The sequence below is a fragment of the Apium graveolens genome, chromosome 3 (assembly GCF_009905375.1).
Source record: "Apium graveolens cultivar Ventura chromosome 3, ASM990537v1, whole genome shotgun sequence".
Taxonomy (NCBI): Eukaryota; Viridiplantae; Streptophyta; class Magnoliopsida; order Apiales; family Apiaceae; genus Apium; species Apium graveolens.
In genome coordinates this window covers 295,964,733-296,094,958 of record NC_133649.1, presented here as the reverse complement: position 1 = coordinate 296,094,958, position 130,226 = coordinate 295,964,733, and the positions used below count along the sequence as shown (strand labels likewise).

The 130,226-nt window shown below is 35.7% G+C and overlaps 16 protein-coding genes across 32 annotated transcripts; 11 read left to right on the top strand and 5 right to left on the bottom strand.

Moving 5' to 3' along the window:
- Positions 1 to 27,490: 27,490 nt before the first annotated feature.
- LOC141715242 (protein FAR1-RELATED SEQUENCE 5-like) lies at positions 27,491 to 29,913 on the bottom strand. The gene is made up of 7 exons (XM_074518717.1): positions 29,839 to 29,913; positions 29,078 to 29,740; positions 28,808 to 29,020; positions 28,018 to 28,095; positions 27,856 to 27,924; positions 27,637 to 27,780; positions 27,491 to 27,556 (listed from the first exon to the last, which is right to left on the bottom strand). The coding sequence occupies exons 1-7, from the start codon at positions 29,911 to 29,913 to the stop codon at positions 27,491 to 27,493; spliced, it is 1,308 nt and encodes a 435-aa protein (XP_074374818.1).
- A 27-nt stretch (positions 29,914 to 29,940) lies between these two features.
- On the bottom strand, positions 29,941 to 30,288 carry LOC141715241 (protein FAR1-RELATED SEQUENCE 5-like). Its single transcript, XM_074518716.1, has one exon. It carries the CDS (start codon positions 30,286 to 30,288, stop codon positions 29,941 to 29,943), a length of 348 nt encoding a protein of 115 aa, XP_074374817.1.
- Positions 30,289 to 31,099: 811 nt separating this feature from the next.
- Positions 31,100 to 32,794, top strand: LOC141713696 (large ribosomal subunit protein eL21z/eL21y). Its single transcript, XM_074517228.1, has 2 exons — positions 31,100 to 31,401; positions 32,346 to 32,794. Exons 1-2 carry the CDS (start codon positions 31,165 to 31,167, stop codon positions 32,601 to 32,603), a joined length of 495 nt encoding a protein of 164 aa, XP_074373329.1. The 5' UTR covers positions 31,100 to 31,164; the 3' UTR covers positions 32,604 to 32,794.
- Positions 32,795 to 34,595: 1,801 nt separating this feature from the next.
- On the top strand, positions 34,596 to 43,519 carry LOC141713694 (carbon catabolite repressor protein 4 homolog 1-like). Its single transcript, XM_074517222.1, has 12 exons — positions 34,596 to 35,155; positions 36,306 to 37,047; positions 37,333 to 37,419; positions 37,501 to 37,584; positions 38,417 to 38,503; positions 38,583 to 38,669; positions 41,267 to 41,320; positions 41,404 to 41,495; positions 41,619 to 41,733; positions 41,896 to 42,043; positions 42,268 to 42,422; positions 43,253 to 43,519. Exons 1-11 carry the CDS (start codon positions 34,998 to 35,000, stop codon positions 42,414 to 42,416), a joined length of 1,803 nt encoding a protein of 600 aa, XP_074373323.1. The 5' UTR covers positions 34,596 to 34,997; the 3' UTR covers positions 42,417 to 42,422; positions 43,253 to 43,519.
- A 73-nt stretch (positions 43,520 to 43,592) lies between these two features.
- On the bottom strand, positions 43,593 to 47,315 carry LOC141713695 (putative E3 ubiquitin-protein ligase SINAT1). Of its 5 annotated transcripts, none has more exons than XM_074517224.1 (6): positions 47,270 to 47,315; positions 47,105 to 47,177; positions 46,392 to 46,436; positions 44,807 to 45,130; positions 44,067 to 44,453; positions 43,593 to 43,954 (listed from the first exon to the last, which is right to left on the bottom strand). In XM_074517224.1, exons 4-6 carry the CDS (start codon positions 45,020 to 45,022, stop codon positions 43,634 to 43,636), a joined length of 924 nt encoding a protein of 307 aa, XP_074373325.1. In that variant the 5' UTR covers positions 45,023 to 45,130; positions 46,392 to 46,436; positions 47,105 to 47,177; positions 47,270 to 47,315; the 3' UTR covers positions 43,593 to 43,633. The 5 variants fall into 5 exon arrangements, with proteins under 5 accessions (XP_074373325.1, XP_074373326.1, XP_074373324.1 ...); XM_074517225.1 differs by having other exon boundaries at positions 47,105 to 47,174; positions 47,270 to 47,287; XM_074517223.1 differs by lacking the exon at positions 47,270 to 47,315 and having other exon boundaries at positions 47,105 to 47,255.
- Positions 47,316 to 50,710: 3,395 nt separating this feature from the next.
- On the top strand, positions 50,711 to 54,172 carry LOC141713693 (gamma-tubulin complex component 3). Of its 4 annotated transcripts, none has more exons than XM_074517221.1 (3): positions 50,711 to 53,186; positions 53,286 to 53,570; positions 53,799 to 54,172. In XM_074517221.1, the coding sequence occupies exons 1-2, from the start codon at positions 50,878 to 50,880 to the stop codon at positions 53,563 to 53,565; spliced, it is 2,589 nt and encodes an 862-aa protein (XP_074373322.1). In that variant the 5' UTR covers positions 50,711 to 50,877; the 3' UTR covers positions 53,566 to 53,570; positions 53,799 to 54,172. The 4 variants fall into 4 exon arrangements, with proteins under 4 accessions (XP_074373322.1, XP_074373320.1, XP_074373321.1 ...); XM_074517219.1 differs by having other exon boundaries at positions 53,787 to 54,172; XM_074517220.1 differs by having other exon boundaries at positions 53,784 to 54,172.
- A 2,111-nt stretch (positions 54,173 to 56,283) lies between these two features.
- LOC141713692 (choline-phosphate cytidylyltransferase 2-like) lies at positions 56,284 to 57,697 on the top strand. The gene has a single exon (XM_074517217.1). The coding sequence runs from the start codon at positions 56,369 to 56,371 to the stop codon at positions 57,305 to 57,307; it is 939 nt and encodes a 312-aa protein (XP_074373318.1). The 5' UTR covers positions 56,284 to 56,368; the 3' UTR covers positions 57,308 to 57,697.
- A 145-nt stretch (positions 57,698 to 57,842) lies between these two features.
- Positions 57,843 to 60,683, top strand: LOC141713691 (protein trichome birefringence-like). The gene is made up of 5 exons (XM_074517216.1): positions 57,843 to 59,191; positions 59,332 to 59,524; positions 59,635 to 59,828; positions 59,951 to 60,109; positions 60,267 to 60,683. The coding sequence occupies exons 1-5, from the start codon at positions 58,422 to 58,424 to the stop codon at positions 60,607 to 60,609; spliced, it is 1,659 nt and encodes a 552-aa protein (XP_074373317.1). The 5' UTR covers positions 57,843 to 58,421; the 3' UTR covers positions 60,610 to 60,683.
- Positions 60,684 to 62,350: 1,667 nt separating this feature from the next.
- On the top strand, positions 62,351 to 65,308 carry LOC141711176 (NAC domain-containing protein 40-like). 2 transcript variants are annotated; one of them, XM_074513602.1, is made up of 6 exons: positions 62,351 to 62,625; positions 63,355 to 63,608; positions 63,819 to 64,172; positions 64,350 to 64,819; positions 64,931 to 65,051; positions 65,143 to 65,308. In XM_074513602.1, the coding sequence occupies exons 1-5, from the start codon at positions 62,460 to 62,462 to the stop codon at positions 64,950 to 64,952; spliced, it is 1,266 nt and encodes a 421-aa protein (XP_074369703.1). In that variant the 5' UTR covers positions 62,351 to 62,459; the 3' UTR covers positions 64,953 to 65,051; positions 65,143 to 65,308. The 2 variants fall into 2 exon arrangements, with proteins under 2 accessions (XP_074369703.1, XP_074369704.1); XM_074513603.1 differs by lacking the exon at positions 64,931 to 65,051 and having other exon boundaries at positions 64,350 to 64,865.
- Positions 65,309 to 65,909: 601 nt separating this feature from the next.
- Positions 65,910 to 69,949, top strand: LOC141713690 (uncharacterized). 3 transcript variants are annotated; one of them, XM_074517213.1, is made up of 4 exons: positions 65,910 to 66,199; positions 67,665 to 68,277; positions 68,850 to 69,138; positions 69,664 to 69,949. In XM_074517213.1, the coding sequence occupies exons 1-4, from the start codon at positions 66,079 to 66,081 to the stop codon at positions 69,709 to 69,711; spliced, it is 1,071 nt and encodes a 356-aa protein (XP_074373314.1). In that variant the 5' UTR covers positions 65,910 to 66,078; the 3' UTR covers positions 69,712 to 69,949. The 3 variants fall into 3 exon arrangements, with proteins under 3 accessions (XP_074373314.1, XP_074373316.1, XP_074373315.1); XM_074517215.1 differs by lacking the exon at positions 65,910 to 66,199 and adding an exon at positions 66,261 to 66,520; XM_074517214.1 differs by lacking the exon at positions 65,910 to 66,199 and adding an exon at positions 66,565 to 66,769.
- A 1,189-nt stretch (positions 69,950 to 71,138) lies between these two features.
- On the bottom strand, positions 71,139 to 74,481 carry LOC141713689 (transcription factor MYBC1-like). 2 transcript variants are annotated; one of them, XM_074517212.1, is made up of 2 exons: positions 73,179 to 74,481; positions 71,139 to 71,386 (listed from the first exon to the last, which is right to left on the bottom strand). In XM_074517212.1, exon 1 carries the CDS (start codon positions 74,047 to 74,049, stop codon positions 73,192 to 73,194), a length of 858 nt encoding a protein of 285 aa, XP_074373313.1. In that variant the 5' UTR covers positions 74,050 to 74,481; the 3' UTR covers positions 71,139 to 71,386; positions 73,179 to 73,191. The 2 variants fall into 2 exon arrangements, with proteins under 2 accessions (XP_074373313.1, XP_074373312.1); XM_074517211.1 differs by lacking the exon at positions 71,139 to 71,386 and adding an exon at positions 72,042 to 72,416.
- A 12,634-nt stretch (positions 74,482 to 87,115) lies between these two features.
- Positions 87,116 to 90,761, top strand: LOC141713688 (violaxanthin de-epoxidase, chloroplastic-like). The gene is made up of 6 exons (XM_074517210.1): positions 87,116 to 87,244; positions 87,547 to 87,849; positions 87,950 to 88,116; positions 88,922 to 89,018; positions 89,111 to 89,502; positions 90,018 to 90,761. Exons 2-6 carry the CDS (start codon positions 87,562 to 87,564, stop codon positions 90,517 to 90,519), a joined length of 1,446 nt encoding a protein of 481 aa, XP_074373311.1. The 5' UTR covers positions 87,116 to 87,244; positions 87,547 to 87,561; the 3' UTR covers positions 90,520 to 90,761.
- Positions 90,762 to 97,205: 6,444 nt separating this feature from the next.
- On the top strand, positions 97,206 to 104,504 carry LOC141713687 (stomatal closure-related actin-binding protein 3-like). Of its 2 annotated transcripts, none has more exons than XM_074517209.1 (13): positions 97,206 to 97,578; positions 98,547 to 98,837; positions 99,062 to 99,190; positions 99,617 to 99,709; positions 100,481 to 100,621; positions 100,789 to 100,857; positions 101,217 to 101,300; positions 101,700 to 101,880; positions 102,746 to 102,862; positions 103,054 to 103,112; positions 103,620 to 103,754; positions 103,940 to 104,089; positions 104,214 to 104,504. In XM_074517209.1, the coding sequence occupies exons 2-13, from the start codon at positions 98,565 to 98,567 to the stop codon at positions 104,256 to 104,258; spliced, it is 1,476 nt and encodes a 491-aa protein (XP_074373310.1). In that variant the 5' UTR covers positions 97,206 to 97,578; positions 98,547 to 98,564; the 3' UTR covers positions 104,259 to 104,504. The 2 variants fall into 2 exon arrangements, with proteins under 2 accessions (XP_074373310.1, XP_074373309.1); XM_074517208.1 differs by lacking the exon at positions 97,206 to 97,578 and adding an exon at positions 98,034 to 98,411.
- A 659-nt stretch (positions 104,505 to 105,163) lies between these two features.
- LOC141713686 (G2/mitotic-specific cyclin S13-7-like) lies at positions 105,164 to 107,916 on the top strand. 2 transcript variants are annotated; one of them, XM_074517207.1, is made up of 8 exons: positions 105,164 to 105,338; positions 105,569 to 105,689; positions 106,194 to 106,248; positions 106,343 to 106,597; positions 106,670 to 106,795; positions 106,882 to 107,292; positions 107,387 to 107,565; positions 107,653 to 107,916. In XM_074517207.1, the coding sequence occupies exons 1-8, from the start codon at positions 105,302 to 105,304 to the stop codon at positions 107,798 to 107,800; spliced, it is 1,332 nt and encodes a 443-aa protein (XP_074373308.1). In that variant the 5' UTR covers positions 105,164 to 105,301; the 3' UTR covers positions 107,801 to 107,916. The 2 variants fall into 2 exon arrangements, with proteins under 2 accessions (XP_074373308.1, XP_074373307.1); XM_074517206.1 differs by having other exon boundaries at positions 105,165 to 105,338; positions 106,191 to 106,248.
- A 965-nt stretch (positions 107,917 to 108,881) lies between these two features.
- On the top strand, positions 108,882 to 111,766 carry LOC141713685 (tubulin beta-2 chain). Its single transcript, XM_074517205.1, has 4 exons — positions 108,882 to 109,145; positions 109,606 to 110,006; positions 110,296 to 110,565; positions 110,802 to 111,766. Exons 2-4 carry the CDS (start codon positions 109,613 to 109,615, stop codon positions 111,479 to 111,481), a joined length of 1,344 nt encoding a protein of 447 aa, XP_074373306.1. The 5' UTR covers positions 108,882 to 109,145; positions 109,606 to 109,612; the 3' UTR covers positions 111,482 to 111,766.
- A 4,441-nt stretch (positions 111,767 to 116,207) lies between these two features.
- On the bottom strand, positions 116,208 to 120,837 carry LOC141713684 (putative mediator of RNA polymerase II transcription subunit 26b). Of its 4 annotated transcripts, none has more exons than XR_012572020.1 (10): positions 119,933 to 120,837; positions 119,622 to 119,690; positions 119,418 to 119,500; positions 118,886 to 118,950; positions 118,653 to 118,786; positions 118,512 to 118,539; positions 118,078 to 118,397; positions 117,904 to 117,994; positions 117,406 to 117,593; positions 116,208 to 116,638 (listed from the first exon to the last, which is right to left on the bottom strand). XR_012572020.1 is itself a non-coding variant. In XM_074517204.1 (9 exons), the coding sequence occupies exons 1-9, from the start codon at positions 120,407 to 120,409 to the stop codon at positions 117,466 to 117,468; spliced, it is 1,395 nt and encodes a 464-aa protein (XP_074373305.1). In that variant the 5' UTR covers positions 120,410 to 120,837; the 3' UTR covers positions 116,208 to 117,465. The 4 variants fall into 4 exon arrangements, 1 of the variants encoding a protein (XP_074373305.1); XR_012572021.1 differs by having other exon boundaries at positions 116,208 to 116,619; XR_012572022.1 differs by having other exon boundaries at positions 116,208 to 116,614.
- Positions 120,838 to 130,226: the final 9,389 nt, after the last annotated feature.

Here is a 130,226-nt window from a genome sequence, read left to right as displayed (position 1 = left end):
TTCATTTTTCTAACCTCTATATAATATCTATTGTGTGGCTGATTTTGTATGAAAGACTTTGATTAAAACCCTAGCCACCAAGAGAGAAGATGGAAAGAGCAAGAAGAAACGATTTTGTGCTAGTAAACATTCAATCCTTGCGTTCAAGTATTCGTGCAGGTACCGATAGAGCGTAGATCGCGAGAGCGGGATGCGTGGTGATTGAACAAGTTTTGGATCTCCATTAATCAACCAATTTATAAAATTTCTTAAGGTAAACAATCCAAATTACGAATTAAATATATGTTTTTCGCATGGATCATGCGGTGGGTTTTAAAAATTCTGGTTTTTCACATTTTTAATTATAATTTCCGTTGCATTTAATATCTTAAAACCCTTCAAAACATACTCAACATTTTCATTCTGTGAGGGGACAAACTCCCGAGTGGGCACCCAATCACTATCAATCAAAGCAATAGGTTTAGTTGTGATGGCATACACATATATGACCTTTGATGGCGGAAGCAACTTACACATATATAAAATATCTCTATCTCTGTATAAGTTATGCAATCCTCTTATTATATCGGTCATTGGCCACTTATACAATGTGTATATACCTAATTTCCCACACTTTTTTAACATGCTAATCAACTCAAATATACTCATTGTATATGCCTCACATAAATCAAAATAGTCAAATGACCCCAACACAAATTGTTTGCCCACATATGTCTCACTAAACAGACCCACATAATGTAGTTTAATATTAACGTGTCTGGATAAGTTGCAGTAAAAAAATATAACATTTTTAAATAACTTTATATCACACTACAAAGCAGTATAATACTTTATACATGCTGCACTAAACAACACATTCCAAAAAAATATAAAAAAACAACCACTTTTTGTATCTATATGAAATGAATATAACACAAGGGACCCTACATACCAAATATAATTTACAATCCTACATACCAAAAAACCCTAATGACCAACAAACCTTAAGTATAAATCAAAAACCTCTTAATCCTAAGTATATATACGTACCCCACTAGTAAAAGCTCTTACCATCATAATCAGGAGCTTCGTCTGACTTGTAGATATATTTATTACTAGGGTGTCTCCGAATTCACACCATTCTTGATCATTTGAGCAGCAGTCAGGCACTGAGCAAGAAGGGAAAGTGACAGGAGTATTTTGCGGGTTAAAGTGAGGGACATAGAAGATGAAGAGATGTAATGAAAAGTAAAGTAATTTGGGGGTTATAGCCGTGTATGGCAATTGATAAAACTAACACATTTAGCTTTATTTGAAGGACGTACACTAACTACAAAAATGTTTAGAGTTCATGTTAGTTTTTAAAAATAGTACATAAAGTGGCCTGACAAACATGGTGCACATACACAAAGTACCCTTTACTCATTTTCTAATCATATCATTTCAATTATTAATAAATATTCACTTAAATGGTTGGTAAGGTACCCGAAGTAGACCAGTTTGGTTTGGGGTCGAAACTGACTAAAATTTGTGTATTTTTTACATGATGTTACTTATTTTTTGCGTTGCATATCGGTTGTCAGCTCGCTGACAAGCTCTATCGACAATTTCATAATTATGCTGTAATTCATTAAAATTTGTACTGATGTAGTTAGCCATCACTACTAGAAATTTGTCAATAGACATCGCTTATTAGCCGATGTCTATTTAAAATCCAAGCGATGTCTTTGCATGCAATGAGAAAGGTAGGTGCATTACACATCGCTTATTAGCCGATGTCTATACACAGTTTAGACATCCTTTTTCTTGACAATGTGATGTATTTTTCTTCAATGTATACCTTCACTATGGTTTCAGTTATTCATTTATATGTCATGTATATCATTTTAAACTCATCACATATAAAGCAATATGATACATTAACATCGAAAAACTTGTTAAACTGATGTGTAACTTAACATATTACATCAGTCTTTTATCAGAAGCGATGTCGTACCTTTCTTTTTTAATGAAACCGATGTCTTTGTGTGTGTTTAACATCAGTTCTTTCAAAATGTAATCTCTATTATATTATTTTACATCAGTCATTTCTTGTGAGCTGATATATGTGCCTGCTTATGACATCAGTTTATTGTATGAAATGTCTTATTTAACTATATTTTACATCAATTATTTTGTTCATGAAGTGATGTTTGTTTATTTTTTTTATTCATGAATCCCCTGTTTCAATCAAATGCCCAAAACCCAAACAAGAGTCATCCAAAAACATACCAACTGCCATTTTACCATTCCAAAACTAACCAAACCAAAACAAACGCAAAAACAAACATACATTCATTGATTTACCATAGATTATACCAAGTACGTACATATATCCACCACCAACCAAACTTCATAATCCAAATAAACTACATAAATGCAAAAGCAAGTACTAGACATCCACCATCGATCATTTACATATGTTAGGAATATGTGTATTAGTTTGATGATAAGTTAAGCAAAACACTTAAGTAGAAATCTAGTGTTTGTAGCCTCAACGGATAAGACCATCTTGGCTATCCGTTGAAGGAGTAGCCTTACTTAGCAATAAGTTTGGTATTGTAGCACATCTCACTCTCTGGTTTCAAGCTGTAATTCTTAGATGTTGTTAGGAGATAATCAGTCATGTTGACTACTAATGGATGTACAAATAGGAGGGCTAATTGTAAATATTTTATGCCTTGTAATTTTGTATAAGTGAAGAAGTGTCAACGGATATTGAAGACCTTCAACGGATAAGAAACTAAGCTTCAACGGATGTCTCTAACGCTTCAACGGATAATATCCATCAACGGATAAGTGCTTCAACGGATAAAGCTTCAACTGCTAGAGCATCAACGGATAAAGCCATCAACGGATGAAAGCTTCAACGGATGCACTGCTAGAGCATCAACGGATAAAGCCATCAACGGATGAAAGCTTCAACGGATGCTCAGTCTCATAGCAGTTGATAGTGACAGTTAACAAAGCTGACACAGGCACATGGATTGACAGAGATGTGGTAGCCTATTTCAGGAACAGCAGAAAAAGCAGCCGTTTTTAGTCTGGTTCAAAATGGAAAGTCAACAGATAATTCCATATTACACTGGATAAAAATGGAACATAAACAAGTGGAGAACTATTGTCTTAGTGTACTTTATCTTTGTCTTCACTTGTAAACTTGGTGTTATATAAACCAAGTAGTAGCTAGTAATTAGATGTGAATTTTCCCTGAGCTGTTTAGAAATATCAAGAGAGAAAATCATCTAGTTTGTACTAGGAAGCAGCTGTGATTTAATTTTGAATCACAGATTTTCTGAAATAACACATCTCTGGTGGAACAACAAATCCACCAGAAAAGTTTTTAAGTTCTTTGTGTTCATTACATTTGTGTTTGAATATATATCTGTCTGCATCAGCTCCAAGCAATTCATACACATTTGATCACTCAAACACTTAGTCTTACAAACTGCTTAAAACTTGAAAAAGTTTTAAGATTTACATTCAACCCCCCTTCTGTAAATCTCATTGTTAGTCCACTGGGAATAACAATTGGTATCAGAGCAAGCTCTTAACATACAAAGAGTTTAAAGATCTATTCTGCTAACATCATGGGTAAGAAGAATATTGGTGTAAAGATTCCAATCCTGGAAAGAGATAACTATCATCACTGGAAGGTGAAGATGCATTTACATCTTCTCTCTCAAGATGAAAGCTACATCAACTGCATTGAGAATGGTCCTCACATCCCACACAAGGTGGCCACAGCTGCTACTGCTACAGTTGCTGTTGGACAGTCTATTCCCAAGCCAAAGGCAGAATGGATTGTTGAAGATATTGAAGAAGTCCACAAGGACAAGAAAGCCATGAACATTTTGTTTAATGGCCTGGATCAAGATATGTTTGATAATGTCATCAATAGCCAAACTGCTAAGGAAATTTGGGATACTGTGCAGCTTATCTGTGAAGGCACTGAGCAAGTTAGAGAAAACAAAATGCAGCTTCTCATTCAACAATATGAATATTTTCATTTTGAAGAAGGAGAATCATTGAATGATACATTCAACAGATTTCAGAAACTATTGAATGGATTAAAGCTGTATGGGAGAGTGTACCAAGTCAAGGACTCCAATTTAAAATTTCTAAGGTCTCTACCAAAGGAATGGAAGCCTATGATTGTTTCTCTAAGAAATTCTCAAGATTATAAGGACTTCACACTTGAAAGATTATATGGAATTTTGAAGACTTATGAACTTGAGATAGAGCAAGATGAGTTGTTGGAAAAGGGAAAGAGAAAAGGAGGATCAGTTGCACTTGTAGCTGACAGTGAAAAAGTTGAAGCCAGAAATGAGGAAAAGACAATGCCAAGTCTCAAAATTGGCACAAGCAAATCAGAATCAAGCAAGGGTAAAGAGCAAGTTGTTGAGGATGAAGACAATTCCAGTCAGGATGAATCTGATGATATTGATGAACATCTGGCCTTTCTGTCCAGGAGATTTGTAAAGATGAAGTTCAGGAAAAACATAAAGTTCACTAAGCCAAACAAAAACATGGTGGACAAATCAAAGTTCAAATGTTACAACTGTGGCATTAGTGGACACTTTGCAAGTGAGTGTAGGAAGCCAAATTCTGAGAAAAAGAAATTTGAGCAAGTTGATTACAAAATGAAGTATTTTGATTTGCTCAAACAAAAGGAAAGAGCTTTTCTCACTCAAGATGATTGGGCAGCAGATGGGGTAAATGAAGATGATGATGTGGAATATGTCAACCTAGCCTTGATGGCTAATTCTGATGAAAATGAAACTAGTTCATCAAGCAACCAGGTAATTACTACCGATCTCTCTCAGCTTTCTAAACATGAATGCAATGAAGCCATAAATGATATGTCTAATGAATTATATCATTTACGTGTTTCTCTTAAATCACTAGCTAAAGAAAACACTAGGATCAAAGAAAATAATGTGTTTTTAAGTGATAGGAATGCTGTGTTAGAGAGTCAGGTAATTGAGCTTGAAAAGATTAAACTTAAATGCTTGACCGTTGAGAGTGAACTAGAAGAAGCTGTTAAGAAAGTAGAAATTCTTTCTAAACAGTTAGAAAGTGAGCAAGAGGTAATCAAGGCCTGGAAAACATCTAGGGATGTTGGTGTTCAAATTGCCAAGGTTCATGGAATTGAATCATTCTGTGAGGATGCCTGGAAGAAAAACAAAAAGAAGTTAGAATTAATTGATGGATTGTCAACGGATGTGGAATCAACGGATGATGAAAGTTATCCGTTGAAGGAAGAAAAGGAGCATCCGTTGAAGGCTCATCAATTAAAACAGGCAAGTTCTTTTAAAAATAAAAAGAATGATTCAACTCTCAAGAACTTTGTCAAAGAAGGAGCTAGCACATCCAGAGATGTCAGTAAGGTGAATATATGACACATGACTTTAGATCAGTTGAAAGATAGGCTTAAGTTGGTTGAGGATAAGAAGGAAACTAAAAGAAAATCTAAAAGAAATGGGAAGGTAGGGATTAATAAACATAACAATTACACACCTGATAGGTATGCTCCTAGAAAAAGCTGTGTACATTGTAAAAGTGTTAATCACCTATCTGATAATTGCAAATCTGTTAAAAATGCTCCCATGCCTTCAAATCCCTCCATGCCTAACATGTCTATGTCACCTCTGCATGCTATGCCTGTTATGTCTCACCAGAATCCCCATGCACATTTTGCAAACATGTCATACATTAACAATCCTTACTTTACTGCATTTAGTATGCCTCAAATGCCATACAATATGCCAATGTGGAATAACATGTTTGCACAACCTATGCCTTATCAAATTCAATCAAATGTGTTAAATGATTCTGTGACTAACCCTACACTTCAACCAACCACATCTGAGACCAAGGTTGACCCAAAGTTACCTAAGTCAAAAGATGCAGGAGGAATGAAGTCTAGGAAAAAGACTAACAAGGCTGGACCCAAGGAAACTTGGGTACCAAAATCAACTTGATTGATTTTGTTGTGTGCAGGAACAAAGAAGGAATCTATGGTACTTGGACAGTGGTTGTTCAAGACACATGGCAGGAGATTTCACCCTGCTCACAGAGTTTAAGGAGAGAGCTGGCCCTAGCATAACCTTTGGAGATGACAGCAAAGGATTCACTATGGGATATGGCTTGATTTCAAAAGAAAATGTCATCATTGATGAAGTTGCATTGGTTGATGGTCTCAAACATAATTTATTGAGCATCAGTCAACTATGTGACAGAGGGAACACTGTTTCCTTCAATTCTGAAGCCTGTATTGTCACAAGTAAAAAGGACAATAAAGTGGTTCTAACTGGAGTTAGAAAAGGGAATGTGTACTTAGCTGATTTTAACTCTACAGATGCAGAATCCATTACTTGTCTTCTCAGCAAAGCAAGTCCAGTTGAAAGTTGGCTATGGCACAAGAAGCTGTCCCATTTGAATTTCAAGACAATGAATGATCTAGTCAAAAAGGACTTAGTTAGAGGAATGCCTCTAGTAGAATTCACAAGGGATGGACTGTGTGATGCTTGTCAGAAAGGAAAGCAAAAGAAAGTATCATTCAGTAAGAAGCTTGAATCTGCAATTGATGAACCACTGCAACTTCTACACATGGATCTTTTTGGACCAGTCAATGTATTGTCAATTTCAAGGAAAAGATACTGCCTAGTGATTGTAGATGATTTCTCAAAGTTTTCATGGGTTTATTTTTTGGATCAAAGGATGAAGCTAGTGAAATCATCATCAATTATATCAAGCAAGTCAATAATCATCCTGATTTCAAAGTAAGGAATATTAGGAGTGACAATGGAACTGAGTTCAAGAATTCAACCATGAAGATGTTCTGTGAAGAAAATGGGATCATGCATGAGTTCTTAGCTCCAAGAACTCCACAACAAAATGGTGTGGTGGAAAGGAAGAACAGATCACTAATTGAAGCTGCAAGGACAATGCTTGAGGAGTCAAAACTCCCAACTTATTTTTGGGTTGAGGCTGTTAACTGTGCATGTTACACTCAGAATATTTCTCTAATCAATCAAGCAAAATGCATGACTCCCTATCAATTATTCAAGAGAAGAAAACCAACTTTAAACTTTCTACATGTCTTTGGTTGCAAATGTTACATCTTAAGGAATCAATCTGATCACAAAGGAAAGTTTTATGCAAAGGCTGATGAAGGAATATTTGTTGGTTATTCTGCTGGAAAATCATATAGGGTCTACAATCTAAGAACCAACATTGTCATGGAATCTGTACATGTTGTGTTTGATGATAAAAAGATTGATGGACTAACAGATGAGGGACATCATGAAGGACTCAAATTTGACAATATTGAGATATATTGTGATGATAGTGAAGATAAGAATGATGAAGAAGGCATCTCAAGAAGAAACCAGAGTTTGCCTTTGGATAATGCACAGAATACTGCATCCGTTAAAAGTCATAATTCAGCTTCCGTTGAAAGAAGCAATGCAGCATCCGTTGAAAGACAAAGTGCATCATCCGTTGAAGTTCATAACGAAGCATCCGTTGATCACAGTCTGTCAACGGATAATCAATTCACCTCATCAGTTGATAGAACTCCCAATTCCTTTCAAAGGATCAGCAACTCAGGGGGAGTTTCAACAAATCAACATTCTATCTCACATCATGACAATACTGAGGCAACCTCATCAAGGGCTAATCTACCACCTCAAAGGAAATGGACCAAGAATCACCCTTTTGAACTGATCATTGGTGATGCTACATCTAAAGTACAAACTAGAAGGGCTACTCAAGATGAATGTCTATATAGTAGCTTTCTATCACAGGAGGAACCTAAGCGAGTGGAAGAAGCTCTTTTGGATCCAGATTGGATTTTAGCAATGCAAGAGGAGCTAAACCAATTTGAGAGGAACAAAGTGTGGAAGCTGGTACCCAAGCCAAAGAACAAGAGTTCTATTGACACAAAATGGGTATTCAGAAACAAGATAGATGAAAATGGCATTGTCATAAGGAATAAAGCCAGATTGGTTGCCAAAGGCTATTCTCAACAAGAGGGAATAGATTTTGATGAAACATTTGCTCCAGTTGCAAGACTAGAAGCCATCAGAATCTTTCTAGCCTATGCAGCTAATGCCAATTTAAAAGTCTATCAGATGGATGTCAAGAGTGCATTTCTAAATGGGGAATTGGAGGAAGAAGTTTATGTAAGCCAACCTCCAGGTTTTGAAGATCCAAATTTTCCAGACCATGTGTATTATTTGTTGAAAGCACTCTATGGACTAAAGCAAGCACCTAGAGCCTGGTATGAGACTTTATCAAAGTTCCTTCTAGATAATCACTTCACAAGAGGTACTGTTGACAAAACTCTCTTCTTTAGAAATGTTAATGGCTCTAAGATACTTGTACAAATTTATGTAGATGATATTATATTTGGATCTACAGATGATAAACTTTGTAAAAAGTTTGCTAAATTAATGCAAAGTAAATATGAAATGAGCATGATGGGAGAGCTAACTTACTTTCTTGGTTTATAAGTTAAACAAGTTAGTGGTGGAATTTTCATTAGTCAAACTAAATATATTTATGATCTTTTAAAGAAGTTTGACTTAATGGATTGTTCACCTGCAAAAACTCCCATGGCCACTGCCACCAAGCTTGAATTAAACAAGGCTAAAAAGTCTGTGGATATTACAAGTTATAGAGGCATGGTTGGCTCACTTTTATATTTAACTGCCAGTAGACCTGATATTATGTTTTCTACATGTCTCTGTGCTAGATTTCAAGCTGACCCTAAAGAATCTCACTTAGTGGCTATTAAAAGAATTTTCAGATATCTCAAGGGGACTCCAAATCTAGGAATTTGGTACCCTAGAGAGTCTGGTTTTGATCTAATTGGCTACTCAGATGCAGATTATGCAGGTTGCAAAATAGACAGGAAAAGCACAACAGGCACCTGTCAATTTCTAGGAAACAAGCTTGTATCATGGTTCAGCAAGAAGCAGAATTCTGTTTCCACATCAACATCTGAAGCTGAATACATTGCAGCTGGTAGTTGCTGTGCACAAATACTGTGGATGAGGAACCAGTTATTTGACTATGGTATAAATGTTGACAAAATTCCAATATTTTGTGACAACACAAGTGCCATTGCCATTACTGAAAATCCAGTGCAGCACTCAAGAACCAAGCACATTGATATCAAGTACCACTTCATTAGGGAACATGTGATGAAAGGTACAGTGGAACTTCATTTTGTTCCAAGTGAAAAGCAGATTGCAGACATATTTACCAAGCCACTTGATGAATCAACATTCACAAGATTAGTAAGTGAGTTAGGTATGCTTAACTATTCATAATCTATGTCATCTATGTAATCTGTCTTGTAGCCTGAAATGAATTTGCTGCAAGAACAAAGTTGGCTTTAATCAAGACTTATCCTATCAATGGATATTCCCTATTCGTTGAAAGCCAAAATTATTCTATCAACGGATATTCATTATCCGTTGAAAGACAAATACATTTATGGTAATTTTATCCTTCAACGGATAAAATAGTGTTGTTCATCAACGGCTAACTATTTACCTTATCCGTTGATGTGTCACGTCAGTGAGTCACAGCCGTTGATTCTTTCACTCAACCGTTGATACAGATATACAGTGTTGTATGTATTTGTATTTACGGTAGTTTTCAGAATTTCTACAGTTTCATTTATTCCTGAACGGCTATCACTTACTTAAAAGTATCATTTAATTATTTTATTTGTGTTTTAATTCAAGAAAGTATAAAAGCCCAATTGAATTCTTATTTTCACTTTACGCTTTTTTGCAATTATCATTCTCTTTCTCTCTCAATTCTCAAGTTTTTCTCTGCAACCTCTACTCACAACAATGGCACCAGTAGTCAAAATTATGTCTCAAACAGGATTTGTTTATGAAAAGAATAATTTCATAGTCTTGGTTGAAAAGAATGAAGCCCATTCTGATTATCACAAGATGATGGACTTCATCAAGAACTGCAAACTGAGCTATGCAATGCTGGAAGCCCCAACCATTTACTGTGAAGTGATTGAGGAGATTTGGACAACTGCAGAGTTCAACTCCACAGATATGACTATTGCCTTCTCTCTCAAAGGTAAGGACTATTGCATTAATTGCGATGATATACAATCTTGCTTTAAGTTGCCTGAGAATAATGCCATGACACCACATACTGATAAAGATGTCTCTGCAATGCTAGATTTCATAGGCTATGCTTTTGATTCTGCTAGTTTAGGTAGTATTAGAAGGAAAGGCCTTAGGAAAGAATGGAGTTTTCTTGGAGATGCCTTTATTAAGGTTTTCTCTGGGAAGATTAGCAATTTTGATGCTATCACTTCATCTCTTGTTAATATGCTCTATATGCTAGTTTCTGATAGGTACTTTAATTTTAGCAACTGTGTTATGCTAGAATTAGGTTCCAGATTAGGCAACAAAGCTAATAGACCACATAACATCTACTTTGCTAGATTCTTTATGTTATTGGCTAACCATGTTGCTGAAGGTTTGGTTATATCCAATGAGAATAATAAACTCAAATGCTGGGCACAAGAGAAAAGGGTCCTTGCAGACCTTTTGAGAATGAACCTCAACAGCCAGGTGCCATTGGTATACTTGCCAATCATGAATGCACCACAGGTAAGTGAGGTAAATGTTTCTATAACTCCTACTATTTCCAACCCCAATATTTCTTTGCCTTCTAGTGTGGCTATGGAACCTGTGTCATTGTCCAAACAGGCTCCTACCAAAGCCACCAAATCTAAAGTTTCCAAAGTCAAGTCAAAGAAACCTACCTCTGTTGTTTCTCAAAAGACAACAGTTGTAACAACTACCATAAACCCTGAAGGGAGTGAACAGGGTGTGAGTGGTGAGGGGAGGGGTGAACATCAAAAAGCCCCCCAGGATAAGGTGGGAGAGGTGAGTGGTACCCAAACCAGCCAAGCCACAGTCTCTCAAAAGACTGTAGTGGTTCAAAAGGAGTCCAGCACATCCCTAGTTGCATCCTCCCAAAAGGATGTAACTATTGAAAATAGTCCCCAACCAGGGACACAGAACAAAAGAGGGAGGGACACTGAAGCTACACACTCACCAATTCAAGCCTTTTCAAGGAAGAAGAAGGCCAAAACCCTAGTTTCCACATAAGGGACACACACAGCACAAATACATCCACCAATATCTGTGCCTTCTCAAATTCAGCTTGATGTGATTCCAGCAAATGTGGAATCACAGCCCCATTCTCTCAATATAGAAACACACCATTCCTCAAACTCTCCAACACCCTCTCTGGATGTGGATATGATATTCACATCAATTCCTGATTCTCCCTCATTAAAACTCAGGGAGGAGCCCCGCTCAAAACCTGGTGATCATCATCTTTTAGATAATTTGTTGGATCATCGGCCAATTCTTTCAGATGTAGTTGCAGAATCTGTGTCACCACACTTAAAATCAATCCACACAGATTCAACAATTATATCACTTTCTATCTCTACATCATTTCCTTCTTCAACTGATATCTCTCATCCGTTGACAAGTGGTTGTTCTTCAACGGATAAGCTTAATAGCAGTTATCCGTTGATACCATCAGTTTCTACTTCAACGGATACTCCCTATCCATTGATGACCTCTACACACTTAACAGAAACAACCCCAACTGTAGAGGACATGGAAACTGTACAATCACTTTTAGGCTTGAGGGAAGGGAGTGATTTTTTGAGTGAGAGGCTGGGTTGCTCCCAGGCAAAAGGAGAGGTTGAGAGTCACCAAATGCATGCTATTTCTTCCAGCATGGCAAAAGTAAGTGAGAGGAGTGCCACCTTAGCAGGTGAAGGTGAGGGTGTGAGGGTGTGTGTGAGCCAGGGGGAGCCCCTGATGCAAGAACAGAGAGAAATTGAGATAAAGGCAGGTACAGAAGCTATAAGGGTGGATCCAGCCATTGCTAGTGAGTTAATGAAAGTGGATGATGCAGATAAGGAAAGACAATTTCAGCAACATTACAAAGCTGTCATTGATAACATTTCCTTGGATGCTGACACTTTTACTCACCCTGTTTCAGCCTATCAATTATTGGCTGCACAGGGCAATGTGGAGGCAAAACAGACACTACACATTGTACACACTTCAGAATCTCTTCTCAGAGACAAAGCTGTTGTCAACAGGCTGCCTTCTCAAGCTGGTGAGCCATCTGAAGAATTTGGAGTAAATTCTAATGATGATGACTCTAATTCTTTGAATGAGAGCATGAACTTAGGGGGAGTAGCAGGCCCAAGTTCTGTTCCTAGTCTTCCTGTATGGGCATGGTCAAAACCATCAACACCAGGAGAGTTTGGTGTCACTTTGGTCAAACAAGTCATGACAATTCAGCAGGCCATTCAGGAGACTCAGGATGCTGGTACCAAGGCAATTCTTCAAGCTCATCTGGAATCTCTGCATCTCTTGCAGTTGCAGCATTACCAGCAAAATCTAAGTGTGGATGAGCTCAGGCTGGACATTGCTGATCTGAAATCCTACAATGCTGAGAAATTGGATTCAGTTATACCCTATGGTACTATGCAAGATTTGTTGGGGAGACTGAGGAAGGCATCTGATGCTAACAAGAGGCTGGCCAGATTGGAAGCTAGGGTTCAACTCATTGAAGACTCTATGGTCACCATTCTTCAGAATCAACAAACTCAAACAAATCTACTCATGCAGCTGGCACAAGCACAAGGCTTGACCCCTACCCTTGATGATAACAAAAAGGGGGAGAATAAAGGGGAAGGGGAAGGAGAGCCATCTACAACAGTTCAGATTTCCCAAGTGCTAGTTCCTGTCATCACAACTTCTCCACCAATTCAAGTCAAAGGAAAGCTAGATGGAATTGATCTAATCCAGATAGCAGCAGCTGAATTGCAAGTCAAAGAGCAAAGGAAGAAGATTGATGAAAAGATGCAACTAATATTTGGTTCTACAACTTCTCAATCACAATCTGTGAAGCATAGCACAAAAGTGGAATCAATTATTATGGAACTCAAGCCAGTAGGGAGGCATAAGGATGGAGAAACTTCTTCCAAAGATCTGCAACCTATGGTTCTCAAGCCCAACAGCAGATCCAATAAGGACTCTACAAAGAATCCTCTAAAAGAGGTGGATTTTCCTCTTCCAAAAGCTGATGAGGACAAGCTTTTAGGTAGAAGTATTGCATATCTCAAAGAGACCATGGATGAGGCTGTAAGGAGAAACATGGCTATTATCTTCAGAGAGGGAAAGAGCATATGTGTGATGCAAGGACATCCCAAATTCTCAATAGCCAAGAGGGAAGAAACCAAAAGGTTGAAGGAAGAAGCCAAACAGCTAAAGGCTGACAAAAGAGCACAAGCAAAGCTTGAAAAACAGCTAAAGTCAAGTCAGGCTGAAGAACAGAAAGAAATTGAAGACAAAGGTGAAGATGAAGCTATGGGGGACATGGTTGGTACTGAGATGGAGGAAAGAAGTAAGGAAGAATGGCAGAAAGGGAAAAGAAAGAAGGTCAATGCAAAGAGAAAGAAGGTAGATAAGACTGAAGAAACCCAATCAATATCCAAACCACTACCCTTTATTCCTGAACCCATTGTACCTGACCCCTTCATGAACATTCATGGTGAAACAATCATTCCCAAGGAGGAACCAATTGATTGGGACACCATCAAATTGCCCACCTTCCTAACCTCTTCTCCACCATCAAAGAAGTAGAAAAGAAGAATCAGATCAACACCCTCTAAAGCCTCAATCAAATTCACACAGAAGCCTAAGCCTAAACCTCAAACCTCTAAAGATGATTATGTTCATATCTGTGACATAAAAGAATTTTCAGACATTGAACTCTATCTGGATGAGCTGGAGGATATAAGGGGAATAGCTGCCTACAGACAGCTACCAGAAAGACTAGTATTCAAATACAAAGGAGCTGGGGAAAGAACATGGCCTCTTCACAGAATTCTGAATGAAGGCTACTCTACCTTGATTAGAGTCTACTCAGCCATACATAAGGATTCTGGCTTTACCAGAACTGCCAGGACTGAGATTCTCAACAAGATTGCCAACATAAGGAAAACTTGGAGGGAGCCCAATGCCTTGCCTAGAACTTTACTCATTCAAGAGAGAGGTATTACAATTCACAAATCACCTCATTGGTTAATGGAGTTCAGAGACAACAAAGGAGTCAGAAGATTTTTCAGAATTGAAGATCAGCTAAAGATTGCCAGTAATGAAACTCTCAAGGATATGCAATCTAAGTTAGATATCAATGAAGAAGATGAAGTTGAATTCTACAGACAACTTCAACTTCAAATAGAGGAGAATGACAGGAGGCTAGGAAAGAAAACCAGGGATCAAAGGAAAAGAAAGTAATTTGCTCAGGCTAAAGGAGCACCCTTGGAAACAATGTATTTCTTCAATTTCATCTCAGCATATACACTTTTGTAGCACTTTTGAATTTCTGCTTTGTTACAGTTTATATATTTGTTAAGTGTTTTGTTATCATCAAGCTAAACCCAAATTTATGCCTACAAGTTCTAGTAGACATAAATAGGGGAGATTGTTAGGAATATGTGTATTAGTTTGATGATAAGTTAAGTAAAACACTTAAGTAGAAATCTAGTGTTTGTAGCCTCAACGGATAAGACCATCTTGGCTATCCGTTGAAGGAGTAGCCTTACTTAGCAATAAGTTTGGTATTGTAGCACATCTCACTCTCTGGTTTCAAGCTGTAATTCTTAGATGTTGTTAGGAGATAATCAGTCATGTTGACTACTAATGGATGTACAAATAGGAGGGCTAATTGTAAATATTTTATGCCTTGTAATTTTGTATAAGTGAAGAAGTGTCAACGAATATTGAAGACCTTCAACGGATAAGAAACTAAGCTTCAACGGATGTCTCTAACGCTTCAACGGATAATATCCATCAACGGATAAGTGCTTCAACGGATAAAGCTTCAACTGCTAGAGCATCAACGGATAAACCCATCAACGGATGAAAGCTTCAACGGATGCACTGCTAGAGTATCAACGGATAAAGCCATCAACGGATGAAAGCTTCAACGGATGCTCAGTCTCATAGCAGTTGATAGTGACAGTTAACAAAGCTGACAGAGGCACATGGATTGACAGAGATGTGGTAGCCTATTTCAGGAACAGCAGAAAAAGCAGCCGTTTTTAGTCTGGTTCAAAATGGAAAGTCAACAGATAATTTCATATTATACTGGATAAAAATGGAACAGAAACAAGTGGAGAACTATTGTCTTATTGTACTTTATCTTTGTCTTCACTTGTAAACTTGGTGTTATATAAACCAAGTAGTAGCTAGTAATTAGATGTGATTTTTTTTTTTTTTTTTATCGTAGGTAACCCGCAGCCGCTACCCTTCGGGTGCGCACTGGGTAAACCCTACGGGTTCACGTAATAGCCTGCAAACCACGTGAACCAAGGTAAACCGCATTTAAGCGACAGGCTCTGGCTCAGGAGGCATAATCATAAATTCTCCTCCCGTGAGATTCGAACATGTGACCAAGAGGTTAGTTTTCCTCTCTTTAACCAACTGAGCCAACCCTTACGGGCTAGATGTGAATTTTCCCTGAGCTGTTTAGAAATATCAAGAGAGAAAATCATCTAGTTTGTACTAGGAAGCAGCTGTGATTTAATTTTGAATCACAGATTTTCTGAAATAACACATCTCTGGTGGAACAACAAATCCACCAGAAAAGTTTTTAAGTTCTTTGTGTTCATTACATTTGTGTTTGAATATATATCTGTCTACATCAGCTCCAAGCAATTCACACACATTTGATCACTCAAACACTTAGTCTTACAAACTGCTTAAAACTTGAAAAAGTTTTGAGATTTACATTCAACCCCCCTTCTGTAAATCTCATTGTTAGTCCACTGGGAATAACAACATAGTTCATCCCAAACATAAATTTACCAACTAAAGTTCCCCCATTATATTTATCAACAAAAACCACTAGTAGCTCTTACAAATTCTTATAAATTCAGTCTACATAAAGGAGCTACAAATTAGGCCTTTTTATAAGAAGGACTCGATATGGCTAAGAGTCTCACATCGAACCTCGTCCAGCTCAGCCTTGGCAACAGTCACCTTTCGATTTTTTGTCGACCACTGAAAAGTGTAACACACAGGAATTAGTAACAATGAATTCTACCATAAATTATATGTACACCAATTATATCAAGAATGAATTAAGCAAAAAAATATACCTTTTTGACAAATGTCATTTCATTATCCATGGCAATTTCTTTCATATACCACATAACAACATAGCCGCATTCAGTTCCACCGGGCTGTTTGGGGCATCCCTATTTAATCAAAAAAACTTAGACCAATTAATAAGTAAATTAATGCCCCTATAAATAGTTATAAACAGTCATAACTAAACTAGTGAAGTATGCATACATAAACAGTTATAAACAGTCAGACAAGATGACTATATGCATTCATAAACAGTCATAAACATACGAAAATTCAAATAATATCATTAGGCATAAACAATGCTAAACAGTTACAAAAAAAGGAGATACGTGACTGCAAATAATATTGTCACTTCTTAACCCAAGTGCCCTTAATATTTTCTCTAATATTTTTTTCAACATCTTCACCGACATCACATTTGGCAGCAGAATGGGGGATTTTCCATGGTTGTGTCTCCTAAATCATCGTCGTTATACACATCTTGGTAGTCTCGAGTTGTAGAGGTTAATACAACGGACCACTTGGCATCCACCGGATCTTCAATATAATAAACTTGCTTTACTTGATCCATAGACACATATTTATCTCTTTTGTGGCCTTGTCGACTTAGATCGACAAGTGTGAACCCAAGATCATCCACCTTAATTCCCTTGTCATTATCTTCCCAATTACATAAAAATAACGGGGCTTTGAATGCATGATAATCTAGCCCCCATATTTCTAAGATAACACCGTAACATGTCAAGTCACTTTCTATGGGGTTCAAATCTTTAGCGCTAGACACTTGGACAGTTTTAGCAACTAAAGACACTCCGCTGTTTTGAACAACCCTCACACCGTCTCGCTCTTTTGTAAAGTATCGGACCCCGTCTACTAGATAAGCTTCGTAAGTCAAAACTGAAAATGATGGTAATCCGGCTATCCATCTTATTGTCTCTGAAACTCCCCCAGGATTCTCCTCCATTTCACTACTAACCTACACATTTTCAGAAACAAAAATACTTTTAAATTCCATATTACTACAGAGCAAATAAATTAGGCACAAATGAAACTATAAAAATACTAACTTTTTCTAGAAACCAATCGGCAAAAAGGCGATTGTACTCTCTCAAGAGCCAATGAACACTTTTCTTTTTTCCTTGATGGATTCCCTCTAGATACTCCTTATGCATTCTAACAGAAATTATATAATCATTAACTAGCCAGTAAATATATAATTTATATATTAATTAAACAGCCATAAAATTAATAAATTCTTACAAAATATATGGTTGTACTTCAAAATTGTTTAGAAGAATATGTAAATGAGCTTCATCCCGCTCTTTTTCTTCGATTGATTTCATTGTCACAACATATAATGGACCACTTAACTTGCCTTCATCTTTACGAAGACCATCAGTGGTGCAAGCTTGCTTGACAAACTCTTGGCAGAATTTTACTGATTCTTCTTCCAGATAGCATTCAGCTATACAGCCTTCGGGGTAATAACGGTTGCGTACGTAACTCTTCAACACCTTATTAAACATCTCAAATGCATACATCCATCTATAAAATACCGGCCCACATAACCGTAATTCCCGAACCAAGTGCACTATGAGATGTATCATTATATCAAAAAATGATGCAGGAAAGATTTTTTCCAGCTCACACAAAGTTACTATTACATCTGATTGCAATTTATCTAGTTTCGATACGTCTACAACTTTGCTGCACAAAGTATTAAAAAAGAAACATAACCTAATTATGGTGACCCTGACTTTTTTGGAAGTACCGCACGAATTGCAATAGGAAGCAGTTGTCGGAGTAAGATGTGACAGTCATGGGACTTCATCCCAAACATCTTTAATTCTTCCATGGAAACACAGTTTTTAATGTTCGACGCGTGTCCATAAGGAAGTTTCATGTGCATTAACGATGACAACATTTTCTTCTTTTCTGCCTTGGACAAATTAAAAATCGAAGGGGGTAAGTAGGTTTTTTTTCTCCTTTTTGTGGAGCTAGATCAGCCCTAACCCCCATGTCAATCATGTCAAGACGAGAAGCTTCACTATCTTTAGACTTAGGTTTCATATTTAGTAGTATGCCGATCAAGCTATCACACACGTTCTTCTCGACGTGCATGACATCTAAACAATGACGGACATGGTGAAACTTCCAATATTCTAATTCAAAAAAAACTGACTTTTTCTTCCATGGACAATCAACCTTCTTTGACTTCCTTACTTCCTTCCCAAACTGAAATTCAATTTTATATTGCTGCAATAAAACCTCTTCTCCAGACAGAGGTTGACGTGCCTGCCCTAATTCTTGTTGTCCAATAAAAGCGGCCTTTTGCTTCCTATATGGACGATTCCTAGCCAAGTAACGCCGATGGCCTTGGTAACACATCTTCCTGCTATGGCTTAAATACTTGGCAATTGTATCATCAGCGCATACTGGACAACACATATAACCTTTATTAACGCATCCGGACAGATTTCCATATGCAGAAAAATCATTTATTGTCCACAATAAAATTGCTTTTAAAGTGAAATATGACTTGGTGTATGCATCATAAACATTTGGTTCACCTTCTTCCCACAACTTCTTTAAATCATCGATTAAAGGCTGTAAATATACGTCAACGTCATTACCAGGCTCATGTGGACCGGAAACTAAAATTGTTAGCATCATAAATTTCCTCTTCATACATAACCACGGAGGAAGATTATAAGTCACTAATACTATTGGCCAACAAGAGTATTTATTGGTTAGACCGTTAGTATGTGGGTTTATACCATCTGCAGACAACGCCAAACGAATATTTCGTGCATCACTACCGAAGGCAGGCCACCTATAGTCGATATTTCTCCAAGAAGGAGAGTCGGCTGGATGCCGCATCTTTCCGTCTTCTATTCGCTGCTTTGAGTGCCAGGTCATTAGTTCAGATGTAGAAGGAGATTTAAACATCCGTTTGAATCTCGGTATAATTGGAAAATACCACATTACTTTAGCAGGAACATTAATCCTTATTTTACCATCCTTTCCTAACTTCCAGTGAGATAAACGACACTTAGGACACTCGGAAGCATCAACATTTACCCCCCGATACAGTATGCAATTATTTGGACATGAGTGATATTTTATGTATTCTAGGCCCAAGTCGGATAAGGTTTTCTTGGCTTCATATGCATTAGGTGGCATCACATTGTCCTTAGGAAGGAGAGAGCCAACGGTAGACAGCAAATCGTTAAAGGCACTATCACTAATTCCGAACCTAGCTTTCCAATTGTGCAATTTTAGCATCGACTCCAACTTGGTACATTCACTACCCGCATACAAAGGTTGTTCAGCATCAGCCACAAATCTCCTAAACTAATACGAGTCATTATTGTACTCACTCAAATTATATGCAGCATCACAAACATTGACTATTTCTGATAAAAGTCCAGGGGAAGGTATCAGTGCGCGGGCAGACGTAGGTGCAGGGGCAGGCGTAGATGTAGGGGTCAGAGCATTTCTATTAACTGATGACCTACTTGCAGACCCTTGTGTATGCCAAATCCAATCAAGGTACCCCAGACTAAAACCATTTTCATATAAATGTCCCCTAATAATCTTAACTGCAAATTTTTTGAAGTTAGCACATCTTTTACAGGGGCAGGGGATTCTTTTAGGATCACTAGCATTTTCCTCGGAAAATATCAAAAACTCTTCAACCCCGATTTCATAGTCAAGTGTGTCCCTATCTTTGAAAATCCAAGATTTGTCCATGTTATTCTCAGACTACCTGATTGTCAAATAACGTATTAATTTACTATATACTATAATACATTTAATACCTAGTATAATCAATATAAAATTCCTATATTCACTCATAAACCATGCTACTTATAACGACAAGCCCCAAACACAAATATATTTACAAACAACACAAACACAAATATATACAAGCACTTGTTATTATATGTAAATCCGTATTTTACCTACACATACAACTACACATGCAACAACTACACATTTCAATTTCACATGCATACATACAACTACACAAATATATACATGCAGCCCAAACAAATATAAATAGATATGTAAAGAAGAATATACCTAACAAAGCAAGCTCCAAAATCCCAAAAAACACAGCAACAAACTCCAAGCCCAAAATCCAACTTAATTAGCTCCGAGCTTTAAGCTTTAATAAACCCTTAGCTCGAAGATTTAGCTCCAAGAAACTCTACTCCTCACCTTAAACTTCAATGAACACACTTCACTCCTTAATCTTCGAATATGTCACAAAAATTGAAACAAATGAGGAAAAAACATTTGAAAGAAAGACATTAAGAAATTAAGAGATGAGTTGAAGAAATTGAGAGGTTTAATTGGAGATTCAAGGTCTAATCGGAAAGGGGGAAAGACAGTAAGCATACATTTGAGAGTTCTAGGTTTAGCAGTCGAGAGAGAAAGGGGGAATAAGTGAATGAGTTTTTGTTTTTGTTTTTGTGGAGATTGTAATTTTTTGTTTTTGTTTTGATTTTGATTTATTTTTAATTTTATGTTATAATGTTATTAAAGTGAATGAGTTAATAGGCGGGAGGGGGAAATATACTAAGGGGGGAAAGGAAAAAATCAAAAGGGAGAAGCAGCGGGCTCTAATTTTTTAAAATTGAGCTTAGACATCGATTATTATGTCAACTAATGTTAAAAGGAAATTGGACATCGGTTTATATGTTAACTGATGTAACGTAGTTTTTTAAAAGAACAACTTAGACATCACTTTACTCAAAAGCTGATGTAAACATACCAAAAAGACATCACTTTTTTTTATGTGATGTAAAAAAGGCTTTTAACATCAGTGACTTTTCTGACTGATGTCTAATGTGCGATGTCTAATTCTGATTTTCTAGTAGTGCATAAAATCTATGCACTCCCTACAGTCGTGTACTTTCATTTGACATTAGCTTGTAACTCTAGTTATTTATTAATTTTGTAATTAATAAAGGATTAAACATTCTTCCCAAGTAACAATTTGAATAGAAAATTACTTCCAAGAGACATAGAAACATAAAGAATCTTGTTTCCCACAAGGAAGCATCTAAATTCCTCTAAGGAGGTAATTATTTGCTCTACAAGTCTACTAAACATATTCCAAAAAAAGATCATCATCATCTATATAAAGGACTCTAGCACTCACAACTAGAAATATGTAACACCCCCAAATCCGGGGTCGGGGATCCGGGTTGTCACGAGTTCCATTTCCCTTAATAACACCCAATCTTAATAATTACTCAACTACTCTGTACTGTGACCCCACAATAAACACACACACCACAAGTTATAGTCTCAGAGATGAATATCCAAAAATAATCACAAGTCGTTTTATTCCACAATTATCTGCCAATACACCTTAAAAGGTTTTCTGAATAAATTTACATTTCTTTGCCATTATTACAATTCATACTTATACATAAATCTGGTACATTAGAAGTTGAAAGCCTAGCCTATTGGTAGTGCCTACCTCAGCTACGGCGGCATCAATGCTTCTAGAAAACTGCGGAACGTCTCCTAATCACTTGCGAATCGGGAGCTTGGTCCTGTTCATCCTTTCTATCTGTTGTTGTGTGATGAAAGAAGAAAGCAAGGGTGAGCAGCAAGCCCACCAAAATAATATGTATAATGATTAATAGTATATGAGCCTTCTCTTAGTACTCATGAAAGTCTTGGTCAAAAGAAATGAACCAAGTTGATATCTTAATGCGATGAAGTCGCAAAATATTCAGTATATATATATATATACATATATACTTTTCAAAATATTGGAAGTCCTCTTCCATGCATAATATACACAAAGTCCCAGTGTATAACTGTATAAAAAAATATCGTTGCAAGGTGATCTCATATATCTAACCTTGTCTCAACGTTTTTCTGAAAATCTTTGTCATACATAAGACAATTATTAATTAGATATAAGTTTAAAAGATGAAGTTACCAAATACTCCAATATACTTATATCTTTTCCAAATACTACTTGAACTACCACCGTTCAAGTTATAATTAATTTCAAAAGTTCATCACATAGATGAGACTATAAGACAAGATTTGAATAGATTAAATCTTTAAAATATTATCAAAATAAAATGAAGTAACGAGATACTTCATTTGATGTAAACATCATTTTGAAAACTTGACCCTGCCAACACCCAACAATCGCCCAACCGTAGCCTTTCTATCGAAGTGCTCTGGGTAGTGTTGCAGAAATTATCCAATTGGATGATGAACTCATTACGGGAGTTTGCCGCGCCAGGAAGACCACTTACGATGATCAGTCGTAGTAGTACAACCCCACCATTTTCTACATGTAGAGGAGAACCTGTCGGATTTACTTGTCAACCGAACACTGAACTCCTAAGGAATGGACCGCCTTAGCGGAACTTCCAGGCCATTTGGGCCAATATAATAAGGCTGGGCCGGCGCTACTCGGCCACTTACGCCACTCCTAGTTCAGATGAAATCCATGACTCTGAAACGTAAAGCTCGTTCCCCCTTTCCCCAAGTAGAACTTGTTGATACGGCTCCACCAAGAAGTCGTATCTAGTTGGAAAGGAAAACTCACCGATATTTCCCAGGCGATGCCTGTTAATGGATTAACTTGTTCCAAGAATTTTACTTCCCGAATATTGGGTAAGTAATCAAAAACTCTTTTATCAAGACAGCAACCTTGTTGCGAATATAAAATACACCACAGAGCCGGATCCCTCAGGTTTTGAGCGAGTATTTAAATCCCCTTAAAAAGGAAGAACTTAAATATAAAAAAAGAGTTTTGGGATCCGCTCTAACTTTTAAAAATCATTTTGAAGACTCGAAAACACTTTATAGAGTGTTTGGAGTAAAGTTGATTTAATGAAGTAAATCAGTCCCCAGAATATTTAGAAAATGACTGAATATTATTATTTAAATAATATTCCCATAAAGAATAATCTTTATAAAAATAATTGAAGTAGAAGTTTTAAAACTTATACTTGAAACGAATATTAAATAACCAAAGATATACTTATATTAAAGTACTATCTTTATTTGAATAATCGAAAATAAGTTTGATTATTTACACCTTATTCTTTAATAAAATAAAGAATATATCTCAGCAAATAATCGGAGTCATAGATCCTCAAATGAATATTCAAAAATATTCATTAAATAATATAAACTGAGTCATAAGCCCTCGAATGAATATTCAAATAATATTCAGATAATAAAATAAAAGGAGTCATACATCCTCAATTGGATATTCAAATAATATTCATTTAATATAAAGGAGTCATACGCCTTCGAATAATATTCGAAATAATATTCAATAATAAAATAAAGTTAAAGTTATCGAATAAACCTTATTCGATTAATAGTTTTGAAAACTATGACCATATATATATATAAGTATATATATATATATATATATTTATATCCATATATACAAAATCTACTCGGGATCCTCGACTCCCGGTTTTAGAAAATATTTCCACCTTTGGGTCCCTATACTAAGGGTATATGCAAATTACCGCTATCCTCTAGCATAGGTATTATCAACTGAATCAATAATTATATATGGAAAGAATACGAAACAGGCATGCATATATATATACCATAGCAGCATGCTTCAATATATTGCAACATTTGCTAATTAACCAACATGCATCTATCACAAGATAATGCAAATACCTATATACATCACAACAACAGTTATAACTGGTAGAAAACTTGCCTGAGTGACTGGGGGTTACGAATGGCTCGGGACGAGTCTGGTAACCTATAAACAACAAGTAAGTTGGAATTAAACCAAAGTCACTTGTAAATCTATACTTTAACTAACTTAGACTCTAACGCTTGTTTTGCGCTCACTGATTCGCTTAAGTCACTCGGGTACCCTCGGCTCCACCATTTTTAATAATTTAACCTTTACGAGTTTTAAGGCGATTCTTTCGCGAGTGTCTTACCAACTGCCTAACACACTTACCATAAATGTTTTTTACCCCAATTAGTCATTTAAGGTCCTTAACCAAGGTTTCAAAGTAAGGCGAGGGGAAATGTTTCGTTCGCAAAATGCCGTTACTTAAAACGGTCGTTTCTCCTAAACCGTGCATCGGAATCGAACGAACTACATATCAAAACGAAGCTCGTAACATGAGCTATCTAAACATGGCAGTGGTCATAATCTAGCAGGGGGTTCTCGGATCCTAATGTTATGCACAAAAATAGTCTAAAGAAAATCGGACGTTACGACGGCTATGTTTACGCGATTTCCAAATTTTAAAACCATTCAAAACCAACCCAATTCAACCTCAAATCCAACATACAACCAACATCCATCCTTATCACATCATAACAACCCCAACCAATTCAATTTTAACATTCATACTTATGCCTAAGCTTAACTTTAACCATTCTTAAGTTCTTTTAATCAAAACAACAACATTTACCATTCCAAATCAATACCATTTCAAATCCCAAACTCTAAATCACAACATCAAGATACAATATCACCCTACTAATCAAAATCATCTTATAATACATAGGAATCTAGGGTTTGGAGATGATATACCTTCCTTGAAGTGGTGGGAGGAGCTAGGAAGCCTTAAGAAGCTTTGAGAAGTCTTAGGAATGTTTGGATCTTCAAGGAAAACAAGAAAAATTTCAAGTTAAAAACTTGAAAACACTATTCATAGTCTTCTTCTTTGATTAAATGAATAAGATGGAGAAGGAATTGATGGCTTAAACTCATGATATAGCCCTAACTAAGCATGAAGATGATTAGGGAATTAACTCACCAATTTAGGAAGCTTGGATCTTTGATTTTTGAATTTCCTTGCCTTTTGAATAGTAAAAAACCGAGAGCAAAGATGAACCATGCCTTGGTTGCTTTTTGATTTTGATGAAAAATGATTTTGCTTGGCTTGGTTGGCTTATTTTTGTGTTTGATTTAGTTAATTACCTTGTTGCCCTTGAATTTGTGTGGTTCTCATTCAACCACACCTCCTTCCTTCCCATATCATGCCTATGTCATGTTGTGATGTCATCTTTCCCCCTTTGTCCTCCTCTCATTGGTTGGGTGACATCACTCCCTCTAATCCCTTTGCTTAACTTCCTAATCGTTTGCCTAGTGACCGCTGATCTGTTATACGGTTCGCTTAACTTTCGTTTTCGTTTATCGTTTGAGGGATCATACCCGGGATCTTATTACTTAGGTTCCCTTAACCTTTCTCAATAGATTATATTCCTTTTATGATCCTCTCTTATAATCCTTTAATTTAAATTCCTTTTTATCCTGTTACCTTATACTCAATTCTTTCCGTATCTAGTGGATTTCCGGGAAAAATCAAAGTGTTCGGAATTGGATTCTGGTGATCTTTACATACACTTATATACCATGTAGAGTACTAATAAAATCTCAGAATATCCATAACAGAACCCCTACATAGTGTGGCATGAAAAGTTTTCTCATTCAGCTAAAACACTATTCACAAGGGTTACAAAAAGTTCAAAATTTTGGGGGTTATTACAAAATACATTTTTTTTTTGCTTAATTTTCTACCCGCTGGAGATAAGTAGACATCTTGACATATCCAACATATATAATATTAATATTGATGGTAAATGACGAAATTTAGCAAAAGAATTAGTAAATGAAGAAGCATTTCTATTCAAATTAATACTTATGGTATTAAAATTGTCAAAACATTATTTTTAAATAACTAAAATTCCATGCTACTATCAACCAAATATAAATCCTGCTCATCTTTATTTTTTTTATCATTTGTTTGAGAAGAAAATTGCAAGGGAGCATAATGAAGTACAAGAAAAGGAAAGAGTCGAAAATGGTGTGGCAAGTGCCTAAAGTTTAAATCGAATATGGAGGTGGTTGGTTGTGGCACAAGCCGAGAAACACATGAATTAAGCACCCTTCGCGATACTTCATTGTTTGATGGAACACCCTCCACAATGAAACGTTACTAGAGTTCTCCAACAATACTTTATTGATAGAGTGTTTTCCGGGTGGACACCCTAGCCACCCATGACTATATAATGCCAAAATATTGTTGGAGTTTTTTTTGCATAGACACCTTAATCTATGAAAGCCCCTTTATATATATGTATACAAATCTATATTAAAGTATTATTGAGGAAATAGTCAGATTATAACACAATTAAGAGAGTCTGGATCCTCTATCCCCTCTTTGTGTCCCCTAATATGTCCCCTCATTTCTATTGGTCAATTATTAACCCTTTCACGTGACCTCTACTTTTTTGTTAAATTCTATTTATTAGAGTTGTTCATATAAATTAAAAAATAAAAAATATATAATCATATATAACCTATTTTCCCCACATTTAAGTTATATATAAAAATTATTAAAATATTTATTTATATAATATTTAATGAACAAAATATATATTTTATTTATTATTAAAAATGAAATATAAAATATACTTTATGTATAACTAAAATTATATTAAAATTTTAAAATATATTTATACAATGCTTAATCTCATAAATAAAATTTTATGTAATGATTTTTTTAAAGCAAATATATTGATATAGTAGGAAAGTTCACACGTGAATAAATGAATTAGAATACAACTCCTACTAAACTCTAACTTGTAAGTGAAACTTTCACAACTCAGATAAATCATACTGCTACTACTAATATACAACTAATAATAAACTAGATGCACACTAATCTTCTCGGACACCACTGGTTCTGTTTTTGTCCCCTAAAGCCACATTCTTCTATAAGTTGGATCTATTGTAACAACATATCAGCCATCTGAAACCTTTTTCTTTTGCAAACTTATAAACCAGAGGCCTTATTTTTCAAGAATGCTAATATAATCAATTGTATTTCTACTGGTAAACATTACCCTAACATTTAAATAAACACTTTTATGTTCTTTAAAAATTCAAACGGAAGAAAGCAACTCCATTTTTTTTAAATTTAAATTACATTCATGAACAATTGTAAAAACCAAAACACATGAATTGAGTACTCAAAAGGTACAAAGCACCATAATGCTATCAAAATTGCAACACTAGAAAATTACATAGTGTTTCATTACTTAACTTAATAATATCACCTAACCAGTTCTACTTAAAACAATCACTCATCTCAAAGAATACTATCTTGAACACCTTATCGCATCCCTAACATCAGAATCATCAGTCAAGCCATAATCATTTAAGCTATATCATTTCAAGCATGTCTTCATATGTTACTTTGCAAGTTGGAAAGATCAGCATAAGCTGCATTATCACTTGTCCATGTAAAAATCTGTAAAAAAATTGAAATAAAATTTACAATTCTGAATTTATTAAATAATACATTTATAAAACACCAATTTAATCACTAACATTATGAGAATGATCTCTGATCGTAGATTGATCTTGCATTGTATTCAGAAATGGTGGTTGAAAAGTATATTGACTAGGAAAAGTATTGTAGGATGACAACACAGATGAACCAAAAGATTGAATACTTGAGTTTAGCATCAGGACCTGCATTTTAATGAAAAAAATAAGTTTAAATTTCATGAAGATAATGTAGACGTAGCTGTATATAAATGAACAAACCTCAGTAGCTGAACCATTATACATGGAGTTTGAATTTAGTTCCAGTAAATTGCTCCCGTCCACATTAACCTTAAACACAACAGTTTGTTATCGTAAATCTATACAATCATGTTTATATCATTAATGATAATCTAGCCTTATACATAATTTTTATTATCATACCTGGTGTGCGCAATGACTCTCTGACATGCCTCCAAAATCAGATTGTAAGATTGAGCTATTTAGATTATTGTGGTTCACCTGCAAAACAATTAATTAGTACTGAAGTAGAGTAACAAGTAGTACAACTAGGAATTAAAAAATAAAAATTATTACTTTACTAAGCTTCTCTGTAGTTCTTGAAGTAGAGATATTTTTTTACTACTTTTTTTCTTGTAGCTTTTTCAAGAGCACTCATAAATCTCCTGGAAGAACCAATTTTATTTTTTTTAGGCTTCACTTTAATTCCTTTGATTCGAGGTTCATCACTTAACCCATCAACAATCATGTTTTCATCAACTTGGGAAATCTCAAGCTCATCTGTTACATCGGTTGGTGTAACAGTAAATTTTCCATTGTTCACTCCCATTTTTTTATTTTTGCTTCCACATCTTGTAATATTTTATTAGTTCCCACAATAGCAATTTTATATGTTTCTTCCATTTCAGCAGCTCTTGCAGCTAATCTGTTAAACAAATATGATAACTCCTTATAACGCCTTCCTGTTGCAATCTCTGGATCATCATCTATGGAACAATATTGAGGAAGACTTGTAGAAGCAACTTTAGCAGCTTTCGTCCATCTTTTCTTAATATAACAATCCGGGACTCTTTTTGATATTCTTCAAGAAAAATATTTTTAGATAATGTGCACATAGGATTCCAACGAATTCAAATTTTTTACAACTGTATGTTACTGAACAATCACTTGAATCAAATTTCACAATATGTGAAAAATGTTTTTCGGAAGTAACCTTGTACTCTGTAAGCGTCTGACATTCCTCAAGAATTTCTATATTGCAATTCCATGTCTTCCAAACTTTTTCATGAAATATTTTGAATACTTCAAGTGTATAAATACTAGCAGCATGTTTCAAAATTTCAGCAGGATATGGTAAAGCAGACATGCTAATACTGGATTTAGTATCTGCTTTAGACTCATCACAGCGTCGATCATCAAGTAAACTCTGAAAATGTTGAAAAAATTGTAACAAATCATGTTTATAACTGACATATTGTTTTACCTTATTATTCATACTTTCACTACGCTGTGTAGTACTCATATCAGCTGAAAATGTTTCTCGCCCATAAACTAATGCCCATTTCTTCTTATTTTCATATAAATTCTTCAACCATTCATTATCTTTCAGATTATACTTTTCAAGCATATCATCCCAAGCACGAGTAAATTCAAAAACCTCATCGTGATCATAAACACAGCTGCTAAACTCTTTTACAAAACTCTTAAATTTGTCAAAAATGCTACTAAGATGTTTGGCTTCATTTTGATACATATGCCAAACACAATGTCGATGTTTAGTTTCAGGCCATTGTGTAGACAATGCCTTATCCATAGCCGCGTCTTGATCTGTAAGAATAGTACTTGGCTTTTTTCCAGACATTGTTCGGGAAAATGTATCAAACAACCATTCAAAAGTTTCTATAGTTTCATCATATAACATAGCACCACCAAATATGATAGTTTGTTTATGATGGTTAACTCCAATAAAAATTGCAAATAGACGGCTTTCTTTATTTTTATGATATGTTGTATCAAAACACACTACATCACCAAAGCGATCATAATATACCTTCATCCTTGCATCAGCCAAAATTATATTTGTAATTAAATCCTCAACATCCACTTGTATTGCATATGTAAAATTTGGATCTTCTGCTTGCTTTTTCTGTAGATACTCTAACACGCCCCCGCGTCACCAAAATTCATTTGGATGGTACGTTTTGTGCGTAGGTAATTTTTATAGTCATCCCGAATGAAACCAACATTCTCGCGTCCACCAGCTTGTCGTGATAATAAATCCATACTCGCTTTAGGTGCAATACCAGAGCTATGTGCCATATCAATTTGAGACTTATGGATATTATTTTAACTTCCGTGCGACCTCAAAAAGTGACTTTTAGATGGGCTTATAAGATCATGAGAATGCTCATATATGAATTTAAAAATTTTGTATTTCCCATTTGATCGAGAAGAGACACCCATTTTTGCCTTGCAACTAAATCTAGTTTCTAGACGATGTTGTTTTACATCATCATCTCGTTTGTTTCTCGTACGCTTTCCCTCACAAGCACATACAAATACTCTGTCTAAAATTTCTCCAACATCGCTCTTATGCATTTTACTCCTCCTTATACCAAATCCAACTTTTTCAGCATTGTAAAACCTATAAGCATCTTCTTCTGATTCAAACTCAAGCCCTACTTTCGGTACCATAATTTCATCTATAGTATCAGTCTTTCTTGGAGTAATAGGTACTTCAATATCTTCGAAAAAAATATCATCAAAATTCAAGTATCATGATACTTGAGGAACAGTAGTCATGTATACCCTAATTTTATTAAAACAAAGCAAAATTTCATTAAAACTTATAGAATCTAATATAATAATATGATTTCGCACGTAAGTATATAAAATATGACAATACAATTCATACTTGTAGAATATCACAATTCTTGATAATTCTGATTTAGGTAATTGAGAATTGGATCAAGAGTTTGTACGTAAAGTTGAAACTTTGATATATCACAGTTTTAGTGATACACACGTTCTTTAGATAATTTATTTGTAATTTTTAATAATATTTTTAATTTATATGAACAACTCTAATAAATAAAATTTAAGAAAAATATAGAGATCACGTGAAAGGGTTAACAACTGACCAATAAAAAAGAGGGGACATATTAGGAGACACAAGAGGGGATAGAGGATCCGGACTCCAATTAAGAAGGGGTGATCACTTTTTTTTGCTATAACAGACGCACACACCCAGGGGTCTTGACATATTTCCCGTGTCATCAAAGGATTTTTTGGTATTCAACATTTAATCCATAAATTAATAAACAAAATACTAAATATGTGAAAATTCTTACCTAATAATAATAAGAAAATATAGGTGAGAGGACAAAACCGTTGGGCACTTCATGGGCCATTAAAAATCCAGCATTATTGGACTGAAACAAGGCCCAAATGAAAAACCCTAAAAGAAACTAGGGTTCAATATAAAGTAAATGATAGATAGAAATAGGTGGGTGTACACAATTATCTCCTTCCGCCCAAAACACAGAGAGAGAGAGAGGAGAGAGATAAGAAATGCCGGCAGGACATGGACTTAGGTCAAGGACCAGAGACTCATTCTCAAGGGCGTTCAGGAAGAAAGGTACGATTCATCTATCGACGTATCTGAGGACTTACCACATCGGCGATTATGTTGATATCAAGGTTAATGGTGCTATTCATAAGGGTATGCCCCACAAGTTCTATCATGGTCGCACTGGTCAGGTCTGGAATGTCACCAAACGTGCTATTGGTGTTGAAATCAACAAACAGGTCCTCCCTCTCTCCCTCTCTTTCAATCTCTCTCTCTCCCTCTCCCTCTCCATCTCCCCCTCTCTCTCTCTCTCCCTCTCTCTCTCCCCCTCTCTCCCTCTCTCAATCTCTCTCCCTCTCCCTTTTTCTCTCTCCTCACTCTCTCTCTGCCCCCTCCCTCTCTCTCTCCACTCTATCTCCCTCGCTCTCCACAATCTATTATCTTAATGTTTGTAGTGTTATGTTCATTTTATCGTGTTGTTTGTGGTTTTTGATTTATTGTTGATATATTTGTGAAATTTGGTGCAGACGAGTGTTACATTTTAGCTAAATGTTGCTAAATTGTGTTGAAAAAAAATGCCGAGCTATTTTATCAGATTGGAAATAATTGTGGTTTACTTTCTTACATGTTGTAACTGCTCTAATAATCATAAATTGAAAGAGTTCCAATTACAGTCACGTGAGTACTACTATTGCGTAACTTTTGAATCTTTTTACTAGTAATGTAAGTAGGTATTGAAGGGTTCTTTTTGTGAGGCGGTGTTTGTTTATCACATTATCTGTCTAAATTGGGGGCCGGACCTTCCTTTTCTTGTATTAAGGATAACTTGGGGAGGCATTTGAATTTGGTTGTTATCTGAAATCATGTCACAGGCCGGAATGTAATATGTATGTGTGGAATAGGTTTGATTGATTGTCTGCTTAGTTAACGAGAAATGTGGCAGTTCATTATATTCTTTAGTCATTTTGGCACATTTTTAATAGGTTTTGCACAATTGTGCTATATTAACATTCCCTTTAACTCTGGTCTGTCATATTTTCATTAGCTCTTTCCCCCAATTTCCTTGTATGAGTTCAATACCTTGTAATGAGGCCAGAAATTATTATTATTGTTATTTGCATTACTGGTGTTATTAGTTGCTTCTATAATTTTATCCTAGCTAAACTATTTGTTGTCTACATAGGTAGGAAACAGGATCATCAGAAAGAGGATCCATGTCCGTATTGAGCATGTTATGCCTTCACGATGCACTGAGGAAGTCAAGCTGAGGAAGAAGAAGAATGACCAGTTGAAGGCCGAGGCCAAAGCCAGAGGTGAAGTTATTAGTACCAAGAGGCAGCCCGAGGGTCCCAAACCTGGTTTCATGGTAGAAGGTGCAACACTGGAGACCGTCACCCCCATTCCTTACGATGTGGTTAATGACCTCAAGGGTGGATATTAAGTGATTCTGCTTTGTTTCTGGATCCATATCTAGTTGGTTCGTTTTGTGATGTATGAACTTATGCAGTCTTTTCATAGCTGTTTGTTTAGACAAAATGTTATGTTTTGCGATCTTATAATTGGTGACATGTTATTGCAATTTTGCGCAGTCTTAAAGTTATATTTTATTAATGCATTGAGCATTGCAGATGATATATTTTCTTCAAGTCCCTTTTTGGTTACTGAGCACCTACCTCTTTGCACTAAATGCAGTCTGGTTGTTATTAGCTGTCATTTCATTTCTTGTAACTTTTCTGTGTTGTGTTTATTAATTATATTGATGTATTAATCTGTGAAATCATGTGTGAATAATCTTGTACAACTACTTTTTTGAGCACACAAGTGCCATCAGCCTAGGGACAAATCACTAGTATGATAAGGGGAAACAAGTTGCCTTGTACCGGTTACTTGTTTAATATTGGCCTTGTCTTGCTGTTTTTCTGGTAACTTGGTTTTGCTATTTGTTCTAGTTAAACCATCTTGGCAGACTTATATTTTTCATACAAGTTCTCTTCATCTGAATTTATTGCGTCTTCTCTCGTTACTTTAGAACTTGATTCCGAGTCCTATTGATCCTTCTATTGCCAATTGTTTCTTCTTTAAGCATTTTTTCCCCTTTCTCCCATCAAATGCATGTTTATTGATATGCCTACATTACAAAGATCTGTGTGAAAATCTTCTATTTCGGTTATCTATCGTATCTGCATTTCTGTGTTGGAGTTTATTCACACTGATGCATAGAGTAGAAATCCATTTAACATCGAGTAGAAATCTTCACAATGGTTTGTTATCGACATTTAAGTTTAGTGTATTGCATCCTTCAACAAACCAAGGACAAGATTAGGGGGATAGCTTCTTGTAGTTCTTTTGAGAATTGGAGCCTTGATGATACATGAGTTGACAGTTGAATTAGCTGATGATGAACTGCAACTTGAAAAATGCAGTTGAAGATGCAAGATTTAACTGTAACTTTCGGTCTAAGGCTAATAAAGTGAAGATCATAATCCCTCACCAACAATGTTATTTTGTAAGATGGCTGTGCTATTTTTTGTGGGCTTTGCACAATTTTTGCTCCGAGGATCCCAAAAATATAAATAAATATATATATTGATTTAAATTCGGCCAAATTCAATTTAACGCAAAGGAAAGGAAAAGTATTTATGGAGTATTTCCCCCCTAAAAAATGACACTTTTTTTGCTAATAAATAATTGAGTATTTTATTTTCTTACAACATAAAATTTGGGATAGAACGTAAAAAAAAAATAACAGAGGAGTAAATTTATGAAAAAATGACAAAAATAGCCGATTTTTGAAAAAATTTAATAAAAATAGCCGTTCTGAAAAAAGTGGTCAATTTTGACCGATTGAATACTCCACTATCAGTTGGGTATCCCAATTTGTATAGGATACTCTGGTAGTTGAGTATTTCATATATGGGATATTCCACTGCCAGTTGGGTATCTTGTATAAAGTGGATACTCCACTGAGAGTTGGGTATCCTATCGGCTAAAGTTGACCAACTTTTCAGAAACTGGTTACTTTTGTTAATTTTATGTAAAAATAAGCTAAATTTGTCCTTCACCCGGTATTTATCTTCACCATAAAATAGACAATCAGCACCTTATAATATTTTAATAGAAGGTACTGATATATAAAAATATGTATTTAATACGGGTCTAATTAATTTTACTTATTTTAATGTCATTTATAATAATTAAAATTACTTTTCATTGAAATTAAATTGCTACAAATTTATTAATTTTATAATTAATTTTCATAGAAAACAAAAATAAACACAAATTAATACAAGTATAATCATATCATAAATCATAATCATGATGATGATGTGCAATTAATAGTAATAATAATGCATAAACTATCCTAAATCCTGATTAAAGAAATGAACTAATTTTAATGTAGTCGCCTGAGATATAAAATATTTAATATGCTGATACAGCGCTGTAAATTAGAGAGTCTCGCATCACTCGCAGCAGCAGTTGTGTGTAAAACCCTAAAGCCCAATCAACTGATCCCCTCTTTCTCCATTTTTCTACTCTAAATCTCTCTCTCTCTCTCTCTCTCTCTCTCTCGATTCATCGCTATCTCTATATCCCTATCAATTCTCTCTCTCTCTCTCTCTCGATTAATCACTCTCTCTCTCTCTCTAACTTCCAATCAATCTCGCCTGTATTTGTATACTGACGTCACAGCTGAATCCACACACACATTAGTGAAATCCACAGTACATCAAAGTGATAAAAACAAGGCTGGCGAGTGTTAATTACAGGTGATGGCGGATCTGCCAGGTCTGGGAGGATTAACAATTGGATTTCTAGGGTTTGAATTAATTCAAGTATGCTGACTGTGTTAAGAGTTCATCTCCCGTCCGATATTCCCATTGTTGGCTGTGAACTTACTCCTTATGTGTTGCTTCGACGGCCCGATAAGTCTGTTAGTACTGATGATGTTAATGAATTCTTGCCTGTTGATGGACATTTCTTGAGATACAAGTGGCAAGTTGTTCTCCTTTCCCCCCAATTATATTATGCTTTCGGTTTTTGTAGTTTTCGAGTTTTCAATAATTTGATTTGGATATTATGTGTTAAATTAGTTCTGGTGTCGATTGTGATTTTTAATATTGTAATACTTGCTTTTAAGTGATTTAATTTGTTGATGTGAGATTCGTTTATGTGTTAAGTTAGTTGATTCACGAATTTAGGATTATGATCCCTGTGTTAAGTTAGTTGATTCACGAATTTAGGATTATGATCCCGGTGTTAAGTTAGTTGATTCATGAATCTAGGATTATGATCCCGCAGGCAAACATTGCTTTAGCGTCTTGTACTTGTATAGTTAGATTTCAATGTCTTTTTTATGGACACAAATGCTCACTGCTCAGTGCTCACCATGTGTTACATTTTCCATTCTTCCAATGAATATATTTTGAGATTTGAATATGTTTCCAATACATGCTGTTATAGTGTTACTCTCGCAGTTCTGATGATCATGTTAAATACATGTATTTATCTTATGTTTGGATTTCTTCGTTGTTCATGTATGAGCTTATTAGAAAAGAAAGGCAACTATCGGTAACCTACCTATATTTGTAGCACCTGCACACTTTTTAGGATATATAAAGTATAAGTTATGATTTAGTTTCTCTGTGACTAAGTATTTCTTTGAGACACAGTGGACCATTTTTGGAATTTGATGCTGTGTTTACTTTTTTGCTACATGTTTTATAATTTGCTAGATACATAATCATTTGGTTTGAAAATTTTTATGTCATACATTCGACTCTGGCCGCTCGATCTCCCGTAGAAGTCCCCCCCCCAAAAAAAATATGACTAGAGTTTCCAGTTATATAGTGATGTGGTACCCAGATAATCTATTATGCTAGGAAAATAGACATACTTTTAAACTTTTAATGCTATTTGTACTAGAACGGTTTGATTTTGAAGGTAGGCAGTCAACTAGCGATTTGGCTTGTTTAGAACTTCTACCTTGTTTAACCTTTTGATCTTATAATCATCTTGTTGCAAAAGCCAGCTAATGAATAAAGGGTTTTGTCATATATATGTACATATGTGGTAAAGCTACTTGAAACTTGGTTTATCAACTCAATTCAGTTTATATTTAATCCTCTGAACGTCACTGCTGCAGGTACCGGATACAAAGTGATAAGAAAGTTGCTATTTGCAGTGTACATCCATCTGAACAAGCGACTTTGCAGTGCACGGGATGTGTCAAGGCCAAGATTCCCGTTGGTAAAAGTTACCATTGTTCATCTAAATGTTTTTCCGATGCATGGCAACATCATCGTGTTCTACATGAGCGTGCTGCTAGTGCTGTAAATGAAAATGGAAATGAAGAAGAAGAACTATTTGGACGCTTTAATAGCACCGGATCTAGTGGGCTAGCTGGTTCACAGTCTAATTCTAGCCTGTCAAATGGGACGACTCCTCTATATCCTGCTGCAGTTGCACAAAGGAATGGTGGGGAAACATGGTTTGAAGTTGGATATGCTAAAACTTATACACCAACAGCAGATGATATCGGTCATGTACTTAAGTTTGAGTGTGTTGTGGTAGATGCAGAAACGAAATTACCAGCAGGGCATGTCAACACTATATTAACATCTCGTGTTATTCCAGCTCCATCTCCTACTCCACGTCGCTTGATTTCAGTCAGTGGAGTTGACGTGACAGGTCATCTTGATTTAGATGGTCGTTTATCATCTTCAGGAACTTTTACTGTGCTTTCTTACAACATCTTAGCAGATGTATATGCTTCAACTGAGTTGTACAGTTATTGCCCTTCTTGGGCTCTTTCATGGCCATACCGTAGGCAGAATTTGTTAAGAGAAATAGTTGGTTATCGTGCAGACATTGTTTGCCTTCAAGAGGTAAATAATAAATTTAGGCTATTGTTTAAATTCATTGTGAAAGTGAAATCCCCTTCTAGAAGTTCTAACAAAATTATTTTAAGTTATTGTGTTGGTTGGAATGTTGGATGGGAAGTACTTCAGAGGTCATTGTTTACTTTTGTATTATCATATTATTAGTTTGATCTTGCATGTAGGTGTAATACAATGTTTAACCTAATGCTGCTTATAACGACATGTAATGTTAAATGTTCCTAGTGACTTCTGGGTCTGACTAGTATATTTTCTAATCTACCTGCTTTTCAGGTTCAAAGCGACCATTTTGAGGAATTTTTTGCCCCTGAGCTGGACAAACATGGGTACCAAGCGCTGTTCAAAAGAAAAACAGCTGAGGTTGCTTGTTAATAAATCTTAGTTATTTGCTGTTATATCACTGGTAAAGTCACTCACTGACATTGTATGTACCAAATGCAGGTTTTTAGTGGCAATGGGAATACCATTGATGGCTGTGCCACTTTTTTCCGCAGAGATAGATTTTCACATGTCAAAAAATATGAGGTAAGGAAAAACTGTGCTTGTCTTTAGCTAAGAAGCAAGGGTGCGGGTGTGGAAGTGCAGGTGCGCAGTGCGCGGATACGGAAATTCGGCAAATTTAAAAATATGGGGATTCGGGTGCGGGGGGATACGGCAAATATTAAAATATATATTTTATATATAATTTAAATATTATATACAATGTATATACATATGATCCAAGAGTTGCATTCAAATTCAAATAAATAAGTTCAATATTCTAAAAGCCAAATGCATTCTTAATAATTAAAAGATTGAAAAATAGTAGTCAGTGAGTTATGCTAGCTGGCTACTGTCCACGCACACATGTGCAGCACCTAACAAATTGTAGGGTACAAATAATAATTAATAAGTAAATTAATTACCAATTACAATTAAAGAAATTAAAAAAATAAATTAAATAGCCTATTAACTAAACCAACAGACCCCAAGACATTTCTTTCTTTCCAACAGTCAATTAACCCAATCCCATATCATATGTATACATACGATACACACAGACTTCACCCACGTTTAAGTCGCCTCAATCATCTCTTCTCTTCTCCTGCTCTCACTGCTCTCAGAGAATTAGGGTTTCCAATTGATATCGATTGTTAGTAAAAGCCGTAGTCTCTGTGCTGATTTAAAGTCAACGAAACTGCCCTTCCCGCACCCCAACGAATCAGATATGCAAAATACGGAGACACGCCATCTGGCGCATCCCGTGCGTATCCAGCCGCACCCCCGACGTATTTAGTGCGCAGTTCTTCAGTCGGGTGCCGCACCCCTGCTTTTTACATATCAGTGGAATACATAACTTAAATTATTTATGTGCTAGGTTGAGTTCAACAAAGCTGCACAGTCTTTGATTGATGCTTTGGTTCCTAATGCTCAGAGGAGATCTGCTCTTAGCCGTTTGGTCAAGGTATGCTGGTTAAAGTAATCTGTTTGCTTTGCCCATTTGTTTGCTTTGTCCAATTTAATTAAATCCGAATGTGTTTTAGGACAATGTCGCACTGATTGTGGTTCTTGAAGCGAAGTTCAGTAATCAGGGGGTTGATAATCCTGGGAAGCGTCAGCTTGTCTGTGTGGTAAGTACACAGTGCCTACCTTGTGTCTGTATTGAGTCTGATACATATGTGGGCTCTTCTTTTAGGATTCATATCCTTACTATTCGCCTACTTTATACTTGTTAAGATGTAAAGACGAGGCTAGACGACTCTCTACCGCCTAGATGGTTAGGCGCTCGCCTAGACAATCATTAGGCGGATTATACGGTTAGTCGGTTACTATATAAATTGGATATATTTTATATGTTATAATAAAATGGAGGAGCAATAATTATATTTTAAAAGTGAAGTCTTATAGAGTAAGCGATGCATACGAATCAAGCAACTACTTTAGCTAAACTAGATAAGATCATCGAGATCAGGGAGGTTTTTATTTCCAGGCTATCTTAGTCTTGAACTTGGTGTTTCACCATAATCATCTTCAATATCTTCATCATCGTTGTAAAATAGTAAAAGAAAAGAGAAGGAAAAAAAGAGAAAAGAAGAATATATATATATAAGAGATTAGAATGAAGAAGAAGAATACCTAATGGATCGCTGCTCTTTGTCTCGATGGTTGATTAGGGTTAAGTAGTGACTCGCTGTAGCAAGCGAGTCATCTTATAAGTTAAATATGAAACTGGGTTGGACTGGCCTAAAATAGAATGGGCTGGACTAGGACAAAATCGGCCCATGTCAAAAAGACCGCCTAGGCGGCTTTGGACGGATTAGGCGGTCGCCTAGCCGCCAAGACGACCCTATGCGTTACCTACCCACTAAAAAGGAAGACGGGTCAGACGTCTACCCGTTTTTTACCGCCTAGGCGAAGCCTTAACAACTATGGCCTACTTCCATCCAGTACACTTCATTGATGTTAATTATGAGTAATGAATAAAAACTTGTCCATGTGTTGTTCATTTAGGTGTACTGAATGTAATCAAGTGAAACATTTACTAACATTGCTTCCAGTCGCATCTCAAATCCCATTTGAGTTCTTGTATTTATATTTTACCTGTCATTAGATTTCTCTTGTATCCAGCTTTAGGAAGCCCATTTTTGTTTGAGCTGGATCAATCTTTGGATTCAACTTGTGAAGCCTTGACAGTTGTCATGCAATACCTATATATGTCATTGTGATTTGTTCGTAGCTTATTTTATTTTGCTAAACATGAAGTTTTAAATAATTTAATGTTTTTTGGATTCCTTTTTCTAAAACGTAAAATAATTTCTCTATTATGATGGTTGGGCCATGATGGCATCAACTTTAGACACTAGATTTCCCTACGACCAACTTTCCCTGGGATGGCTACAACCTAATTATAAATGTTAAAATAAAGCAGCAAACCAGCATAGAAATACATTGCCGTTTTTTGATGAACTATATGTCTTAGGAACCCCTTCGGCCTATGTTAGTATCTGCAGCTTCACCTCCCCGTAGCACCTCATGCTTTTTCCAGGTGTCATCCTCTCAAGCATCTGTTTCAATGACTCATTAACTTGTCTGAGTAAGAGATAAATACAAGGGGAATGAAAGGAAAAGAAAAAAGGACAGAGACCACAACTCACAAAACCTTCCGATGATGGTTCTATAATCTCTACGGATTGTGTGGAGAAATCTTATGGCCATCAGGCCAATAAGAGCGATTTCATTCTATGTTGCTCTGACTCGGGTACAGAGTGTTAGACACAACACATATCTGAGTTATGAACTTGAATAAATTTGTGAACTGGGGTGGGGACATTGTCCCATATTTGGACACGGTACGGGGACACGACATAATATATTAAGTTACAAAAGTTGGACATCTTAACAGAAAGTAACGATGAAACATAGAATATATATGATTCTGTAAAGGACTTTGCAAATTATGCGTCTCTTTACTTCAGTCTCATTCTTGCTTCTTTCTTTTTTCTTACATATTTAATTTGAATCATAAGTTTGATTCATATTTGATCTTTAAATTGGTCCAAGTTTCCACATTTTAGCAAAGTATCTGACACGGAAATAAGTGTCGTGTCCGACACGGGTACGGCACCCAAAACAGAAGAGTCGGAGTAACATAGATCCTATGAATGTCATTGATTCCAGATGCTGGCTTGTACATTTCTGCATTCTCTTAAGCTGAGAATAACCTACTTGTCAATTCAGTTACAAGTTTTAGCTAACAAAACAGTTTCTATCTTGCCCTAACTTGTTGCTTTTTACTAGGTTTCTGTGCTGATGATAGATGTACTAGTGTCTTTTTTAGAGATTGTACGTTTCTAGTCAGGGTTTCGCCCGTATAACATACTGTTTATTCCTTTTAGATAGAGAACTCTTATGTTTGTTATTGTAAATGATATAATTATTAAACGTGTCAAGGTTCTAATCGAACTTTTGGTTGTTAAAAAAGAAATAGAAATATTAGCAAGCCCTGAAGCCTCCTTGGCCTAGTGACCCCCAGTGTGGTGAAAATCTTTCAGAAGATCTCACAACCTCAAATGCAGTCGATCCTTTCTCAAAGTTGAAAATGTTAAAGCTCTTATTGTGTATAAATATGTTCTTGTATAGTGCTTTGGATAATATAATATATATAGTGTTACTTTTTACTATCTTCTGTCTGTTGTGCGCTAATGCTTATAAATTTTATAATTTGTAGGCCAATACGCATGTGAATATCCATCAGGATCTGAAGGATGTCAAGATTTGGCAGGTTTTTGTTGATGCGTGTACCTCTCTTTATTGGTTTGTTGAGTTCATCGTAACTGTTTCTTTCTTGATTTTGTGTGTTATCAGGTCCACACTCTCTTGAAAGGGTTAGAAAAGATAGCTGCCAGTGCCGACATCCCCATGTTGGTATGTGGGGATTTCAATTCAGTGCCTGGAAGGTATGTTATGTGCTTGAAAATACTAAATTCATTACTTGAATCTCAGCATTTTGTATTAGTTTAAAGGCTCGGTGATTTTATTCATCACAATTTAATTGTTTTGATTTTTTTACTTCATTACAGTGCTCCTCATGCACTTCTGGCATTGGGAAAAGTAGATCCTTTGCACCCAGAGCTGGCTGTGGACCCTCTAGGAATATTGCGCCCTGCCAACAAGCTCTTGCATCAGTTGCCATTGGTATTCGTTGTTTCCCTGCTTATTGCTTGGACACTTTGCTGTCTGGGTTATTATATGTTGATATAAATCACTTTATGGCAGAATGTTTGTTGAAGATGTGTTACAACTTGCATTCTATATATGTCATGTTTTATAATGATCACACTTTGCTTTTTACTACAGGTCAGTGCATACTCGTCTTTTGCTAGAATTGGAGCTGGTCTTGGATTTGAGCAGCAAAAAAGGAGGATGGATCCGGGCACAAATGAGCCTTTGTTCACAAACTGCACTAGAGACTTTATTGGTACTCTCGATTACATATTTTACTCAGGTATACTGGCTCTCTCTTTTCCTTGGTTTTGACTTACCAATGGCATCTGCTCCCTCTATCCCAACTTTAAGTTGCCGCAACTCTCTATTTGCTTCTCATACAAATCATAAGAAATCCTAAATGTGCAATTAATATGTGGAGTGATATTTTTTCTTTAGCATTTGATTAAGTATAGTATTTATCATTGAGATGTGAACTGAATCAATTGATTTATTGGCCTGCAGCGGACTCTTTAACAGTAGAATCTTTGTTAGAGCTTTTGGATGAGGATAGCTTAAGAAAAGATACAGCACTTCCTTCTCCAGAGTGGTCCTCTGATCACATAGCGCTGTTAGCTGAATTCCGCTGCAAGCCCCGAACAAGACGTGGATGATGCAGTGTGAGTTTCTAAGCTTTTTCAGACACTGATTATGGTGCTTTCATATTCTTTGGCTTGCAACTTTGCACTCCTTTTTTTGGTTTGTATACCCTTTTCTTGAGCACCGAGGAGATACTAAATAATGACAGCAAATCATTCCTTACATTATGAATCTTAAATAAGTTGAAGAGTCTACATAATATATCTTCACTCGAAATTGTATTATTTCTTGATTCATTTAAGAAGCAGTTTTTTACTAAGTGCAAATTGAAAGATTCATCATCTAAAGAAAGGGATTACGTACATGTATGTGTGAGTTGTTCACAGCTAGGATGACACAAGTACACACCGAGTGGACAAGATTTGCATAATTCTGACCGGTAAAGAATTTTTTTAGAGTAAATTGCACGTTGAATGCCCAATAAATATCAGAGATATTGGCATTAGTACATGTAGTTTGCAATCATGCAGTTCTGTTCAGTAACTTTTAAAGTATATTCATTTTGCATCCCGGCAGTTTTCCGTAAAAATTCACAGGTATTGGATTAGAGGTATTTTTGGAACTAAATAAAGTTTGATTCCAATAGAACTCAATTGAAACTCCATTTTAAATTCTCTAGACTTCAACAAAAGATCAAATAAACCTCTAAAGCTTGAATAAAATTCTAATGAAGAAATGAATGTTATAATTTAGGCTTATAGTTTATGGCTTACTTCTTCAAATCTAACTATTACTTGTACAAATGTCTCGTCTATATCTTAAGTTTTTTAGATATTGTTTTGATTAGTCTAAATGGATAGTTGATACCTTTTTGGTATTGTAAGTAATAACTTGCATTGCGTGTATGCAGGTCCAATATGGGAAATATAGAAGAATGAAGAGAACCGGTAAAGATAGTTTATAGAGAAATTGTTAGGTTGTGCTACATCCTGGGTACTGCTCCTTGAGATAGTTTACTTTGTACTATGCTACCTTGTCCTGATAGAAAATCAGATGGTTTACTTTGTATTATGCCACCTTTTTTCTGATAGAAACCTGTGACTTGCGTATGCTTCAAAAAGTTTCCAAAGTTACCATAAGAAATATTTCTGCTGCAATATAGATGTTGAATATAATACATAGCCCTCGTGATATTCGCTTTTCTACAGCAGTTTAACAAAGTTTTTTCCATGCCATTATATATATTCATAATGTCCACGATTCACGGACCATCCCAACACCTGAGGATATTCTACTGTTCTTTCCATATGCGACCAGTGACTCTCAATTTAAGCTCTTCCCTGTCCCCGCCTGAAAAGAAGAGAGCCAAATTTCGAGGAATGATGAGCCCGTCTAGGCTGTCCCGAACCTTCCTGTGACTATCACGGATACTTCTCGGTACACCTTGCCATGATAACTTGCGTCCATATCCACCAACTTCCAAAGAGTATCCGAAATCTTTCTCCTCACTGTCCTCGCCCATAAATCGTAAGAATGATGTGTAGACCGGTGCTGAGCCCAGCTGAAAAGCTTCAAAATGCAAGCAAAACTGTCGTCCATAACAGTTGAAGACCTAAATGGCAATACATGTAGGTCAGGTTTGGATAATTTTACGTAATTTTTCTCATTTACACTAGAAAGCAAGATTGAATCATACTTGATGCTGATCAAAAATTGAAACTTACGGTAAGCATCCATGTGGCATTTTCAACTTCGTGCGGGTTTGCTTTGACATAACGATGGTTAAATGTACATCCATCATGCATGTCAACATTGTGATCATCTTTCAGATGCGCAACAAGGGCTGGGATGTCACCTGTTACGGAACATTCAGACCCAGCATAGGGACAATTATAGGGACGGAACCGGCAGTGTTGCTCGTGCTTCACCTTGCTATAGTACAGAAACATATCATGGCAGCCAAGACTTTGGTATCTGCAGGGAAGTTCCAGTGATTCAGCTACTTTCTCCAATGCCAGACACCTGATATTTCCAAGCTCGAGACGGCAACTTGGGCAGCAATTATGCACTCTAATTTTGCAGTCTGAGCATAAAGTATGGCCATCTGGGCACTGAAGGAATTACATCAAAAAGGGAGGTAAGTAGAACTTCAACTGGCTGCGCGTTATGTGTCACACAGCCAGAGTATCCGACACAGGTACTCAAAGTGAAACAAAAAGTTGGAGTAACGCACATTATTTATCGTGTTGTTAATGTTAATACAATTTGAACTTCAATACAAATATTGAGAACACTTATTTGCAGGCGGATACTGAATTAGCCAATTAGGCATCTCGTTAAAGCAAGTTAGACACTCACTCTGGTTAGATGTAGTAGTCTCGCTATTCTAACACTTTTAGCACCAGATCAGGAAGTGAGCTTTCTTTTCTATGTGTCTCAGTGAAAATCTGAAATAAGAACATACCTGGTAAATTGGAGGGTACATTAAACTCGTGCAGACGGGACATTCAAGAAGCTCATGCACTCCATTGATTGAAGGAACTCTGTGCTTTTCACCAAGCACAATGGCACTCTTTATAAGAGTGTTATTCCTCTCCATCTTTCCCATTCCAACATCATATTTCACATGTTTTGGGTGAGACTCTACGACTTGTTTGCAAACACCACCATCCGGAGCCATTTGTAGCTACGGGGATTCCAGAAATACCTGGCGACTAAGATCAGAACTGTACACTATCGATAACTTAACCCCTACCAATTCTCGGAGCTGCTCTCTATGGAGTGTGGTCTGCCAAGCAACACACACACAATCAGATCATAAACTTGTAGAACTTATGTCTGACCTATGTTCTTTATATAAGAACAGACATCATAAACTTGATGCCAGTAAGTTGATAAAGACATGGCATTTTATCTTAATGTTTGCCTACTGAGAACATCAAGACCATCTTACCAGACTTCAAATTTAAAAAATTATCTTTCTTAGGTGAGATCAGTTGATGTAGTCCACCATAACCCAAAAGATTCCCTGTCCACCATGTTAAGTAACCAGTCGCACTAAAACCTTAAGGTCCCTAAACCGAGCTCTGATACCATGTTAATTAACCAGTCACACTAAAATCTTAAAGTGGTAGAGGAAGATCCGAACAAGATCTTATACTCAAAACTCAACCATCTATAAACATAGACAATAAGCATAAATTTCTTCTACATAATGTTTTGGTACTCATAAAACACTAATAGAAAAAACACCAGAGCTGAAACCTATGAATGACTACAATAGTACTTACTGATGATAGGCATTCTAAGTCAATCATCTAGTTACTAACTCATCAATTATTAATATTAAGACAGCTTACTTACCACAAAAGGGAATATAACACAGAATAATAGTAATAAACATTGAGCCTTAAATAAGAATATGTAATATCCAGAAAGTGAGAATCAAGGACAATGATTGTCATCTGGTAGCCTTCCTAATTTCATTTTGAAACATTTGCAGAACAACTTGTGGGACTACATGAAACCAACTCTCTTCAACAGATACCAACACACAATGTTGATTACTCACAACAGTCAAATTGTTGAACAAGGCGATATATTAACATGACTCATCATTATCTGTAATCATAAGAAATTGTCGAAAAAGTGTCATGTGAAGCTAAAAACACAAACTTATTACTAAAAATGGAGAAGAAACAACAAATTCATCATCATCATCAATATACTACCATAGAGGAAAGTTCTATGGAGACCACTATTTCATCGGAGACCACCTATGTTCTGCAATCAAAACACTATAAAATATACCATATTCTGTTACTAACCTGAACCTATATCCAGCATCAAATTAAAACCAATTTAGACTTGCTAGCATCATCTGATCCTTAAAATCAAGAATGACACCAAGTATATAACTACTACTAGGTAGCATGAAACCAGAAGAACTCATTTGATAATATGAATCATGTAGCCATATAATCATATAAATGATCAAGAACATATTAATATCTCCATAGAACATGCTAAATTAGAGAAGAAACACTTACATTCACACCCTTTTCATCATTCTCCAATCTCCTCTCTCTCTCTCTCTGCAAATTGTAATCAACTTTATGTCTCTCTATCACCGAATTTTTTTTAAAAAAAAGTAAAATTGTAATAAACAAATATACTGCAAACTTGTTTTTTTCTTGGTGCAATATGATGGTTTTAAACGAGTGATGTAAAAGTAGTACAAGAATTTAAAAGCATGACGTTTTTCCGCCCAACCAGCACGCAACTTTTAAATTCTTACCGCATATTTTGATATACAATATTTTACAGAGAGAATTACATTTTACACCTTATATTTGGTCAAAAATCAATTTTGTATACTTATTTTCATAATTACAGTTTGCATTCTACTTTGAAATCCGCTTCAAGTTGCACAATTTTTGCCAAATTTTGTCAATTTTTTCCCCAAATTATTGTCTTCAACAACATATATAATCTATTATTGAAGAAAAAAGATGAGATATATTGTCAGATACGGTAATTTGGGCTAAAAAATTAGGCAAAAAGGATGCATGTTGAAGCAGATTTCAAATTAGGGAATGCAAACTGCAATTTATGAAAATAGGTATACAAAAATTGAGTTTTGATCAAATATAAGGGTTGTAAAATGCAATTCTCTCTATTTTATAAGAACGGTACGTTAATAATCTGTCGTAATCTTGACAAATAATTATCATGCAAATAGATTTAGAGCATTGCTACGTACCCAACTCCGTTCCCAGAACTTGTGCCGAATGTTTTAGATGCCCGTAAAGAGCTCTAACTTTTTAGCTCATCTTCTTCCGACATTTAAAGGAGAGCACATATATCAACAAACAGAAAAATACATAAATAAACTGACATTGTGAGTGATGCACAACTGTAAATTTACCTATTCAGTACAACATGTTTTGGTTGTGCTTGGTGTCTTGTTTTGTAGACTTTTTACGGTCACAAGAGAATTTGAAAACTTTAGCTTCAGCGTGTGGTGCACTTCAAATGTTCAATAGCTAAAATTCAAACAAAGAATAAAAGACAAGCACTCTTGACTTTAATTGGCACTTGCCACATTTTTTAAACGGAGAAAATGAGCCTCCGAGTGTTTTCAGACAAATTACCTCAGATTAAGATATTTTATAATGTAAAATTTTAAGTGTAAAATTGCAAATACAAACACAATCGAAAAAATGACAAAAATAGCCGATTTTTTAAAAAATTAAACAAGAATAGTCATTCTGAAAAAAGTGGCCAATTTTGGCCGATTAAATACTCCACTGTCAGTTGGGTATCCCAATTTGTATAAGATAGGGTATTTCATATATGGGATACTCCACTGCCAGTTGGGTATCTTATATAAAGTGGATACTCCACTGACAGTTGGGTATCCCATCGGTCAAAATTGGCCAACTTTTCAGAAATTGATTATTTTTGTCAATTTTGTGTAAAAATAGGCTAAATTTGTCCTTCACCCAACACAATCCCCTGTATTTATGAAAATATCCCTATACTATATTCATGTAGCTAATAATTCAAAAATTATCGATAAATTAGAAACTCATTTTTCAATCGATTAATTCTGATTTTTAAAATTTGTAATAAATTTTATGAAATGTATTTTTATGATTTATTTATAGGATGGAAACATGTTAAAATTAGCACAAAAGAATAAAGCAAAAAAAGAGAAGAAATGACGGGGACCAAAATTTGAAAGTTGTAGGTATGTAATAATTGGACAGTGACGAGTCTATGAACTCTTATTTAGTGCAGATGCAGAGGTGCAAAGGCGAGCACGACGCATTTATTTATTTACATAAAGACTCTCCTTTTATTTACATAAAGACTTTTATTTATTTATTTGCAAATATTTTTAAAAAGTGATAGTATTTTTGTAAAAAAATTGTAAAACTTGAATATTTATGAAAGCCCCCTATATAACATACATGTTTTTGTAATATTATATGTATATATTCCCATAATTCAAATATATTTATTAAAATATATCCAAAAAATATGTCATTTAATGTACATATTTTTTTAATATATATGCAAAATTACATCCAAAAATATAATATTTTAATATATTTATTCATATATTTATTTACTTTTATTTCAACACGAAACATACACGAAATGGTGTTATTGATATGTGTTTATCTTTCGATACACGGATGCTAAACGTGACGAATATATATTTGACTTTCAATACACGAAACACGAAAGTATAACGAATAATACGAATTGCGAACTCTATTGGTACCCCTCGATTGTTGATTGGCAAATTTTTGTTGGGTGAAAAAATTTATCGATAGAAAAAAGTCAAAAACTAAGAAGTTAAACACGGTCGGAATGGCCTGATCATGATTTTCACATTAATTTTTATTTTAAACTTATTTGGAATTTTTTTGCTATAAGTACATCCGCTTCAAACTTGGACGCGTTTTGGACAATTCGCTTTACTTCATGTCTTCATTCATGCACCATTTGATACGTTTAGCGTGCCACAAAATTCTTAGCTCTATTGTCTACATGACGTAGCATTTACATGTCGTTTTTTAAAAATTTGAGCAGTCCAATCATGTTAATTTTTAATAAAAAATATAGATAATTATATTTCGTTAACTATATTTGTTGAATCATCAAAATCTTTATATATAATTTTACGTATCATATTATGCATAATAGCATTGGGGTAGATAGCATTCACCTTCACTAAAAATTTAAATATTCGTTATTATATCATATTTTAGTTAACATGTTTTGTTATCACCGTTGGAGATGTTACAGCAACAAGATGTCAAAAGGCCATAGAAATATATTTAATTTGGACAATTAAATTAAATTTCGTAAGACTTAAATTTTAAAATCAAAAATTTAAAATTTGCCATCCCGAGTCCTAAAAGAATTATCCTTCGTAAAATTTGTATTAGGTTCGACTTTAGAATTTTTATTCAAGTATATGTTTTTCAGAACATCTTGATTATGCCCTCCATCCCAATAAATTTTTTACATATTTTTTTCTCATACTTAAAATGTATTTTAAGATTATCATAAAGTATATTTAAAATATTTTTTTTCCTGTATAAAAGTGTAAACATTATATTTTTATTAAAAAAAATATTTAAAATTATTTAGGAAATAATACTTTACGGTCGATTCCTAAAAGACCAAATGGGACGGAGGAAGTACCATTTGCCGGTCCACTTTTGGTTTGTAAATGGTATCCATATCGGCCCACATAAAAAGGCTTCATGATTACTGGATTGGCCCATCAATGAGTGGATTGCTAAATCCATTTTCTCTAAATATCCATTCCAACCCTAAATGGCCTTTTTCTTCAAGGCCCCTAAATGGCTAAATATATTTTAATGTCATGATTTTTCTATCATATTGGATTCGAATCACATTTTTTAAATCTAACAATTACAAAACTCTTATAGTAATAAAGTGGGGTCTACAAGGCGGTAAATCAGCACCAAATGCACCAACAAAATATAATGTTTCGAGAATTATGTTGGGCTTTTTTACTATTTCAAGTTAATTGCGTTGAGACCGTGTTATTCGATTTATTTTCAGACTCGAAATTGGCAATTGATTTGATTTTTAAAATAATTATAATTTAACTCGAATGGTCAAATATAGTACTAAAATCAACTCTCGAAATCTTAATCCGTTAAGTTGTCGAAGATGGTTATAATATCAAAATAGACAGAACTTCGCAGATAGGTACACAAAATCAATCATTATTATCTCGTATGAGTTAGGCAAGAACGGTTTAGGATTATGGGCTATTTGTTTTGACACGACGAGTACGTCACCTTATAACACCCGAGTTCTGTATCGAGACTTAATTTAATTTATAAGATAAAATACAATTATCAAGTACACCAAAATATTATTATATTTTATATTTTTTTTGTCAAATCAACCATAATTACGCGGGTACAATTCTTATCTTGAAACCGAAACTTCACTCGATCTTCGAAAAAGAAATTTTAAATTTGACCGCGATTCTTTTACATATTATCCGAGCCATTCTCCAAATTAGCGGTACCAAACTAATTTCAAACTTTTATATTTGTTATCTAATAAATATTTATTTTCTTAATAAAATATGGAAAATTTTATTTTCAGAGCAAAATTTTAAATTTCAAAATAAGAATCATTAAAAAGATAAAAATACTCCTCATGTTAGCATACTAATAAACAAGTTAAAAATCAAGACGAGGTTAATATCATATTTTTAATCAAAATTTGTTATGTAAGTTAAAAATTGCTCTGGAAATAACATTAGGTGAAATGTGCTAAAAGATTTGAGTGTGAAAAACAAATTCATTTCCGCGCCATATAAAAAACTCAAAAAACAAAAAAGGGCAACAAAAACAAAACATCAAACAGTTGGTGCTCACAAAACCTCCCCCATCTTCTTCACACTCCACTGTATCTATTCTAATCATTACACACAAACAAATACATCTAATTCATCAATTCAACCAACCCCAGATGGATCACCAAGATTCGAAGGTTCTAGATCTCGTCAAAGAACTCGTCACTCGTTTACTCAACTCACCTTCAAACTCAAACCCTAATAATAACAACAATTATAATAATAATAATAATAGTAATGATGATAAGCAATCACTTAAATATGCTCTGCGTATATTGTCTAGTAGGATGACGCCATCAATTGCTGTAGATGAAGGTGCAATGGCGGATTCAATTAAGCGTCAGCTCGCGACTCAAGGTAAAACTTCTGATGCCCTAATTTTTGCTGATTTGTATTCTAAATTCGCGTCGAAAAGTGGTTCAGGGAGTGTAAATAATAAGTGGGCTGTGCTTTATTTGCTTAAAACTGTTGCGGATGATCGAAAAAAGGCGAAAATTGGATCGGATAGTAGGGTTGGTAATGGGTTTTTGTTGCCTGCTTTGTTTGAGGGGAATGTGGGGACTAAAGGGGGTTTTGAGAATGGGGGAAAGTTGCGATCTTCGGGTGTTTCGAGAAATGGGGAGAAGGGGGGTTGGGATGGTGGGGTTTTGTTGGTTTCGAAGGATCCGAGTAATTTGCGAGAAATGGCGTTTAGGGAGTTTGGAAATTTGGTTAAGGAGGAGTGTGAGGTTTCGGAGGAGGTTTTAGTGAGGGATGTGTTGTATGTTTCGCAGGGGATTGATGGGAAGTTTGTGAAGTTTGATAAGAGTGTTGATGGGTATGTTTTGGGGGAATCGGTTAGGGTTCCAAGAGCGACGAGGATTATGGTTAGGAAAGTTTGTGAGCTTGGGTGGTTGTTTAGGAAGGTTAAGGGGTATGTTTCGGAGACGGTGAAAAGTTTAGCGGCGGAAGATGTTGGAACGGTTGGGCAGGCGTTTTGTGCGGCTTTGCAGGATGAGCTTACGGAGTATTATAAGTTGTTGGCTGTGCTTGAAGCTCAGTCGATGAATCCTATACCTTCTGTTACTGAGAGTGTTAGTTCAGGGAACTATCTTTCGCTTAGGAGACTTTCTGTGTGGTTTGCTGAACCAATGGTTAAGATGAGATTAATGGCTCTTCTGGTTGACAACTGTAAGGTTTTAAAGGGTGGTGCGATGGCTGGGGCGATTCACATGCATGCTCAACATGGCGACCCTATTGTTCATGATTTTATGAAACGGTTGCTTCGCCGGGTGTGTTCTCCTCTTTTCGAGATGGTTAGGAGCTGGGTTTTAGAAGGGGAACTGGAAGATATTTTTATGGAGTTCTTTGTCTTGGGTCAGCCTGTGAAAGCAGAATCACTATGGAGGGAAGGTTACCAACTCCGTTCTGCAATGCTTCCTTCTTTTATCTCGCAGTCTCTTGCTCATAGAATTCTAAGAACCGGGAAGTCAATCAATTTCCTTCGTGTTTGTTGCGAGGATCGTAGTTGGGCTGATGCTGCAACAGAAGCTGCTGCTGTCACAGGGACAACCACCAGGAGAGGTGGCCTTGGTTATGGTGAAACTGATGCACTAGAGTCTTTGGTTACTGAAGCAGCCAGGAGAATAGACAAACATTTGATGGATGTTGTGTACAGGCAGTATAAGTTCAAGGAACATTGTCTTGCAATTAAGCGTTATTTATTGCTCGGGCAAGGTGATTTTGTTCAGTATTTGATGGATATTGTCGGGCCTGAGCTTTCAGAGCCTGCTAATACTATCAGTTCGTTTAAGCTTGCAGGGTTGTTGGAGAGTGCAATAAGGTCCTCCAGTGCACAGTATGATGATCCTGACATACTGGATAGATTGAGGGTCAAAATGATGCCACACAACATAGGAGATAGAGGGTGGGATGTCTTCTCCCTAGAATACGATGCAAGAGTGCCTTTAAATACTCTTTTCACAGAGTCAGTCATGACGAAGTACTTCAGAATCTTCAATTTCCTATGGAAGCTTAGACGGGTAGAGCATGCGCTCATTGGTGTTTGGAAGACGATGAAACCAAATTCTATAGCTTTTACTAAATTGCCCGAAGCTGTCAAGTTGCAGCTAATTTTGGCATCAAGGCGTTGCCAAGTGCTTTGGGATGAGATGAATCATTTTATAACAAATTTGCAATACTACATTATGTTTGAGGTTTTGGAGGTTTCATGGTCAAATTTTTCTAGTGAAATGGAAGCAGCTAAAGATCTTGATGATCTGCTTGCTGCACATGAGAAGTATCTTCATTCAATTGTTGAGAAGTCCCTTCTAGGAGAAAGGTCACAATCTCTTTACAAGACCCTCTTTGTGTTGCTTGATCTTGTGTTGCGATTCCGTAGTCATGCGGATCGCCTATATGAAGGTGTTAATGAATTGCAAGCAAGGTAATAGATTATCACAACAGTTTTGTCTTTGTAATTATATTGTGACTCTCGTTAGACCATTAGTCCCTTACTGTTATTTCTTGTCTTCTAAACTTGCAGGACTGTGGAGTCATCTTTGCCTTCTCGGGACAAGACGAACAGGCAGTCGAGTAATAAAACTTCAGTTCCTGGGTCATGGCTTGGTGAAGGCAGGAAGGCCATCACACAACGTGCCGGGGAGTTTCTTACACATAGCGGACAAGAAATAGATACAATCTCTAAGGAATATTCAACACTCTTTCGAGGATTCATTTCACAGTTGCCTGTCCAGCAACACATTGATCTGAAGTTCCTTATGTTCCGGCTAGACTTCACAGAATTCTACAGCCGTGCATCATAACATAGGTATAAATCTAGAATTTTGGTCAGCTATGTTGGAATATGTCACTAATAGTGTTTGCGATCATATGAAATAGGTGACTCTGATGTTGATTGAGATTTGATTTTTTTGTGTGCAAGAATTTTGTTTCATTTCCACTGCAGTGTAATGTGTATTTTAGCTATTGATAGTGAATATACAAGTTATCTTCCAGTTTTTATGTGAAAAATGATCTTCAGCAGTGTTTCGTATAGAAGAAACTCCATCATGAAATGAGTGCAAATGTGGCTGCACAAAGTTCCATGACCGGACCAGATCAAAGATTGGAATCATAGGCACTGTTGGACCAGAGACCTGCTGTTTATTTTTGGTCATGGGACCAACCCGGATTGGTTTGCATGTGATAGAGGTCAGGTTAGTGTTTGAGAATTTTTCATATGTTTGGCTGTTAAGCCTGTTATTTGATGATGGTTGTTATGAAAATGAATGAGTACATGTAAGGAGATTTATAAGTTTTTTAGCTCAATTCATAGGTTAGGTCAGTTTGTTTGCTTCCATATGTGTTGTGTTGTATATTGTTCTAATTTCTACTTTGCTGCTGGAAATAGAGAACTGTGTTGACGGAAAACTGCTGGTGTTACTGTTAGTTTACATTGCATGCACAAATTGTGTGCATCTCTATTTGGTTGCTACCTTTTATTTTTTTGTTTACTAATTTGTTAATGATCGTAATTTACCATCTTTCTTTTGGTACTTTGTATAACTTTTTAAGATTTCCTGATATGGTCACCATAAGTGGCAACAAACAAAACAAATTTTGAATGTTGATGGATGCTGTGCTGATTTCTGATGTCAAAATGGTTTTCCATCAATCTTGTTAGCACGAAGTTTTTGCTCTGTAATGGGTCAATATCAAGAATATTTTTGAATTTTAAAAAAAACAAGTATATCGCTGGTCCTTCAGCAAGCATGGAAGTAGATGTTTTACCCCTGAAATTTATCAGCTGCTACCGTGACCGTTCACTCTGCAGCTCAGGTTTTACATCTGTTTCAATTGTTCGAATAAAAAGACAAAGCTGGGTTCATTTGCAGACTTGCAGGGACCTCTTTGAGCTATAACAAAATATTTCTCTGCCACTGCTTGTACATATGATGCTATCAAATTCCTCTGCTAACTAGCAAATAGCAAGAATGCCATACATATGCTCAACTTCGTAAAATTAGCAAATTAGCATTGTACTTTATAAAGTGTTGTAGAACATGGTATGCTTTACTTCTACATCTACTACAAATCACAGGAGGCCTACTCGGATTTACTTTTTCAGTTTAGGTTCTATTCACCTATTCAAACCGGGATTTTTTGCAGACTTGTGTGCAAATCAGAAGTCGGTTGCCTAATTTTAGGGCACATTTATATTAGAATTGAACCTGTCTTAGATTACTTGATATACTTTTATTGAAAACAATTAGACGTTTTATAAATTTTGTTTTTCTTTTTATGTTTTTCTCTTTTGCTGGTTAAACGCACTCACCCATCCTGTCTTTGACAATATTCGAACTCTCGACATCATGTAAAGGAAGCGAGGGAGTTATTGCCACAGCATGAGCTGTTATAAATTTGCTAGTATTTGTCGCAGTCACGAATTTGGAAACGCGGAGTAGGTTAACGAATACGGTGTAAATAAACAAATCAAAGACAATAACACAAAAATGTTGAATGTCTGACAACCAGGAGAATATCCCAAAGTAATTTGTATTGTTTTTGTCAAAAGAAAATTCCAATTACAGCCACCAAAGCAGACTCCTCTAGATCGGATCGGATTCTCACACCGAATCCAAAACCCGTGTCTGCTGTCTACCAATCAAAAACGTTTTCAAATCCCTCACAACAAATATACATGTTGCAAGAGTGCTGCAAGAGCGCGATGAGATAACTTAAGTGCTTAAAAGTGCTTAAAGACTTATTTGTAGTCCCAGAATCTAGGTTCGATTTCCCGATATTTGTTAGGACAAATACTCAATTGTAAGACATATAAGACAAATTAGTAAAAAGAATATATATGTCAAAAAATGCTTTGTATTTAACCGTGTTCTAAAAAACGGTCTAGGCGGCCGCCTATGTGCTAGGCGGTGGTAAAACGATCTGACTCGGATCTAAGCGGTGATTTAGGCGTTTTTTCAAAAAATCGGGTCAAAATTGGGATTAGGCGGGTTAGCCGGTCAAAAATCGGTCATAGGCGGTTTAGGCGGAAAATAATTAAAAAAATATTTTTTTAACGTTTTTATAAATTTAATTCATTAATTTCATAATTTCACACAATATCATTTCAATTTCTAATATAAAGTATTGGTAAGAAGTAACAAGTAATCTAATATATTTATTTTTTAACATAAAATATAAAAATAACATATTATAATTAATTTAAAAGTGTGAATTAAAATATAGTTAATATTGTAAACTTAATGATTAGTACATAACGCATGCATGACAAATGTGTAGGTATTGTTTAATACCATTCTAATTTATTTTTCCAAACAAATATATGACATATTGATCATTATATAATTATAAAAATTAAAAATAATATTTTTATTCTTCCGATTAATCGATCCAATTAATCTCTGACTTGCCTGTTAATCCCTCGAAGGTACCTTTACCGTCCTGACACGCTGGCGATCTCTGTAACACTGCTATTTAATATTTATCAAATATTACATATATATAAGTGGCCTACAATGTAACGTAGGGATAATATACATGTAAAAACAGGGTCTCTGTTTTTTGAAGGAGAGGAGTGAAAACTGGAACAACAGAGATTCTACAATGGGAGAACAAGTTGAGGCAATGCAGCCATCTAAACCACTAGGTAATGCCTACCCTCCTCCCAATCCACCACCATCTGACCGTCCCGTCCGCGTTTACGCCGACGGGATCTATGATCTCTTCCATTTTGGCCATGCCAGGTCTCTGGAGCAAGCCAAGAATTCATTTCCAAACACTCACTTGATTGTTGGTTGTTGCAATGATGAGATCACTCATAAATTCAAAGGCAAGACGGTTATGACTGAGTCCGAGCGTTACGAGTCTCTGCGTCATTGCAGATGGGTTGATGAAGTCATTCCTGATGCTCCTTGGGTCCTTTCTGAGGAGTTTCTTGACAAGCATAGGATTGATTATGTTGCGCATGATTCTCTCCCGTATGCTGATGCTAGCGGTGCTGCTAATGATGTGTATGATTTTGTGAAATCGATAGGGAAATTTAAGGAGACTCAGAGGACGGATGGGATTTCCACGTCTGACATAATTATGAGAATTGTTAAGGATTATAATCAGTATGTGATACGCAATTTGGATCGTGGGTATTCGAGGAAAGATCTTGGCGTTAGTTACGTCAAGGAGAAGAGATTGAGGGTGAATATGAGTTTACAGAAGATACAAGAGAAAGTGAAGGAGCAACAGGAGAGAGTAGGGGAGAAGGTGAAGACGGTGGCCAAGACAGCCGAGATGCATAGGAATGAGTGGGTGGAGAATGCTGATAGATGGGTGGCTGGTTTCCTGGAGATTTTTGAAGAGGGGTGTCATAAGATGGGGACTGCAATTCGGGATCGGATTCAGGAGAGTTTGAGGAGGCAACAAGGTGATGAATTGATTGGGAATGGCGATGATGAGGAGGAAACGGAAGAGTATTATGATGATGATGCTATAGATGGCGACGAGGAGGAGGTGTATTATGATGAAGATGAACAAGATGTTAAGACATAGTTAGTGTGGTAATTTTCATTGTTGTGATCTGCATTCCTCTGTTTGCTTGAGTGCTTGAGGGATGACATTTGTTTTGCTTTTTCGATTGGCAACTACAAATATAGCTTCTTTTTTTCCTTCGTCGTATCATTTCATCAATGAAATTAGGGAGTAGATAGGAAGGAAAGGAAAAGGCAGAGATGATACCGAGACGAACTATTTTAATATCACCTTGATTGATCTTATGATCTGTAGTTTCTTGCTTTGGTTTCTAGCTCATATGTAATCAAGACCAGTTTTTACATGATTGAGTTTAGTTGTGGCATAAAACTTGCATTTTGTTGTAAATAACAGCCAATAGGCAATAGCTTGCTTGCAGTTTTTGATGTATATACATACTCATTTTCATCAGTTAGGTGCTCTCTTGTCTAGCTTTTGGCAATTGCAGTATGCAGATTCTGAGAGTTTAAGAGGCAGAATCAGGTAGTAGTTTTATCATCCATACTAGATGCTGCAGCCGCTAGACTTAATCAGCTTCCTTCTGGTGTAGTTTTCCTGGACTGCTAGTGGTGTCATCTTCAACAACGAATCGGTATGTTTCATAATGTATGTGCTGCATTGCATTCTGGTGGTGGTGATGGATCTTTTTCTTTTTAAGTAAGCTTATATGGTAGTATCCATTCTAATAAATCGAACTCAGGATCTGAGATGATGAATGCGGTTGCCTCTATGCTCTTTCATCATGCTATGGTGGTGGATCTTAGTTCTTAGCCAATCTGTATATACATTTGATGGATCTTTATTGTATATCAAGACAATACTCACAAGGCTAGCCGACCATTTCAAGTTGTTTAATCAACATAACATGTAACATTGGTGTCATTCCCCAAAGTCATGGCAATCTCGTATTGTTAGTTAGCACACACACACATCTGATCATATGCATGTACGCGGTAATCCTATTAACCGGCCTACACGTTGTCAGGATATTTGTGTGTTTTGTATATTGCCCAAAGCCTGACATGCATTCATCTCTACTCCTATTTAACAATTTATGTCATTATTTCCTTGTCTATATGATATGTCCTCTAAATAACTGAATCTGCAGATACCATAACTGAATCTCTCTGCTCTGATGGCAAATGCAACCAAACATCCACCTATAATCACAGACATAAAATCCCTCTTATCTTACCAAAGAAAGAAACATATTCTTACCTTTATCTATGGCTTCATGTTTGGTTTCATTGTCTTCACTGTTTTCCTAGCCTATAATCCTTCTCCTCAATCTTCTGCACCTTTGTTCTCAAACATCTTTAACAGCATCACTACTCTCTCAACAACTAACTCTTCTTCTCTGGACTTCTCCTCTAAGTTGTCCCCTGTTCTTTCTTACTTTTTCCCAAACTCGACACAAACAAATACTAATACATCCTACAACACAAACCAGACTCAAAAGAAAGACTTGGGTGGTGATAAAGTTGGCAACTTTAGTCCAAATAAGACCATAAGTGAAGCTCCTGAGTCTCAGCTGGTAAATGATCAGACTCAAAATCAAGACTTGGGTGATAAAGTTGGAGTCTTGAATACCAATCAGAGTGTTGTTTTGGCTCCAAAATCTCCGGTAATGGTGAATCAGAATCAGACTGTACATTCTGTGCCAAATTCTTCAGCCGGAAAACAAAATGTTAATGGAGATGTAAACGAGGAAAGTGACAAGTTGGTGAAAAATTTAATTAACTGTGATCTGTTTCATGGAGAATGGGTGAGAGATGATTCGTACCCTTTGTACAAACCTGGTTCTTGTTCACTTATTGATGAACAATTTAACTGTTACCTTAATGGTAGACCTGACAAAGGCTTTCAGCAGATGAAATGGAAGCCACGCGGTTGCACCTTACCAAGGTTTGTGTTGTTTTACCTTGATATATGAATAATCTCGATAAGTTAATTAAAGTATCCGGCCCAAAGGGTATTCATTTATCGAGGTTCAGCTGCCCACATATATAACTGGGAAATTAATGTTTTATGAACTTTGTTCACAGACTGGATGGAGGTCATATGTTAGAATTGCTGAGAGGAAAGAGATTGGTTTTTGTTGGAGATTCTCTGAATAGGAACATGTGGGAGTCATTGATTTGTATTCTAAGAAACTCTGTCCAGGATCAAAGCAAGGTTTACGAAGCATCTGGCCAGCACCATTTTCGATCAGGAGCATTTTATTCTTTTGTCTTTAAGGTCTGTTTTCTTGAATTCCACTCTTCTTCATAAAATTAAGCTATCTATCACATTTCACATGGTGTGTGCTCCAAGTTATTTCTGGTATTAAGTTTTACTCTTCTTGTCAGGATTATAATTGCACTGTGGAGTTCTTTGTATCTCCATTCCTAGTTCAAGAATGGGAAGCTTCAGAGCAAAATGGATCGAACAAGGAAACATTAAGACTCGACAAAATTGAGACTTCTGCTGATAAATATAAATCTGCAGATGTTCTAATTTTTAACACTGGACATTGGTGGACTCATCCAAAGACTTCCGAGGGGTAAATTAATTAACTTATACTTAGGGATGTTAACTTAGGTTAATGCATTTAAGTATTCTGCTATAATACATGCTTATTTGTTTGAAGATTATGAAAACTAAACAAACTCTTAAACGTCGTAGGAGAGACTATTATCAAGAAGGGACACATATTTATCCTGAACTAGATGCTATTGAGGCATTCCGGAAAGCTGTAACAACATGGTCAAGATGGGTGGATGCCAATGTAAATCCTTTGAAGACTCTGGTACTCTTTAGGGGATATTCAGCCTCTCATTTCAGGTAAGAATTCATTCAAGTGATCGCTTTCAGACGTACGAATGCCTTGCACATTCAGATTTTATCAGTTAAAATGATACTGTCATTTGACTGTCTAGCATTGTACATTTTAGTCATGATTCATGCTTTCAGTTTTTGATCAAGTGCATCATATTGACAGCGGAGGGCAGTGGAATTCAGGTGGACAATGTGACCACGAAACAGAACCGATTAGGAACGAGACATATCTCGATGCATACCCTCCGATGATGAGAGTTTTGGAGAAAGTGCTGAGAAATATGAACACAAAAGTGTCATTTTTGAATATTACAAGACTGACTGATTATCGGAAAGATGCTCATCCATCAATATACAGAAAGCAGAAACTGTCAGAAGCCGAGAAGCAATCGCCACTAAGATTCCAGGACTGCAGCCACTGGTGCCTCCCTGGCGTGCCGGATGCTTGGAATGAGCTTCTCTATGCAGAACTGTTAATTAAACAGCAACAACAGACAAGACTTTAGAAGTAAAACAAGCAAACTAAGGACTTTTTTTAGTCAAACATTATGCTGCAGATTGGGAAATCTTAAAATAAGTAATTTATGCTTAAAATGAATAAGTGTTAAATAAGTGATAAGTTGATAAATACTTATAAATTCTATAAGTGTTTGGATAAATTTACTTATAAGTCAGATTTTTTTTTACTTAAATGGATTAAAATAAATAATTATTAAATACAATTATTTTAATTCATGAATTTTAAATTAAAAAATATTTTAAAATTTTATTTTAAACTCAAAATTTTAAAAAAAAGTGAAAAAATACAAATAAGTTGGAAAAAAGTACGTTGCTAACATTCAACTTATCAGTTTATAAGTTGTAAATTTAACTTATAAATTGGGTCGACAAACACTCGTCGATAAGTTGTTGCGGACTTATAAGCCAATAAGTTGGCTTATTAGAATCCCCAAACACGCCCTATGTTTTAACTTTTTATAGTTAGGTGGAATGTACATGTTCTTCCTTTAAATCTTGAAAATTTTAACTCCATGTTACTGTAAATCAAAGGTTTCAATACTGTAAATTTAAAGTAAATTAGTTTTTGAGCGCGATGAGAAGTGGTTAAGGACTTATTTATTGTCGCACCGTATTCGATTCTCGCTCATCTCCGAAATTTGTTAGAACATATACTTAAATTAATAAAAAAATGTAAATTACTTTCCGAGTAACACTGAGATGTATAGACGTGCGTTTATGTCACACAAGGCCAATTGTTAAGGATCTTTACACCTACCTTGATTATTTGGCCTGTGCATCTGGTACCAATTGACCTAATTTGTTTAATATATTAAACTGAAAAATGTTCCTGAGGTCTTAAAAGAAACATGCAGTTTTCAGCATAAAATATCTGCAATTACAATAATATTTTGATATATTTATTTATATGATTTTTTTTTTAATCTGAGATAATTTTCCTGAGAATTCTCTAAACATAAATTTTAATAGAATAAGTTTGTAAATATGAAAGAGAGAAAGATTTTCTGAGTATATATTGTATTTCAATGATACATTTAATAATTTTTTAATCTAGATAATTTTTATCTCTCCTAAATCATCAAGCTCAATATGAAATGAAACTTAAATATATTGATATTTCTTTTCTTAAAAAAGAACTTTTATATTTTAATAATAACAAAACATTACAAATTACATATTCAATTCTGGGTGCTTATAATACAATTAGTTGAGTTTTTAAACATTTAAATGTTATGTTGTTTTTAGCTAAGTTTTTATATACTTCACTAATTAAAACGTTTTAGACTTCATGGACACGTATCAATCTCGGTACCATATAATAAATCAAAGTTTGTATTCAATAATTATGAGTATTCATATATGAAGCTTGTGTAGCTATACATTTTTAGCTATAGTGTTTTTAGCTTTGTTGTCAGCATGAAGATATCTAACAACTGTATCATATTTTACTTTGTACAATGCAATTATGCAAGTTTATTAACCTCACACAAACAAAAATATTTTTTGAAATAACCCTAAAAAAAATTATTATCTCTATTTTTTTAAAAAAAGAAAACTATATAAAAATGAATATAAAATTGAGTAATTTATAGTAAAATTAAGAAATTCAGTCTGGACCCATATGTACGGCTTTTGACACGTATCTTCTACGTGTCATGTTTTAGTCAGTATCGTCTGCATCTCTATATCTACAGTGCAGCTCCATAATCATCAACATTATGCAGTTGATCTCCTCTCTGGTTCATCTTCTTCTCTTTCACAACTAACAAGAAATTTATATTCCAAAGTATACGAGTTGAAAGTAATTTTTGTTGTTCTAGCAAGTGGTGAAAGTGATATGGAGACTGGAGTACCTATTGAATCATTTTCGGGATTCAAATTTTCACCCACCGAGAAAGAACTGATTTTATATTTCTTGAGAAGAAAAATTGAAGGATTCCAGAAAGGCGTAGAAGCTATCAGAGAGATTGATATTACTAAACACGAGCCGTGGGATCTACCAGGTTCATTTTTATCATCTTTCATAATTTAGTTTGTGTTTTAAAGAGACCGTAGCCGTTGAGTAATCAGCTAATCTAAAATTTTAAGGACTTAGAGAAAAACTCCAACAGAATCATATAGTTAACACTCCCCCTCATTCGAAGCCCATTTATATTTATGGGGTAGAAGAGCCCATTTATATTAATGGGGTAGAAGAGTGGAACACATGCGCCCATTTTTGGGGCATTAATTGTCTTTAGTGTCCACAATAAATTGTCAGAATTTTGGGTGACCATATTGAGTAATCAGTTTGATCTACCTTCGATCTAAAATCTTAAGGTGTTAGTGGAAAGTCCCAACAGAATTATATAGTTAACAATAGCCATACGTTAACCAAAACTATTGCTAACATGTTACAAACACACACTTCCGAAATTGAAATTGGTGAACTGCGAAATGAAAAAGATGATAAGAAAATGAGAAATCCATATACCACAATATCTTCTACTTTGCGAGCATGCATCAAATTAGAAGTATCTATGAAGGTAGTGCAAAATCAAAATACATGGCAAGAAATGTAAGAAAACCGAGTATATATAGCATATAACATAACAATATATAACCAAGTGCACTACTTATTATCAAAGAAAAATAATATTATCATTCTTTCCTTTTGGATTGAGTATAGAACTGCCTTATTATTAATTCTTTCAATCACTAAGTGCACTAATTAATTGTATGTAAATATGCAGCGCAATCAATAATCCCTTCAAACAATGAGTGGTACTTCTTTCTTCCTCGTGGAAGAAAGTATCCAAACGGCCGGCAGAGCAAAAGAGCAACTCAGTATGGCTACTGGAAAGCAACCGGAAAACAACGTAATGTAAAATCAGGTAACAGGGTTGTTGGAACAAAAAGGACGCTAGTTTTCCACAAAGGTCAGGCTCCAAATTGGGAAAGGACTGAATGGATAATGCACGAGTATTGCAGGAGCGGAACTCCTCTGGTAATTGTTAAGATCACTTAATATTTGATGTTATTAGGGTGCTATCTATTGTTATTTGATGTTCCGAACTCTGTTTATTTTCCTTTCAGTATCAAGAATGTAGTATCTAGACCGGCTTGACTTAAGACGTTAGGACTTGGGCCACATTTTCCTCAATATCTGTAAATATGAGCAAGCAATTTAACCAGGTTGTCCTATTTTCAATTGTAGGAATCTTTTGTTGTTTGCCGTGTTCGTAATTGTAAAAACAGTGGATACAAATGTTATGATATTCCCCCAAAAGAGATGAATCAGTCTCTGACTGAGGAGAGTAGTACTTCTACTGTAGCCAACTATCTTCACCACACTGGCTATGATGTTGAACACATGGAAATGTTCCAAGGGTCGACATCACTTGATGGACGTAATAATCCTAACTTGGTTGGATGCTTTGATTCTGAATATGATATGAAACCGGGAAATATAATCTTTCAACACTTAGCTAAAAGCTTTGATTCTGAATTTGAATACGACAAGAAGCCTGGAGATCTGTTCTTTCCCGATGAATCTTGCAGCTCGCCAAAGGTCAGTTGTGCAGTTACAAAATTTCAATATATTCTGATAAACGGAATTAGAATACAAAGAATGCCATGTTTCCTCTACTTTATCGAGTAGTTTAGCAGAATTAGTTTAAGCTACCCGTTTTGTTATCTGTTATGTCACCGAGGCTTGCCCTTATGGTCATTTGATATTCGGTTTCAGGGACATAAAAGTGTTACAGATGATTGTTTTGCTGATATGTTTAAAGACGATTTCATGATGCTAGATGAATCTTCATTTGCCAATTTTCTCGGAGATGATTATATGGATTTCAAGTCTGAGCAACCGGCAGAGAGTCTCCCACCAGCAACACTAGCTACTCCAACCTCCCAGGAAACAGAACCAGCAATAATTAAAATAAGGTCACGTCAAAAAGATAAACCCGTAAAGCCCCCTCTACCTTTCCAGGGAACAGCACCCCGAAGAATTAGAATGAAGTTGCAGCATTTAGATAAACCTTCAGCGGAAACATCAAGCATTAGAGGCAAATTGTATCATAATGTGGCATTGTCAGCAGAGTTTCCGCAAGGCTTCATAACTAGAATACTAGACGTGACAGTGAATCATCGACGCCTTACAGTTCTTGTATTTCTCGTTCTTTTGGTTTGCTGTTTCTTTCTAGCTCACAAGAGGTGAAGAATTGCTTTAGGCCCTGTTGGAGCATTTTCAGCTGAAAGAGTAAGTGCAATTTTATTTACCAAGCCAAAAGCCCTGATCACCATTATTTGCATTTTTTTTGTCAGGAAAAAAATTCCATCGATATAAATATCAAGATTACAAACCGGAGAGATAGAGTAGTCAATCCGGAGAAACAGAGTTTCTTTCATTCATTAAAAGTATATCATCTATCTAACCGAAGAATAAGTAAGTACTTCAGAAAATTTAGATAACATCATCTTTAAATGTCCGAAACTTTGCATACTTGATCATAACTTAATTGTGTTTTATCATGCAGATACCAAGTGTTGAAGATCCATCCAACCTTCTACTGATCGAAATTCAATTGTAAATTGTAAATGGTGATGGTTTGCTTGTTTTTGTGATGTAAATAAAAAGCTCTCTTCTCTTGTAGATATTAGTGCAGTCTAAGAATATCATTAGAATAAACCAGATTATTAGATTACTGGTCAACTAGTTCCTTCTATTTCCATTTTTTCAAAAAATTAAAATTAGCAAATATAATTACTGATAGTATAGTTTTTATATTTTTTTATAATTATACAATATTAAACATTTTAAATGTAAAAAATAAAATAATAATAGTATATTTAGGATGAGGGAGTGTATGGTAATAATGGTATATTTATTTACTCCCATTTCAAGTGCCTCCGTGACTTTTTAATGATCAAATTTAACCAATTTTCAAGAAAATTAAATTAACTTTTTTTCATTTTAAATAACAAATATATTTTGAAATAAGTGAATATACTTTTCAATAATATATACATATTGTAATTCTCTTTAGTTATATAATGTTATACTCCTTATGTTTTGTTATGTGATGTTTAGATTTTCGACACACATTTTTAGGTATAGTTACTTGTATATAATAAAAACTATTATTTTGATTATATTTTTCATAAATATAAATGTTAAATGTATATTTTTATTTAAAAAAATTAAAAACAATATTTAATGTAATAAGTAGAGGAGCACCAAAAATTCAAGCGGAGTGTAATTTGGAGTCAAATTATAAAAAGTGAAATCGGGAATCGGGATATAAATAGGAGATTCGGAAGGTGTATGGTTTTGCGTGGGAAGAGATAAGGAGAGAGAGGGTTTATATCCCCCCCTTCCCCTTCTCTAGAACCATCCCGCAGAGAGAGAGAGTGAGATTGCGAGAGAGATTGCGAGAGAGAGAGAGAGAGGTTTATTTTAGTAGCAGCAGGCAATGGAGTCGTCTACAGCTTGTTCAAAGTCTACTATTACAAACTCAGTCAGCGACACCGCTGACTCACTTGTGGACCCCTTCTTGGTTGAAGCTCTTCAAAACCCTCGTCATCGTCTCACCAGTTTAGTCTCTCCTCTCTCTCTCTCTCTCTCTCTCTCTCTGTTTCTATATTACTTTCCTTTTTTACCCTAATCTCTCTCTCCCCCCTCTCTCTCTCTGTTTCTATATTACTTTCCTTTTTTACCCTAATCTCTCTCCCCCCCCCTCTATCTCTCTCTCTCTGTTTCTATATTACTTTCCTTTTTTACCCTAATCTCTCTCTCTCTCTCTCTATCTCTCTCTCTTCCCCCCTCTCTGTTTCTATATTACTATCCTTTCTTTACCCTAATCTCTCTCTCTCTCTGTCATTCACCTTTCATATAATTTTTATAATTGCTGTATGGTATGGAAAAATGCTGGCCTTTTGGGACATTCTTTCTTTTGTTGCCTGTGAAAAGTCTATTTTTTACTGTTTGTTTTACTGTTTTTTTAGGTTTTCAATTATTTGAACCTAGCTTAATAATCCCCTTTTACTTCCTTTTTTTAAGAAATTTGTCATGTAGTAGGTGTTATTACTTGCTTATTGTTCAAACAAAGCCGTAAATTTGGTATATTATGATATCACATTCATCGGAGCTGCCTAAGCTCGAAGGTTAGCTGCTGCTCAGCTACTCCGGTTCATCAAAGATTTTCTTTAGTGCCCACTGAGCATTAATCAGTAGTATGCATTGCACACTTTGATATTTGATATATTTCATTGGCTTTTCTCGAGACTTATTTCTTTTTTTTTATAATTGGTGGAAACGTCTTAATGTACTATTGTGTTGTGTTTGAAATGTACAAGACAGTGAAAGTGGAGCTACATTTTCATCTTTTAGTGCAGTATCGCAAAACAGTATACATAACAATGAACTTGTAACGTCTGACCATCTAAGACCTTGTATCATTGTATGTTTAACTGCCCATAATTACATATAGATTTCTGGTCACTAGCGTCTGTTCGTGTTACAGGATGTATTGTAATGCCAGCACTAGACATGGACCACGACGTAAAAAAATATGTTCCTTGTATTACTAGTTGATATAGGTAGATGGATACTGTAATTATCTTTTGAAAGGACACTATACACGGAAGAAACATACTTTATTCTGCTTTGTTCAGAATTAAGAGTTTGCCTATGAAACTGCACAATTGGAGTACCTGGTTAGGGAGAGCTTATTAGCCCTATCTATTTAAGTTTATTTGCACGATAGCACAAATTCATATGAAAGGACACACACTTAGTTGCTTATACAATTAAATTAGAATCATTCTCTTGACCAATATAGATTTGCTACAGTTTTAATGTATCTCTGCATGTTGATCATCACTTGATTGTTTCCAGAGTAAATGCCTTGTAATGTTGATGATCTATATGCATGTTGCTTTTGTTAATTAATACTTGCTGGTTGTTTTGATTGATATGTTGTTGAGAGAAACAAATGGATTTGTCATTCAAGTCCATTATATTTCTGTAGATATATTGACTTTCTTATTGATTTTATAGTTCTACGAATGGAACTCGATATCCAGAAGTTTTTGCGAAATTCTGATCAACTAGAGTTCGAATTCCAACATTTCCCGACTTCTTATCTTCGTCTTGCTGCACATCGTGTTGCTCAGCACTATGGTCTGCTCTCCATGGTCCAGGAAAATTTCTTGGATGGCCAGGGAACCAGAATAGTGGTAAAGAAAATTCCTGAAAGAATAAATCCTCATGTTTGTTTGTCAGAGGTACCAATCAAACAGTCCGAAAATGACAGCAGTGAGCATAAAAAAATCATCATACAATCAAGGCCCACTAATGCCTCCTCAAATGACAATAATGGGTTGAGGAAACAGAATTCTATTAAATCTGTGGAGGAGAGAAAGGAGGAGTATGACAGAGCACGAGCTCGTATATTTGGTGCTTCTAATTCTCCTGAATCAGAAGTTACAGTTCCTACTAAGTATCAGAAAAATGTGTGTTCCGCTGGGATAGAAAGTGAAAGTTCAAGGAAAGCTGTCATGGATATGGAGAGATTAACTAACAGGGACGGTGGTAACTCATCACAAGTAGCCATTTTCAGGGATAGGGAGAAGGATATCATAGATCCAGATTATGATCGCAGTTATAAGAGGTACACATTATAATTCTCTCTCAAATGACAAGGTTTGATTTAATTTTTGATTTTTATTCTTTATGTTCATGCAATATCTATTAGTTGCATCTTTTGGTACCCTGAAGGAATTGCATTTGATTTTGCTAATTATCATTCCCAGTTGTCTTCTATTTCTGCAAACTCATATTATCATGTCCCTGTGTAGCATCACCAAATTTCCTACAATCCATTAATGATTAATCTGTCCGCCCCTCAAGTCTTCTACTTGAAACAAAAATGTTTGAGTTGGTTGTAATGACTGTGTATATGAGTATTCCTGTCTCTGAGGGATTTCATGACAGACATACGTTGTCTTCAAGGTTTAAGATTTAATAGAGTGCATTAATTTAAATATGTATGTTTTGTGTATATGAACTGTTTAAATAACATCTTTTGTATCATAAAAAACATGAATAAAAAGTTTGAGCACATTTAGTTTGATGGAAGAAGTTTTATGGAGTAAAAGTTGAGTTTATGGTTTTTGGTACTTAATCCTTTGTTAATATATGTTTACAAATTGATTAATAGCTTCAAATCTGTTTGTTCTGCAGGTATATCAGGAACCTTCCTAATAGTCAAAACTTTGGCTCGACACAATTTCAGATGTATAATGTTCAGCCTCCATATCTGCCGTATGATACAGTTCTTCCACAGTTGGGGCAAATGCCAAACACTCGAGCTTCACCCACACCCACCTACCGCTACAGTAACCTTTTCCTGAGCCCTTATGGTGCTAGCGGGCCTTATCAGTCGGTAACAGATGCTGTTTATGTGCAAGTGCCTTCTCTTGCTATGATGTATGCTCAGTCGTATGATCAGCTTAGTCATGCTGTTTTTCAGGTAGTTGCTTGCCCCTTTATACATTAGCATACACCCACGTACGCTGGTTTACAGCTAAACTCGCTGAGTTTCACTGGAAATTTTATAAAACCTGGAAACATTTATAAAATTGTGAATATTAATGTGGTGCCTTGATCTTTTATTTGCATCGACAACAACTATAAAAGGATTTATGTAAAAGGATCCACATAGGAGAGTGCGAATATTAGCTACACTGTGTTTATATATAATTGAAGTTTGTTACCAAGCATCTTGATTACCTTCAACTTTAAGCTCGAGCTTTATTTGTTTGAGGAATTCTCTGGTTCCGTATTCATTCATAATAAAACGTAATATATGCACATGCATGTATTACCATCCAAAGCATTAATGCATTATCTTTTCACTAATTTTAGCAAGTATTCCTTAATGTGCAAAACATTTCTCAGGTTTATTGGGTTTCCTTGTTCATGCAGCGTCGGACATGGGACTCGTGTGTTTGTTACAGTACTTGTTTGTTAATCAATTTATATACTTTTGGTGCAGGCACCTATCTATCAGCAGTCCCTGAGTTTTGATTACTCTAACTATTGAATACAATTGAAGGGTGCCCTTTCACTTGGACCAATGCTATCAGTATTATATTTTTCCAGTTCGGGTTTTCTTTTATTGGACTCCGGAGAAGAGTAATATGTAGTTATAAGTCAATAATCTTCTTGATCAGTCATTTAGGCTTTTTGGTTAAACTCTTTCGTTTATGTGCATCTTATAATCAAATTTTCCCTTGAGTTTGCTAGTTCATGTGAAATTTTAAGCTTTCAGTTTTACTTCATCAATTGAGTAATTTGATTTTGGAATTTGTTTTAGTTTTGTATGGTATCTGAACCCTTCATTAGCTCATTGTGTTTTCATAGTTTTCAGTTTTCACATTATGGTTCTAAAATTACGGAACAAGCCATAAAGTTTAATCAGATATTATACTTCGCAAGAACCAACTTGTGGCAACGTTAAATTTTAACAGAATATCTGCTTCTTTTTAACATTCAAAAGGTAACTAAGCTTACAAATGAGTAAATATTATGAACTGTATCAAGCTTTTCAGTATTTGATAGTTCCATTGGAACAAAGATCACCAACAGAATTAGCCACATTGATTGATCTTGTGGTCCAAATCCTAAAATTACGAGAAATCTGCTTGAGGGGTCAGTGTAGAAGCTAATTGTATCATACAAATCTCACCTACAAGCACCTAAAAGAACTGATATATCTTTGAGCCTTCTTTGAGGTTTGCGATAACCTTCATGTATGCCTGAGGAAAACCAAAACACCAAACAAAAACCGCAAAGCCAACAAAAACTAAGCACACTAGAAAAAACAGCCCGAATTCCTACACAGATTTGATAAAGAATAAACTCTCACAAACCTTGGCTGTATTTAGGCAACCCGGCTTCCTACAGAGATTAGACACATAATTTAATTCTCGCAAACAGCTATATTTAGCAGTACCAGACTTTGCTCTATCTTAAACTCAGTTGACTGGCATTACTGGAATTTCGACAATCTCTTCCCAACCAACTTACACAAAGAATTGCCATCAGTGAAGAGGTTTGCAAACTAGAAAGATGTTTCCTACCTTAACCGACACACCAATATACGAGCAGAACATCCAAGAAATGCTAGGCTCAAATAACGATAATAATAACAATTTTAAAGCAAACTAATATAAATGAGAAACAATTTCATCATCGGTGTTCCAACACAGACAAACCCAGCGAGAAATGCTGAAAATGTTTTTCTTTTTCACTTGAACATTCAACATCAATAGCCATATTTCTTTGGCCAACGCTGACATCATGCCTCACATGAAGCTCGGGAAGGCTGTTTTACAAAAAAGACAGCTACTGTATAGAATGGAATGCACCATGGCATTCTCAAGAATCTGGTTCACGAATGTCAAACTTGGGACTGCTTTATCAAATATAAGTATTTTTAAGCAAAAATAGTTGACCACCTCTGCACTAGCCCTTACATCAGTGGTTCATAGGTACAACAGAAGCAAATAATATCGTTATCTACAGGAAAAAGGTGTCTACAGAAGTAAGATACATATCGTGACATACATCGATACTAGAACCACGGAAATACAGAAATAAGATACATACACACTTACAGATTATTTTTTTCAAGTACTGACTGGAAGACAGTATTGATCGAAGTTGGGCTATCAATGATCCACATACCAGCAAATCAAGCTCAGTCATGCAATGGCCTAGGTTAAAAATATAATCAGAAAAATATTGGGTAGCTCTACAGTAATTAAGCAGGCCCCTGGGGGTTCCTTTGCTTTGACTGGGAAACATGATAGATTATGAATGGGATCAAATTAAATTACTGAAACCAACTGAATTTGAAACAAATTTAAAGAAGGTCATGCTTAATATATTAACTATGAAACCGCAGACAAGAAGATTGCACCTTAAAAGGCATCATGTGCTCAATCTCACGGTGCAGAATGATAGTACAAGAATGTGAGCTGCTTATTTGATATACAAAGAGCCATAGATGAAATAAAAAAGTGGGAGTTTTAGGAAATTGGATGCAAAGAAAGAGTTAATCTCCTACAGAAAATAATAGATCTGTTTCCGAAGGAATATATTGCGGGCTCAGAAGCAGTGATTCTTCACCTACATGATGCACTGCGCACCCGATTCTTGGGGATTCTGGAGTGCGTGGAGGTTCTTTTTTTGCCTAGTGATGCAGGACAAGGGGGTTAAAAACGAGTAAAAGGATAAATATATGTGGATTAACCACAGAAACCTAAGGTGATTCAACCGAATAAGAATCACTACCCCTAGGATTTCTCAACCGCAGGAGAGAGAGGGGCTTGTTAGGATCGCAACTCATTACAAAAGAGAGAAACAATCTCAATTTCAATAATAATCAATTAATTCTTCTTATAATTACAGATTAAATCAATTTATATAGCCACAAAAGGATAAATCCCTAAACTTAGTGACCAAGTAACAATCTTCTAATAAAGGAAACAAATCCTTTTTTATTTCTATCACAATTTAGAATATTCCTACACATATATAATATAATATTAAACCAAATAACATTAAATCTAATCCTAACTAAAAACATAATATGTATACAAACTAATATTTTAATTCTTCGTTTGGAATCACCGAGTAAACTCACGCACACCCAGGGTTCGAAACCTTGAACTCCTAGAAAGGAGGCAAGAGCTCAAACACTGCAACAACCATTTGCTTGCTGCGTGGTGGTTCTTCTTTCACCTACAAGTGAGAGAAGGTAGATACTTAAATACTTAATCAATTAACTACGTTATTATGCATTAGTTGTGTCAAGTAATAATGACATATTTTATAAAGGCTTATTTAGTTTAATACAAGTGAATTACACATAAAATATATATTTTAATATATAGATATTTGCCGAATCCCCGTACTACGCATTCCCGCACCCGCAATCATGCTTCCTAGATTGTATGCAACTCTACTATAATGCAGAATCCTAGTGTACATCACGAAAGTAAACAAGATTTTCAGATTCCTACCAAAGAAAACAATAGATCTTTTCTATTCTGTTTTTTTAGAGAGGGGGTCAAGGGTCTAGGAAATTGCCACTATTGCCTAGTCAGACCGATAAATGTATCAAAAGTATTCGAAATTAATAGAACATCTACATTGCTTCTCATACTACCATAATAAAGAACATAAAAGAAATCTAGATTCTCATCAATCCACCAATACTAGTACCGTAATAATTTACATGCAAACTTTCATGTTATTGAAGTACATAGTATACACCAACGGCTCACTCCCTTGCCTCACAAACATTATTATCACTCCCTTGCCTCACAAACATAACTAGAAATCAAGAAGTACATTCCCGAGTACTAGAAACCACCACAGTTGACAAAACAGTTCTAAACTCATATTCGGAGTATTACTGCAAACACATAACTAAGTTCCACAGGATGAACTGATTGTAAGTTGAACAAGTACATAAGGTAAAAATATAATATAAATATATACCCCAATCGCATAGTCAATCATCCCCGGTTGGAAACAAAGTGAGAGCTTTCTTCCCATTGGCTGTTGTAGCTGTCGCAGATTCCAAGTCCTCAATATAAGAAGATGGCACTAGCTTATGCACCGGTGTCCCCATCATATGAACCTGCTGTTGTTGTTGCTGCTGATGAGCCTGTCTAGCCACATTATACGGATGCTCATAATGCCCCATATGTCTATACTGCCCCGAAACCACAGCCATCTGGTGCTGCTGCTGCAATGCAACAACAGGGACAAAAGGCAAGAATTGTTCCGAATTAGGCCTAACCGGGTGCAAAAAATGAGCCGGAACAGGGGAGCTAGCAAACAAATGATCAGTAGCAGAATCTAAACCACTAGAACCACCAGAATGCCCTCCTCCACCCTGCATTCTCTTCAAATAAAGCCTGTACTTTTGCAAATGACTAGCGACATTTTCGCGAGTAAGACCATCAACACTCATGAGTTGCATAATTGTCTTGGGGACAGCATTCTTGATCCCCAAATGAGCTACAGCATCTACAAATCTTTTGTGGAGCTGGGGTGTCCACACGAGACGAGGACGCTTAAGGGTACGAGCTGGCTCGTCCCCTGAGTTACCACAGCCACCCAATTCAGATGATTCCAAGTCAGTGATTGAGTCAGGTGTTTCAATTGATGGGTTTTTGAGGGTTTGAGGATTAGTGAATAAAAGGGTGTTTGGATTTGGGTTTGGAATTGGATTTGGGGTGAGGTTAAAGGCAGCAAGAAGATTAGGGGTGATTAAGGATTGGTTTAAGGGCATAAGCTCATCTGGTGATGGTAGTTGTTCTTCCCACTTTGAGAACCAATTTGAACTCTCGTCAACTTCCCTCATCTCTCTCCTCTCTCTCTCTCTCAACTGTTTCTTATTCTCTCTATGTCTCCCTTAAGTGTTTCTTAATCTCTCTCCCTCTCTCCTTAATTGTTTCTAAATCTCTCTCCCTCTCTCCTTAATTGTTTCTAAATCTCTCTCTCTCTCCCTCTCTCTCTTAATTGTGTCTGAATCTCTCTATGTCTCCCTCGTGTTTCTTAATCTCTCTCTCACACCCTCTCGCTCTCCCTTAATTGTTTCTTAACCTCTTCATCTGTATCTCTCTTGTTTCTTGATCTCTCTCAGTCTCTCCCAGTCTCCCTCTCTCCTTAATTGTTTCCTAATCTCTCTCTCTCTCTTGAAAGAAAGACGGGAGATTCGGGGGACGGGGTGTTCGAGGTGGATATATGAGGACTGATTGGTCTCTCTGGCTTCTTGATTCTTCTTTTTCTTTATCTATTTATTTTTTTTATTTCTTTTCGTGCGAGATTCTGACCTTTTTGTTGTACATGAAGATTTAACAAAAAATCTAAAAAAGTTTTAAAAATTAGATAGGATAATCTAAAAAAACAAAAGTGAAATGATATTTTTACGCCAAGATTTTTGTTTTCTGCAAAAGAAAAAAAAGTTAAAATACCAAATTATCCCCTGCACTTACAATAAATATTTCTTCAAAAAAATTAAGATAATAATAATTTAATAATTTTACGGTCATTTGCAATAAATTTAATATTTAGGTTAATAAATGTTAGGTACAAGTTAAAATTTAAGTAAATAAATTTATTGCTCACTAAAATTTCAATACTTTTTGCAATTTCAACATCATTACGATATACTAAAATTATAAATATTACTATCATAATTTTTTATTAAAATATAGCTCGAAACTTGAGACTGTATACTATTAACATTTTCAACAAATGTCATTGACGGGGAGCAGAAAACCGCACAAACAGCAAAAATCGCCCGCACCGCACCAATCGACACCGCAAAACGTGGTTTTTAATTTTCGTGGTACGGTTGCGGTTTGAATTTTTAATAAACCGCGTGGTGCGGTGCGAGTTGTGGTTTTAAGTTTCTGAAATGCGGTTCAAACCGCACCGCACCGCAATATTTAATATATATATGATGTTCCAATAATATTATTATTATTAGACTATAGTTTTTAGGAGGTGATCTTCTTTGCTTAATGAGCCAACCCCTTCAAATGAGATTGTTGTCTTTTATTTATACTAAGTCCCAAATGGGTTTTTTCCTTACAAATTGGGCCTTCTTGGGCTTTACATAATGTATTACAACTATTCTAACTATAATTCCTTTGGGCCGCTTTGTCTTGGTCCAACATTTGTCCCCCTCCTTGTTTTGCGCAATATCTTTAGATTTGCGTTTTCCTGCTTTTTCGCCTTTGAGTTTTGGATCTCGAGATTTTTGTTTTGATACCTGAATAAAGTTAGTGTCTGGACAGGATGATAAAATGCAAGGGAACAATAGGGAAAAGACGAACAAACAAAACAAAAAAGGAATAAGAAATAACTGTAAATTCGGGATAGGAGTCAACCGTGTGTGCCTGAAGGAAGGAAAGAATTAAATGCAAAGCTTTCTTGTCTTGTTGTTATTCTCTTTCTCTCTCTTCTCTCTCATTTTTTTTGAAGACATATATATCCGTTCATGAGCGTTTTTGAATTTGTTTTTTCAGGTTTCTTTGCAGATTGGCGGGCTAACCTCTTCGACTTCCTCTCCAGATATCTAAAAGGAGTTTGCTGCGCGTCCTTAGCTCGCATTGTAAGTTATCCACTCTCTCTCTCTTCTTTTTCCTTTTTTATCTGCGGGTCGGTCGTGTCTATCTGTAGTTTACCAATTTATAATGGCCGACTTTCCTTCGTCGTCGTCGTCGCATAGTGCCTCCAATCGGGACCCCGGGAAGCGACCATTAGAGGAGGGTGACGAGGAGTCTGTTTTGAACTTGGATAACCTAGAGATCCCGGATCTAGGTCAGTGTGGATCTTTTGATTTCTTAGGGAGCGATGAGTTTTTGAAAGGGATGCCTACAGGTCCTTTGCCTTCTCCACCCCTAAGCCCTCGTACCCTGGAACTCAGAAACAGAACGGTCGAGGAAAGTCTTCGGTTAGGTAGGATCGAATTTGAGGGCAAACCTAGTCTAAATTATCTTAGTTACTATATCACCGTCGACCCACCCGTGAGTAAGTTGGGGAGTTACATGGACCTATCTAACGGTTATCGGTATCGAGTGCCGACAGCGGATGAGAGGGTTTGGATGATGCCCGAGTTCGGGATGCATGGGGTTGCGATGATTATGTTTCAGTTTGGCCTTCGTTTGCCGATGCATCCTTTCTTCCTGACGATGTATGAGGCTATCGGTTGTGGCCTAGGGCAGCTGACACCGAATTCTATTGCTCAGTTAAGTGGTTTTGTGGCGTTGTGCTGTGATAAGGGTCGATCGCCGACTCTGAAATTGTTTTTCTCTATTTATGGTGTGCGGTACTATGGCGGTCAAGTATATTTCGACTCCCGACATCGAAGGATGAAGATTGTTAGCATTAGATCATCGAACTCCGGTTACCACTCCCAAAGGTTGTTCGTTGGGGGTCCTAATTTGGAATTTGTAAAGCCTTGCGGGAAAGTTAGTCAGGGCACGATTGATTATTTAAATAACATGGAGAAGCACGATACTGCCTACCTCGATGAGTTTCATGGGTCGAGGACGTGGTATACACATTTAGATTTGAAGGACTCTGGTTTTTTAGAGATGCACGATTGTAAGGGGGATGTTTTATTTGTTATTGCCCTTATTTTATTTATGTACTTAGTTTTTGTACTTGTCATCGTTGACTCTTGTTTATTTTATTTTCGTATGTGCCTATATATAGGGTGGCTGACTTGTTGTTGTGTGTTGTTTTTTTTTTGCGTTGTAGTGGGAGGCGCTTCCCTTAAGAAGATTTTAGACGGCGGGATTCGAGGAGGAATGGATAAGGCAATGATGTTGTTGTTGCAACGTGCCACGAGGAAGCCTTCTGATGCAGCCAGGCCTGGACCGTCGGGGGTTCCTCATTCGGTTTCAATTGAGTTGCTCGATGATCAGGGAAACAAGGTGATTGAAGACAATGAGAGGGTTGTTTCAGACCTCGTCCGCGTGGAAGTTAATCCTCGAAAGCGGCTTCGGAGGGAAGATGATGAGGTAGTTGTTGGTGGACGGGAGGCTGAAGTCGAGGGAGTGAACAGAACTGTGACCATTGCTGGGACAAGGGTTTATATGGGAAAAACCGTCGACCCTCGTTCGAAGAAAGAGGTGGTTAGGGTCGAGATTCAGCCCACGGAGCGATGGACGGGTGGATCCACCGTGCCCTTGACAGCACTTAATCTTTTCAACCTACCTCAGGATTCGGTTGCTTATGATGGGCGGAAGCGCGAGGATCTTGTTGACCGATATAAGAGCCGGGTTGGGCGGGTATGTGCATTCCCTTCTCTCTCTTTTCTATGTGCATATATTTTTGTCTTCATGTTTAGTCATAGTCATTCATTCACCCCCACTTCTCTCTCTCTCTCTCTCTCTCTCTCTCTCTCTCTCTTTGTAGTTTCTTTCCGATTTTATGCATATATTGGAGGATTACAAGGCTGATATTGATGGTGAGGCTTGTTCTAAGCTTGAAGCTGAGGTTGCTGCCCTGAAGGGGGAAAAGAAGAAAATCGCGGTGGGTTTTGCGGAACTCGAGCATAAGGTGGCTGATTTATCTAAGGCAAAATCTGCATTGTCAAAGAAGATTGCTGAGATGGAGGTTGCTGAGCAGGTATCGAGTGGGAGGGTGCGAGAACTCGAGGGTCGACTTCTCGAGGTGAAAAGGGAGCTTGATGAGGAGAAAAGCAAGCGCCAAGGCTTGGATCGACAGGTCGAAGGAATGGATAGCTCTTACAAGTTGATAGTGAAGGAAAATGAAGACTTGAAGAAAGAAGTAGAGAAAGCTGTTGAAGATATCGCTGATGCTTTGGGCGATGGTTACGAACGATGTCTCCGAAGGATGGAAGAGGCTGGTTTTGCTGTCGAGGGCCATGCCTTCGATGATTATCTTCGTGACCTAGCATCGAAGGGTGATAATGCATGAAGGCGGGGTATGCCCTGTGGTTTTTTTGTAACTGGATTTGAATGTTTTTATGTGTTTAAGAATTTTATTGATAACACCGGATGATGGATTTGTAGCAAGTTTCAGATACGCGATCCATGGTTTAAGTTTATTTCCATGTTGTAAGCAGTTGCATATTGGCTGGTTTTATCATCTATTTGTCTCGAGTTTGAAATATTAAGATGTTTATCAAGTTTGTGGTTGAGTGTTTACATTATGAGAGAGATTTTATTGCCCAGCTCGTCGACGTGATGAGGCTGTATAAATATTTGCCTAGAGATGAATGATTTTCGAGTCTCCGATTATTTTTTTTTGGAATGTCTACGTCGATGAAAGTTTTCGAAGGTTATCCTTTTATTTTTGCTGATTACGTAAGGAACGAAGAAAGCGAAAGTCTATGTTCTTTACTTGGACCAAATTAAAGAAATTTTTTCATCATAACTTAATCACCCCTCGGTGGGGGCCTCATAACGACCCTCATTACATCGAGGGTTTGTCTTTGATATGGCATTTACTGCCTCAAGATAACAGGTTACAACTGAGATCAAATTACTGATAAAACTTTTTTAGATGAATCCCATTCCAGGCATTCTTGATGGGTTTCCCGTCGAGGTGAGCAAGCTCATTGGTCCCCGCACTTACAAGTCTCGAGATCCGATAAGGGCATTCCCATGCTGGTTTGAATTTTCCTGAGACAGTGGGTTGTGATGCCGCAGAATCCCTTAAGACGAGGTCGTTGACCTTGAAGTCTTTGGGTTTGACTTTTTTGTTGAAGTACCTTGCAGTTCTTTCTTGCTGGGTGATCATCCGCATTCGGGCTTCTTCCCTTGTTTCTTCTAACAAATCATTGTGAAGGCGAAGACCCTCGAGAGATAGAGCAGGATCGAATACATCGACCCGTGGTGAGGTGAGACTTACCTCAACAAGTATGACAACATCGACTCCGTATGCAAGTCGGAAAGGAGTTTCACCCATCGCACTTCGGGGAGTCATCCTATACGACCACAACACATTCGGGAGTTCATCGACCCAACATCGGGGTATTTCTTCAATTCTTTTCTTCAAGCCTTGTAGGATGGTTCTATTTGTTACTTCTGCTAGTCCATTTGCTTGGGGGTATGCTACAGATGCTTTGATATGCTGGACTTTTAACTCAAGCAGGGTTTCCTCAAACTGTTTCCCAATAAACCGAGTGTCATTATTTATCAAAGACTAAGATTCTGGGGATCCCAAAGCGAAAGACAATGTATTCCATAAAGAATTCTATCATCTCTTTTTCTCGGATTTTAGCAAGGGGCTTTGCTTCGACCCATTTGGTTGCGTAATCCACGGCGACTACGATGTATTGGCACTGATTTTTGGATTTTGGAAAGGGACCCACAATATCTATTCCCCATTGGAAAAAGGGGCACGGGCTGAGAATAGAGTTTAGCTCAGTCGTGGGTCGACGGTTTACATTTCCATGAAGCTGACATGCTTGACATTTCTTGACGTAATCTTCACAATCTTTTCGAATTGTAGGCCAGAACAGGCCTTGTCGAATAATTTTGAGGGCTAATGTTTTCCCTCCTAGGTGCTCACCACAGATTCCCGTGTGTATTTCTACGATCGCTTGGAGGGCATCTTCTGGAGACAAATAACAGATTAGAGGCTCAGAGAGGGCATGTCGATATAACTCCGAACCCACAACACAGTAGTTCCTGGCTTTGAACATAAGAGTACGGGCTTCAGACTTATGCTCAGGCAACTTGTTGTCGATAATGTACTCAAGGAAGGGTTGGCGCCAATCGAGCTTAGCCTGGATTTGATTAATTGATACTTCGTCGATTGAGGGGGTCTCCAAAATGTCGACGTATGTTGGGATGAGATTAGTAGGGAGGTTGGAAGAGGCCAGTTTGGCTAGAGAGTCGGCCCACTGATTCTCCTCCCTGTCGACGTTTGACATTTTCCATGAAGGGAATTTGCTAAGAAGCTCTTGTGTTCTTGTTAAATATCGGTCCATCCTTTCATTATGCGTCTTAAATTTGCCACTTATCTGTTTGGAAACCAACTGAGAATCCCCAAATATGTCAATGACCTCTGCTTCGAGATCGGATGCGAGCTTTAGCCTGGCGATGAGTGCCTCGTACTCGGCCACGTTGTTTGTGGCGGAGAACCCGAACTTGAGAGCCTGTTGGATTTTGAATCCTCCTGGACTGATTAGTATGTCCCCTGCTCCTCCAGAGTTGGATGTCGAGGAACCATCAACGAACAGAAGCCACGGGCGAGACTGATCATCTTCAGGTTTGTGTGTCTTGGATTTGAACTGGCATTCAGCGACGAAATCTAAGAGAACTTGGGCCTTGATCGTCGTTCGAGGTTTATACTCGATGTAGAACTGGCTTAACTCGATGGTCCAAGCAGCGAGCCTGCCTGTTATGTTGGGCTTGTGCATGATTCTTTTCAGAGGAAGATTGGTCAGAACATGGATTTCTCTTGCTTGAAAATAGTGACGTAGCTTACGACTCGCGACAACGAGAGCGTATACGAGTTTCTCGACTTGAGGGTATCTTGTTTCCGCGTCTCGGAGTGAGTGACTGATGTAATATACAGGGACATCTTTTCCCTCATCGACACGGACCAATACTGCCGCGACAGTTTCGTCGGAAGCTGAGAGATATACTCGTAGCGGTTCGCCTGTTAAAGGTCGTGTTAAAACTGGAGGATTTGTCAAAAACATCTTTAACTCCGTGAAATTTCTCTCACAGTCTTCGTTTCATTCAAACTGTGATGATCTGGAAGCTTTTTTCATTGCAGAGAAAAATGGGAGGCACCTCTTCGAAGATTGAGGAATGAACCTTCGAAGAGCGGCTATACACCCTGTGAGCTTTTGTAAGTCTTTAATGGATCTTGGTTTGCTCATTTCTAGAATAGCTTTTGTCTGAGCTGGATCGGCCTCGATGCCTTTATGGGTAATCAGGAACCCCAAAAATTTACCTGCAGTAAGGCCGAATGAACACTTTGTAGGGTTCAGTCGCATGTTATTTGCCCTTGCGTTGGTGAACGTTTCTCGAAGGTCTGTCACATGGTCGAAGGCAACTTTTGACTTTGTGATCATGTCATCGACGTATATTAGCATGTTTCTTCCTATCTGCGAGGAGAATATTCTATCCATCGTCTGCTGAAAAGTAGCGCCCGCGTTGATTAACCCGAAGGACATTACTTTGTAACCAAAGACCCCCCTATGAGTGATGAAAGCGGTTTATTGCCAGTCATGGGAATCCATTTTAATTTGATTATATCCCGAAAAGGCGTCCATAAAGGACAGGAGTTCATTTCCCGTTGTGGCGTCAATGAGTTGGTCGATGTTGGGCAAAGGGTAAAAATCTTTGGGGCATGCCCTATTCACATCTGAATAATCAATGCACATTCTCCACTTCCCATTGCTCTTCTTAACCAGAACCACGTTTGATATCCATGTGGGGAATTGAACGGGCTCGATGAAGCCGGCGTCGAGGAGTCTGTCGACCTCTTGGTCGATGGCTGCTATTTTCTCGGCCGAGAATATGCGTTGTTTCTGTCGCACAGGCCTGGTGTCCCTACTGATGTGCAGCGAATGTCGAGCAATGGTCTCTGGGATGTCAGGCATGTCCGTTGGGGCCCAAGCAAAAATATCGGAGAATTCTCGGATGAGGTTCGTGATTTCTTTTTTGAGATCCGATGAGAGATTATTGCCAATTCTTGTTGTTTTATCGGGGTTTCCTTCAAATACTTCTATATCTTCTGTTTCCTCGAGAGGGGAGCATGAATTGCTTGTGGGTGTGTCGATCAATTCTCTTGGGTCGATGTCAAGTACCTGATTGACTTCTAACTCTTCCTCTGTCTTTTTTCTTGGAAAAACTGTGGTTAGGTAGCATTGTCTTGCTGTTACCTGATCACCAATCATTTCTCCCACGCCGAAATCTGTGGGAAATTTCATTTTTAAGTGGGAGATAGATGTTATAGCTCGGAGTGTGGTGATCGTTGTTCGTCCTAAAATGGCGTTGAAGCTTGAGGAAGCACTAATCACATGGAATTTGACCATTTTCCAAATCTGACAGGGTGGGGAACCGAAAAGTACTAGCATGTCGATGGTTCCTACCACGTGAACCTCATTGCCTGTAAACCCGTATAACGGGGTTCGGGAGTTCTCGAGTCTTCGATCTCCTATGTCCATTCGAGAAAAAGCGTGATGATATAACACGTCGACAGAGCTACCATTATCGACCGACATTTTCTTAACCGTGTTGTTTCCCACACGTGTTGTGATGACGAGAGCATCTTGATGGCCTTCGATGAGACCGGGACGATAATCATCATCAGAGAAAGAGATGACTGGGGAGGGATTCGCTCGAGGGCGTTTAGCTGCGTAGGGATTGACATTAAAGACTTCTCGAGCATAAATCTTGTGAGAGTTGTGGGAGAGACCTCCGGCGGCTACACCACCAAAAATAACGTCGATTACACGATCGTCTTCGCCTCGATGGTGACGTCTGGGTTCATCATCGTGCTGCACATATTGGACTAGTTGTCCTCAACGAATTTTTCCTTCGATGAGGTTGCTAAGCTGAAAACATTGCTCCGTTGTATGGCTAGTGTCTTCATGATATTCATAATATCTGGAGCTTGGGGGTCTTCCTGGTTTCATGGGTCTTGGAGGGCGATAATCCGGTTCTGTTTTTAACACCGCCAAAATTGTCGTTTTTTCGGTGTTGAGTTTAGTGAACTCTTTTTCAGATCGATTATGGGATTGCCAATCTCTTTCCCTTCTATCCCTCAGGGGAAGGTCCGAAGTGCATGGCGGGGGAGACCTACGGCGCTCTCGGCGCCTTTCCCTCGTGGGGGATCGTGGACTGTAGCTTCGGCGTTGTTCATATTTTGATGACCTCCGTGGAGATTGTATACAGCTTACCGTTTTTGAAGCATCATGCGGTGTTCTATAATCTGGAACGCGGCTTGTAAGGTTTTCGGCCTTTTTTCAAAGATATCTTCTAAAAGAAGGCCATGCCTAGACTTATCGATGCCGACTGTCAGGAAATTGACAGCCATCTATTCTATTAAGTCTGGAATTTCTGCTATCTCTTCTCTGAACCGGGTTAGGAAACTTCTGAGACTTTCGCCAGAGCGTTGGTGCATTGTCATCAAGGATGTTGTAACTTTGATTCCTTTGTAGTTGCTGGAAAATCGGGCCTGAAACTTGCTTTTCAGAGTTGTACATGAGTCGATTGACCGAGGTGGCAAGTTGTTGTACCATCGGAGAGCCGTGCCTTGGAGGCAAGTGGAGAAGAACTGACACCTAGCGATCTCCGAGTGGCCGAAGAAAGCCATGCGACCATCAAATGTGTTTAGAAATGTTAACGGGTCCGAGGATCCGTCGAAATGATCGAGAGCAGGCGTCTTCAACGTCCTGTCGATGCGCGCCTTCTCAAGCACTAATGATAGGGGGCTCTCGGAAACGGTTTCAAACCCTGCTTGATTTCTCATCAAGGTACGCATCTGGGCGATTTCCTCCTGCATTTTAGCGAACTCCTCGTGAGATATAGATTCTGTGGATTCTTTCTGACGCGAGACATCGGCATATGACACTGTCCTCTGTCGACGTTCGCGTGGTTGCGAATATGTCGACTCTGCCGACGGTTCATATTCGTACTCAGCATCGTCCTCGTCATAAAATTCATCGTCTTGTCCTTCTTTTTGAACTGTGGTTTGCTGGAGCTCTCGACGGAGACGGTGAATCTCGCATTTTCGCTCAAGTTTAGCCTGCAATCTCTGAGTTTCGTGTTCTAGAAACTCGAGTTCTTCATCTGAATCAAGTGAGTCTTCTGGATTTTCTTAGTTTTGGGCTTTTAGCCTTTCTTTCTTTTCCAAATGCAATCGTATGTCGCTCGAGAGGACTTTCTTTCCTTTAGATGTTTGAACTCTAAAACGCTGATCCGACACAGTTTTTCTTTTTCTGTCCCTTTGGATTGAGTCCTTCAAGCCCAGAAATTGATCTTCTGGAGGAGCCTCAGGTGGAGGGAACAAACACTTCGGCTTCAATGCCGGTTGTTTAGGAAGCTCGCGATCGCCGCGGGTCGAGGGGTCGGCGGCAACTTCTGCCGTCAACTCCTTTACCTGAGTCGGTCCGGCGGTTCCCGGATCAAGCTCTTCTACAATCATCTTCTGGTTGGATCTTGTTAAAGCAAAGCTCCTTCTAGCGCCAAATGATGTTCCAATAATATTATTATTATTAGACTATAGTTTTTAGGAGGTGATCTTCTTTGCTTAATGAGCCAACCCCTTCAAATGGGATTGTTGTCTTTTATTTATACTAAGTCCCAAATGAGCTTTTTCCTTACAAATTGGGCCTTCTTGGGCTCTACATAATGTATTACAACTATTCTAACTATAATTCCTGTGGGCCGCCTTGTCTTGGTCCAACAATATAATACTTATATTTCATTATTCCATTTATTAAGTCTGAGTCCATTTATTAAGTCTGATTCCATTTAACATACTATGAGCGCTTGCTTAGTAATCATCTTGTTTCTGCAAGACTAATTCGTGATGATCATCCTATTTGTATTTTTTCAAAAATAATAAGACACATGGTACAAAGCCACCTATTTAATAATGAACTCATTTAATTGTCGAGCCAAGCTTCTACGTTAAACTTTACATTGTGAAGTTTCTAATTTGTATTATTGGAGAATTTTGGCGACTTTGTTATATTATTCGAAAATTTAATTAAATTTAAATTTTGTATTTATTTAAATTTTTCAAACCTGTAATGTATAAACCGCAGTGAACCGCACCACACCGCACCGCATTTTTGTGACGTGGTTTATGCGGTTTTTGAGGGTACGCGGTGCGGTTTGGAGATTTGATCAAATCGCATATGCGGTTTGGTTTGTGACTTGAGGAAAAAACCGCACCGTCCGCACCGCGCTGTTATTTAACTTCTACATGACTTGCTCTTATATTTTAATATTTGACAAACGTTTTACTAACAAAATATTATAAGAAGTCAGAAATACGAAATAACACCATTTAAAAAAGTCAAAAAATGAGAGAATCATGAAGAATTTCTCATTAAATAACATGAATACCGGTATTTACTTAGCTTCTAAAAAAATCTAAAAAAATGTAACAAAAATATATGAAAACAATCAAAGTTTAGCGTCATTATTTTTTCTAAACACGTGTCTCCTATTAATATGTTTTTCTAAACATGTCTTATTTTACCTATCACTTGTTTAATAACGGGTTAAATGGCGTTTGAGTCACTCAACTGACCGGAAACTTGCAGTTGGGTCATCCAACTCAAAAAACTTTCAATCACGTCATTTTACTCTTAAAACTTTTCATCCAGGTCACTCGCCGTTACGTTCCGTTAAAAACTTAACGGAATGCTGACTAAGTTTGAAAACTTGGCTTAAATAAATCTATCGTGGCATGTACAGTCAGATGAAGCGGCGTTTTGGTCACTCAATTGGCTCAAAACTTGCAATTTGGTCATCAAACTGAAGAAATTTTTATTCAAGTCACTGATCATTTCATCCATTAAAAATAAAAAAAAAACGAACGAAGAGCTCTCCTACAACCACTATTTTCTCTCTTAAATTTTTTTGGAACATATAAAAGTAATAAATAAATGTATCAATATTTTGTTCATCTCCCATATTAAAATCGTTACAAATCTCAAAATATTTCAAAAAAATCCAAAATTTTCAAAATTTTGAAAATTGTTCTCAAAATTTTTATTGAGATTTTATTTCAAAATCCCAACATTGTTCTATAATAACTTGTAACGTGATTTTATTTTTGGACTCGTATGTTTGCACGATATTCTCTTATCATGAATACATTTATTTAACAATTATTTATTTTAAATGACTTTTAATAACCATTCAACTTAATTCAAATCGATCCAAAGTGACGAACAAATGATAGGGATAGGTTGCATTTTTATTTTTTATGGATCTAGTTATAAAATTTCAAACTTTGGGTCGGGTTGTATTTGACGCGGCCAACCCGACCCATTTGCACCTCTAGTTTCTGTGAGTAAAATCATTGATAATAATCTGTGTATTTGTTGTAAATAGATATGATAGGAGGGCCCTTAATGTTGTTGTAGGAGACCTGTTTGTTCGGGGTTTTTTTTCAATTTTTAATGAACATAATGGTCAGTGGTATAAATAATATTTTTTTTCAGTTTAATGACCAAATTACAAGTTTCAGGTTAGTTGAGTGATAAAAATGCCGCATCAGCTGACTGTACATGCCACAATAAATTTATTTAAACCAAGTCACCAAGCTTAGTCAGCATTCCCTCAAGTTTTTAACGGAATGTAACGGCGAGTGACCTGGATGAAAATTTTTAAGAGTAAAATGATGTAATTGAAACTTTTTTGAGTTGGGTGACCCAACTGCAAGTTTCGGTCAGTTGGGTGACCCAACTGCAAGTTTCGATCAGTTGGGTGACCAAAATGCCATTTAACCCGTTTAATAACTATGTCTAATGTTAGTTATCTTTTTAATCATGTAAAATGTAAATAATCGGTCCAACAATAAAAGATTTGGACTCTCATTGGTGGGGAGTTTGTTTTTTCATAAAAAAACATATTTTTAAATCGGTTTTTCTAATGTGTGATAGATAATAAGCGTCTAAATTTATACTTTATACTAATTTAATTGATGAAGTTGATATGAAGCGCCTAAATTTATAGTTTAGGCTAATTTGATTGATGAAGTTGATATAAATACAAGTCCGTCCACCACTATTATAAAAAATGAATCAATCAAATTTGTTTAAAACTATAAATCTCAGCATTTATTACGCGTTAATGAGCACATGTTAAAAAAATCCGTTTTCAAATTATTATGTCATTTTTCTATCATAATTTCTCTTTAAATTTAAAACAACAAAATAAGTTTATCTTTTAAAACTAAGCTCATTTTTGTTGATATTTTACATCTTTGGTGGGTTCATGCAGGACAGTATTTTGTAATCACACAATGTCTTATCTCATTTCCCTCCCTTATTCAGTTTCATGACATGCTCCTCTCCTCTCCTCATCCTTAAGGTTTGCATTCTCTTTTTCTTTATCTTTTGCTCCTTATTTTCTCTTTTTATGTTCCTCCATTGCCTTATATGTTCTGTTAAGTTGATCATCATATTATGTACTTATATTTAGTTTCTGCTTTTAGATTAGCCCTGCTAAATGTGCACAATTCTTGGCATAATCTTGTGTATTCTAAGCTTAAATATTTTAACCATGTATAGCAGTTTGAGATGTTGTTACTTGGGTGATTGGTAATTTTGTGTAAGGTTCAAAATATGAGGCAATTTGCAATTTTTAAGTTTCCTTGAATTTGTGTGCTGCAGAATTCACCTTGAAGTATGGCCTTTTGTCTGCACTCAGCTTTTTTATCTAGTGAATACAATAACATGTGTTCGATTACCCAGTTTACGAGTAATGGAAGGTTTCCTGGTCGACGGATGGATCCTTATAATGGCGGTCTAGTTATGGTGAAGTTATGGTCTAATTGCAAAAGAGCAACAACAAATGCCCAAATTTTAAGAAATTCGAGGTTATATTGTGGGTTGGATTCTAGGTTTCTTGATATATTGTCAAATGGAAGGTCGAAGATTTATTCGTTGTGTAACATTGAAGCGGTTATGAAGAAGGTAGTTCTTTGGATAGATTCTGTGTTATCTATGCTAGTACAAGTGGCCTGCTTGTGTATTTTCTGATGAGATTATTGATTAGTCTTCTTTTTATTGGTAGAGTAAAGACAGATTCAACCTGGAAACAACGATTAAATTGATTGCTCAGAGACAATGGAGCCAATTTGCAGCAGTAGCTCTTGTCCTGGCATGTACATTTGTGATTATACCAAATGCAGATGCTGTTGATGCTCTCAAAACTTGTACTTGCTTACTTAAGGAATGCAGGTACTGCACCCAAGATTTTTTGTTATTCTCGAGCTTTTAGCCTTACTTCAGCTGACAATTGAGTTTCTTTAAAATTATGCATTGCTAATGGTTGTTTATAGAGTTCATCTCTAGGTAGTTGAAACTCATGAAAGTGTCACACTGGAATTTAGTCTCACCTTTTCACTACATGTCTTTACGCCATCTTACATACCTTCCATTCTCGAGGTGGCTTAATTGAGTCCTCTGTATGCATAGTGATACATTGCATACTATTTGTAGTTTTTCCAAGCTTACAAAGACAGACCTTGTTCTGTAAAAATTACTTAAGTGCTTCTTAGTGAGAGAACTGATGTTGCTTTACCTGATTAGAACTTTAATTGGGGTATGTGGAGCTGAAGTGTTACTGTATTTACAATTAACTAAAATTAATGAGCTTCTTTGGGCCATTGTTTTCTCTTCTAAATTAAACAGTTCTCTTTGTTAAAGGTAACTGGTATCTTCTGTTGTATTTCATGTACAGTATTGAACTATAGTTCATTTTTTCTGGTTAGCAAGTCCATTCAGCATTGCTCATTCCTCTCTACTACTCATATTCAGCGCAAATATTTAAAGAGAACTACCCTCTAGCATATTCTTCACTCTCATCACTAATGTTTTTTCAGTCTGCGGTGTGCATTATCATAATCAACATAACTTTTATCTGGGATATCTTGCACACAAATGTCCTAAGATGCAGTTGGTTTTAAATTGTACTGAATCAGAAGCATAGAAACTAACATTTCAATGTGCTTAATATGCGTCGTTAACTTTTCATTCTTCTCAGGGTGGAGCTTGCAAAATGTATTGCAAACCCATCATGTGCAGCCAATGTTGCTTGTCTCCAAACATGCAACAACAGACCTGATGAGACCGAATGCCAGGTTAGTCACCAAATTTTCATTTGTCTCACAGACCACAAATAATACGTTCTACTCTTCTTATATGTAATATGCATGCTCTTCTGTCTGAACAGATAAAGTGTGGGGATCTGTTTGAAAACAGTGTTGTAGATCAGTTCAATGAGTGTGCTGTATCAAGAAAAAAGTGTGTACCGCGTAAATCTGATGTAGGTGAATTTCCTGTCCCAGCGGCTGATGTGCTTGTTAAAAGCTTCAACATCAATGATTTCACTGGGAAGTGGTTCATTACTAGTGGTCTAAATCCAACATTTGATGCTTTTGATTGTCAATTGCATGAGTTCTATACAGAAGGTAACAAACTTGTAGGGAACTTGTCATGGCGCATAGGAACTCCAGATGGTGGATTCTTTAACCGATCAGCTGTACAGAAATTTGTGCAAGATCCATCCCAACCTGGAATCCTCTACAATCATGACAACGAGTATCTACACTACGAAGATGACTGGTACTTTTGCTGCCTTTTCTTTAGCACATACAACTATATGCTTGATCATGGCAACCAAAATTTTTATCACTTATGAATGCTCAAAAGAATTGCATACTCCTATACTGAAGAATTTTGCTGAAAGAATGAGTTGCAAGTCCATCATATCAGATGTGCATTATATAAAACCTTTAGGAAACTGATTTGGACAATGAACTAATGAAGCATCTAACGATAGATCTCTTGGTTTTATATACCAAGTAAAACTTGTTAAAGAGTATAAGATACTGTTCGGGTCTTTCTCTACTACCTTAAGGTTTTAGTGTGACTGGTTAGTTAACATGGTATTGGTATCCAGAGGATAAGATACTGTTCGGGTCTTCCTCTACCACCTTAAGGTTTTAGCGTGACTGGTTACTTAACAAAACTTGGTGTGATGAATTTGTTTCAGTCTACTCTCAGGTCAATGCTAACTCTAGCCCTGAACTATGTTACTCCAATTCGAATACTAATGACAAGAAATTATCACTTATCAGGTATGTCTTGTCTTCAAAGCTAGAGGGCACACCAGAAGACTATCTATTTGTATATTATAGAGGGAAAAATGATGCATGGGATGGTTATGGTGGTGCATTTGTGTACACAAGAAGTGCAGTTCTGCCTGAAAGTATTGTTCCAGAACTAGAAAAGGCTTCTAAAAATGTAGGCCGCGACTTCAACACCTTTATCAGAACTAACAATACATGCGGGCCTGAACCTCCCCTTATCGATAGATTGGAGAAGACTGCAGAAGCAGGAGAAAGAACGATAATAAGAGAGGTTGAGGAGATAGAAGAGGAGGTGGAGAAAGTGAAGGACACTGAGGTGAATCTGTTTCGCAGGTTGGCTGAAGGGTTCAAAGTGTTCCTGGAAGATGAAGAAAATGTCCTCAGTGGACTAAGTAAAGAAGAGGAGGAGATTCTGAGTGGCCTGCAAATGGAAGCAGCTGAGGTAGAAAAACTCTTTGAAAATGCACTACCTATCAGGAAGTTGAGATGAGTTTTACGCTGCAAGAACATGTGCATCAGTTCAAAAATTCGTCTAGGACATCCAAATCTCTAGGCCGGCCCTGACAAGAACTCTATCAACCGATCGGACGACATATCTGCATTAGCTCAAAATGTATAGTTTGAAAAATATCATATAGTATGCATAATACGTCGAAATTAATTTTTTGATCAACTACTATTATATCGAAAAGGTCTTAATATATTGTATACTGCTTTACCGAAATTCCAACTCCTAAAATCTTGCACCTGCAACAAAGAGTTGGTCCAGTAGTCGAGGTATTAGCTTCTAAGGTTAAGAGTTCAACTCGTGACGTGCGCGTGAATATCTTCTGATTTACCATCAGAATGTCACGATCTCATACAATGCAGGAAGGGGTTTAACAGATGTAATAGTTGATGATGGGCCTGATGGCACCTCATTTGTGGACTTTGGTTGTGGATACAGAGCAAACAGGCAACACCAAAATGTGAAGTCTCATGAATAGGCAACCACATTTTTTAAAGATTCATTATATTGTTTAAAGTCGCTACATAAATCTATGTCGGGTCGGGACCATTATTACTTTACAGTTAAACCTTTGCTTTTTCGTCTGAGCAATCTCCCAGTATACAATATATTATAACCTTTTCGCTAGGAAAGTATCTTCAAAAAATTTCAAAAATTTTAATAATAAAAAATATAAAATTAAAAGAGATAGGTGTACGGACGCACCAAAGGTGGAGATGATCCTAACAACTAAGCGGTGTTCTAAAAATCGGCAACTCATCTCCAAGTACTCATTTTCGACCTCAGTTTGATTCGGTTTCCGAGTACTCATATCCAGTAATGATTTTGTAAAAAATCGGTCAAAACTCGGTTTGAGTCTGAGTACTCCGAGTCAAAATCGGGGTTTGGCTTTCACTCTGTGATCAAAATTCCATTTTTATCATATGTTTCTAATTTTAATGAGAAAATTTACAAACAAAAGTTATATATATATATACAACAACAAATGATATATATTATTGTTAAGTTTCAAGTATTAATACATTTATAATTAAATTTGAATGAAATCAATTCAATATATATATATATATATAATTTAATAAATCATATACAATTTGATTTGGGTTAAAAAACCTAAATAACCATTTTTAAATAACAATCGCCCAAAATATCTATCAGAATTTTAATTTGTCCAAAATACTCATCAGATACTTCATTTTCAGTGGAGTACATAGGAGTATCAGTCAGTGGAGTATCAACCCATATACTCCACTGGAAAAGGAGTATCAGGACTGATACTCTGTTGAAAAAGGAGTATCATCCTAATACTCCATTGAAAGTGAAGTATCTGGTGGGTATTTTGGGCACATTTTTTCACAATGAGTATTTTGAGCAAAAAGATATCTAAAAGAGATATTTTGGTCATTTTTTCATTTAATTTTTGAGTACTCTCCAAATTTTGAATGCTAATTTTTCAAAACTAACCAAATAAACCGAGTTCCGATTTTTACGACCTTACAACAAATTAAGAAGCAGCAGCACAATGTTGGTCCCTACGCCCATGTGTGAAGTGCCCCAGACTTGCTCCGGGGATAGAATGGATGCTCCTTCATATGTCCTACTCTTGTGAAATCTGATGCAATTTTGACTAAGCTTTCTTTCTGGTGTTTGTTTATCCTAATTTATCAACCAGGCCAAACCAACTTGGGGAATCTAGTTATCATCCAATCCTACGAGCCTAGTTGTTGTAGTAGTAGTACATTTTAAACACTTTTGACGTGATCTTCGATGTTTTCTTCATGTGCTCTGTCCTAATAACACTACTTCCGCTTGACCACCACCACCAGGGCTCTGTATTCCTTTTTCTTTTTCTAGACTAGTTGATTATACACGCACATGTCGGGAGTCGAACTTCTGACCTACCGTAAATGTAAATGGTACTTTTAACAAACTTTTTAGTGACATTTAAGAGATAATTGTTTTTAATAGTTTACCGTCTAAAAATAATATTGATAATATTCACGCATTACCTTTTTTCATGGTTAAACAAATATTCTCCGTATATTCCGCTTATCACATGATTTGGTAAAGTTAAAATATACACAGTCTTATTTTCTTTTGAAAATAAAGATATTTTTTTTATAAAAAAAACGATTTGTGTGTGAATATGTGTAATTTATAGAATGTCTAATTATCATGTTATTCCTCTATTCTAAAAATCACTGATTTTATCGTTTAATTATTTCAATATGCTCCGCCGATTCATTCTTATAATCTGATTAATCACTGAATCTTATTCTTAAATTAATATATTTAATTTAATAAAATAATTATTTTCATATTTTATTCAATACATCCGATTCATGTTCTGATTAGTCAATCCGATTAACCACCGATTATCCGCTTAATTACTAAAAGGATGCTCTACCGAATAATACCGATTTCCGGTTTTTAGAATAATAAGTCGTTCACCAGAACCGGAAGTTATCCTCAATAAAAAATAAACATTAATTTGATCATAATTTTTAAGTAATGGAAACAGTACTTAAGCCCGTGATATTTCTTAGACCTAAATATCTGAGTAGCAAGAGAAATTATGATTATACCGTATTTATATTGAGAGTATCTTATTATTCATAATAAATAAAGTATTAAAATGAAGAAAATAAATGGACCCTAGACTCAAACAGGTCCAAAGGAAGTGAAGGCCCATTTCTAGATACCCGAAGTCTTCACAGCTGTAGAATGATGGCCTTTAATTATGCGCCTAACTAATCTTAATTAATTATTAAATTCTTTGGGGCCACCTGTACCAATTGTTCCGTGAAAAATTGGTTATTAACATCTCACTCCCGAGTTTTAATTAGGAAAGAAAGCAAGTGGTGATGGAGTAAAATAGTTTCATTTACATTCATATTTGTGTTCCCGAGTTTTTAAAAGGAGCGAAAGCAAGTGATAATGAATGTAAATTTAACAAACTTTTATTCCAAAACTTTCACTTCAAAAGTGGGATGAAAATACTTTACCTCCTTAACACTTATTTCCTTCTCTTTAGAAAACTCGGGAGCGAGGCCTAAGAGTATTTTGAACGATGTTAGCTAAAATGGTAGGTTAAAATAATATAATAAAATAGTAATATTTATGTAAAATTTGCTGAGATGATATGTTCGAACGAGGTTGTTTATAATACTAAAATTGTGTCTACAATTTTGTTACAGTTCTTTAAAGATCAGACAAATTTAGTCAATGTCAACAGATTAAAGTTCTATGAGTCCACCTTTTAATTGGAGTTCTCAGAGTCCATCTATATTTTACAAATAAAATATCTTCTAAAACGTGTTATTTTGCAAAATATGTTTCACAAATATCACTACTTCAATAAAATCGTGCAAATATCATATATTTGCAAGTATAATTTGTATGTTCTGCAACATGAACATTTATGTTCTGCAAACTAAGCATATTTTATAAAATAATATGTTTTGCAACATTCGACTTGTAAAATCTATTCAATCCGCAAGATTTTCAATAAAATTGTGATATTTGTAGAATATCATTCAAAAAATAATACGTTTTGCAACAATTTAAACTATATTTTACTTGCAGAACATATATGGACTCCAAGGACTCTAATGAAATAGAGGACTCCATAGAACCTAACCCATAATTTATATAAGGATTTTGCATGATTGAAGTTCTCAAAATTATAAAAATTATGTATAATATATGTCACGTAGAATATTTTTGCTAAAAATTTCTTCCATCGAAGAGATTTTAACATCTCGTAATTATCGTGCTGAAACAATTGAATAACTCTTAATTCTCGAATTAAAAGTTGCTGTTACAAATATAATTATGATGATGCGTCTGATTTAGCGTAGCTGAAAATATAGGAAAATGCTAAAAATCCCAAATATTTTTCCCAAATTTTCCCCAAATGTTGATGTGTCAAACTTGTAACTTGTAAGTTTCCTAATAAAAATATGGACCACGCGTGCATATATATGCGCCCCAAATCAAAACCTGCAATGTGTATGCCAAATTATTTGATATAAAATTTGGGGTATAAATTTGGGGCACCTAGCACTACTCGAAAATATATAGTATTTGAGTTGAATTAGCAAATATATAAGGTAACAATGGCCGGTAAAGTCCTCTTCGGTCCTTTAACAATATGTTTGATTGTATTTTCAAGAAAACTGAATTAGTCATTGAGATAATTTTTTGTTATATCGACTCATTTAATTTTGTAAGTGTCATATGATTTTTATTATTAAATTAATTGTCGTTAAATAATATAATATGGTTTCAATGGGGTTCTTAACATTTTGTTTAATAAAATCTCTGTTCTAAAAATTATTGATTTTACCGATTAATTACCCGATTAATCATTTCAATATGCTACGCCGATTCGATTTTATAATCCGATTAATCATTGTAATTTTTTCTTAAATTTATATATTTAGTTTAATAAATTAATTATTTTTATATTTTATTAAATATATCTGATTAATACTTCGATTAATCAATCCGATTAATCACCGAAAGATTACTATACCGAATAATTTTGATTCCCGCTTTTTAGAACATTGAATAAAATTAATGTTAAGTAGTGAATTGACTCCCGATTGAGTTCTTTTAGGGGGCGTTTGGTTCATATCGCGGAAACGGAATGGAATCGAGAAAGGGAAAGGAGGAGAAAGGAAAGTAAAGACCTAGAATTGTTTTAAGTGTTTGGTTCAGATCCGGAAACGGAATGAAAATTTACATGATTACATTTATTTTTTATTTTTTAATATTAAACAATCTCAATATAGTCAAATATATTTATATTATAACAGTATAATATATTAACATTATAATAAATAGACAAATTTAATTATTTAATAGCACCATTAACTTTTTTAATAAATTAACATATAAATTTATATCAAAATTATTTTTAATTTATAAAAACTAAATTATAAATATTTTTAATTTTTAAAATTAATTTTGCATACTGATGTATATTTTTGGTCCAAGATTTAAATTATAATTGAAATAAGAAAATAAAAGTGGGAAAGGGTGTTCAAATACCTAGTGAGAGGTGGGGAATGAAGTTTGAGGAATAAAGGGTAAACCTACAACTAAAAAAGGGGAAAGGGAATGATTGTTTTCACTAAACAAACATCAACAAAAGGAATGACCCAAATTCTTTCACTTTCCCTTTGTTGAATACCTTGTACCAAACGCCCACGCCCCCTTACTAATTTAAAATTTTAATGATACATGGATGTAAAATAAACGGTTTGTCTGATGTCTATTCATAGACACATGGTAAGAAAATGTGATTGATAAGTTATACAAAATTATTGATTGAGATTTTTGTGGGTTCCATCATTATTAATTAACCTTCCATAAATATTTTATGAACATTTTATCAAATACTAATTTTAATCATATGTCATGAACATACAATAAAAAAACCTATTACCAATCGTTGTGGCAACCATCGGTTGAACCATATAATTAATTCGTTTTTATTTTAATTAGGTGACTTTACATATTCGATGTAAAGATGCCGACGTGGAATGACCCGATTGGGTGGATTAGATGCTCATATATGCTTAGACTTTAAACATTCTTGGCTTGACAATGATGTAAAGTTAGGAAGCCTCCAAAGTTGTTAACTCCGCAACTAATCCCCCAATTACTTATCCATTACTCTACTACTATAAAAACTAAATGAGAAAAGAGGCCGTAATGGTTATCACAGTTGGTTAGGTTAAGAGGGAATAACTATCATTTTTGTCACGGGTTTGAACTTGAGGGGAGGAGAATTTATAACTATGCCTCCCGAGTCAGAGTCTGTCGCTTAAATGCGGTTTACCTTGGTTCACGTGATTTGAAAGCTATTACGTGAGCCCGTAAGATTTACCCGATACGTACCAGAAGGGTAGCGGCTGTGGGTTAAATATTATAAAAAAAGGAAATGAGATAAACCTGATAGAGTTCAACAATAATAGTAAATAAAGAAAATTCTGAATAAAAATAGAATATGTAAATTTTTATTTCCAAAAATGATTTTTTTATAAAAATTAAAAAACTATATTTTTTTATCTTAAAATACGTGCAATACTCTCCTAAAAACAATAATAACAGGAAGGGACGGAGGGAGTAGCACACAACCTCAAACTCGCAGAGTACAACTGTACAAGTACTCGTATGTGATACTGTTAACATATATTCCTTGATGAGTTGGGGCGAGTGGGGTCAGCGCGTGGAACATGTTGCAGCCTTTTGTTTCTAGGTTCTACTGATGGTAAATTAATAAAGGGTGAATGACAAATTTAGCCTATTTTTACATAAAATTGTATCCCACAACTGTCAGTGGAGTATCCACTTTATATAAGATACCCAACTGTCAGTGGAGTATCCCATATATGAAATACCCAACTAGTATCTTATATAAATTGGGATACCCAACTTACAGTGAAGTATTCAATCGGCCAAAATTGGCCACTTTTTTCAGAATGACTATTTTTGTTAAATTTTTTCAAAAATCAATTATTTTTGTCATTTTTTCATTAATAAATTGTTACCGCCCCTTTAAACGGAAATTCATAATCACAACGCCTGTCTTAACAACATGTTTGTTTGCCCATGGAACCCTATATAGACTAGACTATCCCAACATATTGTTATACTACTACATTATACACACAACATATATTATCCTTTCACAACATAAAGAGAGAGAGAAACAAAGAAAGATTACTCCAGCGAAGCTTTCTTCTCCTCCCTCTTTTACTAAAGTAGTCGTCCTCTCTCTCTCTCTCTCTCTCTAAGATTCTTCATTTTCTTCCCACCCCTCTCTCTCTCTCTCTCCCGCTCCCTCTCTCTCTCTCTCTCCCGCTCCCTCCCTCCCTCTCTCTCTCTCTCTCCCTCTCTCTCTCTCTCTCTCTCTCTCTCTCCCTCTCTCCCAACAGGTTGCAGAAGTGAAAGAAACATGCATATGCTACCTTCTTACTACTCTCCCTAGTAGCATTCTTCTTAGCTCCTGCCTTTACTTGATTCTTTACTGTAAGTTTCACTTTACCCTTTCTCATTTTCTTGCTTTACATTCATCTGGGCTAATTACACTATTTTTTCCTATTTATTTACTCTCATGCGGTCTTTAACTTTTTTAATCTTCTTGGGGTACATCAAGTTCTTACCTTGGATGTGCTTGATTTAAGTACTGTCACTCTTCATTTTTCCATGTATGTCAATGCATATAAATATTGGATCTTTTATGCAAATATCTAATTTTTAATGTGATAAATCTAACTCGTGTTGAATGTATATATAGTATATTAGAATGTGATGTGGGCTAAGTTTGTTGGAATGGACTAGATGAAAATGACTGTTCTCTATAGCCACTAACAATCATGTATTTACGTTTGTCTGTTACATCTGGACTCAACCTCATCACAAAACTTCTCTCATTTCTCATTTTTAACTCTGTCAATATCACAACTAAGATAAGATTATGCATCATTGTTATTTCATTTCTGATGTGAAGTTGTAGGAATTTTTTCATAATTTTAACAATAATTTAGCTATGGTTTGTAAAAGTATTTGAAGTTAGTCAAAATTTGACATCAGTAGTAATGATAATGACTGGTTAAACACATTTGGACACAAGATCTTTCTCATGTTACTTGTTATTAGGCACTCTTCTATAATGGAAGCAATACATGCCTTTGATCTCTTTTGACCATCTTAGTTCACCTTTGTACACCAAGTTTACTCTATGACTAACTCTAGTTTTCTGATATTGACTCCTATAATCTCCGCCATAGTTTCTCTTACGTAGTTCAGTTGTCTGCATAGCTTATGATCTTGATATGATGTATGAAGTTACTTTATGGAAGGTAGAAACTCATGTGAATGCATTCCCATGTCTTCTTCATAATAGTCTTATTCTTTTCAGGATTTATGATAATTAACACTTTCCACTGAATTTATTTACTGTGTTATTAATTTGTCAATATTTTATTGATTCACAGAACGTTAAATCTGGACCAATGACAAAGGTGAGTCCAGATTTTGGATACGAGGTGCAAATGCCTGTCTCTGCCGATGTGAGCTTTGCTTCAAATCAGTTTCCTGCATACAAGCTAGGTCCAGATAATCAAGTCTTGGAGGAAGTGAAAGTTGATACAGAAGGCCCATCTTTAAAAGAGGTGGTCTTGCAGGAAACTTCTCTGTTGTCAGAACAGCATAAACGTCTTTCTGTTCGAGACCTTGCCAGCAAATTTGATAAGAATTTGACTGCTGCTTCCAAATTGTCCAACGAGGTTCAATTTTTCTTGCTAATTCAAAGTGTAGTTTCTTTTTAACTTAAAATCTAACTAATGAACATCACGTACTAGTTCATAAAATGTAATATATATCTGTATTTGTATATTCTATTATCCATATCATAACAAATGTAATCAAAGATCTTTCATGTTTTATATGCAAAATTGACCACTCTACTAAAATGGGATAGGCAAATAAGCAAGTCTTTCCAAAAATGCAGACAAAAATCAGAGATGTTGTGTCTTTGGATGGACATGTTCTTCTAAAGAAACTTAGGGATGCACTAGAATACCTGAAAGGGCAGATGGCAGGTCAAGACAAGGAAGATATGGAAAAAGCCATTTCCATGGTTAGTTTCTTCTTCCCTTTTTCTTTTTGGCAGTCTTTGGATGTGGAGTATATGATCATGATTCTATTGTAAATTGTTAGAACTTCACAAACTTTATCCTATTGAAACCTGTTTGTCAACATTTTTCGTGACACTTGGGACCCAAGTATCATATAAGAGTGTCTTTAGAGTAAAATGGTCGCGTATTTGTTTCTGTTACCCTTGTGATGTAACAAGTCCATGGTTTGAATTCTGCCTACATCTTTCATAATACCTTGAGGAGTTATATGGTACAGGTCAAGTGATCCCATTTTAAAATTAAATTATTCACCTGTCAGAGGAATTGGATCATGCCGTGAAAGATACGTCTTTTTGGAAGTTTTATCTGTGGGTTATTCTCTTTGATATACAAGTCTAAGTGAAATACTCAATGGCCATACTCTGCAGGTGGAAGCATTAGCAGTAAAGCTGACTCAAAAAGAGGGAGAGCTGATTCAAGAGAAGTATGAAGTCAAAAAGTTAGCTAGCTATCTCAAACAGGTAATCTAATGCACTGATCCAAGCTCTAGTCTACCCAGTAGCTTTATTTTAGGATTTTAATTTTTAAATGATTAGTTGGCACTACTCTAGAAAACTTATGGTTATGAATGCCAATATATCTATAAATTCATCACATTGTTCTCCTTGGTGAAAAACGGTCCTAATAGCTTTAGATAATGCATCTTGGTACTTATGATATACATAAATGTAGGCTCACAAGGTTTCTGCTTTTTAAGGAACACGATTATTAGTTTCTCCCACCATCTAAGAGTCGGTCATAAATGTTTTTTTGATTTCTGTGGCGTTTGCTGCTACATGACTATGATGAACAAGTCTTCGCTTTTGTTCTTGGTCACACTTTTGTAGATATTACACATGTTGGTATCTGTAATGTATAGAGGCTCATTGGTAGAATACTAGATCACAAGATTTTTGCATAAGATGCTTCTGAAATTAAGTCTCAAGATTTTTCACACCCCGATTTAATGATTTATTGTAAAAGGTGTTCTAACTTCTGATTTAACTTGTTAGTTTTTGTGGTGAAATTACTGCATCATTCTTTGTTTCTCTTTCCAGACACCGAGATAGACATATAATTTTATGTAGCATGTTTTCTCTCGTAGATGATTCTTTACTTTCAAATCTTGATTAGGGGCATAATGATTTGTACATAATTTTTAAAGGGAAAGGAAAAGAGCAATTACATTTGATGTCATTAATATATTTTCTGCTTGCAGTATATATGTATTCATAATCCACACTTTCTTGCAGGCTTCAGAGGACGCCAAAAAGTTAGTCAACCAAGAAAGATCTTTTGCTTGTGCTGAAATTGAAAGTGCTAGAGCAGTAGTTCAGAGAATTGGAGAGGCCCTAGATGAACAGGAAAGAATCTCACAAACGTCAGGGAAACAGGTACATATAATATAATAAATTGTATGTAGATAGTGAAAATAGAAAGTGAAAAAATAAACTATAATATATGGTTGAATAAACAATATGTTTTCAAGTATTGTATGATTAATCATCTTATGGAAGTGAAAGTCGGTTTCTGTTGTGGACTAAACTTGAAATGCTTATAGGAACTGAAGGAACTAATGGAGGAGGTTCAGCAGGCTAGAAGAATTAGATTACTTCATCAACCTAGTAAGGTATGTTGATATCCTATACTTTACTTTTGTCGGTGGAAGTCTATTTACATTTTGGAGTCGGCGTCCATTTTTCTGATATATGCTGGTCTATTAATGCTGATACTGATTAAATTTCTTTCTTAAAGACTTTAATTATTATCTGTAGCATATGTAAACAGGATTTAATAGTTTCCAGAGCCTCAAGGGGTTAAAATGCTAATGCGCTTTTAACGTACTATGTATGGCTAAATCCTCTTCTTATAGGTTCTTAAATGCTATTCTATTCTGACATGTATTTGATCGTTATCTGATACCCTTTTCTGTTATTGTTGTTTGATGAGCAAATTATCTTATGAAGAGAACTGTGGCATGTTTTGTAGGTGATGGACATGGAACATGAGCTTCGAGCACTTAGACTTCAAATTCAAGAGAAGTATACATTTTCTCTTAAGCTTCAGAAACAGGTAGATTTTTTTCTGTTTATATTTTTTGACACCCTTTAAGTCACAGTGGTCTGCAGTTATGGACTTGCATATTAGAAGGAAGTGTACCTGCTTTACCGAAATTTGAAAGTCATGTACCTATGCACAGCCACATAGTAATTAGTGAACTTGAAATGCACCATAGAAGAACAGTGAACTTGATAAAAGATTAATTATTCAGGAGAAAATCTGATTTTAGTAAACTTGATATGCACTAAAAACATTTAGCAAAAAAAAAAGATATGCACTAAAAACAAACATAGTAAAATTGATGAAAAAATTTAATTATTGAGGAGAAATTCTGAATAATTACCTCTTGTATGTATTTTTAGTTATTGCTGTTTTTGCTTTACTATGGTCTCCTGCCCTCATTCTTTTCAGCTGGCAATGAGCAAGTGGGCTGAGTCGAACAAGCTGAGTATGTATGAGTTAACTGGCTCTGAAACATTAGGATCCATTATACGAGTCCAACCTCGCTCGGGGGTAGCTTTGGAGCTCTCAAAATGCTCAATTCAGTGGTATCGTTTGTCATCGGAAAGTAACAGAAGGGAACTTATTTCAGGTGGTCCTCTATCTTTTGCATTTTAATGCAGGTTGTTATGATTGAAGACTCTGCAACACGAACTTATCTTTCTGTGTTTTACTCAAAATTACTGTGATTACATTTTACAAATCCAAGAGATTTTAGGTTATCATAGTGGACTGATATCATTTCTAACTAAAGTCACGCAGATGTGTAGTCTTGAACAGTTTTCTTTACATTTAAAAAAAGCATAAAGTCTATAATACTATTCAATATTCCAGCATTTGTAGACTTTAGAGGTAGACTTTAACACAGTGGTTTTTAATTTCTTTCTTTCTTTTTCTAGTTTTTCTGGTGTCTTGCAATTTTATTAATGTGATCTTGATTGAAGCCTTATTCTCTTTGGTGGTGAAATAGAGCTGTATTATGGAGTCTGATAAAAGTTGATGCTCCCATTATCTTTCCGTTACTGTTAAAGAGTTCTAGCCCTTGGGAATAATATAGAAACAACAAACATGCTAACCATTCAAAAGGACCCAAAAGTTCAAGCCACATGCTAATATGCAGAATATAATCAAAAGATCTAACATAATCATCTGTCTCCCTCTCTCTATATATAATTTTATATGTATGAATTGTAGGTAGGATCAAACTGATATGCAACTAGAAACTAGTACATTTTGTCTCTAGTATCACATTAGCAATCAATTTTTATTTTTTAATTTTTATTGTAATATGAGACAGATATTATTTTTTTGTGATACATCAATCATCATCTTAAGATTTGGTGTTATCTAAAATTATTGGATATACCTTTGGCTGCGTCAAAATATCAATGAACTGCTAATGTTGTGTTTCATGACCTGATTTTCTATTTTAACTAAGTACATATTTCTTTTTATAGGTGCCAATAAATCAAGTTATGCTCCAGAGCCTTTCGATGTTGGACGAATATTGCAGGTTGATATTGCCTCAAATGGCCAGAAATCTGCAGTTACGACTGCTGGTCCAGTAGATCCAGGTTGGACTTATGGTACCATGAGTTGTGTTTGAATATTTTTTATTGACTTGGAGGATTTCTTCTTAGGTTGTCGTTTGTCAAACTCCAGCGGTTTGATCAAAAATTTCCTTATTGTTTATCTTAAAATAATGCTAATTATATATTAAGTTGAAATGTCTCAGACAAAATTTTAATTTGTTTTTTTCCATCAGCTGCTGGACTGGGGACCTATGTAGAGACGCTTTCACGGAAATCCAATACGGAATTCAGCGTATGACATCTTGACTCTAAAAGCATTTTGTAGTAACTGTAATAGTTTGTTACATTGTTTATAGACATACATTCCTGCAGACATGACTGAGTATCAAGATAATCTACTGTTAAATAGAATGATGAAAATGCTGAATACACAACTTAAATAACATACAAATCTTTGATTATTGCCAGAATAATGAATCAAGAACCAGACTTCGATTAACTGGACTAATTTGTCTTTGAGAATATGATGTGACAATATCTACATTTCAAGAATTATTATTTAGTCATACTAGAAATTTTATTGTGCCATTTAGCATATAAGATAAATGGATCTTGATCTGGTGACACAGTTGACGGAGTTGTATGAAATTTGCTAGGCGGGGAGTATAATTCTTCAGAAATACATGCTAAATTATTCATATTGCTGCTTGCATAAAAGTGCAGCTTAATCGTGTTAGAATAGTTTAAGCTATAGCTACTTTTTTCAAGCTCAACTCATTTCAAATATATTGTTTTGCAGGTTGTCATTTCCCAAATGAATGGTAGGAATTACTCGTCACATTCCGTTCATTTGTTTCACGTGGGGAAGATGAGAGTAAAACTTTGTAGAGGATGGATTACAAAAGCTAGAGACTCATATTCCACATCTATGCAGGTAAATATTTAATATCTGCGTAGCACTGTTATATTTTCATGCAAGATCTGAAAATTAATCCTCTGCTGTGACTTTGTTAACATAAATTTGTAATATGTTGGATCTACTCTTTTCGATTTTTTTCAAGTCCACAAGTATAGAAGTATAAACAGTAACAAGTTTCCTGTACTATGATGCGAAAACAGCTGTGTGGATTTAGAGGCGGGGGAAATTCTGCAGCCAAGTCTTTGTTTTGGCAAGCAAGGAAAGGTCAATCCTTTGTTCTGGTGTTTGATTCAGAGCGAGATAGAAATGCAGCCATTGTCCTTGCCAGAAGATACGCTCTCGACTGTAACGTATGCAACTCTTTAACTATCTTGCTAACAATACTCTAAACACAAGTTAATTATACTCGTTAATCTACATTTTATACGAGTTTATAGTATCACGACGTTCTAAAAAAATGATTGGATTTCGCAGGTTGTACTTGCCGGACCGGACGATATAGCATCCCTGTACATCTAACTGATTGATCAATAGATTTGAACTAATGGTGAGAGTTAACAAGAGGTTTTCAAGTGTGATTTAGGGTAGTAGTTTGCAAGAGGGGGTGGAAATGCCATTCAACTAATATGGTTACATCCTTTTTAGGCATAGTTTTTTGTTTTGCCTTGTCATTGGTTGTAACTTTTTATATATTTTTTGTTTGTTTAAAATATTTTAATGCTTTATTATTCAATAGAAGATTTGGTGTGGCGTTTAGTTTTCTATTATTTGGGGTTTTTAGCATTTTCCCATAATTTTTCATTTTCTTATTGCCAGTTGAGGTATCTTCAACTCACAAATTCCTATATGTAACAAGAGAAACTTGTATTAAAATAGTTACAAAATGATGTTGCAGTACAAATGTCGTTTCGTGGATGCATTAGATGCATATGAATGCACTCGAAATCCTATATTATTATAAGTAAAATTATCATTTATAAAGTCTTTGAGAAAAAAAATTGTAACATTTTTTGGGATCTCTATTAATTAAAAAAAATTGTCAAAAGAGTATCATATGCAAATGGGATATACATATTCCGGTGGATAAAAAATTATCCGAAATTTTAATTTTACCAACTTTACGTTTTTAAATTTCTTCCAAATTAAAGCGCAAAATATTGAAATATAAGGAAAATAGATTATTATTAATTAGTAGAATTTTTTACATTAAAGGGTGAAAAATAGAAAAATTATAAGAAAAAAGAGAGGAAAGGCAACGGTAACTTTTACACACGTGGCAAGAGCAGACATGAGAGGGGTGGTGTCTGAATCAAATCGTAGCCGTTAAAATCAGGGCAAATATCCAACGGCTATAAAAATAAACATAAAATAATATGACCGTTGTAGAGCTGGGTTCAAAAGAGGGGGAGAGGCTTGGTTTTTTATTTGGATCCTGTCACTGTTTTTGTATTTCATCTCTACCGAGAGAGAGATTGAGAGAGACACAGAGAGATTGAGAGAGACTGAGAGAGATTGAGAGAGAGACTCAATTCAGTTCAATTGAATTCAATCAAATCTCTTCAATGGCTTCCACACGCCCCATTGTTCAACAAAATCGAGGTATCTCTCTCTTTCTCTCTCTCTCTCTCTCTCGCATTTATTCATTTAATTCTTTGTGTTTGTGAATTTGGGGTGGGGTTTTATTTATCATGATCTTTCTTAAATTTGTATATCAATCTGTTTCTTTAATCTGCGATTACCATTTTTTAAATTTGGGGTTTCAAGATTTTTTAAGCCCGGAGACTCTCGTTGTTTTCGATTAAAAATTGAATTGTTTTGATTTAATACAGGCGAGGCAGGAGCAGATGTTGGAGGAGTTAAGCAAAAGAAGGTGGTGGGTGAGGGGAGAAATCGTCGTGCTCTTGGTGATATCGGTAATCTTGTTCCTCAAGTTAATCGCCCTATCACAAGGTCTCCCCCCTTTCTTAATCCTCTTGTTTATCGACATACATTATCGTTATTTATTATACGTCTTGAATTGCCTCGATAATCAGTGTATCTTTATATCTGTTTGTGTGCTTCTGTCGTGCTTGCTGATTTGTTTTATTTCTGGGATTGCCTTTTATGATTTTTGTTTTTATTTATTGTGATAGAACTTTCCGTGCTCAACATTATCGTTATTTATTATACGTCTTGGATTGCCTCAATAATCGGTGTATCTTTATATCTGTTTGTGTGCTTCTGTCGTGCTTGCTGATTTGTTATATTTCTCGGATTGCCTTTTTTGATTTTGATTTTTATTTATTGTGATAGAAGTTTCTGTGCTCAACATTATCGTTATTTATTATACGTCTTGGATTGCCTCAATAATCAGTGTATCTTTATATCTGTTTGTGTGTTTCTGTCGTGCTTGCTGATTGTTATATGTCTCGGATTGCCTTTTTTGATTTTGGTTTTTATTTATTGTGATAGAAGTTTCTGTGCTCAATTGCTGGCCAATGCACAAGCTGCAGCAACCGAAAACAGTAAGGTGTGAATCATCCTCTTAAGTTCCGTTATTTGTGCGTGTAGTTTTGTTCTTAAGATTGTTTAGTCGCTTAATTCTCGTTGTGATTGATTTGCAGAAACAAATGGCTATTCCCGCGGAAGGGGTTTTGGCAGGAAAAGGGGGTAAAGAAGCTGCATTACCATTACCTCCTAAGCCAGCCCATCAGAAGAAAGTTGCTGTGAAGCCTAAGCCTGAAGCTGTTATTGTCATTAGTTCTTCCGAGACAGAACAGGTTAAGAGAGAAAAGCCTAACAGGAAAAAGGCCATTGAAGCTTCGTCGTCTAAGAAGAAGGGCCAGACCCTTACCTCGACTCTTACTGCTCGAAGCAAAGTATGTGACTTTCGTATGGCTGTTTACTGTTTTTAAATTCTCTGCCGTTTCTAATCTATTTCTACATTACAGGCTGTTTGCGGCTTGAACAATAAACCTATGGCGCAGATTGTTAATATTGATGCTGCAGATGCCACTAATGAATTGGCAGCAGTTGAGTATGTTGAGGATATGTACAAGTTCTACAAGGAAGCTGAGGTACATTCTGTGCTTGTCTTTATTGTTTTCAAGTTCTTTTTCTTTTATGCAATTTTAATGTATTGTGTTCATATGCATCGGTGTAGAGTGAGAGCCACGTATATGATTACATGGACTTCCAACCAGAAATTAATCAGAAAATGAGGGCTATACTAGTGGACTGGCTGATTGAAGTTCACCACAAGTTTGAGCTAAGTCCAGAGACTCTGTACCTCACAGTCAACATAGTTGATCGGTATCTGGCCTCAACAATGGCGACGAGGAGGGAACTGCAGTTGTTGGGGATCAGTGCCATGCTTCTGGCCTCGAAGTACGAAGAAATTTGGGCACCTGAAGTCAATGACTTCGTGTGCATCTCTGACAGGGCTTATTCTCATCAGCAAGTGTTGGTTATGGAGAAAAAAGTGCTTGGTGGGCTTGAGTGGAACTTGACTGTTCCGACTCCTTATGTTTTCCTTGTTCGATTCATCAAAGCATCTCTTCCTAATGAGCCTGATGTGAGTGATTTTATTGATATCATGTGTTTTTACTGTCACTGAAAATATTGATTGATCATAATGTTTTATAACTTTTGGTGAAACTGTTAAACAGGTGAACAACATGACATTTTTTCTGGCTGAGTTGGGTATGATGAATTATGCAACTGTGATGTACTGCCCATCGATGGTTGCGGCCTCAGCTGTCTACGGGGCACGCTGCACTCTAAACAAGACTCCACGTTGGAATGACACACTCAAGTTGCACACTGGTTTCTCAGAAGCTCGGCTACTGTAAATTTTAAATCCATATGCTATTTGTTTGTGTTTCATTTTGCATTGGTTTGGAATCAACATTTATGTTTTTTTTGTCTGTAACAGGGATTGTGCAAAGCTTCTTGTCGGTTTCCACTCGACAGCTGCTGAGAATAAGCTTCGAGTGATTTACAGGAAATACTCTAATCCTGAAAGAGGCGCTGTCGCTCTTCTTCCCCCGGCCAAGTCTCTCTTGCCTGCAGCAAACAATTAATTCTGTAATTCAGTTTCTGTTTGTCATTCTTTATATATTTTACCATCAATAAGAATTGATGAGAATTATCTGTTGAACGAAATTCATACCGTATAATGAAGTTCCGGTTTGTTGAAGGTTGTTTTCAATTGGTTACATATATTTAACTTGATAAATTATACGTCCCTCCTTCCCCTGGAAAATTACATAATGTGTTGGCGTGAAATCGAAACTTGGTAGAGATCTCAAAATGTTAACTTTGATGGATCTCATAACTTTTATTTGTTTGATTTTCTTCTTGCGTGACATGTGACATGTAAGTGGGAACTCGAAAATTAGTAGAGATCTCAAGGAATGTATAATGTTATACTATACTTCCCTCCTTCCCCTGGAAAATTACATAATGTGTTGGCGCGAAATCGAAACTTAGTAGAGAATGGATCTCATAACGTATATTTGTTATGAATCGAAAATTAGTAGAGATCTCAAGGAATGTATAAATGTTAAATAATAAATAATATATTTAGGAAATGATGAATCATTATCTACTTCCTTAATCAATTGCTTAAAACCTCTTAGTCTTGATAGTAATAATGTCCAAAGCAAATGTAGATTGCTTGTGTTTCAATTTTTGTTATTGAAAAGGATAAATTAGTTGGCAAGTCACATGGGGAACTTTTTTCTCATGTGACCTGCTGATCTTAAATTGATTTATAAAACACATGAACTTTGTAATTTTCCCACCCTCCCCACCCACCATGATGCTTACTTGACAACCAACAGCCCCTGGGGTACATAGCAGTCCAGAACATGGGGATTCAGTAAGGGGACACTTCAGTCAAACTGACCTGATGTACTCTCGTTTTCCGGAATATATTCTACGTAAATCAAACAAAACATATCCGGTATATTATTATTTGAAGGCCGAATGTATTGATAATATCCTTACGTATTGAAACCTATCTATGTCGAGGTAAAACTATCAAAAATAGAGTCTCCTCGCAATCTTGCATAGTGAAACTTATCTACGTCTTTTATCGATATGACTGTATTACTATACATACTCGAAGAATCTAACAAAAACAAAGCATGTGATTATGGATCGAGTGTGATGTAAGCAAACTGTTAAACCCGGCATTTCATCATATTTAAATGTTAATAACCTCACTTAGATCACTCAACCTTAAACCACATCAGGGCCATTGATTCGATTCATCGGACGATCACCTAGAATTAGGAGGGAAATAAAGACAGCATCCAAGTCTCGCTCATTTCTACACATCTCCACTCTAGTTCCCTGTCTTCAAACTCTCCGCTCTGACACTTCTAAGACTGTGATCGAACTCTCGGGATCAGAAACAAGAAGGTTTGGATCTGATCATTCTTCTTCAATCTATTTGTTTGCTAATTTATCGTGAAAAGCATTTCATTTTAGTGCATTATACGTTTATCTCTGATAATGGTGATCTATTACAATGTTTGAACATCACATTTCTGTCAGATCATGCATGTTTCGAGGGGAATTCTGTTTTGTGTATTGTTTTTATGCTGAAAAATGTATGGATCTGAGTTGTTATACCACTTTCATTCACTTCACCGCATACATCTAGCTAATTTACAGAGTATAGACTAGTTTTAATTCACAACTTATTGCTTTGCTTGCTCAATCTGCTTAAATACATTTGAAGAGGACCTTTGCTTAAATATGTGTTGATATTCGCTTTGCATGATCATAATTCAGTACCAAGTGTATATAAATGGCGCGTGAAAATGCTTTTATCATTTTATGTAGTTGAATTCAGTTACATTTCTATTGTTACTGCCAGGAAAAGAATGAGAGAAATCCTGCACATTCAGGGTGGCCAGTGCGGTAACCAAATTGGATCCAAGTTCTGGGAGGTCGTGTGCGATGAACATGGCATTGATCCTACTGGAAAGTATGTTGGAAACTCTGATTTGCAATTGGAACGTGTAAATGTGTATTACAACGAGGCTTCGTGTGGGAGGTATGTTCCTCGTGCTGTTCTAATGGATCTGGAGCCTGGCACCATGGACAGTGTTAGAACTGGTCCCTATGGCCAGATCTTCCGCCCTGATAACTTTGTATTTGGCCAGTCTGGTGCTGGAAATAATTGGGCAAAAGGTCACTACACTGAGGGTGCTGAGCTTATTGACTCGGTTCTTGATGTTGTGAGGAAGGAAGCTGAGAATTGTGACTGCCTTCAAGGTACCTACAACTTCCGTGATTTTGTGATCTTGCTTTATTTGTTGCTAGCTGAGCACTTTTAGTTTCCGTCAACAAAGGACCTCTAAGTGTTAAAGGAATGTATGTAGTTAGAGTAGAAATATGGGCAAAGGAACAACCTTATGTACTCTGAATTAAGTGGTCATTAATTAGTTACAGGACTTACTTGTAAAAAAGATCTGGAACCTCGATTTCAAAGTTATGCAGGTTAGCTAGATTACTTATGCTGAAATTCGCTAGTTTGTAATATATGTGTTCCCCATTTTTGCAGGTTTTCAAGTCTGCCACTCTCTCGGTGGAGGAACAGGTTCTGGGATGGGGACTCTGCTGATCTCGAAAATAAGGGAAGAATATCCTGACAGGATGATGCTCACGTTTTCTGTGTTCCCATCACCGAAGGTCTCTGATACAGTTGTTGAGCCCTATAATGCAACTCTTTCAGTCCATCAGCTTGTAGAGAATGCTGATGAATGCATGGTTCTGGATAACGAAGCTCTATATGATATCTGCTTCAGAACTCTCAAGCTTACCACGCCTAGTTGTGAGTATAATACTTTATTTTTTCTGTTTCAGCAAACTATTTGATCAAGTGAACAAGTCCTGGAAAGGAATAAAGCTCACTTATCATCTGCTCTTCTATATTTTTGATCTGATAGTTAATTGATAATTGAATCGCTCACTCCTTTTGGTTGAATATTTATCACTTGTTCATTAAGCTTTATGATACTGGATACATTATTTCTTTATTTGAAATCTGATCAAGGATCCCTCTGACAGTTGGTGATCTGAACCACTTGATCTCTGCAACAATGAGTGGAGTCACATGCTGCCTCCGTTTCCCTGGTCAGCTGAACTCTGACCTCCGGAAGCTTGCTGTGAACCTGATCCCCTTTCCTCGTCTACATTTCTTCATGGTCGGTTTTGCTCCTCTTACATCCCGTGGTTCTCAGCAATACCGTTCCCTTACTGTACCCGAGCTGACTCAACAAATGTGGGATTCCAAGAATATGATGTGTGCTGCTGACCCACGACATGGTCGTTACCTCACTGCCTCAGCCATGTTTAGGGGGAAAATGAGCACCAAAGAAGTCGACGAGCAGATGATTAATGTACAAAACAAGAATTCCTCTTACTTTGTAGAGTGGATCCCAAACAATGTGAAGTCAAGTGTGTGTGACATTCCACCAAAGGGGCTTTCGATGGCATCAACATTTATTGGTAATTCAACCTCTATTCAGGAAATGTTCAGGAGGGTAAGTGAACAATTTACTGCAATGTTTAGAAGGAAGGCTTTCTTGCATTGGTACACCGGTGAAGGAATGGATGAGATGGAGTTCACCGAAGCAGAAAGCAATATGAATGATCTTGTCTCCGAGTACCAGCAGTATCAGGATGCTACTGCTGATGAGGAATATGATTATGAGGAGGAAGAAGAAGGCGTGGAGCCTGAGTCATAATAATTCAATAGATAATCACTTCTAAGTTGCGTTTCTGTATCGGTTTGGATGCCTGATTTGCTATGATTCTGCATAATTAGTACAAGCTTGGTGTGAAGATCATGTTGAAGTTGTCTACTAGATGCATTATCCTGTCAAGTGTAAACTAAAGATTTGCCATGAAATCTATTATATGATAAAGAGGCAGTGTGTTTAAGTTTTGTAACTGAGACTGATTGAGTACTCTGTGGTGGATACTAAAGAAACTTGCATGAATCTAATAAGCTTCAGTACTAGTTGAAATAATTGTCTCTAGCCTAGCCTTGCATAATTAAACATTAAAGTGAAGGTTAACCATGTGCTAAACCCAGTATTAGTTTCGAGCTTTTGCTAGGCTCTGTTAGAAATTATCTCCTATCGACTATCGTTATATTTAGGAGTTTGCTAATAGACCATTGGAGATTTTCTTAATAAACTATCGAAGTTATTGAGCGTGATGAGATGATTCAAGACTTATCTCCTGTCGTTACAACCTAAGTTTATTTTCTTAATAAACTATCGAAGTTATAGACCATATTCCGTTATTCTGGAGCTACAAAAAATAAAAGGTAATTTCTGATTTCTGCATCTGGATACCTCTCTAAACCATAGTGGGCTTTCCACCACATAGGAAAGGCACCTTTTCTGACGGAAAGCCCAGTCCAATCATTTGAAAGGCCCACTTGCCAAATCATCTTTATAAACCTGCCATCTTTTTTTTCCTTTTTTTTTACCAAACAAAGTGAAAAATTCATTAAAACATTGAAAACCAGCCGGGGCAAACCCCCGAACTGCCAACTAAAACAACCAGATTATGAATCAAAAATCGAGCTAACTAAATAGCTGTTTTGTTTTCAGATTGTTTAATACATAGAATATTCAAATTCTTTAAATTAAAAAGTATTACAATGACATACGGAGTAATCCAACCTACATCAATTCTGAAACTAGTAGTAACACAATTGACCTTCACATAAGGTAGCCCAATGTTCAATACTATCAATTATATTAACGGATAGTAGAGCAACAAATGCCCCTAAAATACGAACACTTTTTTGCTGTGAAGTGTGAGCTTTTGTGATATCCACCACCGTCTCAGATCTGATACAAGCCTTACAGATCTCCAAAAATATCATATAAATCCTTCTCAGAGCGACCACCGAAGAACATCACGACATAAAATACTAACATCCCAAAAAGATAGGCACGACTAACAACCTTATAACAGGTACGGCTACACATGGGTTGAGCAAACCGACCAATCCGACCCAACCATTTTTCAACACGAAAAACCCGACCCAACGTAAACCGAATTATAGATGGGTTGTTTCTTGATCAACACGACATAAATGAGTTGGGTACGGGTAACAAATATCTTTACCCTAACTCAACCCAACCCGATTCATTAATATATCATCCGTAATTTTATATAATTTTTTAAGTTTGATATGTATTTATAACTCTTCTCGTATATTTTCACATAACTACTATAATATCTTAATTTTTTAAGTTTGATATGTATCATATGTTTTCACGTAACTACTACAATATTATGAATGGTTTGTGTATTTTTTTTCATCTCCGATATCATATTAAGATTTCTAAGTAATATGATAGAATTTTATTTGTTCAATTTATGTTTGCATATTCATTTTTGTTTACAGATGTATGGTTAATTTATTTGGGGATGCATGTGATTTATGACATGATATACATTAATAAAACTATGATGTTAATCAAATTTTAATATTAGCACTATAATTATAAGTTATACACATTTCAGTTTTATTTAAATTTTCAAAATGAACGATAATAAATAGTTTTTAAATTTTTTTATCGGATCATTCAACCCATCCAAACCGACCCAACCTGACCCAAACCGATGTACGACGGGTAGGGTTGGGTTACAAACTTATATTTTACGGGTTGGGTTAAAAAATTTCAAACCGATTTAATTGGGTCGGGTTGTAAAATCGCCTCCAACCCGGCCAACCCCACCCATGTGCAACCCTAATAACAGGGTACTTGACAAGATCTCATCCGAAAATAATTAGATCTTGATTTTATTGAAAAAAAATGATAGATAAATAAAAGAAGAGATGGGAGAGCGAAAGGGGCTTGATCGATTGATGGATGAAGGTTGAAAAATGGAGAATTGGTGGCTAGAACTTTAATTTTGGGGTCGACTCTCAAAACCCTAAAATTCATAATTTTAACGATTATGTGGGGGAAAGTGTTGGATACCCCAAATATTGTTATAATTTTTTTTTTCAAATACTTTATAAATGGTAACTTTTCTCATAATAATATTGGACGCCGCGTATATTCATATGCGCCCACAAATTAGATTTCAGCGCGTGTCATGTCATCTCATCTCATTTTACAGTTATTTTAGAGCATCTCCAATCATGTATAGCCAAATCAGGGTTATGTAAAATTTTATTGAAACTGTAAGACCATGCACTCCGGTGGTATTAGCTATATCCAAAAATATTGTTTTATTCCTATTTTTCAGATTTATATGTATATATATAAACTTTAAATAATTAAATGAATTTAGTTAATACTTAATTCAATACATGAATAAAATATATAATTGTAAGTTAATAATTATTACAACTGAAATAATAATAATAAATAAATATAACAAAAATATTTTTAATAAAAAGTTACTAATATATATTGTATTATATATATATTGTTTGTTAAAAATAATTAATAAATTTTGTTAATAAGAGAACAATATTTTTACACTTAATATAATATAAATTAAAAATATTATATATAAAATAATAATTTTAATATTTATGTATTAAATATTATATAAATATATGCATGTTTAATGTGTATGTGTACGTAGTAATGTGTAGATTTAGGTTCAAACATGAATTAAAGTGGAAGATATGGCTAACACCAACAAATTTAACAAATATAGAAGACGAGATGAAGTATATCTAAATTTTTTGTTAACAGGTGATGTAGTTGGAGTGACGTTTTTTTTACCTAATATCTATATCTAAGTGTAACATAGTATTTTTAGCGAACAGAACGTCATTGTTGGAGATGCTCTTAGTATATAAGTTTTGTTTTACCTGACATTACTCTCATGTGGCTTAGTTTTATTTGTCTGAAACCTTTCCGGAGAACAAATACTGACCCTGTATATAAATAATTAGGTACATATTTTTAATACATTTTCTAAAATTATATTAAATAAATTGGTAAATTGTGAAATGAGAAACAAGTGGAGAATCCATAAGTTGTTGCCTGCCCACTATTGTATTAGATGGATAACGAAACTGACATTTTGTATTGGAGCTTCCACTTTACACCTAATTTTGATTTTGACACTTCAATATAATTTTTCTTTTATAACAACAAATATAACCGATAAAAATAAATCAATTTCTGATAAATTTACTTAGTTTATCTAAAATATTAAAATGACTACGCAGCGCGAACTAAAATTGGTTAAAAAGAATGAAAATTACATTTTTTAATTTTAGCTGAATTCTTTTTAAAAATAACTTTTACCCTTGATTTTATTTGTATATTAAATACTCCCTCCATCCCAATTTATCTGTCATGTTTGACTTTTTGCGGTCAAATTGACTAAATTTTGATTGAAAATTTCATATAGTATATTGAAAAAAATAATAAAAATTATATCATTAAAAAGTACATGTAATCTACTTTAATACGTATTCTTCGGTTTTTCAAAATAATAAAATATTGATATTTAATTTACGGTCAAAATTAAGTCAATTTGACCACAAAAAGTCAAACATGACAATAAATTGAGAGGAGTGAGTATTAATGGACGGCAGTCAGAAGTTGGGACTCTAAGGTTGTTGGTATGAGTTGTTTGAAAAAAGGACTGGTCAACGCGGCTGTAGAAAGTCAAGGAATTTTTACCTACCAAGACCAAATCCAATCTAGTTCTTTTGACTTGTTTTTCACATTTATAACACCTACATTGGCGGTAAAGCCTAAATGTTGATATCATTCTGTTGAGTGATCACTTTTTCGAGATCATATTTCGGATCATATCTCATATCATTAACCGTATTCATATCATTAACCGTATATATATATGTGTTGCTGATAGTAAATAGTAATGGAGTTTGAGGGATAAAACTAGAGGAATGTGAGAGAGTGGTAGATTCACTTGTTAAAATGGAAAAAAGGAGGAAAATGGACAAAAAAAATTATGATCTTCCAATAACAGCATAAACTTTAAGTAACACATATAACCTATGTTACTCGGACTCGGTTAGAAGTGTCCGACATAGATACGTATCCGAGTATCGGATTTGGAAACATTTTAAAAAATATACATATTTTTGGCCTAAAACAAGTGTCCAAGTCCGAGTGTTTGAATTAGCAGGCAACATGAAAATTAACATTGTGCAGGCTACATAGTTCTTTTTTTTATCTTAATGACAGATCTTAAGTTAAACTTGCAGTGGTGCATAACACTAGAATTTAAATGGAGCAGAAAAAAGTTGAGTTAACTACCATGACACTGCTAGTACTGGGTACTTGCAGTCAAGGAGGAGGATGCCATTACCAAATCCAGTTTTTTCAGAGTGCATAAACCAGTAGCCAACTTATGCTTTACAAATAATTACGAAAATTTTAGTTATTCCAAAATGGAAAATTCATGGAGAATTTAATCTGGACAAACCAGATCACCAAAAATAGAGAATGCAAATAAGAAATCTGAATGTTCAAAATTCATTTGAATTCCGGTGGAAAATAGTCAACCTAAGAAAAAAATTCACTCTACAATTCAGTCTAAATAAGAGCGCGATAAAGTGTCAAATAAAACATGCTACTGTAATAATAACAAGCCAGATAAATTCACTTCTTAGGAAAATTTCTTGCATCATACCATGTTCCACCACATCTCTTGCACGTACGCGGTTTCGGTTGAGCTTGACTTTGAGCAATCGTTTTCCAAATTGGATCCTGGTTGCTACTTTAAACTTTTGGCCAGCCTTTGTTTTTGCATTTCTGGGGATCTCTTACACTTATTTGAGACATATTGCAAGACAGACCTGGCTCGAGCATGACTGAATCAATTCGTGCACTTAGTTGCATTTTCTGACTCAGCTGCTCTGCATTAATAGTATCAAGCTGTTTAACAATATCATGTAACCCATTAGTAGCAACAATTATGAGGATTCGATCATTTATACCCCTCGTACCCATTAGTAGCAACAATACGTGTATACACATAAAAATGAAGTAGTATTCCTCAGGCTCCGTTTTCTCGTAAGTTATTTATAACTCACACATTTAGCAAAAAAAAATCATAACTCAACACTAAAATAAAACGATTTACTCACATGTCAATTACCTAATAATTTAGCTGGATTTTTTGGTCGGTAAGCAAAGATTCGTGTCCAAAATTTTTCATCTATAATGCATTTTTGCTACGTGTTTTGTTATAAATTAGCATTATACCTTATCATATAATCAGGTGAGGAAGAAAGAATGGGGGATTCAGAGTCAAAGTTGTACCAAACTATTTTCCACCTTTCTCCCCTGTCGAATTGTTCCTACTTCCGACCCCACCAAAATATAGGTGAGGGCTGAGGGGAGCTACAGTAATGCAACAAAACAGAACATGCATGCCCAAGGGTCAAGACCAACACAATTAGTCTAATTTAAATGTCATAAAACCAAAGGTAACAAAATAAGGACTAACCCCTCTAATACAAGTCAAGAGAAGAGGTTAAAATTTCAAGGAACTAGAAAACACCAGATAGGTACACTGGTCTTTCCCCACAATTCATCGAAACTATAGACCTAAATGTCTCCTATTTTTAAAAGTACGACTTCCTAAAAGCTCATCTCAACATTCTCAGGATCAACTTAAGCTTATTGCCTGCAAAACTTACAGTGCAGTTTGCATAAAACTGTGGTTGGTCACTGAAATTAAATTCGCAAAATTAGAGAAACTAGCGACGTCCATTTGCCCAATTCCTTTTATGGTTGTTTCCGGGCTTCCCATGGAAATTTTTATGGCCGAGATCCTGCTTGGGAAGATCACGCAATTCCATAACCTGTATAGTCCGCTGCCTCTTAGCTGTCAAGAAAATTATTGAAAGAACATCATCAAAAATAATATAAATCATTTATAAATGCTACAATATTCATGTACTTTGGAAAATGATCTTTCTTTCGCTTGTGTTTTCACTTGATACAGAATTTTAAAGTTTAAAAGAAAGATATCAAGAGTATGCTTTCAACTTGTTGTAAAATGCTCGGAATATAAGTCGGAATATAAGTCGGTTTCGAGAAATTATATCAAACTTCATGGTTGCAAAGGCTTAATGTTAAAAGTTAAAACTTTAAAGGTTGACCAGAGCTTGAAAAGAATAGATATAGGAACAAACCGTTCTCAGCTTGTTGGTAGCGCTCCTGGAGCTTCCTCTTTGTAGCTTCAAGTTTTACTTGTACAGAAGCTTCATCTAAACACCTTGGTTTCTAGTAATCAAATTGGATAATCATCAGCTTAAACTTCAAGAAAACTGCTATTGCTAAGAAAACTTCTGCAATTGCAAACCTACATTTTGTTGAGTCATGGGTGGCCTCTGAATTGCAACTTTTTCTGGTTTCTGCTGCAACCTTGTCTCAGTATGGACCTTCTGATCCATACTAAGTTTTGCAGGTCTCACAGCCCTGGTGTCCGCAACTGGAAGCTTTGGTTTAAAAGGCGCAACTTGTTTACTGAGTGAAGCATCTGGTGTCCTGCTTTGTTCATTTTTCTTGTCCTTTAGAGCGATCGACTCAGCAGGAACGCGTGGCTTCTGCTTCACAATTCTGTTGTTCTCCGCGTGCTTCCTACCAGTCTCTTTCTTCTCGTTAAGATCGGTATAGTGTTCAGGATCTGCACAGTTCACCAATAAGGAGTCGTGGATTGTTAGATTCAATCAGAACTGTGCGGTAAGCAACTTAATCGTAAAAGCAATATGGGTTGGTTATAAGGGATACGATAACTCACTTTCTTCATCTTCCAAGCCATCAAAGAACTACAGGAGGAGAAATGTTTAAAACACAGGAGAAAAGCTTTATTAAATTAGGACCAGAAAACAATGCTGTGAAAGTAATGAAAATTCAAAAAGAGGCAACAAGAAACACATACCCGAGAAAGCTCCATTGTAGTTGGCTGAGTAGCAAAAAATGCTAAATCATCCAATGGAGGAGAAGGCAGCCCATAGTCTTCATCAACAACAGAGGACGGGTTCAAAGATTCAGGGGTAGCACCATCAGGGGCACCTAAAATATTTCATGAAACTTATCAAAATTTAAACACATTACCAATAGGAAAAGTTAAGAACATAAACTTCTCTTTGAGAATACTTTTGGATAAACTACCTGCAACAGTTGCTGTTGCTGTGGCTGTGGCATTCACCCACTCATCCACCAGAACCTTCCAACCCCTGTGAATCATGTAATTAGTTGACATGAATGATACAAGCACTTATTGAAGTAAATCCACTGCTAAGAGAATAACTCTAGTAACATGCATTAACACAAAAAATCCTAAGAGATTTCTATGCAAGGAAGATTTTAATGAGACCAAAATTAGATTATTCTTCTTCTTTAGCAATCAGAGAAACTGCTAAAAGCAACGAATTGAAACAGTTCCCTTTTATATACAAACAAACAAGTCTAGAATGAGTTAGCTTCCTTTTACTATACCGACAAAATATCTTCAAGGCATCACTGTAATTATGAAATCAAGGATATAAGAGCAACGTGGCTAAGGAATCATTAAAGCACGGAACTAGCAAATATGAGCGTCCCAAGTTCTCAATGACATCAAGCTAGAAATGGTATCCTACACTACAAATATAGCATATCATTTCACATATATAATTATACACAAGCGACAAGATATGCATACTCAATGAGTGTGTGGGCTAGTTGTCGAATGTCCTTCGACCGATGCTTTCGGAGAACATTAACAGTTTTTCCAATTCCGGTGGCCTGAACAACAGTCACTCAGTAAGCCATGTTCAATAACGACAAAGAACATGTCTAACAAGTTACAATTTAAACATATGGCATGACAATAATCAGTAGCAAGCTACAAAAACAATTATCATACCTTAAGGGTTTCTACAGATAAAACCATCAATTCCAGCCGCCTTAACAAGTCGAGCAAAGAAGAAATTGGCTGTTACAACAAACAACAAAAAAACAATCATCAAAAACCTAATTGAACCAACCTACAGACACAATTCAACTAAAAATCAATCAAACTAAAAACAAGCAATCCAATATCATTCATCATCATTTGAATCATCCAAAGCAATCTAAAACAGAGCTACATAACAAAACAGAAAGCAGGCATAAAAATCTCAAAAACAAATAAAACAGGAGAATTATATAGACTACAGTTAAAGATAAGCAACAAACCTCGTCTTCACTGTTTCCCAGAATCTCCTTAATCCTCAAAACCTCCCTGTGAATCTGAGCTTTCTTTTCAATCTCATCCGTTAACGCCTCGGCATCACCAAAACTAACATGATTACCTATCTGATCATTCATCTGATGATCATCACCATCAACACCATCATCATCATCATGATCATCTCCACAACCATCTACCTTACTCTCCTTACTCCTCCCACCCTCAAATTCAAAACCACTATCAATCTTGCACTCCTCATCACCATTAGATTTCACACCTAACTCAACATGATCACAACCAACACATTTAATCATCTTACAAGAAAAAAGAGCCTCAGCAATCTGACCTCTCCTCAGCTTAAACTCTGTAGGACAATCACAAGCAGCAACCTTCATAGCATGATCAATAATTTCAAATATATCAGAAGAATCACAACTTCTAAAAAAGTCCCTCCATTTATCTAAATCCTTTAATCCTGCCATACCCTCAACTCAACTCACAACTCTGAGCACAACCCACGTCCTAAAAATCAATTCTTGACAATACCCAGAAATCAAAATTCAATCTTTATGATCAAGAAAATCATGATATGCATGAATATATGAATATAAGAGATAAAAGGGTAGTAGTTGATCTTGATTGAATAATAAAAATTGATAACACCAAAAGGCCTTTTGTTAAGTTGTGAATTACAATTAACAGATGATGACAAGAACAATTGAAAGCAAACAAAATCAATGTGTGAATTATCCACAAGATATGATTCTATTCCTTATATTAAAATTTATTTATTTATTTATTGAATTTGAAAGCAAGCCTTTTGTTTTTGAATGTATATCTTTCAACAAAATCTGAGGCTATACAGAATGGGTTTTATGAGGATTAAAGCATTGAATACGCAAATAAATGTGGTGTGTGTATAAGAAAGAATTTAAAGTGTGTATATATAAATTTGATATGAAAAGATACTTTACTATAGAAAAGATTGACCCGGATGAAAAAAAGGTGCAAGTATTAAATATTTTTGTCACGCCCTGGATTTTATAATATCTTTATACAAATTCCGTATCTAAAATTCTAATATATCAGGATCTCGTATGGAAATAGTTTTACTTACTTATCCCGACTATCACGCATACGTCATGCATATGTGTGGTAATTCTATGAAAATATTTGTGATTATTTATGTTGTTAAGATATAGAGTAAAATTTTAGAACTAGTTATTTAATATCGTGCTGGTATAATAAATACTTCTTCCGTTCTTAGATAAATAATCGGCTAAAGTGACCAAATTTTGATGATAAGAGTTATAGAGTTATGTTCAGAATTTGGATAGTTTTAACTAAATTTAAATAAAAAGAATCATTCAATTGAAACGGGGAAGTATCATTTATTTATTGTAAATGTGTGTGGTGTATAATAATAACAAATACTTTCAAAATTATAAGTGCGGTATATAACGAGATAGCAGATGCCACTTAATATTAAATATAAATATATTTGTTGCACACGTCTCGTATGTAAAAAATCGCAAGTTTATGTCGGATAGAAACTATCACGATACAAACAATATATGAAATCTTATAATAATCATTGGAGCGTAAAATATAAATTAATTATAACTGATACGCCGATCTTCTACAATATACAAAATGTATAATAAAAATGGGATTACATGTTATCAATGAAAATAAAATATATACATGTTGAAGTCAAGATAAAATAAATTTAGCATATAAGTGCAACATATAAATATTGCGAAAACGCGAGAAATATAAAATATATAACAACTATCATAAATATTTATAATATCTAAAATAAGGTATCTAAATATTACACCGAGCGGGATATTGAATATAAAATAAATATTTTTGATACGTGCAATATCAAAAGAATCATGAATAGGTGCAATAATATACGTCTAGTGTTAGTGCAGGGTGGGCTTCCACCCCGCTCCGTCCGACCCCGATCTGATTATTTCCCTTTCGGATCGGGGATTCGGGAAATCTTTCAGGGGCGGGGCCGGGAACGGAATTTTTTTTTTTAAAAATCGAGGATCGGGGCGAGGTCGGGGATTAGCGTCTCCCCGCCCCGATCTCCGACCCCGATTTTTTATATATATAAATAAATAAATATTAATATATATTATGCTAAAATAATTATTAAAAATGAATAGTTTAAATAATATTATTATAAATTAAAATAATTATAATTTATTGAACAATTTTTTATATTTTAATATAACATAATCTAATATATTTTTTAAAATTTAAAATTTAAAATTTATTTGTATTAATCACTTTTAATATCATTTGATGTTAAAAATATGATAAGAAATCAATAATTTATATATTTCGAATTGGTAAATTATTTTTTAATTAAAAAATATAATATATTATATTATATTATTATTTTTAATTAAAAATAAATTTCCAGAATCTCAGTGGCGATCACCATTCCCCGTTCGGGGTGGGAATCAGGGAGGAAAAAAATTCTCGTTCGGGGTCCGGAACGGGTTCGGGGATCGGAAGTCCGGATTCCACTCCCCGACCCATCCCTAGTCTAACGGATTTCACCTGAGATAAGTTCATAAAAGATAGTTAATACACCACTTTTCTATCATGGTAAATATTACGAGCTCCCGCGTTCAATTCTAAAGACTTGCAAAGTAAAATTCGAATTTACACACAAAGAGCCCATTTACAAATACTTGTAAAATATAAATCAACCTTGCTCACTGAGATGACAATCGATAAGCAAGCTCCATTTATCCCTTCCAGCTTCAGCTAAATGACGAAGAACAAGATCCGTTCACAAGCAAGTTAAGGAAGTATAGAGCCATGCCCTCTTTTAACTAGGGAGATGAAGGGTTAATAATGATACTCTTGTTGTGCAAGATATGCATGTACATAACAAGACTAAATCATACTGATAACCCTAAGGATAAGTTGTACGATAATCTAAATTTGTATTTTGTAATTGTATTCATTAAGTCTGTAAAAATGTTAAGTAGATTAGACTGCATGATTTTTCTGTGAACAGCCTTCAAGCTAAGAAATAAACTCTAAAAGAATATCAAATCCTAATCATGCCTCAAAGAGAAGTGTAGCAGCTTGGATTTTAATAATATTGTTTTAGGAAAAATGGTCTAAGTCAGATATCAACAAGTCATATATCAAGGAATATCGAGAAGTCTGTCGATAAGTCCAAAATGACTTGTAGAGAAGTCCCAAGAGATATCGATAAGTCAATATGAATGTAGAGATCTCATATATCGACAACTCATTTCTTCATGTAGAGATCTATAGATATCAACAAGTCAAATCTTCATGTATAGAATTAGAGATATCGACAAGTCAAAAGCCTATGTACAGAACTGGAGAACTTAACAAGTCATTCTACATGTAGAGAACTGGGGAACTTGACAAGTCAAAGACACATGTAGAGAACTCAAGATATCGATAAGTCATTATACTTATCGATATGTGACATTTCTACAGAACAAAATAGATCTCGACAAACTATCTCATAATTCAGAATGTAGAAAAAATGAATATTCAAGATAATCATTCAACAAACAATTATATCACTGAATCGGAAAAACTACAAATGTATCTTGGAGAATTCAAAATGAAGGCCCAAAACTTACTGGACAGGGGAGGGTCACAAACGTACAAGATTCTACACAAATTTGCTAAAACTGAAAATGGAAATAGACAAGATAATTATAGACATTGTGTTAGTACATTTTAGTGCAAGTTTTGTCAACCCGTGTTGTTGGTCTATAAAACATGCACGAGTCCTTAGTCTAGACAGATAAAAACAGATCTAGAAAAATAACTTGGATTCTCTCTCAAGATTCGTAACTGTGTTTTTACTTCTAAGAACACGGATTTGTAGCAAAACAAATTTGATTTATATAATCAAGTGCATTTTTGATAATTTTTTTGTGCGTTTACAGTTACATATTTCATCTTTACGAGTTCATATTTGTTTTGTTCAACTATAAGCCAAACACTTTCAAAATTAATTAATATCCAAGAAAACGCATTCACCCCCTATGTGTTATATTTCACTGCACTCAGTATCTAACAACTCTCATTGTATCTAATTAGTTGTCCTATTTCATTTTTCAGTGTTCATGACCAAAAATTTAAATTTATCCCTTTATTATTTAAAAAACTCAAAATTACATATCAAAATAGATTAAATGTAGTTTTTAATGATATAATACTTTTTTAAAAAATAATTGTATAATATATTTATAAATTTCAGTCAAAATTAAGTTACCTTGATCATCAAAAATTAAAATTGTACAACTAAAAAAAGAATTGACGAAATATAGAATTATGTACGAAGAAAACTAGGTTAAGTTAGATTAAGTAGGGGGATTCGTGCCTTGTCTCCAAGATGATGTGTAACTTCCTGACTTTTCGGATTATTAATTCTAAATCAAAATTAATAAATAAAAATACGATAATCCAATTTCTAAGCCATAATGACCAAGTTCCCAATCCCAAAATATCAAAATCCAACGTAAAATAAAAGTACTAGGATTGAGATGCAGTTTGCACGCTAATTCAATAACAAAAGTTTAAAACAAAATAAATAAAGATCCAAGCAGCAACCCCATATCTTCCTCATTCTTTTCGATAACCCGAACCTGAAATGTATTCACAAAAGTGAGCTATGACGCCCATCATGTAACTATCATTTAATAACTCACAATATATTTTCTGAAACAATTTTCAGAATTTAAATATATAAGAATTTCAAAATGATGAAATTGAATTTATTCCACGTTTATAAATTACGATCACACTATAACAATGATACTGTTTATATATTTCGATACGGGCTAGTTTACGTCCCCCTACTAAGATAAAACTTAACAAGCTATTTGATGTGTTCCGGAACGTGCGTAAACTAGTTACATGCGTCACACTATTCAGTAATCAGGTTCTATAATTCGATACACAGTTTAAATGAGAATTTCTAAAAAGTATTTTCTATGTTCAATATCACAATGTTTGATAACGAAAATCAATCAGAATATTTGGATTCAATAAAATAAAATATAAATCAATTCTTAAATCAGTGAGTAACAATAAATCACTTACTTCGATATCTAATATTGTACCTGAAAAATAAAGCGAAGCAAACCACTCATATTAATTTAAAATCTCGGACTAGATTAGTTATGCACTATTAATGATAAACGCTAACATTGCACTTTGTACAATTTAAAATCAATTCCATCTAAGTTAAAATTCATTAATATATTAAAATACCTAATTCGTTTATAAGATAAACTAACTAGATTTAACTTACGAAAAAGAATGTTGTGTGTTTTGTTCACTTGACTACAAACACACCAATATAAATATTGTCATCTCATGTACAACGTACAACGTACACAATCTTTTCCCAGCATTTCATGTTGGGCATAATTTTGCCCAACAATTCTTTTGTAATAATGGTCAAGCTTTTTTTATAAGAAATTACATCATGATTGTAAGACATATTCCCCCTTTAAGGTTATGATTTTGACCAACAACCCACCTTCTGTTATAAATATGTTGACGAATAAATTTGATAATAATATAATTTGAGTTTCGTCTTCGAAATTAAAATCTACGATGGTGATTTAATACTGGATAGTTGGTCGGAGTTTTGTGGTTATGTGTGGTTGGTGACTAAGATTGATGTCCAAGATTAGTTACGGTTAGTGGTGGCCGCTTCAAAACTGTCAGTTTCCAACCCCTCATATTGTGCCTATGTATCCCTATTTATAAGTAATCAAGTCAACATAATTATCGTGGAACAAGAAACCTGTATGGACTAGGTTTCCCATTTTGAGGCCTTGTAGAAAAACCCACTAAACTGTATTCGAGTAATTTTAGGAATGTCCAGCGATGATCTTAGCCACAAAGACCCAAATATCGGCTATAAATTCGATACTTGACGAATAAAGCATCTCCTAGATCGAAGGCTAGCCTTCCACTATCATATGTCTCCCGAACTCATCACCGCGGGTTTAGTCATGGCTTACTGCAAATATCGGACACATCATTATACTCGAGTAAAGCACCAACCAAATAGCCGAACTAGTGATACCAAATTTTTGGGTGCAAAGTGCAGTATTACTCCAAAATTGTACAATAAGATCACCATTAAATACATGTATAGAGATTTGAAAGCACACACTAGAATTTGAGTCAATTTCCCATATAGAGAACTAGAGATATCGACAAGTCAAGAAGCTTATGTAGATAACTGGAGATATCGACAACTCATTCTACTTGTAGAGAACTGGAGATCTCGACAAGTCAAAAGCCTATGCAGAGAACTTAAAATATCAATAAGTCATTTTACTTATCGATATGTGACATCTCTACACAACAACATAGATCTCGACAAACAACCTCAAAATTCAGAATATGAACAACTTGAAGATCCAAAATTATCAATCAACAAACAATTCCATCATTGAATTGGAAAGCTACAAATACATCTTGAAGAATACAAGATCAAGGGACAAGATGAACTAGACAAAGGAGGGTCACAGACCTAGTAGATTCTGCACATATATGCTTGTTAGGAGTTGTCCTACATCGTTTGTGGAAGGGGCAGTTTGCTAGAATAGAAGCAACCAGACAACTCCTATTAGTACGAGGTCTTTTAGGGTTACCCAAAACAAACCCGTGCGGGATCGGCCCAAAGCGGACAATATCATACTAATGTGGAGTTAGGCATGCTCAGGCAAGCCCAACAAGTGGTATCAGAGCTTCAGGTTGTAACGGTCGAGAACAATCTTAGTTGAGCTTCCAGAATGGACCTAGGAGGAGGCAGATGGGCTACCCAGTATGAGCTCAAGGAAAAGGCAGGTGTGCCTTCCAATATGGGTCTAGGGGGAGTCAAAATGCCAGAAGGATTCTGGTATGGGTCCATGGGGAGCAGATCACATAATCAGGTAGCAGATCACATAATCAGGTGACAGAATCGACAGGTGTTGGGCCCGATGTATGAAGGGGGAGATTGTTAGGAGTTATCCCACATCGATTGTGGGAGGGATAGAATGCTAGAATATAAGCAGCTAGATAACTCCATTAGTATGAGGCCTTTTGGGGGATGTACCCAAAACCAAATCCGTGCGGGCTCAACCCAGAGCTGACAATATCATACCAATATGGAGTTAGGCTTGCTCAGGCAAGCCCAACAAGTAGTATCAGAGCTTCAAGTTGTAACGGTCCAAAACAATCTCAGAACGGGCTCCATAATGGACCTAGGAGGAGGTAGATGGGCTAAAGGGGAGGTAGACGGGCCTTCCAGTATGGGGTTAAGGGGAGCCAGATAGCAGAGGAACTTCTAATATGGGTCGAGGGGGAGCCTAGTCGCACTGAAGGAGGCAGAATCGACAGGTGTCGAGCCCGATGTGTGAAGAGGGAGATTGTTAGGAGTTATCCCACATCGTTTGTGGGAAGGGAATATTGCTAGAATATAAGCAATCAGACAACTCCAATTAGTATGGGGTCTTTTGGGAGGTGCCCAAAAACAAAACCGTGCGGGCTCGACCCAAAACGAACAATATCATACTAATATAGAGTTAGTCCTGCTCAGCAAGCCCAACAAGTGATTTCAGAGCTTCAGGTTATAAACGGTCCATAACAATCTCAGATGGGCTCCGAAAGTGACCTAGAAAGAGGCAGATGGGCTTGTCCCAGAATGAGCTCAAGTCTAGGGGGAGTCAGAATGCCGGAAGGATTTTTAGCATGGGTCGAGTGGGAGCCTAGTCACAGTGAATGAAGCAGAATCGACAGGTGTCAGGGCCGATGTGTGAAGGGGGAGATTGTTAGGAGTTGTCCCACATTGTTTGTGGGAGGGGCGGTTTGCTAGAATATTAGCAGTCAGACAACTCCTATTAGTATGAGGCCTTTTGGGGTTACCCAAAATAAACCCGTACGGGATCGGCCCAAAGCGGACAATATCATACTAATGTGGAGTTAGGCCTGGTTAGGCAAGCTTAACAAGTGGTATCAGAGCTTCAGGTTGTAACGGTCCAGAACAATCTTAGTTGGGCTTCCAGAATAGATCCATGAGGAGGCAGGAGGGCTATCCAGTATAAGCTCAAGGAAAAGGCAGGTGAGCCTTCCAGTATGGGTCTAGGGGGAGTCAGAATGCCAGAAAGATTCACAGGGGGAGGCAGATGGGCTATCCAGTATGAGCATATCACATAATCAGGTGGCAGAATCGACCGGTTTCGGGTCCGATGTGTGAAGGGGGAGATTGTTAGGAGTTGTCCCCCATCGCTTGTGGGAGGGGTATAATACTAGAATATAAGCAGACAGATAACTCCATTAGTATGAGGCCTTTTAGGGGATGTGCCCAAAACCAAATTCGTGCGGGTTCGGCCCAGAGCGGACAATATCATACTTGCACAGTTTGTTCCGTTTTTTTTATAGAGGAGTCCTCTCGAATTAGTTGTAACATTTTTTATAATTAATAAAATTTATAGAGGTACCATCCTCTTTTTTCTTCTGGAACATACTAATTTTCCTTCTGTAACATACTAATTCATTTGCAAAAACTAACTTTATTTTTCAAAACTAACAAATTTGTTTTGCAAAAACTAATTTTTAAAAATACGAGTAAAAATAAAATTTGTTTATTTTGATTAATTTATCAAAAATACGAGTAAATTGTTAAAAAGGTTAAATGTTAAAATGCGTTAAAAATAGAAAAACTTTTTCATTATAAAAAAGATAAAATAAAAACAGAAATAAAAAAAGTAAAATCGAAATAAAAATGCAAAGTCTCTGTACAACCAAAGTAAAAAACAAAACATAAAATTTCAAAAAGAAGTCTGTACGAAGTCTGTACAAACAAAGTAAAAATTAAAATATAAAAAATTCAAACAAAAAACAAAAAGTAAGTCAAAGTGGTGTTATTCGCCTAATTCGCCAGAGACATTGTTCGTCCATTCATTTATTCGTGGCCCGCCAGAATTCGCCGGACCGCCTGAGTCGTTTAATTTGCGAGCCGGTCCCGACTTCATTTTTCTTTAAATCGTCCCGACATGACACGGCACGGCACGTATAATTTCACGGGCCGTACACGAGCTACCTGATTCATGAAGGGACCGCCAACAAGAAATTTGCTTTGGATGTATTGTGTATATATTTGGTGTGCGACAAATTGCAAATTCATGGCTGTGCTTTATCCGTTATACGATTGATTTGTGCGAGGTGACTCGACGATCTCATCTCACACCTGGAACTCACAGATATCGTCAATAACGGATACCAAATTAGTAAGGAAATGTTGTACGAGTCACCTTTTCTATCTCTTAACATAAATACTTTTGTTATACTATTCACAATTCATGAAAATATTTACACGTGATAAAAAAAATATCATGATGCTTGTTTTATTTTTTGTTTTTTTTTGAGTGGCCTATTTAGTTTTACGAATATGTTATTTTCAGAGCTATTTTATAATTTTCAGAGTAAAAAATTGTGAAAAGATAAAACTCCTCCTGAATACACATAAACAACCCTTGCAAAATCAATACAAGAGTAATTTGAATTTTTTATACTTTTTTAATCTGAAAATAACAATTTTTTAATTTAACTTTTAAATTATGTATTATTTTTAACCAACCCTGTTTTACAATATTGGAACTCCTTTACCTGTAAGTAGACCCGACAATTTTGGACACGACACGACTTACAGTACACGAAACGACACGAAAATTTAGTGTTTGTGTTTGCATTTTTGGTACACGACACGAAAGTCCATGAACACGAAAACACACGGTCGAGATTTTGTGTCGGTTTTGTATTTAACTTTCGAGTACACGACACGACACGAAGTATACGACATAAATAAATATAATAATTAAATTTTAATATTTTTTTATAAATATATGTCGAATTATAATAAATATGCATATTTATTTTCAAAATATTATTTGATTTCATTATATTGTATAGAATTGAGATCTAAATATATATTTTTCATATATTTTATAATTTTTGTACCTAAAAATCTTATATATTAATTTATATTAATATTAAATTTAATATATATTAATATTCAATTAAAACGACATACACGACACGAAACGACAGTACACGAACGCTAAACATGTCGATTTTGTGTTTGACATTCAAGTACACGAAACACGAAAATACATAACACGAAAATATACGACACGAACGAATTGTGAGTTCTACCTCTGAGTCTACCACATGTAACAGTACAGGCCCATATTGTGTAATGTGATAAAATGCAACAGG

Bases quoted from the DNA above. Each gene is read 5' to 3' on its own strand.
- LOC141715242 (XM_074518717.1), bottom strand. From the start codon at position 29,913: ATGGCACATAGCTCTGGTATTGCACCTAAAGCGAGTATGGATTTATTA. The intron at 27,925-28,017 runs GTATGATAATAA...GTTGTGTTTAAG, and splicing joins AGAGTCATTGCGCACACCAG to GTTAATGTGGACGGGAGCAA. The intron at 27,557-27,636 runs GTTAGTGATTAA...ATTTTTTTACAG, and splicing joins TCAGAGATCATTCTCATAAT to ATTTTTACATGGACAAGTGA.
- LOC141713695 (XM_074517224.1), bottom strand. From the start codon at position 45,022: ATGGCTCCGGATGGTGGTGTTTGCAAACAAGTCGTAGAGTCTCACCCA. The intron at 44,454-44,806 runs GTATGTTCTTAT...TAATTCCTTCAG, and splicing joins TGTACCCTCCAATTTACCAG to TGCCCAGATGGCCATACTTT. The intron at 43,955-44,066 runs GTAAGTTTCAAT...ATTGCCATTTAG, and splicing joins ATGCCACATGGATGCTTACC to GTCTTCAACTGTTATGGACG.
- LOC141713694 (XM_074517222.1), top strand. From the start codon at position 34,998: ATGCTGACTGTGTTAAGAGTTCATCTCCCGTCCGATATTCCCATTGTT. The intron at 38,504-38,582 runs GTATGCTGGTTA...AATGTGTTTTAG, and splicing joins CTCTTAGCCGTTTGGTCAAG to GACAATGTCGCACTGATTGT. The intron at 38,670-41,266 runs GTAAGTACACAG...TATAATTTGTAG, and splicing joins AGCGTCAGCTTGTCTGTGTG to GCCAATACGCATGTGAATAT.
- LOC141713691 (XM_074517216.1), top strand. From the start codon at position 58,422: ATGGCAAATGCAACCAAACATCCACCTATAATCACAGACATAAAATCC. The intron at 59,192-59,331 runs GTTTGTGTTGTT...CTTTGTTCACAG, and splicing joins CGCGGTTGCACCTTACCAAG to ACTGGATGGAGGTCATATGT. The intron at 60,110-60,266 runs GTAAGAATTCAT...TCATATTGACAG, and splicing joins TATTCAGCCTCTCATTTCAG to CGGAGGGCAGTGGAATTCAG.
- LOC141711176 (XM_074513602.1), top strand. From the start codon at position 62,460: ATGGAGACTGGAGTACCTATTGAATCATTTTCGGGATTCAAATTTTCA. The intron at 63,609-63,818 runs GTAATTGTTAAG...TTTCAATTGTAG, and splicing joins GCAGGAGCGGAACTCCTCTG to GAATCTTTTGTTGTTTGCCG. The intron at 64,173-64,349 runs GTCAGTTGTGCA...ATTCGGTTTCAG, and splicing joins AATCTTGCAGCTCGCCAAAG to GGACATAAAAGTGTTACAGA.
- LOC141713687 (XM_074517208.1), top strand. From the start codon at position 98,385: ATGATGTATGAAGTTACTTTATGGAAG. The intron at 101,301-101,699 runs GTAGATTTTTTT...CATTCTTTTCAG, and splicing joins CTCTTAAGCTTCAGAAACAG to CTGGCAATGAGCAAGTGGGC. The intron at 101,881-102,745 runs GTGGTCCTCTAT...TTCTTTTTATAG, and splicing joins CAGAAGGGAACTTATTTCAG to GTGCCAATAAATCAAGTTAT.
- LOC141713689 (XM_074517212.1), bottom strand. From the start codon at position 74,049: ATGAGGGAAGTTGACGAGAGTTCAAATTGGTTCTCAAAGTGGGAAGAA.
- LOC141713696 (XM_074517228.1), top strand. From the start codon at position 31,165: ATGCCGGCAGGACATGGACTTAGGTCAAGGACCAGAGACTCATTCTCA. The intron at 31,402-32,345 runs GTCCTCCCTCTC...TTGTCTACATAG, and splicing joins GTGTTGAAATCAACAAACAG to GTAGGAAACAGGATCATCAG.
- LOC141715241 (XM_074518716.1), bottom strand. From the start codon at position 30,288: ATGGTACCGAAAGTAGGGCTTGAGTTTGAATCAGAAGAAGATGCTTAT.
- LOC141713692 (XM_074517217.1), top strand. From the start codon at position 56,369: ATGGGAGAACAAGTTGAGGCAATGCAGCCATCTAAACCACTAGGTAAT.
- LOC141713693 (XM_074517221.1), top strand. From the start codon at position 50,878: ATGGATCACCAAGATTCGAAGGTTCTAGATCTCGTCAAAGAACTCGTC. The intron at 53,187-53,285 runs GTAATAGATTAT...CTAAACTTGCAG, and splicing joins GTTAATGAATTGCAAGCAAG to GACTGTGGAGTCATCTTTGC.
- LOC141713688 (XM_074517210.1), top strand. From the start codon at position 87,562: ATGGCCTTTTGTCTGCACTCAGCTTTTTTATCTAGTGAATACAATAAC. The intron at 87,850-87,949 runs GTAGTTCTTTGG...TTTTATTGGTAG, and splicing joins TTGAAGCGGTTATGAAGAAG to AGTAAAGACAGATTCAACCT. The intron at 89,503-90,017 runs GTACTTTTGCTG...ATCACTTATCAG, and splicing joins CTACACTACGAAGATGACTG to GTATGTCTTGTCTTCAAAGC.
- LOC141713684 (XM_074517204.1), bottom strand. From the start codon at position 120,409: ATGGCAGGATTAAAGGATTTAGATAAATGGAGGGACTTTTTTAGAAGT. The intron at 117,995-118,077 runs GTAGGTTTGCAA...TTTGATTACTAG, and splicing joins CACCCATGACTCAACAAAAT to AAACCAAGGTGTTTAGATGA. The intron at 117,594-117,903 runs GTTTGTTCCTAT...TTTTCTTGACAG, and splicing joins CTACCAACAAGCTGAGAACG to CTAAGAGGCAGCGGACTATA.
- LOC141713686 (XM_074517206.1), top strand. From the start codon at position 105,302: ATGGCTTCCACACGCCCCATTGTTCAACAAAATCGAG. The intron at 106,249-106,342 runs GTGTGAATCATC...ATTGATTTGCAG, and splicing joins CAGCAACCGAAAACAGTAAG to AAACAAATGGCTATTCCCGC. The intron at 107,566-107,652 runs GTAAATTTTAAA...TGTCTGTAACAG, and splicing joins TTCTCAGAAGCTCGGCTACT to GGATTGTGCAAAGCTTCTTG.
- LOC141713685 (XM_074517205.1), top strand. From the start codon at position 109,613: ATGAGAGAAATCCTGCACATTCAGGGTGGCCAGTGCGGTAACCAAATT. The intron at 110,007-110,295 runs GTACCTACAACT...CCATTTTTGCAG, and splicing joins GAATTGTGACTGCCTTCAAG to GTTTTCAAGTCTGCCACTCT. The intron at 110,566-110,801 runs GTGAGTATAATA...TCCCTCTGACAG, and splicing joins CAAGCTTACCACGCCTAGTT to TTGGTGATCTGAACCACTTG.
- LOC141713690 (XM_074517213.1), top strand. From the start codon at position 66,079: ATGGAGTCGTCTACAGCTTGTTCAAAGTCTACTATTACAAACTCAGTC. The intron at 66,200-67,664 runs GTTTAGTCTCTC...TTGATTTTATAG, and splicing joins CCCTCGTCATCGTCTCACCA to TTCTACGAATGGAACTCGAT. The intron at 69,139-69,663 runs GTAGTTGCTTGC...CTTTTGGTGCAG, and splicing joins TTAGTCATGCTGTTTTTCAG to GCACCTATCTATCAGCAGTC.